General features: G+C 38.6%; 3 protein-coding genes and 1 long non-coding RNA gene across 7 annotated transcripts; 3 read left to right on the plus strand and 1 right to left on the minus strand.

The window, feature by feature from the left end:
• Positions 1-1,386: 1,386 nt before the first annotated feature.
• Positions 1,387-13,696, plus strand: LOC110142120 (ribosomal biogenesis factor-like). Its single transcript, XM_070453031.1, has 2 exons — positions 1,387-1,399; positions 13,317-13,696. The coding sequence occupies exons 1-2, from the start codon at positions 1,387-1,389 to the stop codon at positions 13,670-13,672; spliced, it is 369 nt and encodes a 122-aa protein (XP_070309132.1). The 3' UTR covers positions 13,673-13,696.
• Positions 13,697-16,941: 3,245 nt separating this feature from the next.
• C22H18orf21 (chromosome 22 C18orf21 homolog) lies at positions 16,942-29,535 on the plus strand. The gene is made up of 6 exons (XM_020901164.2): positions 16,942-17,188; positions 17,271-17,293; positions 20,343-20,542; positions 21,841-22,037; positions 23,900-24,278; positions 24,932-29,535. Exons 1-5 carry the CDS (start codon positions 17,112-17,114, stop codon positions 24,051-24,053), a joined length of 651 nt encoding a protein of 216 aa, XP_020756823.2. The 5' UTR covers positions 16,942-17,111; the 3' UTR covers positions 24,054-24,278; positions 24,932-29,535.
• Positions 21,011-106,484, minus strand: RPRD1A (regulation of nuclear pre-mRNA domain containing 1A). Of its 4 annotated transcripts, XR_011482766.1 has the most exons (9): positions 106,237-106,481; positions 81,797-81,926; positions 78,872-78,978; positions 78,695-78,792; positions 76,235-76,361; positions 75,951-76,126; positions 45,428-45,625; positions 29,969-30,005; positions 21,011-21,687 (listed from the first exon to the last, which is right to left on the minus strand). XR_011482766.1 is itself a non-coding variant. In XM_020901162.2 (8 exons), exons 1-7 carry the CDS (start codon positions 106,385-106,387, stop codon positions 45,476-45,478), a joined length of 939 nt encoding a protein of 312 aa, XP_020756821.1. In that variant the 5' UTR covers positions 106,388-106,481; the 3' UTR covers positions 42,186-42,947; positions 45,428-45,475. The 4 variants fall into 4 exon arrangements, 3 of the variants coding, with proteins under 3 accessions (XP_020756821.1, XP_020756820.1, XP_020756822.2); XM_020901162.2 differs by lacking the exons at positions 21,011-21,687; positions 29,969-30,005 and adding an exon at positions 42,186-42,947; XM_020901161.2 differs by lacking the exons at positions 21,011-21,687; positions 29,969-30,005 and having other exon boundaries at positions 42,186-45,625; positions 106,237-106,480.
• A 2,463-nt stretch (positions 106,485-108,947) lies between these two features.
• Positions 108,948-113,707, plus strand: LOC110142119 (uncharacterized). Its single transcript, XR_002315236.2, has 3 exons — positions 108,948-109,177; positions 110,081-110,156; positions 113,318-113,707. It is a non-coding gene; the product is annotated as an uncharacterized lncRNA (long non-coding RNA).
• Positions 113,708-128,195: the final 14,488 nt, after the last annotated feature.

A 128,195-nucleotide genomic window follows, 5' to 3' on the forward strand; every position in this document is an offset into this window, starting at 1 on the left:
ACATCTAAGGGCAAAGGAGAAGCCCCAGCAAGATGGTTGCAGTGGAGAAATCACATTTAGAATCAAACCCCATACCCGCCAGAGACATTCAGAGGGCTCAACCAAACCTTGTGCACACCAGGACCCAGAGGCTCCACAGAGACTGAGCCAGAACTGTGTTTGAGTCTCCTGCGAAAGTGCAGGACTGCAGCGTCCTGCTGCAGGGGCAGGGGCTCTGGGGGCAGAGCCCTGGGTCACACAGCCTGTGGCATAAGCCCGCTTGGAGGAGGTCACCATTAACCCCACCATAGAATCGCAGAGCAAACAACCCACAAACTGCAGAACAATTTTACCAAAGAAATTATCACACTGTTAAAAAAGTTCTAGGACCCACAACAGATTTCCCAACCTGGGTATCTGGCAGAGGGACTGAGAACCCCCAGGGAATTTGAGTTTGGAGGCAAGTGGGATTTGATTACAGAACTTCTACAGGACCGGGGAAACAGATTCTTGGAGGGCACAAACAAAACCTTGCTTGCACCAGAACCCAGGAGAAAGGAGCAGTGATCCCACAGAGACTGAACCAGACTTGCCTGTGAGTGTCCAGGAGTCTCTGGCAGAGTCATGGGTGAGTGGTGGCCTGCTGCAGGGTCGGGGACACTGAGTGCGGCAGTGCGTGCACCGGACCTTTTGAAGGAGGTCGCCATTTTCTTCATTACCTCCACCATAGTTTGGCCTCAGGCCAAACAACAGGAAGGGAACAGAGCCCTGCCCATCAACAGAAAATTGGATTAAAGATTTACTAAGCATGGCCCTGCCCATCAGAATAAGACCTGGTATCCCCCACAGTTAGTCTCTCCCATCAGGAAGCATCCATAAGCCTCTTATCCTTACCCTTCAGAGGGCAGACAGAATGAAAACCACAATCATAGAAAACTAGTCAAACTGACCACATGGACCACAGCCTTGTCTAATTCAATGAAACTAAGAGCCATGCCATGTAAGGCCACCCAAGACGGACGGGTCATGGTGAGGAGTTCTGACAAAACGTGGTCCACTGGAGAAGGGAATGCAAAACACTTCAGTATTCTTGCCTTAAGAACCTCATGAACAGTACAAAAGAGCAAAAAGATAAGACACTGCAGTTAGTGTGCTGCAGTCCATGGGGTCACAAAGAGTCGGACACGGCTGAGTGACTGAACTGAATGGAACTGATTCCCATCCTTGCCAGCTTTCCCCTTTTTCACTTTGGGGCCCTTCCTTGCAGGGTGCTTTTTAGGCTTGTGCTCTGTCTTTGGAGGAGCAGGTTTAGCAGATAATCTTGCAGATCTTCTCTGTGGGTCATCCTTCACCTTGGCTTTATCTTCATTAGCATCCCCTTCAGCCTTTCTCTTGGGCATAGTGGCGATGGCGGGGAGATGTAGGTATTGGACACCAGGATGCAGTGGCACACAGGCTCTGGTTGGTCCAAGGGTTGTTCTTGCCTGTTCTTCTAATTATAAGTTTTCATGCACCTAATATCAGAGCTTCAAAATAACCTTAAGCAAAACTAACAGAACTGAAGGGAGAAATAAGCAAACCTATAATCACAGTGAAAGATTTTAAGACTCTGCTCTTGATAATTGATTGAACTAGACACCAAAACTCAATAAGTATATAGACTATGTTTAAAATGCTATAGTCCAGGGATTGGTGAACTATGGGTCTACGACCAAATCCCATGAATAAAGTTTTATTGGAAAATAGCTATATCCACTTGTTGATGTACTGTTTATGGCTTTCTATGGCTGTTTTCCTAGAACTGAGTAGATGGAACAGATCCAAATGGCTTGAAAAACCTAAAAATATTTACTACCTAGCCCTTAACAGGAAATTTTGCTAACTTCTTACTTTTCTAGAGTGTTCATGATTGCTTCTTGGAACATTTGTATGATAGATGCTTTAAAGTTGTTTTCAGATCATTCCAACATCTATGTCAATCTCAGTTTTGAAGTTTGTTGATCTTTTTTGCCTTGTGAGTTGAGATTTTCCTGGTTTTTTAATATATCAAGTAATTTTTATTGTCTCCTGGAATATTTTAATATTATGCAATGAGACTCTAGATCTTATTTAAATTCTGTGAAGAATAGACATATTTTTGTCTTAGGCAAAAGACTTGCTTAGGTTTGGGCTTCAAGTTCGCTCTGTCTTCCATGAGTTGTAGTTCAAATATAAATTCAGTTTTCAAAGCCCTTGCAGGACCATTTGGATAGATCCTGATTATGTACAATTCAGATGTCATCTGGACCCTGGTTGATTGTGTATTAGTTCAGTTCTCAAAGACACAGATACACTGAACAGACCCATGAACACACAGCCCAGTGGTGAACCCAGAATTTCATATACAACTTTATGGGATTTTCCTATAAAATTAAGAAAGAGTGCCTCCTCTCTCCACAATCTCCTCAGTATTGTCCAGTTCCCTATGGTTCCCCTTTTATTTTATGGCCAGAAAGTGACTTCACTCTGTGTACTTCTGTGCCTGCTCCCATCTTTGGTCAAGTGGCAGAAAACAGAAGCAATGGGGATTGGTCAAACTGGGGAGGAATGTTCCCCTTCCTCAGAGTGTTAGCTCCTTCAGACTCTTGCCATGGCCTTTGCTGTTGTCACCATAGCAAGGCTTCAGGGCTGGGGCTCAAGGAAATGGGGAGAAGAAATAAAACATAGAGAATTCCACATTTTCTCTCTCTCTGGGTGTTGGGGGTTTCCTGATAATCAGCCAGAACTAAAGTGCTTCCCTGGAGCTCTCTCTACATGCATCCCAGACTACATCCCAGGCATACATTCAGGCTAATAACTAACAAAGGAACACAAATGGTAAAGCACTGGTGCTTCAAGCCGACTTCTCCATTTAGCTGCTACTAGTCTATGGGGTTGCCAAGAGTTGGATATGACTCAGTGACTAAGCATGCATGCACATTCACTTTCCGTCTTCCTATAGGTGCTCTATGCATTCTGTCTAGGTTTTAGTAACATTCAGTGGAGGGACAGAATGGAGTGTGCTTGCTGTTGAGCCACAAGAACAAAGATTAAAGAGAGGATATCACCACAGATTTTACAGACATGAAATTAGACATACTGTTTTAGTTTATGCCAATAAGTTTGGCAATTTAGATGAAATAGACAAATTGCTGAAGAGAAAACTTATCAAAAGTAACACAAAAGGAAGAATATCTGAATAGCTTTACCTACTTTTTCTTGAAGTATAATTTACTTTCAACATTATATTAGTTTCAGGTGTACAACATAGTGATTCCATATTTTTATGCATTACAAAATGATCACCACTATAAGTCTAATTACCATCTGTCACCAAAGTAGTCACAATATTATGAACTATATTCCTTACACTGTGCATCACATGCCCATGATTTATTTATTTTATAACTGGAAGTTTGTATCTCTCTTAGAACCCTTGCCCTATTTCACCCATCTCCCCACTTCTTCCTTCCCGCAACCACTAGTTTGTTCTCTGTAGCTTATGAGTCTGTTCTGTTTTATATTTGTTCAATTGTTTTGCTTTATAGATTCCATATAAGTGAAATCATACAGTATTGGCCTTTCTCTGTCTGACATTTCATTTACATAATACCTTCTAGGTCCTTCCATGTTGTCACAAATGGCAAGATTTCATTCTCTTTATGGCTGAGTAATCTACAGTTCATGGGACCGCAAAGAGTTGGACACAACTGAGCGACTCTTCACTTCAATGTCCAACTGTGTGTGTGTGTATGTGTCTGTCTGTCTGTGTGTATACCATATCTTATTTATCCATTAATCTATCGACGGATACTTAGTTTGCTTGCATATCTTGGCTATTGAAAACAATGCTACAGTCAACTTAGGCGTGCATGTATTTTTTCCAGTCAGTGTTTTTGTTTGCTTTGAATAAAGATGCAGAAGTGGAATTGCTGGATCATATAGTAGTTCTCTTTTTAATTTTTTGAGTAAACTCCATATGTTTTCCACAACGGATGTACCAAATCACATTACTACCAACAGTGCACAAGGGTTCCCTTTTCTCCACACCGTTACTTGTTACTTATATTTTTCAGTGGTCATTCTGAGAGGTGTGAGATGATATCTCCTTGTGGTTTTTATTTGCTTTTGCCTAATGACTACTGATGAGTCATCTTTTGAGCATCTTTTCATATGCTGTCCGCTATCTGTATGTCTCCTTCGGAAATATGTCTATTCAGAGCCTCTGCCCATTTTTTAATTAGATTTTTATTGTTGCTGAGTTGTGTGAGGTTTTTTAAAAATATATTTTGGCTATTAGCCCCTTATCAGACATATCATTTGGAAATATTTTCCCATTAAGTAGGTTGCCATTTTGTTTTGTTGATGGTTTCCTTCATGTGCAAAAGCTTTTCAGTTTGATGTAATCCTATTTGCTTATTTTTGCTTTTGTTGCCATTGCCTGAGGAGACATATCAAAAAATATTGCTAAGACTAATTTCAAACAGCACACTAGCTATATATTCTTCCAGAAATTTTATGGTTTCAGGACTTATATTTAAGTCTTTAATCTAGTTTGATTTTTTTTTCAGAGGAAGAACCAGTCATTCTGTTAGCACTTGGCTCTCAAATACATTAAACTCAAAGTTGCTTCTATGTAAAATGAAGCTCTATGTCTCACTTTGTTTTGTTTTGTTTTGTGGGAGTATAGTTGCCTTACAGTGTTATATTAGTTTCTGCTGTACAATGAAGCAAATCAGCCAAATATATACATATATCCCTCCCACTTGGACCTCCCTCCCAACCCTCCATCTCACTTATCTATCTGTAATCTAGAAAAATGGTACAGATGAACCTATTTGCAGGGCAGGAACAGAGAAGCAGATGTAAAATTAATAGAGAAGCAGAATTAATTTTTTTATATATCATGAAAGTGGTCTAGTTTCATTCTCCAACATGAACCTGTCCAGTTTTCCCATACCATTTATTGAAGAGACTATATTTTCTCCATGTTATATTCTTGTCCCCTGCATTGTAGCTTGCATGCATGCCTGCTAAGTCACTTCAGTCATGTCCAACTCTTTGTGTTGGCTACATAAGCATGGGTTCATTTCTGGACTCTATTCTATTTCACTGATCTATGTGTTTTTGTGCCATCCCATATTTTTTTATTACTACAGCTTGGTAATATAGTTTGAAATCAGGAAGTGTGATACTTGCAGCTTTATTCTTCTTTCTCAAGGTTGCTTTGGCTATTTAGGGTCTGTTTGAGTTATATACAAATTTTAGGATTATTTCATCTAGATCTGTTGAAATATGCTTTTAGTATCTTGATAGGAATTGCATTGCATCTATAGATGGGTTGGGTAGTATGATCATTTTAATAATAGTACTTCCAATGCATGAGTCTCTTATATCTTTCCATCTGTTTGTGTCATCTTCAATTTCTTTCATCAATGACTTATAGCTTTCTGAGTATATGTGTTTACCACTTTGGGTAGGTATTTTGTTCTTTTTAATACAATCGTAAATGGAATTATTATTTTTTAATTTCTCCTTCTGATAGTTCATTATTAGTATAGAAATGTAACAGATTTCTGTATGTTAATTTTGTATGTGGCAACTTTACTGAAGTAATTTATTATTTCTAATAGATTTTGGTGGAGTCTTTAGGGTTTTCTACATGTCTTCATCGGCAAACAGTGACAATTTTCTTTCTTCCTATTTGGATGCCTTTCATGTCTTTTTCTTCTATGATTGCTGTGGCTAGCACTAATTAGTTGAATAAAAGTGGCAAGAGTGCACTTCCTTGACTTGATCCTGACCTTAGAGGAAATGCTTTCAGTTTTTTACCACTAAGTATGACTGTTCTATAGGTTTGTCATAAATGGCAACTATTGTGTTAAGATATGTTCCCTCTATTACCACTGCATTGAGAGTTTATCATAAGTGGGTGTCTAATTTTGTCAAAGGACTTTTCTGCATCTATTGAAATAATCATATGATTTTAATCATTTTGTTAATTGGTGTATCACATTGATTGATTTGTGGATATTGAATCATCCTTGCATCATTGGACTAAATCCCACTTGATCATTGTGTATGATTATCTTAGTGTATTATTGAATTCAACTTTCTAATACTTTGTTGAGGATTTTTGCATCTATGTTCACTAGGGATATTGCCCTGTAATTTTCTTTCTTTCTTTTCTTCTTTTTTTTTTAGTGTCTTTGTCAGATTTTGGCAATGTTAGCCTTGTGGAATGAGTTCAGAAGCATTCCTTCCTCTTTAATCTCTTGCAGTAGTTTGAGAAAGATAGATGTTGACTCTTCTTTAAATGTTTAGTAGAATCTACCTGTGAAGCCATCTGGTCCTGGACTTTAGTTTGTTGGGAATTTTTTAAACTGCTGATTCAATTTCATTACTAGTAATTGGTCTGTTCAGATTTTCAATTTCTTCCTGATTCAGTCTTGGAAGATTGCATGTTTCTAGGAATTTATTTCTTCTAGGTCCAGTTTGTTGGCAGGTGTTCATAGTAGTCTTATGGTTCCTTGGATTGGATTTCTGTGATATCAGTTATAATTTCTCCTCTTTCTGTTCTAATTTTATTTAAGGCCTCTCTCTCTCTGATAAGTGTGTCTCTAAAAGTTTATCTTTTTAAAAAATCTTTTTCAAAGAACCAGCTCTTGGTTTCATTGTTCTTTTCTATTACTTTTAAAATCTCTACTTCTGATCTTCATTATTTCCTCTATTCTACTAATATGCAGGCTTTATTTATTCTTTCTTTTCTAGTTCCTTTAGGTGTAAAGTCTGGTTGTTTACTAGAGATTTTTCTTATTTCTTGACATGGGTCTATATCACTAGGAATTTCCCTCTGAGAACTGTTTTTGCTGTGTCCCATAGATCTAAGAAAGTTGTTTCCATTTTCAAAGTATTTTTAAATTTCCCCTTTGATTTCTTCATTGACTCACTGGTTGTTTAATAGCATGTTATTTAGTCTCCACATCTTTCTTCTTTTAAATGATTTCCAGTCTCATATCATTGTGGTCAGAAAAGATGCTCGATATGATATCAATCTTCTTAAATTTGTTGAGACTTGTTTTGTGGCCCAACATGTGTTCTATCCTGGAGAACATTTCATGTACACTTGAATGTGTATTCTATACTTTGGGGGTGGAATATTCTGTATATTCCATCTTGTTTAATGTATCATTTAAGGACAATTTTCCTTATTGGATAAGTAGATGATCTCTCCATTGATTTAACTGGAGTGTGAAAGTCCCCTACTATTATTGAATTATTGTCAATTTCTCCCTTTATGTTTGTTAACATCTGCTTTATATATTTAGGTGCTCCTATATTAGGGGCACATATGTTTATGAATACTATACCCCCTTATAGTGATCCCTTTATTATTATATAATGTCCTTCTTTGTCTTTTATTGTAGACTTTACATTAAAGTCTACTTTGTCTAAAATGAGTATTACTACTCCAACTTTCTGTTCATTTCTATTGGCATGGACTATCTTTTTCCAAGCCCTCACTTTCAGTCTCTCTGTGTCTTTAGATATGAAGAGAGTCTCTTGCAGGCAGCATATAGGTGGGTCTTGTCTTTTTTACCCATTCAGCCATCCTATGTCTTTTGATTGGAGCATTCAGTCCATTTACATTTACAGTGATTATTGATAGGCATGTGCTTATTGCCATCTTGTTAATTATTTTCTGGTAGTTTATATAGCTCTTCTCTGTACTTTTCTTCTCTCAATCTCTTCCTTTGTGGTTTGATGGTTTTCTTTAGTGTCATTTTTGGGTTCCTTTCTCTTTATTCTTGTGTATCTATTAAAGGTTTTTGACTTGTGGTTACCTAAATATTGACATATATATAGTGGTTTATCTTAAGCTGATAGCCCTTAACTTTCAGTGTATTCTAAAAGCACCATAAATCTTTACCATCACCACATTCTGTGTTTTTGATGTCTTATTTTACATCTTTAACTTTGAGTACCCCTTAACTACTTATTGTAGTTATAGTTGACTTTATTGCTTTTGTCATTTAACCTTCATACTGGCTTCTTACTGTTTTTTTACCTTTACCAGTGAGATATTTTTTCATTCATATATTATCTTTTTTCTACTATGGCCTTTTCTTTTTTACTTAAAAAAGGCCCTCTAACAAATTATAGTCTAAAATACAACTTACCAAAATTAATACCAACTTAAAAACATGTAGAGTATCTGAGTAGCTTTATGTTTATTAATGAATTGAATTTATTATCAAAAACTCCCAGAGAAAACCTCAGCATAAGATGATTTCATTAGTAAATTCTGTCAAACATTTAAGGAAGAAATAATATCAATCTTACACAAAGTCTTTCAGAACACAAAGGATAAAGGCACAGTTGCCAATTTGTTTTATGAAACCAGCACAACCCTAATGCCAAGGACCTTATATGAATATAAATCAAATTAAACTATACATAAATAAATCATGAAAAACTATGGTTTAATCTCAGGACTACAAAGTTTGTTAACAATTCAAAGACTAATCAGTGTAACCCACCATAGCCAGGTAGTAAAGAAAAAAAAAAGACTATCTTATCTGATGGAAAGAAAGCATCAGACAACATTCAATACACATTCATTATGGAAAAAATTGTTCATAACCCTCAGTATATGAGGCACAAAAAAGAATTTGCTTAATTTTATTGCAGGTATCTGTAAAAAATTTACAACTACTTAATTCTTAATAGTAAAACACTATGCATATTTTCCCTAATATTGGAAATAAAGTAAATTTCTCTGTTTTTGCCACTTCTATTGTATTGGAGGTCTTTGCCAGTTCAATAAGGGAAGAAAAATAAACACAAGGCACATAAGTTGAAAAGGAAGAACTGTATATACCCTTATTCTCAGGTGGCATGATCATTTGTACAGAAAAAAAACTAAGGAATCAATTATGAAAAACAACCTAGATCTAAATCACGGGTTTAACTCTGTTACTCAAAAACTAATGTGTGAGTTTAACAAAATCATACTAACATACTAACAGCAAATATTGGGAAAGTGAATTTTAAAATAGGCTTATTTACAATACCATCAAAAGCATAAACTATTTGGAACAAAAGACATGTAAGCCCTGTACAGTGAAAACAACTAAACATTGCAAAAATAAATTAAAGACCTAAATACGTGGAGATATAGACTGCATTTATGGATGTAAATTTGGTATTTCTAAGATATTAATTCTCCCCACAATGATCTCCCTACAATTCAATGCAAATAGGCTTCTTTTAGAAACTGGCAGGACAATTCTAAAATGTATATGGAGAAAACAAGGATTTGGAATAGACAAAGCAATCTTGGAAAAGTGGGACAAAGCTGTAGCGCTTACACTACCCGACTTCAAAGGTTCTTACGAAATTATAGAAATTATGACAGTATGGTGAACTTCTCTGGTGGTATGGTGGATAAGAATCTGTCTGCCAATGTAGGGGACATGGGTTCAATCCCTGGTCTAGGAAGATCCCACATGCCGCTGAGCCTCTTAGCCTGTGTGCCACAACTACTGAGCCTGTCAGCTGCAACTACTGAAGCGTGTGCACTTAGAGCCTTTACTCTGCAACGAGAGAAGCCACTTCCATGAGAAGCCCGTGCACCACAATGAAGAGTAGCCCCTGCTCATGGCAATGAGACAAAGCCCGGGTACAGTGACAAAGATCCAGCACAGCCAAAAGTTATTAAATAATACACACATCAATAAAGATAAATAACTAAGCTATGTGTTCTATTAAATAGAGACAGTTTGATATCTACATAAGGATAGACAAATCCATACAACAGACTAGAATGTCTAGAAATATACCAACAGCTAATGATCAATTGGTTTTGACAAAGGTATTAGATAAAGTCAATGCAGGAAGGCCAGTCTTTACAACAAATGTTGCTGAAACTACCAACACCCCTCCCTCATACTACACAAAAGTTAATTTGGGATGGCTCATTGACCTAAATATCAAAATGAAATTGCCAACTGTTTAGAAGAAAATTTAGGAGAATATCTTATGATTTAGGGCTAGATGAGCAATAACCATACAAGAAAAATAACAAAAATTAACAAATTAGGTTTCATCCAAATTAAAACTTCTGTTCATTAAAAGACACCATTAAGAGAATAGTTAGTTAAGATTTTTATTAAGAATATATAATGAACTCATACAATTTGATGACAAAAATGAAGACAATTTTTCAAATGGGCAAGATCTGAAAAGACACTTCACAATGGTAGTGATATAGATAACCAGTAAGCACGTGAAAAGAGCTCAATGTCATTATTCACCAGTCAAGTGAATGCTGAAGCCACAAAGAGATACTACTCTATATCCATGACAATGGTTCACAAGTTAAAAGACTGATAACACCAAATAATAGCAAAACTGTATAGAACTCTCATACATTCTTGATGAGAATTCAAAATGGTGCAAATACCTTGGAAAATTTGGGCCATTTCTTATAAAGTTAAACATGCTGTTTAAAATTCTACTCTTATATATGCAAGAAAAATGAAAACACTGGTTACAAAAAGACTTGTATAAGAATGTTAATCGCAGCTCTATTTATGATAGACAAAAACTGGAGACCGTTGGATGTCCATCAACAGGTGAATGGATAAACAAAATGTAGTATAACCATAAAAGGAAATATTACCCAGCAAAAAAATCAGTAAAGGAAGTACATACTATTTCTTTCCATTAATGTGAAGTTTTAGAAAGTCATAACTAATCTATGTGAAAGGTGTTTATTATATGATTTGTATGAAATTCTGGAAAGGTAAAATTAAAATACAGTAAGAAGGAGAAGGAGGGGAAGGGAAAGGGGAAGGAGAAGCAGAAGCAAAGTGGTGGCCTCCTTGAGGGGCAACTGACTGAGAAAGATCACTTGGAAGAATGGGGGACTCCTGGGATGCTGGAAATCTTGATAGTCTGCAGTACATCTTCCAGGGGGCTGGAAATGTTCTATATCTTAATAAGAGTATATTCATTTTTAAGTTGTACATTTAAGATTTGTACATTACAACATGCCTTTAAAAATGTTTACAATTACTATAATTGAAGGGGGTAGGAAGAGGCAGAGATGGCACAAGAATGCTGAGAGTTACTGTGTGATGGATGTATGAAAGTTATTATATTATGGTGATTATTTTGCATATGTTTGAGATTTTTCATAATAAAAAATTTAAATCAATAAATAAACATAACAAACTTACTGCCAACAATTGTCAACTCAAGGCCAATCTATTTTATTTTCAACCTCCTTCAACTTCCCTTCCTTCCAGTATGATTTTGCAGCAAATCCACACTGAGCCCCTGCTCTTTTGCCAGAGTCTGCACTGGGGTCTGCATGAACAGCTACAGAAAGGACAGACCAAGTCCTGCTGTCAAGGCATTCAGCAAGAGGCCAGGGAGCCCATGAATGAATAAGGCAATTTCAGCTAGTGGGGTTACTGTGACAATAAAAACTAGTCAAGGCAGAGAGTGACTTGGTGGGTGGTCCAGAAGCAGCTCTTTATAGGGGTGGTCAAAGAACGCCTTTCTTTTACCAAGAAAGATTGAACGAGGAGGAAAAGTAGCTGTGGAAAGGATCCTCATTCAAAGTCAAGGGCCTGGGTGGATCTGAGCAGGCCATGTTAAGTGATAGAGAGAAGGCTGGCATGGCAGGAGCAGTACTGAGTCCCTGGTAGCTCAGCTGGTAAAGAACCCACCAGCCATGCAGGAGACTCCGGTTCGATTCCTGGGTCGGGAAGATCCCCTGGAGAAGGAATAGGCTACCCACTCCAGTATTCAAGGGCTTCCCTGTTGGCTCAGATGGTAAAGAATCTGCCTGCAGTGTGGGAGACCTGGGTTCGATCCCTGGGTTGGGACGATCCCCTGGAGGAGGGCATGGCAACCCACTCCAGTCTTCTTGCCTGGAGAATCCCAGTCAGAGGAGCCTGGTGGGCTACAGTCCAGGGACTCGCAAAGAGTCAGACACGACTGAGCACCAAAGCACAGCACACGTGAGACAAGGTGAGGTCTGAGGTGGGGCACTGACCGGCCATGTGGGCCCTGGAGAGAATGCCAGGAGCTTGTGTTCCAAGTGCAATGAGGAGCTTGCAGAGGACACTCCAGCTCCCCCCAAATGATTTACAGTTTAAGAAGGTCACTTTGCCTGGTGAAGAATGGACTGGGAGAAGGGAAGCAGGAAAAGAATATTGGGGGCCAAGGTAGCAAGCAAAAGAAGAGAGGGAGGCCAAGGTGTGGGGAGAAGTGTGCAGTATCTGGATTTGTGGAGCGTGGGGAGCCACTCCAGGGGGTGGGAAGAGGAAGCAGGTTCTTGGTGGGGCTGAGAAGGAAGGAGACTGGGCAGGAGGGCAGGTTGTAGGGGAGGGCAAGGGTGCCATCTGGGCCCCATGACGTCTGAGAAGACAAGTTGTGATGCAAGTAAAGGTCCTGCCTGAAGGATCGGGATACAGGAGTGCACTGCTCAGAGCAGACAGAAGAGGAGCAGCGAAAGAAAGTGCGCTGAGGGCCAGAAGAATGAGTGCACGTGCACATATAATGCGGATCTCCTCTTCTGCTTTACTGGCTAGTGAAAGAGGTCAAAGGACACCGACCCAGGGGAGGCGCTGTATCCCTGGGTCAGGAAGATCCCCTAGAGAAGGGAATGGCAACCCACACCAGTACTCTTACCTGGAAAATCCTATGGACAGAGGAGCCAGAAGGGCTATAGTTCTGGGGTCGCAAAGAGTCACACCACTGAGGAACTGAGCACAGAGCATTAAACAGAGAATCTAGAAGTAGCTGCAACTTTATTTTAAAAAACTCATACAGAGACACTGGCATTTCACCTATGCCGTGGGGTTGTGAGGATTACATGAATTCACATAAATAAGATGCTTTAAAAAGTTCCTGGCACATATTCAGGGTTCACTGCATATTTTTTTTAAGTTTCAATTCCAGAAGAAAAAGACTAGCTAGTAAGGAATCTTTGCATATCTGAGATCTTTGTCCATCCAGAAAAGAATTCAGTTAGATGCTCTATCTCATACTTAAGTGAAAATATATTTCATGTGGATTAAAGATGTACATGGAAGAAATCAAGCTAGAGAAGTATGAGAAAAACATTTGGATGAACAATCAGTTGTCTAGCTTCAGCATAAAGATAAAGGAGGCCCTTTAAAGCTATACAGAAAACCCAGACTCAATCATGAGGAGTCTGACCACATACAAAATCTTGGGGGGAAAAATGCTATAAATCTTCCAAGGATACAAGTTAAGTAAGGAGCTGGATCTTGCACGTGCAGATGGCGTCACCTGGAACTTGAGAAAGCTACACCAGGGTATCAGAGGCCTGACAATAACCAAGAACAAGCTAAGAGGGGAGAAGTCCAGGAATGTACTCCACATAGCCAGCCAAAAAAGCTTTAAGGTTAAAAACAAAGCAAAACCAGTTACCACTAACCTTAAGAAGATAAACACTGTGAATGACGAAAAAGTTAACAGAGTGAATAAAGCTTTTGTAAATATACAAAAGGAACTGGCAAACGTCTCAAAAGGCTGTTCCCTTGAACCTCTGCAGAAACAACTGATATCTCAGCAGTGTCATGAAAACATACCAGTTAATGTTGATGAAGCTACAAGATTAATGGCTCACTTGTAATACACCAATGATTCATCAAATTCCCCAAAACGACCAATAAATTTAATCTTCTATACAAGAAAAAAAAAGTTAAGTAAGGAAATATTGCATCATAAATGACAAGCAGAGGATGAATTTCACCAAAATACAAAGATGCCCAGAAACTGATAAACAACCCAATGAAGATTTCTTTTCACAAAAGAAAATTCAAACCATCAAGAAATAAATGAAAAGAGGCTTTATCTCAGTGGTATTTAAGTGAGCTAATGACCTTCGTCTTTTCACCTATCCAATTTGACCCAGCTTTCTCAGATATTGATGCTGGGAGTGTGAATTGCTACAACCTTTCTTGGATGATCTAGGAAATTAAAATATGGATATCATTCCACTCAGTAATTTATCTTTTAGGAATTCAGACAAAGGAAATAAAAAGCATTAGCATACACAAGATATTTGCTGCTGCACTATTAGAACTAGCAAAGCACTGAAAAAAACTGAATGCTCATTGATAGGAAAATGGTTAAATAAACTATGGTTCATTACATTTTGTCATATTGTCAGCTATTAAAAGCACATGTGAGTGTTTATATATATATATATATATATATATATATATATATATATATACACTCTCCAGTATACTGGAGAGATGTGTGTGACTTGGTGTTAAGGAAAAGGGCAAGTAATGTGGTAAAGAACTAATATTCTACTTTTGTTTTTTGTTTTTTGTATATGTCTTGTTTTGTTGTTGTTGAGTATGTGGTAATGGTACAACCCACTCCAATATTCTTGCCTGGAGAATCCCATGGACAGAGGAGTCTGGTAGGCTACAGTCCACGGGGTTGCAAAACTTCACTTCACTTCACAGGCATTCCAGGTGGCGCTAGTGGTAAAGAACCCACCTGCCAATGCAGGAGACATAAAAGAAGGAGTTTCGATCCCTGAGTTAGGAGGGCATGACAACCCACTCCAGTACTCTTGCCTGGAGAATCCCATGGAAGAGGAGGCTGGTGGGCTACAGTCCATAGGGTCACAAAGAGTCAGACATGACTGAAGTGACTTAGCATGCATGCCTGTATTCATATATTGTGCTTATGTGTGTAATGGCATAGAAGGAGAAGAGACCCAACTGCCAATGTTGATCATCTCACAGAAATAGGGTGGAAAGGTGGGAAGAGCATATGTAAGAACTTTTCTTCTGAAAAATTAAAATCTGGTGTAAAATAGATACTTTCTCTTTACAAACTTTTGTGTCATGTGACTTCTTTCTGAAAATGTTTTTAAAAACGAAGGATAAATAAGAGTCTAGTATCCAGAATATACCTGGTCATGGCAGCCCACTGCAGTATTCTTGCCTGTAGAATCCCATAGACAGAAGAGCCTGGTGGGCTACAGTCCATATGGTTGCAAAGAGTGGGCATGATTGAAGCATCTTAGCACACACGCATGCATCCAGAACACATTTTTTAAAACTGTAACAACTCAACAACAAAAGGCAAGCAATCTGATTGAAAACTGGGCAAAGAACTGGAACAGACATTTCTTCAAAGATATACAAATTGCCAACAACACATGAAAAGATGCTTAACATCATTATGCAAATCAAACCCACAAAGAGATGTCACTTCACACGTACTAGGATGATTAGAATTAACAAAACAAAACCAGAAGATGAGTGTTGGTGAAGATGTGGAGTCCTTGTTAAAAATGGAATTACAGTATGACCCAATAATTACACTGCTAGGTATAAATTCAAAAGAATAGAAACTAACACACCTTCAAGTTCACAACAGCAGTATTCACAATAGCCAAAAAGCAGAAACAGCTCACATGTCCATCAATGGCTGAATAGATAAAATAGGTGTCAACCCTAAAGGAAATCAATCCTGAACGTTCATTGGAAGGACTGATGCTGAAGTTGCAATATTTTGGCCACCTGATGTGAACAGCCAACTAATTGGAGAAGACCTTGATGCTGGGAAAGACTGAAGGTAGGAGGAGAAGGGGATGCGAGAGGATGAGATGGTTGGATGGTAACAAGGACTCAATGGACATGGACTTGGGCAAACTGGGAGATGGTGAAGGACAGGGAGCCCTGGTGTGCTGCAGTCCATGGGGTCGCAAAGAGTCGAACACAACTTGGTGACAACATATATACACTACGCAGCTATAAAAAGGAATGAAGTTCTGATATATAATAAAAAGTGTATGAATCTCAAAAACACTATACTAAATGGAAGAAGCCTCACCAGAAAGATCCCACGTATGATTCCATTTACTTGAGGTTGGTGGCTCAGTGTTAAAGAATCTGCCTGCTCATGAAGGAGACATGGGTTCCATCCCTGGAGCGGAAAAATCCCACATGCTGTGAAGCAACCAAGCCCCAGCATCACAATTACTGAGCTCACCTGCCTCACCTACGGAAGCGGGCAGAACCTAGAGCCCATACTTGGCAACAAGAGAAGTCACCTCGATGAGAAGCAAGCGCATGGGAACTAGAGAGTAGCACCTTCCACTTCCCCACTCCCTGCAACTAGAGAAAAGCGTATGAAGCAATGAAGACCCAGCACAGCGAAAAATAAAACAAATTTTAAAAAGCGTTATCAGCGGTTGCCAGGGGCCGGGAGGGAGGGGACAACGGGGAGTAACTCCTAGTGGCCTATGAGGTTTCCCCTACGCTGACACAAATGTTTCCAAACTAGTAACAATGGTGTTTGTGGAACATTGCAATGGAGCTGGTCACCTTAAAATGGCTAACGAGTTAGGTGAATTTCACTTCAATTAAAAACAGAAAATAATAATAATAAAGATAAGCTCGTTAGTGCTCCTGCTAAGAGCAGGCTGGACTGGAGACCCGAAGCCTCGCTTCCCCCGCCGCGGCCCAGGTCAGGACCCGGGCTCCCATGTCTAGAAGCGACGGTGCTGGAGGCGGGCGCACTCTCGGCTCCCGATGCTGCCAACCCAGCCCAGTCAAGCTGCTCCGCTCAGGCTCCCATGTGATGTGGCTCCCCAGACTGAAAAATCTGCCTACAATTCAGGGGATCCAGGTTCGATCCCTGTGTCGGGAAGACCCCTTGGAGAAGGGAATGGCAATCCACTGTGTGGACAGAGGAGCCCGGTGGGCTACCGTCCGTAGTGTCGCAAAGACTGGACGCGACTGAGCGATGAATACTTCCACTTGACTCCCAGCCCGCGGGGGCCAGGCGGGACCCAGGGGCGGGGCCAACGGCGGCGGAAGGGTCGGCCCCCGGACGTCCGCCCGGACGCGGAGGGACCGGAACCCTTCAGCCGAGGGTGCCTGGCTCCGGAGGACGGTCGGATTCGGAGGACGGTCGGATTCGGAGGACGGTCGGATTCGGAGGACGTCGGACCCGGATGTCAAAGTTCGCCGCTTTAGGAAGCCGGCTTCCGGAGCCTCCTTTTTGCTACCGGGTCTCTGCGGCGTGGGCTACCTGCGGGGATGAGACAGAAGCACTACCTTGAGGCCGCGGCATGGAAACTACAAGATAGCTGCCCGGGCCAAGCCCGCTACCTCCTGTAAGAGAGAAGGGAAGGGGAGAGGGAGGCGAGCGGCAGGCGGGTGTGTCCCGTCCCTTACGAATGTCTGTCTCTTTTGCAGCTGGGCCTACAGCTCGTCACACGGTAAGGAGGACGCCCGTTGGTTGTGGGTCGGGCTCTAGTGGCCCCGCTCCCTCCCTTCCGCACAAGGAACCAGATGATCTAGAGAAATCTGATCGACCCACAGCCATTATAAACCCCCTCCAGAGGCTTCTCAGTTCCTTAAAAAAAAAAAAAAAAAGAATGCCTTACCTTGCCTGACTTATTGGCATTTGATACAATTGATCAGTCTACTCCAAATAGTTTCTTCACTTGGCTTCCAGATCATCACCGAGTTCAACTCCTGCCTCTTTAGCCAGTACTTCTTGATTTGCTTTATTGGCGCCTCCTAACTTCCCCACCCCCCAAATGATTGAGTGTCCCAAGACTCAGCCCTATGAACGTCTTTTCTACCTACACCCAATTCCTTGATGACAGTTTTTCATGCGGTCTTATGGGTTTTAAATTCTTCATACTGAGGACTCCCAAACTTATTTTCCAGTTCAGACTACTCTCCTGAATCCTAGACTCATCCAGATGACTTAACTCGAGCTTTATCCCCCAACACGACAATCCCCCTTCCCTAGTTCTTCCCATTTTAGTAACCAGTAACCCCATCCTTAAGATTCATTCAGCCCCAAAACCTAGGAGCCACTCTTGTCTCACTAGCAGCCTTCCTCCCCAGGACAATATGCCAGTAAATCCTGTTGGCTTTAGAATGTATCCAACATCTAGCCACCTCTTTCCACATCCCTCTTACCATCCTGTCCAAGCCATCAGTTTCTCTCCTGGATTATTGCCAGCGGCTCCCATGCATCTCTACAGTCCAGGCTCAATCCAGCAGTCAGTGTGAGCCTAACAGAAACTAAGTTAGATTCATGTCAGTTCCCTGCTACAAACTCTGAAATGACTGTCTACCTCAGTAAAAGTGAAGATCTTTAAGAGTCCACAGATAGACCTATGTCATAGGTCTGCATTACCTCTTTGAGCTGCTCTCCCTTTTATTTTCACTGAACTTCAACCACTGCCAGGCCTCCTGTTGTGTCATGGCCTTTGCAACTGCCCTTCCAGTACCTGGAAGTCTTACCTCACATACCTGCTTGGATTCCTTCCTCATGTCCTTCTGAAAATGTCACCCCACGAAGCCTTCCCTGGCTTCCCTATTTAAGATAATAGCAGCTCCATCAGCAATCTACATTCTTTCCAGTCTTTTTTTTTTCTCCCCAGCACTTAACATTTGGCATTGTGTTCATTGTCTATCTCCATGAATTGTGCTCTGTTCACCTTGGTATCTCCTACAACCAGTGCTTCGCCCGTAACAGATTCTCAGTGTGAATGAATTCTACATTTTTCAGAGCTAAGTTACAAGCATGGTCCTTAGCTTTTCAATAGTGCTATTCCTAGCACTTAACACAGGACTTAGCCTTAAGTATTTATACAGAATGGTGTGCCCACCTTCCTATTCAGCAACATCACCTTCACACTTCACCTTTCCCTAAATAACCATGCTTGCTTTTTCACTGTACTTGTACCCAAAAGCTCTTTACCAATAATAGATGGCTTTTTCAAATATAAGTAAGTTTATTGTCATCTACAATGACCTTTGTCAAGCCTCTTTGATATGTTTCTAGCTAGTCTATATAGAGTTGAATAATTTTCAGGGCATTTTAATCATATTCTGTAACAATTCTTACCAGTCTTACCTTCATTTCCCTAGGGCTCCCCAAGAAATGAATTCTATAAAGATAGCAAGTCCTTTACTTCCATATTTATGTCTCCAGCCTAGCATGGCAGATGGTCAGTGAATGCTTTCTTGATTGCATAAAGGGCCTGGGGCAAGTCTGTTGTCCTGTTACCTTGTACTGCAGACAATGCCCAGCTCACAACCACAAAACTGTGCTGATTGTTTAAAAAAGAAAAGTCACAATGTTGTTATTTCATGATAAATGTGTTTTTAAAATTTGTGAGACTTACAGCCTTTTTTTACTTGGTAGCAGTAATGAACAGCATAGCAAAGAGTGACTCAGTTCAGTTGCTCAGTTGTGTCTGACTCTTTGCAACCCAGTGGACTGCAGCATGCCAGGCTTCCCTGGTCATCACCAACTCCTGGAACTAACTCAAACTGATGTCCATCGAGTCAGTGATGCCATCCAATCATCTCATCTTCTGTTGTCCCCTTCTTCTCCTGCCTTCAGTCTTTCCCAGCATCATGGTCTTTTCCAATGAGTCAGTTCTTCGCATCAGGTGGCCAAAGTATTGGAGATTCAGCTTCAGTCTTTCCAGTGAATATTCATGATTGATTTCCTTTTCGATTGACTGGTTTAATCTCGTTGCAGTCCAAGGGACTCTCAAGAGTCTTCCCCAACACTGCAGTTCAAAAGTGTCAATTCTTCGGCGCTCAGCTTTCTTTATAGTCCGACTCTCACATCCATACATGACTACTGGAAAACCAGAGCTTTGACTAGATGGACCTTTGTCGGCAAAGTAATGTCTGCTTTTTAATATGCTGTCTAGGTTGGTCAGATTTTCTTCCAAGGAGCAAGCATCTTTTCATTTCATGGCTGCAGTCACCATCTGCAGTGATTTTGGAGCCTCAAAAAATAAAGTCTGTCACTGTTTTCCCATCTATTTACCATGAAGTGTGATGGGACCGGATGCCATGATCTTAGTTTTCTGAATGTTGAGTTTTAAGCCACCTTTTTCACTCTCTTCTTTCATCAAGAGACTCTTTAGTGCTTGTTTGCTTTCTGCCATAAAGGTGGTGTCATCTGCATAACTGAGGTTATTGATATTTCTCCTGGCAATCTTAATTCCAGCTTGTGCTTTATCCAGCCTGGCATTTCGCATGATGTGAAAAAGGGTGGGGAGTTAACCTATCTGTTGCTAAAAAGAATGACTCGATAGAACTATAGTGTTTTGTAAAATAAATTATTGCCAATTTATCTTTGTAGATTCTCATTTTGAGTTTTGCTTAAGGAAAATTTGTATTTGCTCATATTAAATAATATACTCTTTTGCATCTATAATATTGATAGTCTGTGGTAACAGAATACTCTGATTTGCTGACTTACGGGTTTCACTTGTGTAATTTTAGATGATAAAAGCACTTTTGAAGGAACGTGTCCATACTGTTTCCAGTTGCTTGTTCAGGATAAATCTCGAGTGCGCCTCAAACCCAAGCCCAAACTGACACCCAAAATACAGAAACTTCTTAATCGAGAAGCAAGAAATTATACACTCAGTTTTAAAGAAGCAAAAATTCTGAAAAAGTACAAAGACTCCAAAAGTGTGCTGGTAAGATTTCAATTCCATTCTGTATAAGTAAACTAGACTTTTCTTTCACTTACGATAAGGTTAAGAATTAGCCTGATATAACTCAGAGGTTTGTAGTAGTATATTTAGATTGTCAAAATATATACATAAGATTTTTTTCTAGTGATTACTGTTTCATCAAGATACAGCTTAGTTTTGTTTCTCAGTGTTACCTAAAGCCAAAAATCATGAACTCTCAATGCCCAGATTTTATTGTTGAGCACAATTATTTTCACAAATTTGAGGATTTCTTGAGCTCACCAGTGTGACATCATCTGAACTGCAGTTACCACTAAATATTTTCAGCTAATGGTCCTTTTCTTCAGACACAGTAAAATGTATTAGGTATACACAAGGAAAGAGCATTAAGTACCAGTGTCATTTCTTCAGTCACCCCCCTCTGTGTCAGAGTATGTATTTAAGTTTATGTCCAACAAAGGTAAGTGTGTCTTATGTTCATTCATCAAACGTTTATTGAAATTTTACCTTGTGCCAAACAGTGCTATATATTGGAAATGTAAAGTGGAATAAAACAACCTAATTAAATTACTTATGGTTTACTATGTAGAGACCAGTACTAGATAGACTTTATCTGCATGTTCTGTGTTAACATTTATCAACTATTAAAGTGCCTGGTTATTACCTAGGCACTGTGCTGGGCACGGTGGACACTATGACAGCTTAGGTCTGGCTCAAGACTAGAGTCAGTAACAACTTGGATTGGAACTGCCATATTTAGGAGTCTACTGTTATTGGACAGGTAAGTGCATTTTCATAAAGCAACTTAAACCTCTGTGAATGCATTTTTACCTGCTCATGAACATCAGAGTACTTCTCATAAACTAGTTTGTATTAATTTTGTTGAGGCCTGGGCCGAATCTGGTGCCTTGTGAGTCAGATGTAGAAGAGCATTTAGCTGCAAAATGGACCATGTCTTGAACAATGAATCCTGAAAAGAAAGTCAACCTCTATTCCTAATGAAGTGAAGTAGGGTGAGAATTCATATGCCTGGTTTTATAAATTACTTTAGACTTGTATTTATATATAGATTCACTAAGGGTCTGAAGGAGTCAGTTATTTTCAGTGATCTTTTGCCATATTTTATTGGGAAAAGGCTTGGAATTTTTCTGCAAAAAAAAAAAAAAGTTATAAAATGTTGTAAAGATATAAATGCCCAGATATTAAAGGGTGTCTTACATATAAGAATTTAATGAGTATACAGTTTATTGGATTAAATTATAAGGAGAAATAAGACTCACTATTTCTTCTTTTTGTGGCAGTTGATTACTTGTAAAACGTGCAACAGAACAGTTAAACATTATGGAAAAAGCAGAAGCTTTCTGTCAGCACTGAAGAGCAATCCTACCACTCCTACGAGTAAACTCAACCTGAAGACCCCAGAGAGAAAGACTCCAAGTTCTGCAAACCTAAATCACATGTCTGGTTCCAAAGGCAAGAGCCCAGCATTGATTTTCAGGTATCTTAATCCATTACGCTATGTAAATGGCTATTGTTAACCCCCGAGTTTTCATTTCTCTGTTTAATAAACACTCCCTGAAACTGCCATAGAGTTGAGGAAGTCATCACTGCACTGACCTCCAGGTGTGTTCCTCTACATCCAGCCTCTCCCTGGGCTCATTCCCAACTGCCTCTTAAATATGTCCCCTTCCCACCCCTACATGTCCCCACAGGTAACCACTCAAACCTGCCCATCCTAAGTTTCCTTAATCTATAAATGAACATGCCCTTCTAGACATTCTGACCTGAAATGGTCAGTGTAGTTGACAGTCCTGCTCCCTCTGTCCTGGCCCAGTTAGTCACCAGTTTCTATCCAACCCGCCTCCAAGGTGTTTGCAACTGTCCTCTCCTTTTTCTCCGTGCTGCTGCTGTCCAGATCATTATTCATCCTTTGCCAGGATTACTACAATAATTCCTGAGTCTTCCTGCTTCTAGTTTCAAACCCTTCTAGTCCAATATTTATTAAAAAACACAGTTCTGATTAGAAAAACACAGTTCTAATTAGAAGCCTTTGGTACCTCACTCTGTGCATATGAAAGAAATATATTGGCATGGGTTTCCAGCCCCGACTACCTGGCACCATCTGTCTGCCTATCACTTGCCTTAATTCATCCTTTGTGCCAGCAAAACAACCAGTCAGGGTTGACTTTCCTGCTCTAAACCTTTATTCTTTGTGGTTTCCCCTATCAGAAACTCAACAGAATAGGGATTTGTGAAATGATGTGAAGTTAACTATGTGACTGGGCACATGTTTTATTTTCAGTAATCCTCAATACTTTATTCATTATGCTGACCAATAAATTTAACTCCAAAGAAACTGTGAAAGGAATGTTTAAACATTTTTGTTACAGAAGAGTTTGGTAGCTTCTTGAAATTAAATAACAAACTCAGCAAGGATTGGATTATTTCTGCTTATTAAAATTGAGGTTTTTATATGAGGATTTGACATTTAAAATTTCAAGTCCAGTTTTCTCTATATTCCTGATTATTTTGGTGTTTGATATGATAGGAATTCATCGTGAAAGTTTCTACTTATAGGATACATGCAGATAAAAGAAAATTTGGAATATTTAAAATAATTCACTTGCATTTAAACAAGACTGCTTGTTAAGTATATGCAGGAAAGATAAAGTTATATCATGTTTATCATGGTTGGGGAGTCAGAAAAGAGATGAGATTGACAAACCCCAAATATTGTTTGGGGTTTAAACACAGTTGGAGAGAATGAAGTGGAAGGAGGCATAAATACACACATACCAGATGGGGAATCATTTATTCAGTGGATATTTATAGAGAGCACCCTCTGTGCTTGGTTCTATTAAAAAGCACTGGAATATATAGTTAGCCATACAAAACATCTGCCCTCTAGAGCTCACTTTGTGTAAGGGTGAAAATACAACAGAATGGTACCTGTATGCGTAGGTTGAGATTCTTCACTTTTGAGAAAGGAAATGGTCTTGAGCTATGAACTAAAAAAATGTTTTTGCAGTCCTTGCTTAGAATTGTCATGCATTTTGATGTCAGTCTTACAAGGAACTCAGTCCTAATGAGACTTTGCCTTTAACTTTGTCTTTCAGGTGTGAAAGAAGCTTCTAGACGTACCCATTATACCTTGTAAATGTTGCCATTAGCCTGTAGTGAGGAGATTTTTTTTTTTTTTTTTTTAACAAAGTGGGAATGACTTTGCTGGGTACAGCTACTGCTCATGTGTGTCCATAATTATTACAGAAGAGTAGAAAATTATTATAGTAGTAGGTATCTAGGCTTAGTAGGAAGAACTGTTGTCTGTATATCTAAGTGTGGCTTTATGTTTCTTTTCAGAACACCTACATCTGGACAGTCAACACCCATTTGTTCCTCAAAGAATGTGAGCAAAACAAAGAAACACTTCTCTCAACTAAAAATGTTGCTTAGTCAAAGTGAATCCAAAAAAAATCCAAAGATGGACTTTAGAAATTTCTTATCTTCTTTGTAAAGGATGGACTATGAAAATAAATGTTTATTGCAATTTCTGAAACTAAAGTTAGAAAAACTGCTTTTTTAAAAACTTATTTATTCTTAAAATAAATGGAAACTCAGGTCCAAGAGCAAACTTTTCTTGGCATTCTTCAGTGTTTATGGAGAAAATACCTAATTGGAATGAAAAACTGAACCCTGCCTGCTTCACAGGGTGATTGCGAGGATCAAAAATATATGAAAGGTAGGTAGTAAACATAAATATGGACATTGAGTGGTTATATTATGATTTTCTCCTCCCTTAAGTTTTCATTATTTATGTCATTTTCTTTCATAAGGAAATTGAGACCTTTATAAGAGGTCTACTTACTCCTTTCTAGGTGTCTGTGGCCTTACTGTTAATTCTAAAAAAGTGTAAACTATAATATTTCACTGTAAATGGCATTTCATTTGCTCTGGTGAATACCTACTTTTAGGTCTAAAATTTACATTGGAACATAACACAGTAACAGTTTAGCTATCTTAAGTATTTCCTGGAACATAGATATGCTTTTTTTAAATGATAGGCTAGGATTATATTCAACCTGGGTTTAAAAGCTCTTTAAGTAACTTACTTTATAATCTGTTTCCAAGCCTCTTTGCTACTTAAAAGTTTAAAACTTAAATTTCTTAAGAATATACAGTGAAGAAAGGACAGTCTCTTCAGTAAATGGTACTAGGAAAACTGAAGAGCCACATGGAAAAAAATGAAACTATCACTATCTCACACCATACATAAAAAGTAAAATTAACTCATAGTGAATTAAAGACTTGAATGTTAAGACCTGAAACTATAAAACTCCCAGAAGAAATCATAGGCAGTATGCTCCTAACATCATCATTGCATTATCTTTCTAGATATGTCTCCTCAGGCAAGGGAAACCAAACCAAAAATAAATGGGATTACATCAAACTAAAAAGCCTCTACAGCAAAGGAAACCAATAAACTGAAAACCTACCAAATGGGAGAAGATATCTGCAAATAATATAGCTGATAAAGTTGATAAACTCATATAACTCAACAACAATACAAACAACCTGTTAAAAAATGCACAGAGAAGCTGATAGACATGTTTCCAAAGTAGATATACAAATAACCAACAGACACATGAAAAGATGTTCAACATCACTAATTAGGGAAATGTAAATCAAAATCACAATGAAATATCACTTCACACCTGTCAGAACAGCCAGGATCAAAAAAGCCAACAAAGTATTGGCAAGGATGTGGAGAAAAGGAAACCCTTGTACATACACTGTTAGTAGAAATATTAATTGGTGTAGATGTTGGAAGACAGATTTCTTCAAAAATTAAGAATAGAGCTATCATAAGATCCAGTTATCCCCCTCCTTGCTATTTATCCAGAGAATACAAAGACACAAATTTGAAAAGTTATCTGTACCCCCATGTTCATCGTGGCATTATTTATAATAGCCAAGATATGGAAACAGCCTAAGTGAAGATTTAAAAAGATGTTACATATATACAGTGGAATACTACTCCACTAAAAAAAAAAGATAAAATCTTGCCATTTGCAATAATATGGATGGGTATGGAAGGTATTATGCTAAGTGAAATAAGTCCAACGGAGAAAGACAAATACCGTATGACTTCACTCAAGTGGAATATGAGAAACTAATAAAACCAAACTGTGACAAACATATAGAAATAGAATACGGTACACCTGAAACTTCATAATGTTATAAATCATTGTTTCCTCAAATAAATAGAGAAAGGAAACAAGTAAAAATACTTTTCCTCCATTAGAGCTTGGCAAACTGAAAAGTCAAGGTTATCAAAAAGTTGGCTTTGTAGTTACATGAAGTGAAATTACATGAACTAGTGCCAGCATCAAGGAGGGATGGCAACGCTCATCGTTGTGGACTTGAACCACAAGCTACAGAAGCGGGGCCTTTTGTGTCCACAGCATCCAGTGCAGTATTTTGGTCATGAGAGAAGAGTTTACCTTTCTGGCTAACTTCTCACTGGAACAGCTGCTTCTCTTCAACCCTTCTTGCTTTCCTGTTCCCTTACCCTTCTCCCTGGTCACACACTTACAGTGAGCTCTCTGTAGTTCTCAGAACATACTTTCTTGCCAGCCTTGGACTCTGCACAGTTTGAGTCTGCCCTCCTCCAGTCCAACCCCACCCCACTGCATTATGAGGGGCCCCTCTGTGATCACAGAGCTAGTGACCCTGTAGTTACTGTTTCTCATCGTGTCCCTGCCTATAAACTTTTTGCAGACCTTGAGGAGCTCACTCCTCCAGCACATAGCACAAGCTCTGCAAATATTCCTAAGTTACTACACTTAAATTCCTTCACTTACATTTTCCACAGTAGGTCCTTTACAGTCACATGACTGAAAAGTAGGTAAGAAATAGTAAAAATAGGAATTCTTATGTGGGGAGTGGTTCACATTAGGTTAGTTGCAAATCACGACCATGGGTTCTTTGTTTGGTAGAAGAGTCTGGGCATCTTTATAGGGTGGACAGAAATTGGTAGAAGAAAACAAACCTCTAAATCTTCATAAGCAGTGGTTTCTTAAGTGACACTAAAAACACAGGCAAATATATATACAGATAAACTGGACTTGATCACAAGTAAAAACTTGAGTGCATCAAATGGGAACACCATCAAGAAAGTGAAAAGACAACTTCCTGAGTGATACAGTGGGTAAAAATCTGCCTGCCAATGCAGGGGACAGGGGTTCAATCCCTGGTCTGGGAAGATTCCACATGCCACACAGCAACTAAGCCTGCAAAGCACAACTTCTGAGCCCGACTGCTCCAATTACAGAAGCCCACTTGGCTAGAGCCTGCGCTCTGCAACAAAGAGTAGCCCATGCTGACCACAGCAAGAGAAAAGCCACATGCAGCAGCCAGGGCCCAGCACAGCCAAAAATAATTTTTTTAAAAAGTGAAGAGAGAACCCACTGAATCAAGAAAATATTAGTATTTGTAAGTCGCATTTATCTGTTAAGAGGCCTGTATCCACAGAGAACTCTTGAAACTAACAACAGCAACAAAAACGACAAAGGATCTAGCACACAATTCAACAAAGAAAATAAATGGCTCCAATGAGCACATGAAAAGATCTTCAACATCTTACACCTAACAGTCATTATGGAAATGCAAATCAAAACAATGAGATGCCATTTCATACCCACTGGGATAGCTAAAAATCACAAAAACAGTGCAAGTGTTGGTGAGAATGTGATGAAATGGGAACTCTCACGCATTGCCCCCAGGACTGTAAAATTGTGTAACTACTTCGGAAGAGTTTGGCGGTTCCTCAAAGTTTAAAGAGTTATCGTATGACCCACAATCCTACTGCTAGGTATATATACCCAAGAGGACTGAAAACATGTTTATACAAAATCTTGTATATGAATATTCATAGCAGCATTATTTATAATAGCCCCAAAGTGAAAACTCAAATGTCTATCATGTGTTCAATAATGAATTACTAATGCATACTATAATGTGGAAGAAACTTGAAACTTGTTAACTGAAAGAAGCCAGATACAAAAGGCCACATATTGTATCATTTGATTCACATGGAATGCTTAGAATAGGAAAATATACCGAGGAATAGATTAATGGTTGCTGAGGGGGAGGGCGGGGGAATGGGGAATGGACTGATAAATGAGAACAGGATCATTTTTCACAGTGATGCAGATATTCTGGAAAGTAAGTGAAAGTTGCACCTGGGGAGAGGGGAGGAGAGGGTGAGATATATGGAAAGAGTAACATGGAAACTTACATGACCCTATGTAAAAGAGTCAACAGGAATTTGCTGTGTGGCTCAGGAAACAAAACAGGGGCTCTGTATCAATCTAGAGGGATGGGGTGGGGAGGGAGATGAGAGGGAGGTTCAAAAGGGAGGAGATATATGTATACCTATGGCTGATTCACGTTGAGGTTTGACAGAGAACAAAATTCTGTAAAGCAATTATCCTTCAATAAAAAAAAAATTTTTAATTTTTAAAAACAAAGTGAAAAAAGTCATGTCCGACCCTGTAACCCCATGGACTATACAGTCTATGGAATTCTCCAGGCCAGGGTACTGGAGTGGGTAGTCCCTTCTCCAGGGGATCTTTCCAACCCAGGGATCTAACCCAGCTCTCCCACATTGCAGGGGGATTCTTTACCAGCTGAGCCACGAGGGAAGCTCAGGAATACTGGATGGAATGGGTGGCCTATCCCTTCTTCAGGAGCTCTTCACGACTCGGGGAATCTAACCAGGGTCTCCTGCATTGCAGGCAGATTCTTTACCAATGGATCTATCAGGGAAGCCCCCTAAATATTCTGGAGTTAGTAGTAATTATTGGGTAACTTTAAAAACCACCGAATATACTAAAACCCACTGAATTTTACACTTTATTTATTTTTATTTATTTTTATTAGTTGGAGGCTAATTACTTTACAATATTGTAGTGGTTTTTGCCATACATTGACATGAATCAGCCATGGATTTACATGTGTTCCCCATCCCGATCCCCCCTCCCGAATTCTATACTTTAAAAGAGTGATTATAATGTGTAATTATCTCATCAAAGCTGTTACTTAAAAAATGAACATAAACATTACCTAAAAATATTACAGTGTATGTTGGCAGCAATGTAAATTGGTGCAGCTAGTATAGAAAAGGACATGTAGGTTCCTAAAAAAACTAGAAACAGAACTACTATATGATCCAGGAATGCCACTCCTGGGTATCTATCTGGAAAAACTGAAAACACTAATTCAAAAAGATGCATGCTCCCCAGTGTTCACTACAGCACTATTTACAATAGCCAAGACATGAAAGCAACCCAAATGCCCCTTAAGAGATGACTGGATTAATAAGATACATACATATACATATGTGTATATACATATCTACATACATATATTAATACATACATATACAGATACATATGATGGAATATTAGTTCTAAAAAAGAACGAAAAGATTGCTTGGAGGAAAGCATGGCAACCCACTCCAATATTCTTGCCTGGAGAATCCCATGGACAAAGGAGCCTGCCAGGCTGTACTCCATAGGGTCACAGAGTCAGACTGTACGTACTTAGCACGTACACATGCACTGTTATTTGCAGCAATGTGTATGGACCTAGAGAATATTATGCTTCATGAAATGTCAGAGACAAATAATGTATGGTATCACATATGCAAAATCTAAAAAAATATAAATGAATGTAAAACAAACAGACTTATAGAAAATAAACTTGTGGTCACCAAAGGGGAGAGGAAAGGGGAAAAGGACAAATAAGGGGTATGGGATTAAGACACAACTTACTATATATAAAATAAAGAATAGGATATCACAGGGAATTATACCCATGAATCTTGTAATAACCTATAATGGAGTGTATCTGCAAAAATACTGAATAACTATGTTTAACATCTGAAACACAATATTGTATATCAAGTATATTTCAATAAAAATTTTTTCTTAAGATTACAGTGTAGATTGTTGTTATTTAGTCGCTAAGTCATGTCCAACTCTCTTGCAATCCCATGGACTGTAGCCCGCCAGGCTCCTCTATCCATGGGGTCTCCCAGGCAAGAATACTAGAGTAAGTTGCCGTTTCCTTCTCCAGGGGATCTTCCTGACCTAGGGATCGAACCTGCATCTCCTGCTTGGCAGGCCAGATTCTCTACACTGTATTCAGATGCCCCACACTGGCCAGCAGACCCACCCCCACCGAGCCACAAGGGAAGCCCCTGCTTGTGTGCCCTTACAAACAAGCAGTCTGCTGGTGAAGACTGTCGTCTCTGTGGTCTTGCCCTACAGAACCAGCCTGTGTCCTTCACTGACTGTGATCTTTGGCAAATTCTTAATTTCTCTGAGTCTGTTTCATTATTGGTAAAATGAGGATAATACTACTTACCTCATAAAGGTGCAGTAAGGACTCCATGAGATGGTACCTAGAAGAGTGGATGGAATATTAAACATGCTCAAGCAATTTGTGCTATTATATCATAGTTGATCAAAAAAATTTTAATATGAACACCAACAATAAAATGGCTAGATGACTAACAAGATCAAACATTGCACTATGGTGGTTGCCCTTTGAACATTTCTCACTAATGATGGATGTAGGCAAATAGTTTTTGTTTTAATTATATCGACAAAGACCCTCTTGTCTAAACAACTTCTCTGAGCCCCTCTGTGACTAGGCTTCATCCTTGGGCTTTGTATTTGGCCTGCCTAGTCCAGTTCTAGTGAAAATCCTGCTGAGTCAGTTTAGCAAGGATTCCACCCCACCCCCCCAATCTGATTTTAGTAATTTTCCACCCACTGACCTCTCATTTTCTGCTCCCTGGCCATAAATCCCAGCTGCCTTTGGCATAGAGTTGAGCCCCAACTTTCTCCCCTATTGCAATAATTTTGATACCTGTAACAAAGGTCCTGAATAAAGTCTTCCTTTCCCTTTTAAGAAGTGTCAGATAATTATTTTTTTCTTTAACAGTATCATCACTTGTCTAATATATCTTCAGTCTAAGTTCAGCAAAGCAATGTGGTTTTTTAACAAGTGACAGACTTACTTTGGTGACTGCTATCTTGAGGTGGCATGTAGGTAATGGAGGTTAAGGGAAGTCTGATCTATGCTTAAGGGAAGTCTGATGTATGCATTCATTTCATGAAGTGCAGGAAATCCAAGTGGTTCGGACTCCAAAGTTATGTACAAGAGGTCCTTGTGGCCTCAGCTGGGTCTTTCTGTAATGGCTCTATCCACAGTTGCAAATACAAGATTTATACACACAAGCCTCTCTGGAGTAATTCCAAAGCATCTTTTACTTTTCTCAAGGACAGAAATTGTAGCAACATGTGTGGAATCAACATATTCTTACATAAACTGGGCATCCCAAAATGTTAGTTATAAATCTTGGGTACAATTAACAGTTGTCATTAAAGTTAACAGACAAAAGAGTGGTACAGGTGTTCATATAGTTTTTTATATATTCAATTCAACCTGTCTTTTCAACCTTGTTTTGATATGAAATACTTAAAAATTTCTTTTCAGACCTATTAGCATTTTAGAGAACATTTTCTTACTAATTTTAATATGCAACTATACACACATACACAGCCAACATATATGTAATTTATACTATTTAAACTACGTCTTTGAATCCTTTCTTAACTTTTAAAAATGTAAAATCACCAGTTGTAGCTTAAAGTGAAAAGTGTTAGTCACTTAGTCATGTCCTACTCTTTGTGACCCCATGGACTGCAGCCTGCCAGGTTCCTCTGTCCACGGGATTCTCCAGGCAAGAAGACTGTAGTGAGTTGCCATTTCCTTCTCCAGGGGATCTTTCCCACCCAGGGATCAAACCTGGGTCTCCTGCAATGCCAGAAGATTCTTTACCATCTGAGCCACCAGGGAATCCCTTATTATTTTAGTTATCCCAAAATTTCAGTCTGAACTTGGGTATTAAATATTTGTATTTGGGTTTTTTTATGCTTCAATATTTTGTAATTAGAGTGTATGGATCTAAATAATTCTCCCTGCAATTACTAGCTAGCTGCAGTACCAGCTACTTTTTCTCATACACCCTCACTGGGCTTCCCAGGTGGTACTAGAGGTAAAAAAAACCCACCTGCCAATCAAGGAGACGTAAGAGACAGAGGTGATCCCTGGCTCAGGAAGATCCCCTGAGTAGGGCATGGCAATTCACTCCAGTATTCTTGCCTGGAAAATCCCATGGACAGAGAAGCCGAGAGAGCTAAGAGTCCACAGGGTTGCAGAGCTGAACACAACTGAAGCGACTTAGAATGCACGCAAACACCAGGCAGGAGACCTGGTATTTAAATATAACTGTATTTGACTAACAAAAAGAGACTTTTTAAGGTAGGTCTAAAATTTAGCTTTTTAATTTTTTGGTCAAAAGCAGGACTATTTAAATGTCTGACTTAGAGGAGTTCCCTTGTGGCCTAGTGCTGCCATGGCCCAAATTTAATCCCTGGTCGAGGAACTGAGATCCTGCAAGTCATATGGCATGGCCAAAAATAAAATCTAATTTGGACTTTTGGGTTTTGGGGAGTTCACACTCCTCCACTAAGATTCCAGTAAGTACTATGTTATTTCCTCACATAAATTAAGTAAGAATTACATTTCCCTGAGCTTCAAGGATCTCTAAGGTGCAGTATCTTGTCTAGGATAATAGTCCTCATTAGAGATTATGGTCTATCTAAAATATTGCTGGCATACCAATTCTAAAGAATTTATAAAGTTTCTAACCACAGTCTCATACATGCATATCAAACATGCTAATACTGTCTCTAGGCACTTCCTGGAAAACTACAGTACCTAAATTCTGACAAGAGAAAGAGAAAAACACTTAGACCAGTAAGCTTTTGAAACCTGAGGTTATCAAACCTGGGGAAGTTTCATGATCTTGATAATATTATTATTTACTTTTATTTGGCTTTGCTGGGTCTTCGTTGCTGCTTGGGCTTTTCTCTAGTTGCAAAGAGGGGCTACTCTCTCGTTGCAGTGCTTCTCTCGCTATGGAGCATGGGCTCCAGGGCCTACGGGCTTCAGTAGTTGCAGCACGCAGGCTCAGTCGTTGCGGCTCCCAGGCTCCAGAGCACAGGCTCAACAGGTGTGGCGTGTGGGGTTAACTGCTCCATGGCATGTGGGATCCAGATCAGGGATTGAACTTGTGTCTCCTGCATCAGCAGGTGGATCCTTAACCATGGAGCAACCAGGTATATGTGTATGTGTGTTAGTTGCTCCCGACTCTTTTAGGATCCCATGGACTGTAGCCCACCAGGCTCCTCTGTCCATGGGATCCTCCAGGCCAGAGTGCTGGAGTGGGCTGCCAGTTCCTCCTCCAGGGGATTTTCCTGCACCCAGGGATCGAACCTGGGACTTCCACATTGCATCACCAGGGAAGCTCCATAACCTCAATTATATATGCAAGCCTTTAAGTAAGCTCTTGTAGGGGAATCATTAACCTCAATAAAAGCAGGAAAATATAGTACATTCTCATAAATTAGTGCTTAGGTTAAGCTGTGAACAGAACCCTCACTTGAGTGTGTATCTTACAGGTCCAGGTCTGAGAGACACAGCCAAAGCTGGGTGACGGATGCTCCTCCCAGGAGGATTCATATATTTTACCTCAGCCAGTACGTAGTTCTCATTGTTGCCTCGAATCCTTTACAGTCAGAAATGGCATTCCTCAAATTATGTGGTTAAACAAACTAGCTACTGCATTTACTGAAGACTAAATCTAGCTAGTTAACAGTAAGAACAAGTAGCTCGGTCCTTGGTCTGCAGTCTGACCCTCTCTTCCTGTCAAGACAGTCAATCTCAGTCATAATGATGATAGAGTGAAAGAAATCAGACTGTACACCATGTTTCATTTTAATCTGCAAGGATCTTTATTTTACTGGTCCATAGTCTGACAACTGTTGCAAGTGAGTTCAGATACAGAGTCAAGTTTTATGAAACTAAACGTCACATTCTAACCATTGCATTTCCAACACCATGAATAGAATAAAAAACTGCGTCACTTTTTTGTCACAGAGAAGAGAAACGTGTGTACACACACACACACACACACACACAGCTGTGACATGGGGTAGTGGTGAGGAGCAAGGAACAACTCTCAAGACAGCTTGTGTTGTCTGGCCCGTGCAGCATGTAGCACGTGCCTGAAATCAGGTTTTTCCTGAAAACCTTACCCTTCTTTCCAATAGACCTACTCTACAGTTAGTCATATTATTCAATGAGTAACATTTAATGCCTTCAGATTTCCATTGAGCAAAAAGCATGTTTATATACTCTATCTCATTTAATTTTCATTTAATCCATCAGTGTTGCTGAGACACAGGTAAAGAACACATTTAAAAAAATCTCTTTGTTTGATCCATGTTGAGTTGACAGAGAGAAAGTCAGACGTCACTCCTCTTTTCTATACAGCGCTCTCCAGGGACTTCCCTGGTGGTCCAGTGGTTAAGAATCTGCCTGCCAGTGCAGGAGACACAGGTTTAATCCCTGGTCCAGGATCTAAGATCCCACATGCTGCAGGGCGACCAAGCCCACGTGCCACAACTACTGAGCCTGCACACTCTAGAGACCGTGCTCTGCAACAAGAGAAGTCACCACAACGAGAAGCCTGCACAGCACAGCTGAAGAGAAAAGCCCATGGGCAGTGATGAAGACCCAGCACAGCCAAAAACAAAATTTTAAAAAAATTTTAAAAAAAAGCTCTAACCTAGATCAATGGATAAAGAAGCTGTGGTACATATATACAATGGAATATTATTCAGCCATAAAAAGGAATGCACTTGAGCCAGTTCTAATGACGCGGAGGAGTGAGGTAAGGCAGAAAGAGAAATATAAACATCGTATACTGACGCATATACATGGAGTCCAGAAAGATGGCATCGATGAGTTTATTTTCAGGGCAGCAGTGGAGAAACAGACATAAGAACAGACCTAAGGACATGGGGGGAGGTGAGGAGGGACAGGGTGAGGTGTATGGAGAGAGTGACATGGAAGTTTACAGTACCATATATAAAATAGACAGCCAGTGGGAATTTGCTGTGTGACTCAGGAAACTCAAACAGGGGCTCTGTGGCAAGAAGGGTGAGATGGGGAGGGAGATGGGAAGGAGGTTTGGGAGGGCAGGGACATGGGTGCACCTATGGCTGATTCTTGTTGACGTGTGACAGAAGACAACAAAATTCTGCAAAGCAATTATCCTTCAATTAAAAAATTAAGTGGCCAAAAAGAAAACAAAGCTCTATCCAACTGTTCCCTATAGACATCGAAACCATTCTTTTCTCAGTGTTGTACATTTCTTCATACCACTTGCATAGAAATGACAACATTATAATACAGTCAGTGTCTGCTTCCCACATTAGAACTGAGTTCTGTAAGGTCAGAGGTGCAGCTTACGCATGCTTGAGTTCTCTCAGCTGCCGGTATGCTAACTACCACATATTAAAGCCTCAACATACTTGTTCAGAAACTACATTTCCTATATGAAATGGAAAGGAGATATTTACTTAGACACCATGTGTGCATGTACTTAGTCACTCAGTCATGTCTGACTCTTTGCGACCCCATGGACTAGACCACCAGGCTCCTCTGTCCATGGGATTTCTCAGGCAAGAATACTGGAGTGGGATGCCATGCCCTTCTCCAGGGGATCTTCCCAACACCATGCACCACTATTAATTGGGCTCCTGACAGCTTAGGTCAATACAATCTTGAAAAGCTAAAATGGGAATTCTGGACTGGGAAACTATGGTTTTCTTGGGAAACTACAAACTCTTGAGACTATCCTCCTCTTACTGGTCACTACAGTTCAGTTGGCACCATTTTTGAAACTGTAAAGGACTCATTAGACTTTTCACCTAAACAGCGAAGAAATGTATTTCAATTCCTGTTCCAACTCCAGTCAACTGGTGATGGCTGCCTGGAGCTCTGATTTTTGAAGACATATTCAGGCTTCATAGAATTAAAGACATGTGCCATAAAAAAGAGACAGAAACTTATGGGAAGAAGGGCATGTATGACATACATGTGTCATCCCTGCTCTAAAGGAAACAGGGCATGGGTTCAGACAAACTGAATACTTGTAGAGTTCTGTGATAGAACTATTCTCCAGCATGAGGCGAACTGAAGATGATACAATTTTGACTTCACAGCTGAATTTTGTTGGCTCTTGATGCTATGTCTTTCTAGAAAGTAAGTGCTTAATCTTTTTTATCTAAAGACCTCTGCAAACAACTACTGACAGTTATTGCTATCATATCCACGTAATGCACTGACTAATATAACAAAACAGAAACCAAATCAATGTTCATAAACAAAAATGAAGGGCTGCCCTGTCAGTCCAGTGGTTAAGACTCTATGCTTCCACTGAGTGGGGCATGAGTTTGATCCCTGGTTGGGGAACTATTATAATAAAATCCCACAAGTCGTGCAGCATGATTTAAAAAAAAAAAAAACTGCAAATATGGAAGAGTAATAAACTGCCAACATCTGCTGGATCATCAGAAAAGCAAGAGAGTTCCAGAAAAACATCTACTTCTGCTTTATTGACCATGCCAAAGCCTTTGACTGTGTGGATCTCAATAAACTGGGGAAAATTCTGAAAGAGACAGGAATACCAGACCACCTGATCTGCCTCTTGAGAAACCTGTATGCAGGTCAGGAAGCAACAGTTAGAACTGGACATGGAACAAAAGACTGGTTCCAAATAGGAAAAGGAATACATCAAGGCTGTATATTGTTACCCTGTTTATTTAGCTTATGTGCAGAGTACCTCATGAGAAACACTGGGCTGGAAGAAGCACAAGCTGGAATCAAGATTGCCGGGAGAAATAAAAATAACTTCAGATATGCAGAAGACACAACCCTTATGACAGAACGTGATGAAGAACTAAAGAGCCTCTTGATGAAAGCAAAAGAGGAGAGTGAAAAAGTTGGCTTAAAGCTCAACATTCAGAAAACTAAGATCATGGCATCTGGTCCCATCATTTCATGGGAAATAGATGGGGAAACAGTGGAAACAGTGGCTGACTTTATTTTTCTGGGCTCCAAAATTACTGCAGATGGTGATTGCAGCCATGAAATTAAAAGATACTTGCTCCTTGGAAGGAAAGTTATGACCAACCTAGACGGCATATTGAAAAGCAGAGACAAAAAAAAGAAAAGAAAAAAAAAAAAAAGCAGAGACATTACTTTGTCAACAAAGGTCTATCTAGTGAAGGCTATGGTTTTTCCAGTGGTCATGTATGGATGTGAGAGTTGGACTACAAAGAAAGCTGAGCACCGAAAAATTGATGCTTTTGAACTATGGTGTTGGAGAAGACTCTTTAGAGTTCCTTCGACAGCAAGGAGATCCAACCAGTCCATCCTAAAGGAAATCAGTCCTGAATATTCATTGGAAGGACTGATGCTGAAGTTGAAACTCCAAATCCTTTGGCCACCTGATGCGAAGAACTGACTCATTTGAAAAGACCCTGATGCTGGGAAAGATTAAGGGCAGGAGGAGAAGGGGACGACAGAGGATGAGATGGTTGGATGGCATCACCGACTCAATGGACATGAGTTTGGGTGGACTCCGGGAGTTGGTGATAGACAGGGAGGCCTGGCGTGCTGGGGTTCATGGGATTGCAAAGAGTCAGACACGACTGAGTGACTGAACTGAATATTTTAACCAAATGATGCTTAACTCTGACTCTTAAACTTTTTATAGTGAAAGCAACTATTTAGAATTTCTGAAATGACAGGAAACAAGCACTTGGGGAATCTCTTCATTGTATCTAACCTAATTAAAGTATTCAAAGGTAATTATTAAGCTACAAAATATATATCTAGTGAATATTTAAATTCACATATGACTATGATTATATAACATCTGAAAATAAAATTGCTTACCTATTGCCCTGGGTTATTTGAATTACCAACTGTTGGTTACCAATGTAACCAAGTGTTACATTATATAACTACAAGGATTTTTAAATTAATAATATGGAGCTTTTTAAAAAACACTTAGAAAACACTTCCTCTATATTAAAATAATTAAGTTTTCTGTATATTATTTCTAAGTCATTTGTTTTGAAAAACACACACCTTAATAAAAAGATCTAAGCCATGTTACAAAACCTGGGTAAGAAAAAATTATATTTGAACCAATCAGTTGGCTCCATCATTAGCAGTTCAATTTTTATTGGCCCCTGGTGGGAAAATTACACCCAACTAGAAAAAGAGCTTTATGCCACTTATATAGAACTTTATCATAATTGTAACTGCTGGGTTCATCAATGGACATAAAAGCAAAAAAGAAAAAATAACTAGAAAGAAGCTAGTCTTTCTCCTCATGCTTTCTAAGACAGGGAAAGACTAGCAATTCTAACAGGGAGAATGCTGAGGCTAATGACTAGGCTAGGGTGTCACACGCTGATAAAGCTACAAGGAACTGGACATGAAGCATGCCTGAAGTGCTGCAGAGCTCAAAGTGAAAGTGGTACTTGCTCAGTCCTGTCTGACTCTCTGCAGCCCCCGTGGACTGTAGCCTGCCAGGTTTCTCTGCCCACAGAATGCTCCAGGCAAGAATACTGGAGTGGGTTGCCATGCTCTCCTCCAGGGGATCTTCCTGACCCAGGGAGCGAACCCTCGTCTCTTACATGTCCTGCATTGCCAGGCGGGTTCTTTACCATGAGCGCCACCTGGGAAGCTCAAACACCAACTCAAAAGAACAATGAAAACTAAATTTCCCTCACTTAAGCACACTCCAGCTGCAGTCTAACAGCTCAAATCACAAAACCACAACCACCTTATGGCAGTTTATCACCAAATTATACAAATACCTTAACAATCAAACAGCATTGTGAGCTCAGACCCCATAAAAGTACTAGAAGATTTTACAACATAAATATCAAGAGCTGGAAAAAGGAGACACTAAATACAAATGTGGTATTTCAAAAAAGGCCATGTATTAATATATGATTTAAACTTCTTAAAATTTGTTTAACTTGTATTTCCATAAGTAAACACAAGTTTTATTTAAAACAAAAATATTTCTTTGTATATTTGTAATATGACTTTAAGATGATAAATCTAAACAATGCAACTGAATTTTTCTAAATATATCTGAATATTAAGCCAATGGCTCTGCATAGCAATTTCCCTTAAATCAAAATTACAATTTTGTATCTTTTCCATGATGCAGAGAATTCAAATGTGAAATACGTTACTTTCAAAATTCACTTCAGTCATTCCATTTTAATCAGTGATCCATTTATAAAAAGGGCAATAAAGGGACTTCCCTGGTGATCCAGTGGTTAAGAATCTGCACTGCAATGCAGGAGATGCAGGTTGGATCCCTGGTTGGGAAGCTAAGACCCCACATACTGCAGGGCAACTAAGCCCACGAGCCACAGCTTCTGAGTTTGTGCACTCTAGAGCCTGTGTGCCGCAACAGAGACACCCCGTGCAGCCCAGAAAAAGGGGCGGGGGGAGGAAAACACAGTTTTTCATCTTTGATGGCATCCAGCAAGTTGAAAATAAAATCACAGGGATTTCAGTAACTAAAATGGCTAAACCTGTGGTGGTATAAACGTACAGAGGGCTAATCAGCCTTTTGATAAGGCAGATGGTGGTCAGACCCCGGACGGCATTACTGTTTCTCCTTCACTCTACCATCCTCTGAAGAAGGACAAGAGATATACTGGACAGAGAAATGAAACAAGAAAATATGGACAGATTTGCCAGGGTGGAGACAGGAGGCTTCCTAACTGTAGAAATAATGCAGACGAAAAGCATTTCTTGGCTTGTCAGAAAAGCATACTTTTTTACAATTGCTTTTGTCGCACCAAGTCCTTTTATTCCCTCTAAAGCTTTTCCATACTTGACAATAAAGTGTTGAGGTAAGCGGTCGACTGCATAGAACAGTGGTACACAAAACAACCCTGGAACTTTAGTGTGCATCAGGACTACCCAAAGGGCCTGTGTAAAAGATACTGCTGGTCTGCAACCTCAGAGTTTCCAATTCAGTAGGTCTGGAGCCTGAGACTTCAGCACTCTAAAGAAGTTCCCAGCTGAGGCTAATATTGCTGGCCTATGGAACCACTGGCTTGGAAGAAATATGGTAGTTTAAAAATAAAAGCACGCTTTGGTCAACTCTAAAGTGTTACCATACTCCATTCCCATTAGACTGTAAACCTTTTGAGAGCAGCCATGCAGTTGAATAATCTCTGTATATCTCAAAAGATTTAACACCACACCTTAAACACAGCAGGAGTTCACTGAAATGTCGTCTCAGACCATCCCTACCAATAGCTCATACTAACTCTACTGTGCTGATATGGAAACAATTGCTTTGAAAAAAGCAATTGGAAATCAAAGCAGGGACTTGCACAGATATTTTGCACACTCATGCTTACAGCTGTATTATTGACAAGACTCAAAAGGCAGAAGCAATCTCACATGCTGTGTAGCACAGCCAAAAGATAAAAAATAAATAATAAATACCTAAGGTGGAAGCACAGGGTCCATTGACAAATGAATGGATAAACAAAATTTGGTATATTCATACAATGGAATATTATTGAGCCTTAAGAAGAAAGGAAATTCTGACACATGATACAACATGAATGAACCTAAAGTGGATTATGCTAAATTTAATAAGCCAGGCACAAAAGAATGAATATTTTATAACTCCACTTATATGAGATGCCTGGAGAAGTCAAATTCATAGAGACAGAAAGCAAAATGGCTGCAAGGACTAAGGAGTTCTAGTTTAACAGGTAGAGTTTTAAATGCAGAAGACTTTGAAGATGTTTTAAAGTAGGTGGTGGTGATGGCTGCACAATAATGTTACTTATCAATGTAATTACGGCCGGAGTACACTTTAAAATAGTTGAATTTTATATTATATTTGACCTCAATGAAAACAACACAAAATACAACTGGGTATCATAGCTTTTCATAAGTCCCCATTCTTCCCAATGCTTCCAGTTGTTACTTTTTAATTTGAATGTTCACATCATGTTATAACTTCACAGTATGCAAAATGTGATATGGTGATGGTGGAGCTGCTACACAACGTATCAACGTAACAGGCAGCATTGTGTGGTGGTTCAGAAGCATAAGCTCCTAGTCAAACTTGGAGCTGGGTCTGAATCCCGGCTTCACCACTTGACCTGTTCAGGGTCTGTATCTTAGCTTCTCCATGGGCTTCCCTGGTAGCTCAGCTGGTAAAGAATCCGCCTGCAATGCAGGAGACCCCGATGCAATTCCTGAGTCAGGAAGATCCACTACAGAAGGGATAGGCTATGTACTCCAGTATTCTTGGGCTTCCCTTGTGACTCAACTGGTAAAGAAGGCGCCTGCAATGCAGGAGAGCTGGGTTCGATCTCTGGGTTGGGAAGATCTCCTGGAGAAGGGAACAGCTACCCACTCCAGTATTCTGGCCTGGAGAGAAATTCCATGGACTGTATAGTCCATAGGGTTGTAAGAGTCAGACACGACTGAGCAACTTGGACTCAGTTTAGCTTCTCCATAGGTAAAACTGGAGTAATCAGAGCCATCTATCACAAAGTTATGTGACCTGCTTACAGCAGCCCTGGTGCACAGTAAGTAACATTTACGTGAGACCTACCATCAGTATGTTATAGACCATAATTTTCTCAGTAGGGCACTGTTCCTCAAAGTGCAGTCAAGAATTACCTGTATCAGAATCATCAGGTAGCTCATTTAAAATGCTTGTTTCCAGGTCTATCCCAAATCTTCCAAAACAGAATCTCTGGATAGAGACTGCCCTATATAAAACCCACTGCCGCGAGGCGGAAATAGTCAAATGGCAATGGGAAGCCCCCGAATTCAGATAAAGTGACCAGAGGCCATCCAAGGGTGGGAGCCAGGGGCACTGGCCTAAGGACTAGCTCTCCCAAACTTTCTAGATGGTAAAATCACAGAGAATTCTGATCCAGGAGGTATGTGTCCTTCCCGCAAATGTCCCAAGAGAGACTTATGAAAGGAGTTTAGCAAACAGTGCCCTAGAGATTCGTTAGATTTCTAGTATTTTCCAGTTCTGCTTTAAATGTCGCGAGAGGACCTGTACTCCAGGGAGTTCAAGGTACTATAAGTGAATCTGTTGATTCAAAGGCACTTAAGACTGTGCAGCAGGTCATAAAAGAAGATGCAGTTTCATTCTCTGCCCCAAGAACTTGCTACATGATGAACTGTAAAACCCATACTCTTATTATTACTTGGAATTGCCTGGAGTTACCTGGAATTTTAAGTCGTCAAGCAAGTCACAGACTTTAAAGCTAGTCTAGAGCAGTGGGTGTCAGACTCAGTGGCATCAGCATCAAATTGTTAGGAATGTAATCAGGCCTTACCCCAGAACCCCTGGGGGTGGAGCCCCACGATCTATAGTTTACTAAGTCCTCCAGGTGCTACTGATGTTCGCTCAAGTTTGGTTCCCACTGACCAAGCAACTAGATTTCCTTCGGCAGTTTCTCCACCACTCCACTGCTGAATACCTCCAGCACTTTCCCTCCCTCCCGGCCCATCCTCATCTCCCCTCCTCACCCCATGTCCACCTGAGCAAATACACAAAAATGATCTGCACATCTCAAAAAGAACTTAAAACTTTATTAAGAACATTTTATATTGTCATCAGATACAACCAAAGAAAAGGGGGTAAAGAAATAGGGAGACTTCATCCTCCCATGTGCTACTGCCACCTCAGAACAGACTCATGTGTAGATGGCTGGAATTACAGATGGCAACAAATGCTCTGCATAAATAAATTCAGTAAGTAACACAATGCTCCCTTCCTATACAGAGAAGAACTGATTTTACACTTTAAAAAGCTGTGATATAGTGCAACAACTAAGACTGCCACTTAGAAGCTTCTTCTTAATAGAATACAAAGTGGTTAAGTAGCTTTATGTTATTTAATATAAAGTTTTTGAATGGAAAATTCAGAAAAGACATTCTAACTTTCCTAATTAATTTGTACTTTTGAGAGCTTTCTGAAGATTTCTCAGAACCAGTTCAATAATAATAGATGAGTTGCTCATCTACAATGACAACTGACAACCTGGTTTTATTTTAATTTTGCAAATCAAGATGACCAGGTCATCTCAGCTTTTGCTGATCCTGAAAGAGTTCTTATAGTAAAACCCTGATTCAGAGTGCATGTGAGATGAGGTACCAAAATAGCTGCACCTGGACTGGTTTTCCTAGAAGGGGAGGTTGGCTATTGAGCACAGCTGATTTTCCCAGACTCCCAGGCTCCCCCATGTGGTTATTTTACTTACTGTATTGACAGAAGGAGCAGAGGGAACACCAGGGAATCTGTTCAAATTGCCACTCCAGACAGCTCTCTGCACTGTTTGTGGAGAAAAGAGTGATGGTATCCATTCAAACCAAATATGCCTACTGCAAGTATGGTGACATGCTTTTCTCTTGAGGGGCCAGGCCAAGCTGCACTCAAAATGCATGATTTGCCTCACATACACAGTTAAGAAAATGTTCATGATTTAGAATTTGGTATTAGAGAACCCCCAGCTAACCCAGCTAAAGTTTCTTGAGAAACTTTCATCCCCCTTTTAGAAAGGAAGGCTATTTACTGCTAAGGCTTACCACATTAACTATCAAGACTTCTAAACCAGTGGATTTATGGTCAGTGGATTAACCAACAACTGAAGGCTTGTAAAGACTTGGTCAAAGGGTGAAACTGGGGGTAGGATTCAGGTTGAGTACTATTACTTACCACAAATTGCATCAAGCTCTTTAAAAAAATAATGCATTTTTATCATAAATATTTAGAGCAGATACTGGCATTAAAATCAGTATCTAAGTCAGAAGTCTTTCTTAAATATTTCAACAAACTTCTAGTAGGTTTCAAATCTTCCCAGGAGTACATAGTTTATAAATTAGTATTAAATGGAAAAAAAATTTATTTTGAGTAAGTCACCACTTTAGTAGATCATAAATAAGGTCAAGATGCTAAAAAATAAGTTAATACACAAGTTTTTGCTTTCACTTTAACAAAGTGGCATACTTTTGTAACAGGTATAACCAGGTTTTAATAATCGTGAATTTGTCACACCCTCCACCCCCACACTGAATCTTTTTCTTACATATCCTACAGCTAGGGACAGAGGTACACAAGACAGAGAGACACCCCAATGTGTAATGCTGCTTCACACCATTTCCTTAGTGCAGAGTGATGTTACAAATGCTGGTCAGGATCTACTACTCGTAATCTGTCAACCACATTACAAGTTCAGTACATTCATGGTTAAGTGGATTCGGTTCCTGGGTGAGCTCTCTGTGGGAGTGTTCACAGGGAACCTAATTACTACTGTTCCTGTGGGAAAATGTGCCCCGAGTCCCAAAAGTTGACTAAAAACCTTTGGAATATAAGCCATGTATGGATGGGAACTACTACTATGTGTGTCAGTTTTGGAGAGGCCAAACCGTTAAAAGCACCGTTCTGAAAACTACTGGCTGCTAAAATTAAATATTGGCTTTCTCCTTCACATATAGTAAATTCACTTTAACTATAATTTCTAATACTGAGAAAGAGTGAAGCCATTCAGACTAGTGAGACATAACTGACCTGTGGGATTTAAAAAGCTGTTTTATTGACTAAGATGAATCTTCTTACATCAAAAATAAAAATGTCTAATATGTAATGAACGAAAAAAAAAGTTTATCCTAAGTAATCACTGAGTACAAAATCCACAGCTTAACAGTGTGATTTAAAGAGAAAGCAGGAGAGCATGCAATTGCTCTAACACAGGGTTAGAAATAAAAGGTAAAAGTACATTTGTTTTGGTAATTCTAAATATACAAATATAATATTTACCATATCTACCCTGTAGTGTAGGACTGCTTAATTCCCAAATATACGTAATTCAAAAACCTTAAGGAAACATTAAAAATGTTCCAGGCTACTTTACTAAACATTAATGAATATTGAGTTCATGAGATATTAGAGCTAAAAATACTACTGTTTTTTAAAGTTAAATGGCTAAGAGAATATTAAGGTACCATTATTCTACTCTTCTTTTAATCCCACAGATGGCTTTTTATGTTAAAGGGATCAATTATGTTAACAGGAGCTTGATTTGACAAACAGAGATTCCAGAATCAGAGTTGTTCTCTTAGTACAATGTCAATTTTTCTTTTAACATTTCCAAAAGCATTTTCATAGCTATCTACCTAAATAACTCTAAACAGCTTTTAATCAAGGGGTCCCTATATAACACTCCTTTTATCCTACACTGTGGCTGTTGGGATGGAACCCCTGTTGTGGGAAAGTTCTCTAGGTTCTGATCTGACCCTCAAAACAACATCCATGTTTAGTATAAAATGACCAACCCCTGGGGAATAAGGAATCTAAGGTGTTGAGAGGCACAGAACTGATGTTTTGGTTGAGGAGAAGGGTGAAAATCAAGTTGGAACACCTAGTCCCTTCTACAATCAAGTCCTAACTATACCATAATAAAGTCTCAACCAACCTGATTAGTTCTTACCCTTTAGGAATCACATACTATTCACTGATTAGATACTGAAGAAAATAAAGAAAAACATTTGAAAATACATGAAGAAATAGAAACATGGAATTTCTCACAAGGCCCTGGATCAAAAAAATTTACAAAAAAGATCTGAAAATAATCACTACTTGTGAGCTTAATACACATAGAGATTCACTTTTAAACTAAGTCATGTTAACTTACCAATAAAATAGTAAACAAACCAACATTTTAAACAATTTTATAAATTACTTGTCATTTCTTTTTGTTAATGTCACTCTCTCAACAATATACAAAAATAACACTACAGCACTATCCACCTAACCTGTCTCCATCTCTTGCAAAGTCCTGGGCCCTGGAAAGAGACTGGTCATCAATCTTCACTGTAGATGTCCCCCGCAAAGGGCAGGTGCATGTGGCTGCCAGTGACATTGGGTAATCGAGATAAGTCCGGCAGGCTCTGGATCCGGGACCTGAGTTCTTTGCGCACCAGGGAAACTCTGGCTAACTTGCGCTTGTATTCCTGTAACATCAAACCACTCTCATTAGCACTGTGGGAGTTCAGAGAAGAGCCATCTAGCTTATCCAGCTAATGCTCTGCAGAAAATATGATAAAGCACTCAGTTTATGCTGAAAAACAAGATTATGTGAGCCTTAGGATCAAGAGAACTCATTCTTAGGAAAAACTACAATCTTAAGTTGCTGCCTCACACCTGTAAAAAGAAGACTAACATATAAATATATCAATATTTAACTGAAGCATATAGGGTTCTCAGGTATACTGGGGCAAGGATAAGAAAAAGTATATATTTATTTCCACAAGCTTAAACTAAAATTTAGCACTGTTTTTGACTATAAATATTGGCAAAAAAAAGCCACAGGAGTATTATCAGTATCTTTGAGTTTATCAAAAATAGAAACCAGATGCTTCATTATTACATCATAGTTTTTCACATTTATCACTACTTTGAAATTATTAGACGAACTGCTAGTGTTACTTAATGTATCAGTAGAGAAGCATGTATTACTCTACAAGTTTTATTACTTCAATAACTATTTCACTATAACTTTTTTTATTGTAATGTTACGCATTTTATTTTCTACACTTAAAATATTTAACTTGAGAAGGGGTCCAAGGCTTCACAGGACCACCAAAGGATCTCAATGGCACAAAAGGGAAAAAAAAAAAAAGGTTAGGAAAGCCTGCAAACAGCAGCCTAAGGCATCAGACTAGAAACCTATAAAGATCATGTTTGGCTTAGGGGGAACAGGCCATTCTCTGCAGTGGAAATATCTTTTATTAATAACTGAAGTTTTCAGACTTCAACCAGGAGAGAGGAACATTCTTTACTCCATCACCTAGGAGAGGCAGGGTGTTAAGAGGGGAATCAAAAAGTTGACTGTTATTTCCTCCATAAAGACTTGAAACTTTTCCTCCCTCTGACCAAGGGTAAGCTCACCAAGACAGAGCAGGTGAGTGAGAAGCTTTCATCTGGGGTGGAAGGCCTATCCACGAGGAGCCCCTTTTTGTTTCTCAACTCTGACAGAATCTCCTAGGAAATTTTTGGAGAAACTCATAATTCTCAAAAGAACACCAGCCTCATCAACCATCAGTTAAATGAGAAACTCCGGAAGCAGGTCCAGAGCTCTTGAATTTTGTAAAATCTCCCCCAAAGGATACTAATACATGAGCCACTTCTCTATAGGTTTTGTCTAAAAATGAAATCAGGGAAGCTTCTCTGTATTAGAGTCCCCTCCTTTAAAGAGCAGCCATGAATATGCCTGGGGAAAGGAGTCTGTCAGAATTTACTACATCCCAACCGCTCTAAAGCAATGGGGGAAAAGGGGGGTTTCTGAGGCACACTGGGGAAGTGGGCACCCTGGTAGACAAAGCCAACGAGGCTGAAAGCCGGGCATGTTGTGGGACAACTGTGGACACACAAGAGGTGTTGATTCTCGCCGTGTCTGCCTGTCCTTGCACTTTTAATCCATCATGAAGGTCAAGGTTGAGTAAGGGAGTTTAACAGGGATCTGAAACCTCAAGGTTAAGACTTTCCTGTTCCCCTTTCCCCTTTGCCAGTGACACCCTGGCACAGCAGGTAGGTTTCAGGACAGCAGCTCCGAGTGGCTCACAGAAGAGCAGCAAGGTGTTCATTCTAGATACACACTTTTCAGTCCATACACATCTCCACACTTAGCACACTTCCTCAGAATACTCCGGTGGGGGCGGGGGCAAACACAGACCTCCATCTGTCCCATCTGCGTGCATGCTCAGTTGCCTGACTCTTTGCGACCCCATGGCAGTCTCCTGTCCATGGGATTTCCCAGCAAGAAATGGAGTGGGTTGCCCTGCCCTCCTCCAGATCTTCCTCACCCAGGGATAGAACCCATGGCTCCTACATCTCCTGCGTAGCAGGCAGATTCTTTACCACTGAGCAACCAGGGAAGCCCCCACCTGTCCCTCTGTTTATACTAAATCATTCTTTAATAAATAACACCTAAAGTACTCCAAGGTTAGCACGATAGATTCAGATGCTGTTCAAACATGCACATGCACTCTGCTCCTCTTGAGGCTACATGTCCTGAGAAGTCTCATGTGCCTTTAGTGATCATTACTGCCCATCCTAATTTCAAGTTTCTAGCAACCACACAGGCTGTTCTTCAGTTAAGATTTATCTTAATCCTTTGATTCAAAGGATCTGTGGCAATTAAACCCTCTACCAACTGGTGACACTGCATACAAAAAACTGGTAAACATAAACAAGAGCTGCCCTTTACTGAATGTCCATTGATACACCAAGCATTAAAAAAAGAACTCATTTCATCCTCTCAGTAATCCTGTGAGAAGACTGACTATCCTTCACAAACAGTAAAAATCAAGCTTTCCTCAATTAGGAACAAAAGTAGTAACCAAAAATTTTCTTCTACAGTCAGAATCAGACTTTCATCTGAAAGACAAAAGATTTAAGAAGTTGTGGTTAACCATCTGATGTTAGCCTGAAGAAAAAACCAGATGAAACCTGATTACCCAATTCTATGATCCAGGCCACAGTTCTAAAGGTCTTAAATTGCCTCACTGGATTCCACAGGCCGGTTTCCTATGGCAACAATGCTTCTAGTAAGAGGTGCACGTTGTTTTGAAACTGAGGCTCTACCTCAGACGTGGAGGCTGAGAATACTGGGACACCAATAACTCCTGCCCACCGCCCCCACCCACCCCCTAACCCCCCCATCCCCCCTCCGTTCAGGAGGTGGCAGTCTTCACAAGCAGCTGAGAGGAACACAGGACGCTGCACCCCTCCCCTTCACTAGAGCTCAGGTCCTATAGCAGGGGGAGCACTTAGAGAAAAGCCTGCCACTGTCTCCATCCATAGTTCCCCAGTCCTGACTCAAAGACTTTATCGGAGGAAAGAAACAAGCAATAAAACAATGCCCTCCTGGGGTCAGAACAAATACCTAACACTGACCTCAAAACAAAATCAGTATCTGGAGACGATTGCTGCACTCCCATGTTCATCGCAGTGTTGTTCACAATAGCCAAGACATGCAAACAACCTAAGTCTCTGCCAACAAATGAATGGATAAAGATGTGGTACATATGTACAATGGAGTACTCAGCCACGAGAATGAAGGAAATTCTGTCATTTGCAACAACCTGGGCAAGGCTAGAGGACACTGTTGTTGTTTATGGTCACTAAGTTGCGTTCGACACTTTTGTGAACCCATGAACTGTAGTCTGCCAGACTCCTCTGTCCATGGGATTCTCCAGGCAAGAATACTGGAGTGGGTTGTCATTTCCTTTTCCAGGGGATCTTCCCAACGCAGGGACTGAACCCAAGTCTTCAGCATTGCAGGTGGAATCTTTACCATTGAGTAAAAAAATTAGACAAATACTACATAATCTCACTTACATGTGGACCCTTTAAAAAAAAAAAAGATGAACTCACAGAAACAGTAAGAGTGATGCTGACCAGGGACTGGGGTGCTGGGCAGGGGGACATGGGAAGATGCTGGTCAAAGGGTAGAAGCCTTCAGTTATAAAATGAATATGCTCTGGAGATCTGATGTAGAAATGCTGACTAGAATCAATACTACTGCGTACACCTGATATCTGCTGAGAGTAGACTTTATGTTCTCATCACCAAAAAGGAGAGAGAAAAAGTATGATGTGTAGTGAGGAATATATTAATTAACCTGATTGTTAGTAACCATTTCACAAAGAATACTTATGTTAAATCATCCCACCATACTCTGTAAATATATACAATTTTATGTGACAGTTTCACCTCAATGAAGCTGAAGTTGGGGGCAAAGAAATATCTTTTTTATTCTTAGTTAAAAAAAAAATTACCCTAAGTATGAAAGGGAAAACACAAACATGGACACAGCAGGATGCATGCATCAGGGACAGTCAAGAGCTTGGGTAGCCTAACCTGATAGCCCATCAACAGGCAAGGCCACTGCAGTTAAGTCCCTTTTAGTTCTCTTATTCTTTTCTAACTAAACCTGCATTTTGCAAAAACGACTTTCAAAATAATTATTTTGTATTTTAACCTAAATAACTTTTTTCCTAAAAGAATTTAGCTCTGTTCCAGCAATGAAGAGGATCTGAATTCTAAAGTTAACAAAAAGAGAGAAACTGCTGAAAAGTCAAAGAATTAAAAAGTCAGGCCCTTTCCTTTAGTAATAAATACTGAACTGATATATACTGCCTTCACTGCAAAAGTACAGTGTTCTTTTTTATGTTTTTAAGTCTTTATCTTTATTTTTAATTGAAGTATAGTTGATTTATAGTTGTAAACCCTTGTACAACAAAAATAATTGTTATATAGAAAAGATATAAAAGAATGTATCTATATCATGTTCTTTTTCAGATCCTTTCCCATTACAGGTTATTATAAGATACTGAATACAGTTCCCTCTGCCATCCAGTAGGTCCCTGTCATCTACTTTAGATATAGTCATCTATATCTGTTCATCTCCAGTTCCAGACTGTCTCTTCCAGCCTTTCCTCCTTTGGTCTCTTTTTTCTTTTGTTCTCTTCTGTGATTTGTTGACTATCTTCAGTACTTTTTTGGATTACTTCTTGTTTATATCTATTATACATTTCTGGGGTTTGCAATTACTCTGAGGTTTTGGTATAGTAGTCTATACACTGATCTTTCAATATCAAACACATTTTAAATACCCTGCCATTTATACTCTCCTTCCCTCTCGGTTACATTTTGCTAACATATTTTACATCTAATTGCTCTGTGTATCATTTAACTGCATACTGTGGACACAGGTGATTTTACTCCTTTTGTCTTTTAATCTCCTTTCTAGCTTTGTGTGTGGGTGATTTCCTTAATCTTTTACCTGTGAGCTTTTTCATCTCTTAGTTTGTTTCTAGTTGCGGCCTTTTCTTTTTCAGTTAGAGAAGTTCCCTGAACGTTTTTTGCAAAGCTGGTTTGGTGGTGCTGAATTTTTCTACCTGTTATTTGTCTATAAAAGCTTTTGATTCTCCATCAGATCTGAAGGAGAGTCTTGTGGGTAAAGTATTCTTGGTTGTAGGCTTTTCCATTTCACTCCCTTCTGGCCTGAAGTTTCTGCTGAAAAATCAGCTGCCATTCTGTGAACCAATGTTTTACCTCATTTCCTGCCAACTGTTTACATGAGTTATTTTATTTCTCCTTTGTTATTCCCCACTCATTCAACAAGGCCTATATTTTTATTCTTAATTTACTTGCCAGATCTCCACCAACACCACACTCAAACAGCAACCCTCATGTATACTTCAACATCAGTCAATCAGGAGGTGCAATCTATCTTGTGTGCAGCGAAAGTGGGGTAGAGCTAGGATGAAATCTGAACCACTAGAAAAGCTTTTCTTTACAGCTAATATTGAGTATCTCATGTTGTTCCAAATTTTCTCATTTCACACGACCTATTTTAAGACCAATCTTCGCCACAGAAGCTTTTCTTACTGTAGTTTCACACCAGCTACTAATCAAGTTAGTTCTGAACTTAAATACTACTATTGTTTTCTGGTTTATATATCCATAACTGGGGAAAACACACTGTGTGTGTCTCTGTATTCCTTATAGCATCCAGCAGAGCACAGGGCACGAACAGGTAGCTTCCCAGTGGATTTTCCTGGAAATTAAGTCAAAAGATCTGGATACAAGCACTGCTGTGAAAGTGCTGCACTCAATGTGCCAGTAAATTTGGAAAGCTCAGCAGTGGCCACAGGACTGGAAAAGGTCAGTTTTCATTCCAATCCCAAAGAAAGGCAATGCCAAAGAAGGTTCAAACTACTGTACAATTGCATTCATCTCACATGCTAACAAATACTCAAAATTCTCCAAGCCAGGCTTCAACAGTACATGAACCAAGAACTTCTAGATGTTCAAGCTGGATATAGAAAAGGCAGAGGAACCAGAAATCAAATTTCCAATATCCGTTGATCACAGAAAAAGCAAGAGAATTCCAGAAAAACATCTACTTCTGCTTCACTGACTATGCTTAAGCTTTTGACTGTGTGGACTACAACAAACTGTGGAAAATTCTTAGATATGGGAATATCCAGCCACCTTACATGCCTCCTGAGAAACCTGTTTGCAGGTCAAGAAGCAACAGTTAAAATAGGACATGGAACAACACACTGGTTCCAAATTGGGAAAGGAGTACATCAAGGTTGTATATTGCCACCTTGCTTATTTAACTTATATGCAGAGTACAACATGCAAAATGCCAGCGTGGATGAAGCACAAGCTGAATCACGACTGCCAGGAGAAACATCAATAACCTCAAAAATGCAGATGACACCAGCATTATTGCAGAAAGCAAAGAGGAACTGAAGAGCCTCTTGATAAAAGTGAAAGAGAGTGAAAAAGCTGGTTTAAAACTCAACGTTCAAAAAACTAAGATCATGGCATCTGGCCCCATCACTTCATGGCAAATAGATGGGGAAACAATGGAAATAGTGACAGAGTTTATTTTCTTAGGCTCCAAAATCACTGAGGATGGTGACTGCAGCCATGAAATTAAAAGATGCTTGCTCCTTGGAAGAAAAGCTATGACCAACCTAGACAGTATATTAAGAAGCAGAGACGTTACTTTGCTGAAAAAGGTCTGTTTGGTCAGTTATCATCTTTCCAGCAGTCATGTATGAACGTGAGAGTTGGACCATAAAAAAGTTGAGCACCAAAGAATTGATGCTTTTGAACTGTGGTGTTGGAGAAGACACTTGAGAGTCCCTTGGACAACAAGAAAATTCAACCAGTCAATTGTAAAGGAAATCAGTCCTGAATATTCATTGGAAAGACTGATGCTGAAGCTGAATCTCCAATACTTTGGCCACCTGATGTAAAGAACAACTCATTGGAAAAGACTCTGATGCTGGGAAAAATTGAAGACAGAAGGGGACGACAGAGGATGAGATGATTGGATGGCATCACAGATTCGACGGACGTGAATTTGAGCGAGCTGCAGGAGCTGGTGATGGACAAGGAAGCCTGGCGTGCTGCAGTCCATGTGCTGGGTCAGGCACAACTGAGTGATTGAACTGAACTGCTTCCTCCATTCATTACCTATAATCTTAGGCAAGATGCCCTAAGATTACCTAAGCCTCAGTTGCTTCCTTTATACAATATGGGTATCTATTTTATTGGGCTGTGAGGCCTAAATAAGTTAATAAGAGTTTTCAAACTATGAAGTGGCATATGACTGTTGTTATCATTCTGGGATGGCATTAGAACCATCATGCATTAAGAATAGCCAAGAGAATAAATGTCCTGAAATTTGGAGTTCTTAGTCATTTTAGGGCTGACCCAGATAGTTGTTCTAACATTCCAGTTGCTTAAAATAAATGTCTTCACTATTTCTGAACTTAAATGTATATATAAGGGCTAACTTTTTCTTGCAAATGCCACTAAGAAGTCTGCTCTCTTCTTTCATACATGACTATGACTTAAAAATTAAAAAAAAAAAAAAAAAAAAAAAACCTTAGAGAATTTCAACTGTATCCAGGTGAGGACTGTTAGTAGCCAGTAAAGGCTGTGGTCAACAATTTCAAGCATCATGCCTACCATGCTCTAGCCCTTCCTTCCTACCTACTTCCTGAGGCACAGCTGCTGCAGCCGAAAAGGAAAACATCAAGTTAGGAAGCCCAGTCCTGATTCTAGTGAGCAAGCTGTGTAGCTTCTCTAGGTATCGAGTCTGAATGTAATCCAGGTTCCAGAATACTCTGAACACAGGTTTTGACAAATCATTCTTTCATCTGTGGGATCAATCTTCAGCATCCCCTTCAAGTATAAAATATGACTGGGCCAGATAACAACCAGTTTTAAAAAACATACATACTAGGATATTTTTTTAGTCAAGAAAACATGGACATCCTAGCATGTTGGGGTTATTAAAGACTTTCCCCACAACAGTTACTTCTTAAAGATGGAGACAGTAATATTTCCACATGACATCTTATTTCTATAGTATTCTTAGGTGTACCTATGCAAACACCTAAGGAATTTAATTTCTCCCTTTATGACTGTATGCATCCCTAGTTGAAATTTGATAGCAACAACATACTTGAGGATCTTGGGTCACAACGAATTAATGTTGAAGGTAGAGCTAGTTATCTTCATTCCAAACAGTATCAAGACATCATCTTCAGAACATATTATAAGAACGCCTTAGGCTGATGATAATGCTCACAATCCTGCTCCTTTTACTGTTCTTCTGCAGAACTCTAAATGGCTCTGTTCTTTGATATGTATTTTATTATGTCTTTTGCCTCTCTCTAGATGTTACCAAGTCTTTCTCATATGACTGTCTTCAAATAACTATTTATTAATAGAAGCTCCAATTCTCACTTTTGAGAATCCACCATAATTTACTTCATTTTGCTTTCCCTGGTGTTGGGACTCTTTGCTAGGTTAGACAGGAAAAGTTAACCAAAGTATTTAATATCAATCAAGATTTTTTTAATACCACTTTTTTTTTAAACAAGGCCAAGAAATTCCATGGTGTCAGGAAAAATAGTCAAGTCTATTGTCATCTCCAGGGAACAGAGTATAAAGCAGGTCAAGATCTCAATAGTTTGCAGTAACCTGTCATCTAGAAAACAAACACCCAAATTTAGTCTGGTATACAGTCCTGAAATTTTTAAAAACTATAATAATTAAAATATTTTAAAAATGTCAAATCCTTTCTATTTTCTTTTTACAGTATCCTACTTGTCTCTGATGGACCCATTTTTCCTTGATCATCTGGAGGAAAGTTCTACCTTTTAGTGGGAAATACTTCAGCATAAATGAATGTTATCTAACGTTGTCTTACATCATTCAGCTACTCTGAGGGCTCACTATCATTTTCTTAAGTATTCTAAAAGCAGATTTTACTTTAAAATATCCTTGAAGAATGTAATTCCCACCTGTTAATAAGTTATAATTCTACTAACACAAAGGCTCATTAGCCTTCTGGATTAACAAGTAGAAAAAAAGATTCAATATTTACTCAGAGACTAAGATTTCTGCAGGGAACCCAATGCCTACCTGGCTATCAGCTGGGTCTTTAAAAAGTCAGTAATGGTAAATTATAATGAGGGTAGATACTGTTACAAATAAGCTTTATACATTTCTAGATTCATCAAGTATGATCCTAATTAAAATTTTGATGTGCTTACTAAATGTCAAACACTGTTTTAAGTGGCCCATTTAATCTTCATAGGAAGAGACTACTATTATCCATGCATTACAGGGCTTCCCTGGTGGTTCACCTGGTAAGGAATCTGCCTGCAATGCTGGAGACCTGGGTTCAACCCCTGGGTTGGAAAGATCCCCTGGAGACGGGAACGGCTACCCACTGCAGTATTCTGGCCTGAAGAATTCCATAGACAGTCTAGTCCAAGGGGTGCCAAAGAGGTGGATAGGATTGAGCGACTTTCACTTTCACAGATAATAAAACCAAAGCACAATTGTTGCTGTTACTGTTTAGCTGCTCAGTTGTGTCCAATTCTTTATGACCCCATGGACAGTAGCCTGCCAGGCTCCTCTGTCCATGGGATTTCCCAGGCAAGAATACTGGAGTGGGTTCCAATTTCCTTCTCCAGGGGAATCTTCCCAACCCAAGGATCAAACCTGCATCTCCTGTTTGGCAGGCAGATTCTCTACCACTGAGCCACCAGGGAAGTCCAAAGCACAATTAACCACTTGTTAAGGAACTTCCTCTAAAGTCGACAAAGGTTGAAAACTGACAATCTGGCTTTAGAGTCTTCATACTTAACCATTATTCTTTCTTCCCTCTCATATCTAGAATTGTTACTGGGATGGGTATTCTGAAGAAGTGTTATCCAACTGAAATCTACCTTACATCAAATATAGGATCACGACAATCACAGGACTAACAGGTTCCTAAACCTCAAAACCCAACACATTAAGGAAACAAACCTATAGTAGGTAGTCTATCCCTTCATTAAAACACCTCTAGAATTTCCAGCAGTGGAGAGATGTCATTTTCTCACGAGTAACAGCATTGGGCTTAAAGATTTTTTTTAAAAGGTGTGTGTGGGGGGGGGGGGGGGGGGGGGACCAATGATACTAACAGCAGCAAGACAAAGACCCAAGAGAAAAGAAACAAGAAAAGGTAAGGGCCAGTCCAATCAGCAATGATGACCAACATTTCAGGGAAACTGAACCTATTGCCAATTATCACTTTTGACACTGGAAGGGGAGAATGAGCCTGGCGCCTACAGGCCACTTCTCTGTAACTTCAAAATCAAATGGAAAGAAGGAATTTAAAGAAGTGAGATGTAACACATTAATTTTTCTACTCATATATTTACCCTAGGAAGTAGACTTAATAACGCTTTCTTGAAAGTTGCAGTTATCTTTTAGCCTCAATTATTTTCATCTCCTGTGTGCCTTTTAGTCTCACTCCCTAAGAAATTGTTATCCAGTTACTAAAGAATCACAGTATCTCAGGGCCATGGAGGTCAGTTAATTTGGTATTTCCCAAATTGGGTGTCCAGTAGGTTTTCCAGTATGTCATGTATGGATGTGAGAGTTGAACTACAAAGAAAGCTGAGCACTGAAGAATTGATGCTTTTGAACTGTGGTGTTGACGAGAAGACTCTTGAGAGTCCCTTGGACTGCAAGGAGATCCAACCAGTCAATCTTAAAGGAAATCTGTCCTGAATATTCATTGGAAGGACTGATGCTAAAGCTGAATCTCCAATACTCTGGCCACCTGATGCAAAGAACTGACTCACTGGAAAAGACCCTGATGCTGGGAAAGATTAAAGGTGGGAGGAGAAGGGGATGACAAAGGATGAGATGGCTGGATTGCATCACTGATTCAATGCACCCGAGTTTGAGTAAGGCCTGGGGGTTGGTGATGGACAGGGAAGCCTGGCATGCTGCAGTCCATGGGGTCACAAAGAGTCGGATACAACTGAGTGACTGAACTGTACTGAAATTAGGTGTCCTGCAGAATATTGCTGCTGCTGCTGCTAAGTCACTTCAGTTGTGTCTGACTCTGTGCGACCCCACAGACGGCAGCCTACCAGGCTCCCCCCTCCCTGGGGTTCTCCAGGCAAGAACACTGGAGTGGGTTGCCATTTCCTTCTCCAATGCATGAAAGTGAAGTGAAAGTGAAGTCGCTCAGTCATGTCCGACTCTTAGTGACCCCATGGACGGCAGCCTACCAGGCTCCTCCATCCATGGGATTTTCCAGGCAAGAGTACTGGCGTGGGGTGCCATTGCCTTCTCTGGCAGAATATAGCTACACAAAGCTTTTAACAGGCAGGCCATAAACCAGAGATCCTGGGCTGTTCAAGAGTACATATAACTTCTTTGCGACATCCCTGCTCCCGTCTCCAACATGCTCATGTCCAGAATGAAGCTTCAGAAGAGATTCTGGTTTGTAACACTCCTCAAAAACACTGATATACATAACACAGACAAACATTAGAGCCAACATTTCTCTTGTTCTTGTCAATCTCTTCTTGACCACTTTCAACAACAGCTAACATTGCATTCTCTTTCACTTTTAAAGAACAGTTTCCTAGGATGGACTTTCTCCCAACACTTTTCACTCCGCTCTTCTTGAGTGCTTCTGCTGAAATTCTTTTCCTACAGTTAAGAATTATTTTTTCCAACTTTTCCCAAGATTTTCTCTTTGCAATTCATTTTCTGCAATCTGAATATAACATGAAAATTGAAAGTGTTAGTTGCTCAGTCATGTCCAACTCTTTGCAACCCCATGGACTATACAGTGCATGGAATTTTCCAGGTCAGAACACTGGAGAGGGTAGCCATTTCCTTCTCCAGCGGATCTTCCTGACCCAGGGATCAAACTTGGGTCTCTCAAATTACAGGTAGATTCTTTACTGTCTGAACCACCTGGGAAGCCCCAACACACCTAAGTGCAAACTACATTTTTTATATCCTGTCAAGTATTTGGCCTATAAGTTTCCTGGATCAGTCAGTTTGATGTCTTGTCATTAATTTTGGAATTTCTTTTGCTTTATTTGTCCTCCTTCTGATATCCCAAGCAAATGGTATGTTACACTTTTCAAAACTGCCCACAATTCTTCAATGTTCCAGCTTTGGTTTTTGTTTTGGAGAAAAGGTTGTTACTGTTGTTCTATTTCCTTTTTGCATTTAAGTTGGGAAAATCTCTATTGACAGGTTCAAGCCCATACATTTTTTTCCCTCAGCAGTGTCCAGTCTACTGAGGTGATCATCAGAAGCACTCATGTCAGCGTTCATTCCTGGCATTTAAACTGTTTTTGATTCTTTAAGCATTTTCACCTCTACTTGCATCTGCTCTTGCACGGTGTCTACTCTTCATTAGAGTTGTTAACACATTAATCAGTTACATTCCTGAACTGGTGATTCTAAAATTTGTGTAATACAAGAATCTACTTCTGACTTCTTGTTTTTTCTCTTCAGGCTGTTCCTTGCCTTTTGGCATGTCTTGCAATTTTTCAAAAGCTGAACATGATTACCAGACAATAAAAAACTGAGGTAAACAAATCTTTATCTTGAGGTTTCACATTGATCTGGCCAGGATTTGGGCTGTATTTAAGGTCTGCTGTAGATGTAGATAGCTGAGGCTTTTTGAAACTCATTACTTTCACAGTCCTTTCACATTAGGCCAGGTCTAACTGGATGGTCTCGTCATTTGGAATACATCCACTAGTCCTAATTCGGCCTTCTTACCTAAACCAAACTCTTCTTTCCCAATAGCTTTCACAGTATCTGAAGACAAGCAGCAGTAAATTATGCCTGTCCTTAAGTCTGATCTCTGATATCCCGACATGTTCAACTGTCCAGTGTACTTTGTCTTCATTTCCTTCGCCATCCTGACCCCCGCCTCTGCATACACTGTGGTAATTCCCTTCGCTAATGCAGAATCCAGCCCAAGTTGAATACATAAATCCAGCTGTGGTTTAACAAGCATCCAATGAAATAGAACTTGCCAAGTCATACTGATGCGGTTAGCTTAGAGAAGTCTAAATGCAGGAACTGACAGTGGAAATTTTTAAGTGATAATGAAAGCAATGTAAGATTCACAGATTCCTCATTCAATCTGCACTGGTTTTGGACCAATGGTTATTAAACTGTGTATCAGATAGATGTGTATTAGAGGCAGCTTTAACTCAACTAAAGTTGTAAGCAAATCTGGGCAATAAGCATTTTTCAACTTTTGGCCACTCAGAAAATTTAAAAATGACAATGATCTCATATTCTACAATCTGAGGTTTCATGAACAAGATTTTTTTTTTTTTTTTTGCCTTGTCACACAGCATATGAGGTCTTAGTTCCCAGAACAGCGACCCCTGAAGTGAAAGCACAGTTTTAACCCCATATGGGAACCAGGGATGTCCCAAACACACTTTTTCTTTAATCAAACAAAACTGAACATATTTATCTATGGTCCCAAAAGTTAAAAAGTAACTAAAATCTCATTAGGATTTAGAATACAGAATACATTACTGTATCATAATGTATTCAGCATCCAATAAGTTATCAAAAATTTATCAAATTTACTGATATTGATCTGCCTAGTTAATATGTGTATTTCATTGTATGTAAAATTATCTCAATTTTAAAATGCACTAAGTATTAATCCTAAAAAACACCCAAGAATACTACTTTATGATGGAATAATATCACTGGATATTGAAAGCTTCCAAGAATGAAATTGGCTTTGCTTTGAAGCAGTGCCTTTCTTCATAACCTGATCTAAGCATGACCAAATTTGACATGTTTTACAAAGAAATTTTGCTTTAGGACGCAATGCCAGACAGAGTTCTTTCTGTGAGATTATATTAGTATGAATGACATAAGGTTCTCTTTAAAATTTTGATTTAACTACCTAAGAAGTTCATATTTTACTTCAACAAAAATGATGTGTGCAATGGTATCAAAATTCCCAAGACAAATTCTAACATGAATCTTACTTCAAAAAGGAGTGGACAAATAAATTAGAAGGTATAGTTACCAAAAATACCACTCCCCCAGTAAATTACAATGGTGCACTGAAGGACTGAGCTTAGAGAGGCAATGAGGACTTGAATTAAACAGATTAACTTCTAGCATTTTTGATAGTAAATATCTCCCCCAACCAGTACGGTCACATGGACCTAGGACTTTCAATAGATCCACAACTTATATATCCTATGTGAATAAATGGACCTCTTTCCTACGACTTCAGCTGTCTTTTAAATAAAGGAAACAAAAGATACAATAAATGCTAGCCACTTATAATGTTGTTTTAAAAAGTCACTATCACAAACACTTTTTAAAAGATGAGATTGAATATATGCAACTATTTAAAATGAAACAGTGGAGTGAAATACACTGAAATATTAAAAATGTTTTTCAGAGAGGTTGATATAAACTTTTGAGCTGGAATTTTTTCGGTACTTTCCAAATTTTCTATAATAAACATTAATTGTTTTTATGATGGGAAAGTGTTTTAGGAATAAAAGGCAAGGAAAAATTTTATAAACTCTGCATACAAACTTACTCAGAAGTTTCCAACTGTAAGAGGAAGAATGGGGGAAAAGTCAAAAACACTGAATTTTAGAGTTTAAACAGATCTCATAAATCATTAGGTTTGATATCTGCATTTTGAAGATGAGGGGGAAAAGAGGTTTATATTACACAGCTTCAAGTTCACACTATAAGTTCTAAAACCCAAAACTCTCCAGTTCATTATTCTAATACAAACTTCATACTCACTGAAGGCTAATCAAGATAAATATCCAAGTTGGATGTAAATCTGTACATTGAGTATGGCTTTAACTCTTTTAACATTTTTGTGATTATGCTTACAATGATATTTTTAACCTGTGATTTTTATAAGATTAAGAAAATACATTGAAATGTTATCAGGAGCTAAGTAGTTTTAATATATTCATTTTAATGTAATTAATGTATTTTTCAAATTTCCTTTGAAGATAGTATTAACTAATACTTCAGTGCTTCAGTGTTCTCATTCATAAAACAGGTATAACGGTATCCAGCTCATACAATCACAAATAAAGATAGGATCAGTACCTAGAACTGCACCTTCACAAAGAGTAAATGCTAAGTATTAGTTATTACTTTATAATAAAACTATAAACTGTCTCCTTACAATGGCGTTTAACTGCAGTATCAGGTTTCAGGTTAGACATTGGTCATTTTTCACCCATATAATGTAGGGGAAATGTTTCCTTTATTCAGGATTGGGATATTTCATTCAAGAGGCCAAAGATGTTTGGAAATCTAAATAAAAACCAATAAGCTCTTAGAGGCTGTGAAGACAACCTATTTTCTGATGGATACTAATTAGGGATGGGGCAGGATCTCCATGTGTGTAGGCATTTTCAGTAGTTTACATCACTATGTTGGACTTTTCTGTTAACTATTTCCTAGGGGAAAATTCTTCCTTCTGAATCTGCTGTCTTATAAGGAATGCCTGGTGGTTCCAGTGATGTTACTGTCTTTGTGACTAGACTGTTATGGAGAACTTACTTGGGTGGTTATTAAAGTGGACAAGATCCAACATGAATTATCCCAGTGAATTATTTTCCAGAAGCAGGTGATCCCTATTACTCTTGGGCCTCACCAGCTTGGAGGAAACACTGCCTTTTCCTCTGCTCCAAGCTCCGATACAGACACAAATGCCTCACCGCTGCTACCTAGCCCAGGAAGAGTGGGAAGTGACCTTTCTGTTTCCACTGCAGCACCTTTAGTCACTGTGTTGTTCCAACCTCCTGCTTCCAGATGTTCCACTTCGGAGCTTAGAATATTTAAGCAAATGCTCTCATCTTGAGGAGGGCACATGCCAAGATGTGGTTTATTTCTTCAATTCCTACCAGTGATCCACCTTCTAAGTAGACTGCCATTTGAGGGAGGAGGGCACCCATAGCATTTCTCTTACTAGAGTGGAGCTATTATATACATCATATTTAATAAATATAACTTCTCCACTTTATCTATCTGTATCTTTTAAGCAATCTTTATCAGTCATTATAAACAGAATTTTCTGTGGCAATGGAAATGTTCTGTATCTGCACTATCCAACAGAGTACCAAAGAGCCACATGTGGCTACTAAGCATCTGAAATATGGCTAATACTGGTAACTTAAATTTTATTTAATTGTAATTAAATATCACTGTGGCTAGTGGCTACTGGGTAGTGCAGCTCCTTATCTCTTTACATTTCACCTCAACTCCATGTGTGTCTCCAATTCATTTTTCTTCCTCAAATTTCATTTCATCCCCCTCTCTTCATTGTCTCTACATTTATATTTGTGTAATATATATACATATACATCTTTATTATATGATATGATAAAGACAGACTATGCATATATACATATACATCTTTATTATATGATATGATAAAGACAGACTATGCTAGGTTTTATAATTCCTTTATTACATGTTAATACATATTAACCTTTTTATAAGTTCTAGGAGGTGGGAAAAGCTGCCACTCAGTCTAACATCTTTAAAAAAAGAAATCTACTCTGTCTTTATTTTCTCTACACAAGAGAGTGAAAATCTAAATCAGGCAAAGAAATAATGTGAATATCACACTTTAATTACACCCAAGACTCCTCACAGAATCAATTACATTCCAGACCAACTTCATTTCTGAGACAATTACATCTCAGATGTCATGAAGAACTACCAAAAGGGTGCACGCCAGCATTATTGTACCTAATTTTGAAAAAAGGCAGACTCTATAAACAACAGAGAAGTAAGTATGGGGCAGATTAAGTCCAAATCTCAAAAAAAGATTGAATATATTATTTAAAAGAACTTAGGAATCCAGTTGCAATCACGGAGATGCTAAGAATATAACTAGGAACATAAACCCTTGCTTTTTGACAGCTCACACTACAGATATAAAAACACTGCAGACATCTTATACTCTTTTTACAGTATCCCTATAAATAAAACATAAATTCACTGGTTAAATGATAAAACAGATATAAACTAGCTAGAAAACCTCCAAGTCTCTTTGTTTTGGAGCTGAAACTCCTGGGGCATTTACTATATGCTAAGCAGTTTAAGCACCACAACTCATTTACATCCTGTAGTAATAATGTAAAGCAGGTATAATTATTATTTCTATTTTATAGACAAGGAAACTGAGGTAGAGAAAGATCAGATGATTTGCCGTATGCCACTCAGCTAGTGAGTAGTGAAGCCAGATTCTTAACTCAGGTAATCCAGTTCCAGAGTCCCTACTCTTCACCACAGAGCTAAAGTGCCTGGCTATGTGTTCACTAATTCAAGACCAAGCTGATTAACTGGGAAAAATGTCTAATCACAGGCATATGTTTCTAGCCTAGCCTTCTCTCTCAAACACACAAAAATATTTTTATTTGTAATTTAAAATATATCCTTAAGAAATCTGCAGAAGAAACAAAAGCCAAAACAAGAAGAAACAAAAGTAAAGTGTTTTTAAGAAAAACTCAGACTGAAACACTCAGTAAGATAATACAGACACATGTATTTTAAAAACTAATTACATAAGAATCTGACAAACAACTCCAAGATTAAGAATGGCTGATGTTAAAAAAAAAAAGTCTGAAATAGTCCCAAAATTAGCATGGGCAGAAAAATGCCAGAGCTACATTGTCAAAAATATACTCCACCAAAAAAAAAAAAAAAAAAAAAACCACCTCAGAGCTACAAGAAAGTTTATATGGAGCCAAAAAAGTTCCCTCCCAAAGTGAAGGGAACAGTCTTTCTCAAAGGAAAGCAGGGCGTTTGCTTTGATATCCCTACTGCATTAGGAACGGAAGCACAGGAAGAATGGCATGATGCATGGCACTGGCAGCTTTCTGTGGCCATGGAGCAGCCAGTTAGAAGGTCTACAGGAAGGATATCGAAACTTCCGAGGACAGCGGGAAGGCAATCGAGGCGTCGGGGACAGTGCGAGGGCAACGGAGTTGTCAGGGGACAGCAGGGAAAGAAGTAGAAGCTTCAGAGGACAGCGATCAGGAGATGGCAACAAAAAGTAACAGATTCCAAAACAAAGGTCAGAAGCAGAGTTTTAATAAAGCATTTGGACAGTAATTTGAGGTAGAGGATTTATCTGGCAAAAACAGAACTATGTTCAGCAATGTGGAACTGAACATTATTTTTCATACAAAGTAAAAAGCACATTGTATTGCCTTCCTGACCGCTTGCCCAGTCCCCATCTCTTCAAGAGAAAAAAGCTTCATCTAAATTATTTCATCTGACTGATTACTGTCATTTATAACTTTATTGCTACTTCCATCTTGGGTACTCCTTTGGAAAAGGTATAGGGATTCATTACATATTCTAATGTATTGTTTATAGACTATAAGATAAAGTCAAGCACGTATCTGCTGATACTTTTTAAGTTGACCTGTCTTTATACTTGGAAATGTCTCTTAATAGTAGGCTTCCCTGGTGGCTCAGATGGTAAAGACTCTCCTGCAATGCAGGATCCCTGGGTCGGGAAGATCCCCTGAAGAAGGAAATGGCAACCCACTCCAGTAATCTTGCCTGGAGAATTCCATGAACAGAGGAGCCTGGCAGACTACAGTCCATGGGGTTGCAAAGAGTCAGGCATGACTGAGCAACTACATCACTCACTATCACTCAAAAAAGCTCTAAATGATTTATGCTAAAATATTTTATTTATTGGAATTAACTTCAACATTCTTTAAAGAATAAAAAAAGACATATAATTATTTACTTTGCTTACTGAAGTGATCTTTTCTCAGAACTCATTACTTTCATCAAACATGTACTTTCAAATACCTATTTATTTGTACAATTCCTAAATCCTCAGATTAGGAAAAATAATCTAAAAGTAGAGAGAGAAAATGCTTTAAGCACTAACTGCAAGCAATAAAACATATAAGAAGCTAACCTACAAAGAACACATGTGAAAGTTTCTTAAAAAAGCAGACAGTAGCAGATGAAGCAGTATTTAACATTCACATTAAATAGGTCCAAACATTCCTATGAATTTCACCAAGCTTTATGGGCAGGACTATTTTCCAGTTGCTAGACATTTATAATGCAGATTCTTCAATGTCTCACTTTAACAAGCAACCTGTGCCTGTGGGGACTCCCAGCAGCACAGGGTGGGTCCAAGGACCACCTGACTAAGGGATACTGGTGGCATGGCTCCTGTGCTGGGGACAGAGGCAACGCTCCAGTCAGGTCTGGGCTGACTAGGCAAACTCGCAGAACCCTTGGTGCTAACATCTCCTCGGATGCCGATTCCCTATCCACCTGCCCCAGAGCTGTATCATCTGTGAACTGGCCAACTAAAAGCCAGTATTAAATCTCTTTTTTCAACAGAGATCAATAAAACACTGACAAAACCCTCCACTACCCCCATTAGAGGACCATGCTTGCTGTAAGCCAGAACAAGTACAACAGAAACAGCAACATCAACAAAACCCCACAGGACTATTAAAGGAAAACAACAGAAATGAGGAAGAATGATGAGAAAAGATAAACAATGTGGCATAAAGATTCAAGAGAATCAATATATATAATAGGAATTTAAGGAGACACTATGGTAGCTCAGACGGTAAAGAATCTACCTGCAATGCAGGAGATGCAAGTTCAATCCCCAGGTTGGGACGATTCCCTGGAGGACGGCATGGCAACCCACTCCAGTATTCTTTCCTGGAGAATCCCAAGGACAGAGGAGCCTGGCGGGGTCCATGAGGTCACAAAGAGTTGAACACAACTAAACAACTAACACTTTAATAAAAAATTAACAAAAATAAATGGCAACATACATTTTTCTGATAAAAGGGTACAGCAATGTCAAGCCAAATTAATGAAAGGCCAATATTCTATATATGTGATAGTCAAAGTGTTAAATGTGTAGGAGAAAAGAAAAAAATAACACGGTAACTAGGCCAAATGAAAAAAGAAAGTGACCCAAGAATTCTACATTCAGCCAAGTACTCATATGTGAGCAGAAAGGAAAGCCACTCACAGACATAACAAGACTTGCACTAATTTTGCTATTCATCAAGACTTCCACATGTCTGTCCTTTTTTTGACATAGTTGACTGCAATAGCTTTTCAAGTAAATTTTTAAATGACAAATAATATATGAATAATGTAATAAAATTAAAAAATAAGAAAAATGATTGTCTACAGACCACTAAAAGGATCTAGGATTCTGTAGGTGAACTGGTCGGTAAAGAGCAAAGAGAGGGAGAAAACTAAAAGAGAGCTATTATTTCAAAGTATGTGATTTCAATATCAATAGTAGGTTGTGGTTTTTACCTATAATTCTGGATTTTTGGTATAATCTACATTTTCCCCAGGAATCTATGTGAATGTATACAAAAACACACATACACACACAAATATATAAACATATAAATGAACAAAAACTTTTGTGACATTTTCTAAACAAAAATATGTAATAAATTTCTAGCTACTGTTCAGAAAATGGAGATTACTAGTCTGAAAACCATGTGCTCTCTTAGCATCAGAAACATTATTCAAGCAGAGGCTAGTTAACCTATCTTTTGAGAAGTGTGCTAAAATAATTTCCAGCACTGTGTAAATTAGATGATCTCCAAACCAAACATCAATCTAATACTACAACTATCATTTTTCAAAGAAATAACTCAATTTAAAAAATGGACAAAGGACTTCTCCAAAGAAGACAAATAAATCACTGACAAGCATGTGAAAAGATGACTATTAGGAGAACACAAAACAAAACCACAATGAGATACCATTTCATGCTTGTTAGAATGGTTATTGAGCAACAAAAACAGAAACAACAAATATTGACAAGGGATGTGGAAAAAGAGGAGCTCTGTGCATTGTTGGTAGGAATGCAAAATAGCTGTGGCCATTATAGATGGTATAGTATGGCAATAGCAGTTTCTCAGAAAAATGGAAAACAGAATTACCACATGACTCAGCAATCCCACTCCTGGGTATATAGCCAGAAGATGTGAAAGCAGGGACTCAAAAAGATATTTGCTATGAACCCATGTTCACAGCAGCATTATTCACAATAGCCAAAAGGAGGAAGCTCCTCCAGTGTTCACTGATGGATAATTGGGGAAAAAAAGAGAAGTTTATACATATTATAAAGTATTATTCAGCCCTAAAAAAGAAAATTCTTGGATTTCCCTGGTGGTCCAGTGGTTAAGAGACCACCTGCCAATGCAGGGGACAAACGTTCAACCCCTGGTCTGGGAAGATCCCACATGCTGTGAGACAATTAATTCTGTGCACCGCAACTACTGAAGTCCATGTGCCCTAGAGCCTGTGCTCTGCAACAAGAGAAGCCACTGCAATGACAAGCCCCACTCACTGCAACTAGAGAAAGCCCTCGAGCAGCAACGAACACCCAGCGCAGCCAAAAATAAATTCTTTAAAAAAGAAAATTCTGGCATATAACATGGATGAACCTAGAGAATATAATCCTAAGTGAAATAAAAGTGGTAGTTGTTCAGTCGTTTCCAACTCTGTGTGACCCCATGAACTGGAGCCTGGCAGCCTCTCTGTCCACGGGATCCTCCAGGCAAGAATACTGGAGTGGGCTGCCATGCCCTTCTCCAGGGGATCTTCCCACCCTAGGGATTAAACCTGGGTCTCTCGCACTGCAGGCAAATTCTTTTATCATCTGAGCCACCTGGGAAGCCCCTGCCATCAAAAAGACAAATATTGAATGATTACACTTGTATTATATATCCAGTATAGACTTATTCACAGATACCATCTCATCTATAGACTTGTCAGGGGTGGTAGGGAATGGGGAGTTGATTAATGGGTATAGTTTCAGTTCTGCTACATGAAAACAGTTCTGCAGACTGGCTACAAAAGAACATGAATATACCTAACAGTATTGAACTGCACACTTTTAAAAATGGTTAAGATGGTCAACTGTATATATATTTTTTAACTGTATATTTATCTTACAATTTTTTGTTAAGTGTAAAAGAAAAAAAACTATACCATTACTTTAACTGCTCCCAGAATTTATCCCACTTAAGATTTTTCTGGGTATTATGCAATTTAAAGGATTTGGTAATAGGGCAAAAGCAAAAAAAAAAACAAAAACAAAAAAAAAAAACATTTTGGTAGGTATTTATTGCCAACTGTCTTTCACAAAGAATGGGTGACAGATACATGAATTTACATCAACAGTGTAAGAGACCCACTCCCATCTCCCATTGCCATTGTACAGGATACCATTTCATTTTCTTAAACTTGTAGCTAACTTGAGCATGAAAATCATATCATGTATTACTTTTTCATTTTTCCCCTACTTTTAAGAATTTATGAAACCATGATCACAGATAAGCATATTCTTAAACTGGAAAAAAATAAATGCTAAACAGTAGGCAGGCGGCTAAAGAAATACTTCTTTACAACAGAATACGATCTAGATATTAAAACGAGAGTCTCTGGAATCATAGGAAAATATTTACAGTACACACGTAAAAAGGACAATGTATAAAAATGTCATGCATGCTAATGCAATGACTGACCCATCTTCCAAATCTTGTCAAGGGTTATTTCAAGAGGAATGAGACTTTAGGTGGTATCTGTGCTTACCAATAGTTTCTAAACTATGAGGAGCAAGTACTACTCATACAATATTTCTTAAAAGGACTAATATTTATTGGCCCCCTCAAGCTAGCTCTCGGAGAAGGCAACAGCACCCCACTCCAGTACTCTTGCCTGGAAAATCCCATGGATGGAGGAGCCTGGTAGGCTGTAATCCATGGGGTCGCCAAGAGTCGGACACAACTGAGCTACTTCACTTTCACGCATTGGAGAAGGAAATGGCAACCCACTCCAGTGTTCTTGCCTGGAGAATCCCAGGGATGGGGGAGCCTGGTGGGCTGCCGTCTATGGGGTCGCACAGAGTCGGACACGACTGAAGTGACTTAGCAGCAGCAGCAAGCTAGCTCTCTAGTTTAATATCCTTTTAGTCAATGACAGAATCATTTGCACCATGGTTTTCAATCTAATTTATCACTGATTCCTCTTACTCCTCTGACCCAATTAACAAATTATGGTGATTCAATTGTTCCCCATACCTGCCCATTCCTTTATTTTCTCATTTACTATCATCAACTATAGTTTAGGCCTTCATTACCCACAATATAAAATTTCCAATTAAGTCCAATCTGGTCTCCCTATCGCAAATCTCTTGCCATTCTAATCCACTTGGCAACTACAACCAGGTTTCCAAACACTGCTAATGCTACAAGTCCTCTCTGGCCTCTGGGCTGTTATAACCATCTGCTCAGCCAGCCATTCAGAGCCGATCACAATTTGATCCCAACCTACTTTTCAATCTCATCTCACTCCTAATAATTCTCAGCTGCTACAGGAACAACAAATAATTGTAGCAGCTGTCAGTTATTGAGCACTTTACTACACACAGGGTGCTAATTGCTTTATATGCATAAATTCCGTAATCACAATGCTTCTCTTGAAGGTATGAGTTCTCTTCCACAAAGGAGTTAACAAGCAGAGAGCAATTAGAGTTTAGTTCCTCTTTTTATGTAAAAGAAGAAACAGACGAGGACTGATTTCATTTGCAGCTACAGTTCTTCCACCTGTGATGCTTATAAATTCAGCACTTATGGACTGCTGAGTATTACTGTTCGTTATTCATGTTTTCTAATATATCATTAAAGTGTTATTCTACTAAAGACAAAAAGTAAACAGGTAAAATAATTTTAAAATTCCAAAATGGTCTTTCATTCTTTTGTTCAAAATTCTCAGCTGCAGTTCTAGAATCCACAGTCCTTTAACACAAAACCCCTTTTTAAAAAAGTACTGGGCTTATACTAATATGACTTAAAAATTAACTTATTTTCTGCTGAATATAATTTTCTTCAAAAACCTCAAGTATCTTTAATCATTTTGTCTCAAAGCATCATTCTTTCTGATTTAATTACAAAAGAAATCACAAATTTAAAATACAAAGATTACATACTGTTTGCAAACTATATTCGTATTAGTATTCATTCATTCATTCATCATTTGATGGCCAACTATCATTTTACTGACTCAACAAAAACACCTGCCTATTAGGAAAAAAAGTACTGCTCCAAACCCTTAAGGTATGACAATAAACATGAGAAAAAAGTTCTTCCTCTCATGGTACTCACATTTCAGCCAGATACAGATATAACTAAGTATATAATAAAGTTTTAAATTTCAAACAGTGATTTAAGTTCCATGAAGAAAAAAACTTAAAAAAAAAAAAGATAATGTAGTACAGTGGGAGGAAGCAATATATCAGCAATGTAATCAGAAGGGTAGGTGGAATTTAATGAGACAAGGGTTCTAAGAAGGTGATACAGGAATGAAAAAAAAAGGAACCAAGTTCCCAGGTGGCGCTCGTGGTGAAGAATCCACCTGCCAATGCAGGTTAGACATGAAATGCGGGTTTGATCAGTGGGCTGGGAAGATGCCTTGGAGGGCATGGCAAGCCACTCCAGTATTCTCGCTGGAGAATCCCATGGACGGAAGAGCCTAGCAGGCTGCAGTCCACAGTGTCGCACAGAGTCTGACACAACTGAAGCGACTTAGCACGAAGTAAAGACCAGGAGACAGCACTGCAGCCACTTTGTTAACAACTGGCAAAGCAAAAGCCCTGGTGTGAAAACTTGCTTCATCTGCTTAAACTGATGCCTCTGAGACATTACAAAACAGAGACGCGAGACTAGTCATCTCATTGGCCATGTATGGGGTCTAAATAAGATCCAAAAGTGTAATAGGAAGCATTGGAGAGTTTTACACGGGGGTCTGATGAGACCTGTTTTCTTCTCAAAACACCAATCTAGCTCCTGTGATGCAGAGAGTTAAGAGAAGGCACAGGAACCTCAGCTGTTAAAACAATAGAGGCAACAGACAACAGTGTGGTCTAGCAGGAGTTATGAAACATATATTATTACTTCTATTTAATTAGACATGAAAGGTCTTCCATTTACATAACAAACTGAACTCCACTCCCTCCCCAAAAGTCACTAAAATAATAAAACAAGCTATCAAGGCAGAAACCCACAAGGAAAAAGGAGGAACCACAGTATACAGATGTCCTGGAAGTTTTAGAAAACAGAAAAAAAATGAAACAAGGGATAATGACCAAGGGTAATATAATTCATCCTGAGGAAGTTTGAACGTTCTGAGGACTCTGAGACACCAAGCTCCTTGAAATGTAATGGTGAGCCTTGTTTTGACAATGAAGACCAAATAGATACATCTTCCCATCAATCTGTTAAAACTCATCCCATGGAGCCAAAAGATGAGGGATAAGAAACTAAGCCAAAGACCTGCTCCTGAAGATCCGAATCACACAGATAAGAGGTGAGGCACTGCTCTGAACACAGATGTCCTATGTTAGCTGCTGAGCAAATGTGAACCATTTTCTCTAGAGAAAAGCCATGGCCCAGAAGAGAAGACCTATACAGATTAACGATTATCTGAGAATCATCAAAGACAATGACCTAATATAATCTTACTGAAAGTCTTTAACATCAATCAGCAATTTCATCTTTAGGAATTCATCACAAGAGGTAAGTGAGTAGGGAGTTAATAAAAGAAATGTTCACTGGGAATTCCCTGGAAGTCCAGTGGCTAGGACTCAGTGCTTTCATTGCTGAGGGGTCAGGGAACTAAGATCCCACAAGCCTTGCAGTACAGCCAGAAAAAAAAAACTGTTCACTGCAATACTGTTTATAGTATCAAACCAATGGAAACAATCAGTCATAAAGAACAGATAGTTATGATATATCCATATATTAAAAAAGAAAATAGTCACATGATAAGATGCACATATCACCTGAAAAGGATAACAGGCAAAATACATGGACCCAATTAATACATACGGCTAAGCCTTTTGCTTATATAGCTTTTCTCCCATGATGAAAACAGCTTACTGGAATAGTTATTAAAAATATTTAAAAGATTACATAATCCTTGAAAAATGGATATACTAACCATAGCAAAGTTTTAAACTTAATATTTCAACCTCAAAAAATAATTAGGACACTAGTAACATTTGCTTCTTTAAAAAAAATGCATATAGCTCCATCTTATTAATTTTAAATTTTAATGAAATCAGTATGATTTCAATGGAAAGACAAAGTATAAAGAAATAACTAATGATTCCATAAGCAGTTCTCCATATTCTTACTACTATGCCCTTGAATGATTCTTGTAATTTGATAAATCAATAAATAACAATCGAAAAGCTACATGCAAACACCTGTAGCATTTTAAAATCTTTAATTCTGCATCTTCAGTGCTATATAAATATTAAAATATTCTTAGTTCCTATATTGGGAGATATAAGCATTTCTAATCACTAAATGTTTCAAGCAAAACAAAATTTACCTTTATGCATTTTTAAAAAATGGAAATTAAACTTTTTGGAAAGCAAACAATTTTATAAAAGCAAGCACTCTTGAAAACGCCAAGTAAATTAAGAAATGTCTACTTAGGAAGATGTCATTTAAAATATTAATTATAAATAAAGGCAAATACAAAAAAGACAGTAAGAGGGAAGAATTCATAAGCACAATAGTCATTAGAAAAAATCAGACAAGAAAAATAACCAAAAGTAATAAAAACAAAAATCTACCAAGTAATTAAATGTGTGTAAAACAAATAGGCCAGTAGAATAGAAAAATGACTACATTCACAAATATACATGTATATACAGAAATATGATCAAAATTATATTTTACAATATAGCAAAATAGACTATTATTAAATGACTAGTCATTAATCAATGACAAGGGGACATTTACTATCATTTTCGAACAGTTAGTTATATCCCTATATCATATATATCATGAACAAAAAGTCCTCATGGATAAAATTATTAGGGAAAAAAACTACAGAAAACTTGCATAGTATTTTTGTAATTATGAATTGAGAAGGCAATCCTAACTATATTCAAAAAACCTAGAATTTATAAAGGCAAAGACAAATAGTAATTTGTCACGGAACCATAAACCTAGAACCAAAGTTAAAGAGATACAGAAAATTTGCAGCAGAAATGAAGTGGCTAACAAATATTTTTAAACGACCAACCTAAGCAAACAAAAAAAAATTTTTTAACCTATCAGATATGCAAAAAAATTGTAATATTTTTATATGATTCATTTTTAAAATTTTTATTGAATTTGTTACAATATTGCTTCTGTTTTCTGTTTTGGTTTTTTGGCCAGGAGGCATGTGAGATCTTAAATTTCCCTGACTGGGGAGTGAACACACACCCTCTGCACTGAAGGCTAAGTCTTAACCACTGGACCATCTGATTTTGCACCAGATAGGCAAAGATCACTGACTTCAGTATTGGGTGAGGTTGTGCAGGAAAAGATGCACTCCCACTTCAAAGAGTTGAAAAAAGCAAAATCAACATTTAACCAGTCATTCTTCTTGACCCAGCTATTCTATTCTACTTCTGAAACTCAATCCTACAGATATATACTAGCACAACTAAATAAACCTGCATCAACAGGATGTCCTCTGTAATACTACCTGTAATGCACAAAACTAATAAAAACACCTCAATGGGTACAATCTGACACCATGAGGGACAGACTTAAACAAACAATATTCATACCATGAATATTATGTCCTCATTTTTTAAAATCAGGTAAATCTGAATATACTGATAAAAGACTGCAAAGGATAAACACTTTCCTGATAGCTTTCCCACCCCGACTTCTAAAACTTGGAACTATGATTTGATTTCGCCTTTTAAGAGCCATCAAACCATGATTTCCAATTTTCTATGGAATTCTACCAATTTAAAATTGATCAAAGTATCATGAGATAAATAGGTATTTTTTAAAAGCCTGTTTTTTATACCAACTGTATCATGAAAAGAAAAGTTACCTGCTTTAATAACCAGCTATAGTTACAAGTCTAAAAAGTGATTCATAATTTTCAAAAAATTTTTAAAACACTTCATGTTTTCATTCATTACAAATGTTTTAATACTGGTTTCCTTAAGAAATATGAAATAGCCAATTCCTGAACCGATACTTTATTTATATCCCTCCTTCTTTTTAAGAGCAATTAAGGACATGTCAATACCTGGTCAATCACACTTAAAGTTCAAGGATGCCTGACAAGTGAAAATTATGTGATGCTATCACAGCTGATATGAGCTGACCTCTCAGTCTCAACTTCAAAGGGCTGCCACCTATTTGGCACAAAACATGTCTAAAAAACTCAAATTATTTTCACATCTTCTGACAAAACAATCACCTAGTTATAAATGATAATTTACAAAGAGTGCTCCGGAACAACTTCCTAGCTTATTAGAAATCTAAATATTTTTTACTTGTAAGAAGCACCTGACACAATTTAGGTGTTTTATGATAACAAAAATCTAGTCATTCTAAAACACAACAAAAAAGTTCTTAGAACACCTTATTTTGAGAAAAGTGACTATCTTTGAGGAGGGAGGAAACAGAGATACGGCTTTAGCTGCTGCTATAATCTTACACTGAAGCAAAAACTGGAAGCAAAATTTTCATTCTGGAGGCAGACTGCTTCGGTTCTAAACAATTCACTACCTCTTTATGACCTTGAACAAATTATTTAATCTCCTTCCATTTCCTTTATTTATAAAATTCATATAATAATGTTTCCTGCTACACAGGATTAAATCAGTTGATAAACGTGAAGTGCTTAGAACAGTACCTGACATATGGTAAATTTCACTGCCATTATTATCATCAGCCTCACTACCTGTAATTGTCAATCATGAAATCTGGCTTCCTGGAAGGCACTGGGATAAGAGGAGGTTAGGTCAGATGGTATCTGATCATGTTTCTATACATTTCAAAGATAAATGCTATTTTTGTAACCAGTGATATATAACCAGTTTAAGTGGGAAAGCAGTATGAAGTGGAATAATGAAGTTTCGGTCTTCAATTTTCAAAAACATGAGACAATTCAGGCTTTGGAGTTTGATATTTATTTTTAGCAGGAAGAATATGCTAAGGTTCATGACATCGTTAGAAGATACGCCCATGTCCAATACCTGCAACAGAAGCTCAACAGAAGTTAAAGAAACCATACCAAAGACTAAAGACAAAAATTACATGTCATTACTTACCCTTAATTCTGCTAACAGTAAAACAAGTAACAGTGTGTTTAAGACTGAAGTTCCATCACAAGGTCAAAAACTGGTTAAGTTAATTATCAAACTTATTTTTTGGAAAGTTCTCTCTGTTCTATGCAAAATTGGGCAACCTCTCTAAAGGTGAGCGAAATGCCAACAACTATGCTCTGAGTGTGTATGTGTGAGCAGAGGAGGGGCAGACTGAAAAGGGGTAACGCTACATGGTGCTGACAGGACGGGTGGGAGAGCTCTGAGGCTGGTACTTAGTCAACTGCGATCACAGTAGAAATGGTAATCGTCTTTGGCACAATTAGAGACTGCTAAAACAACTAAACTCTAATAAATAAAAGCAACTTAACAGATGCAGCATCATAACATACTTAGAAATTTAAAGAGAACTGTCTTAAAAGGGATCCAGACATTAGAAATTCTAAGTATTATTAGAAAAAGAAATTACTATAGAAGCAAACAATTTTAACAAGAACTAATCAGATTAAAGATTCTGTTAAATAAAATCAAATCTGGTTCATTCCCTACCCCTGACAATGGCTATTCTGCTCAAAGGAAATTTGAGTTTCTTCTTTTAACCCCTGCACCTGACAAGACTTCTTGTCAACAATATCAATCATCATTCAATTTAAAGCAGCAATAACCTTCTACTTAAGGGTGTGTCTAACCCGAGAGTGGAGGAGAAATATGTTAAGATTCAAGAATGGAATAATGAAGTAACCTGAAGACTACCTTTCCTAAGCAAAAATTATAAAACTGCTCAGGAATAGGGAAACTGGGGACTGGCATACCGATAACAGAAAGTCTTTATTTCTTAATTGTATACCCAAAAGACTGCATGTACTCAGAACAGGAATTAAGTCCAAACAATACTTATTGTAGCTAAGACCAGACTTTATACTAACTGCTATTTTCCCATTATTTTTGTTACTGAGGATAAGGGTTTCAACGCATAAGATGAATTACTATTACTGGAATATCACATGAGTAATTTTAAAACACAACCAATTTTTGCTCATTTCAAATCTCTAAATTTTCTTAGGCAGACTGATTTGGTTCAAGTAAAAAACCAATTAATGTAGCTTAATTGGAGTAGCTTACCTGGGCCATTGTCTAAAAAGTCAAAATGTGCAGGAATATTAAGCTATTTTAAAGTTCCTACCAAAAAGAAATTTAATAAACAAACACTAAATAAGGAAAAGGTTACGCACTTCCAATTTATGTTCTTTCTCTGCAAGGGCTTCCTTTTGACAACGAAGAAAATCTGCTAACATTCGAGTGAGCTGCTTCCTATCATCTATTTCAGCCGCCAACCTGCCGTTGTAGTCTGCCAGCAACATACAAGCATCCTCTACCATTTTAGAAAGTCTTTCTCCAGACTCTTTATCTAAGAAAAGCACAGGGTAACAAAAGTATTACACAACAAAAACAAGGCCATATGCTGTTTCCTTACCCTATCCCCCTGAAAAGTTCAGATCAGACTTGCTTTTCTTACCCGTTATTTTATCTAGAAGGGATACTTCTTGAACTTCAACAGGCAAAGAAGCTATCCTTTGATGAACTGCTGCATCACCAGAAGCTGCATTTTCTAGATCTTGCAATGCTCTAACGAGATCTAGAGTCTAAAAAGTTATACAACTTTAGAACCAAAATTAGTGAAGTTTAAACAAATATAAAAGACTTAAATTCATTTCATATTCCTTAATCTGACTATCTGACTATTAAAATGATGTGATTCATTTGTAAACCAAATATATACAGTGGTAAGAGGGAAGGCAGGCTATAGCTTCAACCTGGAGAATACAAGTTTTATGAATGACATATTCATTATATATTATCATTATACTAATACATAAGAAGAATTTCTAGTACTAAATTAGATATTGGGGGGGTGGAAAATAAAAATTATCATCTATCATAACACAGAAGAGCCCCCCCCCAAATTCTATCTCCCAATGAAGTAACTAAAGCATAAGAGAAATGCACTACTGGAATATGTATGTTCACATATGATACCTTCAATTATTCTATGGTTTGTTACTAAGATCAATAAAATATTACAAAGTTCCATATATCTGGTGACTAATATTTATATAATGCTTAATCAACATTTTAACATCACTATTTCAGTTGCACTGTTTTCATACCGGCTATAATTAGGAGGGATGGGCAAATCTTTGCTGACAATTCATAACATCTCTAAAATTATTCCAAAGAAAACTGAGTAAATTTTCTTTTTCCTAGTCTCCATTCCCATCCACATCCTTTTACTTTTTTTCTTTTTTTCATCTCTAAGCCTAGATTCTGGAACACTAAGAAATTACACACATACACGAAAAGTGTAGAATATTATTAACTCTGTACATATTTAGATGACATTGACAGCCAGTTTTGAATTTTTCTTTAAGCTATCCCCTTACAAAAAATGTTATTACTGGGGTCTAGCATACAGCAAGTAATCAAACATGATTAGAATTAATGGAACCTAGTAAGAAATATACTATCCCCAGTGTGCTTTTAATTCATTACTATGTTTTTAAAATCCAAATATTAAAAAAAAATTATTTTGTTATATTTCCCCACTACAAGGAAAATGAGCTTAAGAGCAATGACATGACAAGGAAGCTTGTTTCTCATGATGCCCCAAATAACTTACATTATTATTATTTTTTAATCAGATTTAGAAAGTTCTAAATTTTTCTGGATTTCTAAGAAACCTGGCTTTATGGTTTTGACAATGTATGCATGCTTTGATTACAAACTACTCTCATTATACCTTCACACTCCTACATGAAGAAAGCAAACTAAAACAACACTAGCCTAGGACTTCCTGAGAGAGGAGAATGAAATGATTAGATCCTATAAAGAGAAATCTTGCCATTCTGAACCATTGAGAATTAAGCAATACAACTAACCAGAAAATGGTCATCATAAAACCAAAAGCAATTGCATCGTATACAACAAGTACTAGAAGAGTGACATCAGGAACTCCTAGAAGTACAACTTAGGTTACTCTTTCATCAGGGAGAATAGGAAAGGGTCAGACCCTTTAATTAAAACTGGAGTAAAATATTGTTCTTGGAGGGAGTTTCAGTCCAGGTCTCCAAGTCCATGGAGCACTTAAATTCGTATTACTCTAGAGGATACTGATTCCTGCAAACCACGTTTGCTTCCAGACAAAGCTCAGCAGGAACCACATTCTGGCTCACATACTGAGTTATGTTTCTGTACCGTTTGTAGCCCATGAAGATATTTACCTTGTTTTAAGAGTATGGCTATGTCTTCATTTTCTCCTTTAAAATTCTATCTGTCCCTCCTATATGTTTGAAACATAGAAGGAGGAAGCTTTAAGACTCAATGTCCACATAATTAAGGTAAAAATGTCTTTTTGGAATCATCTGATGGTTAGAAAATGCTATACTGTACCAACCTGGGAGGACATGGAGTATTAAGATAATGATTCTAATTCATCTTATTTTATCATGGAACTACTTGGTTCCATATGGTTACATAGAACTGTATGAATACATACTTGTTAACTCTAACATGCATTTTTAAAAGCATGTTTAAAAATGTTTAAACATGCACATTTAAAAGCAAAAATACTTAAAAAGATTGTTTATCTCTAGACATGGAATTTTTAGCATACTTAAATCAAACAATAAAATAGTCGTACATTTTATTTAAAAGAAAACTGTTGAAATGGTGGATATCTCACCAGAGCTAATCATACCTGGCAATAAAATACTTTCTATGTGAAATATAATTGCCTAATATACAACACACATTAAACATAAGTGATTAACTGAAAAATAAGACTTATTCACATAGCTTGTTTCCTGTACCCAGAATTATAATAAGTCAATTTACAGAAATAAAATAGCAAAATTAGTAAAGCTTGATGGCTACATGAAATACTAGAAATATAACTCCCTCAACAGAGAAAAACTGCTACCTGTGGTGGTTCACTTGGAGATCCTAGAGAGGAACAGTTTTCATTCTCATCTACTTTTATCTGCTCATACGTTCGCTTCCTAGGCTTCTTGTCACCATCTGAGTTGAAAGAAAATTTAAGTTTTAATGAGAGAATGCATTTCAATGAAGAGATAATGATAAAAGATTATATACTTACAAAGAGCTTGCTTAAGTTGTTCTAACACATCATTTTCATAAACAGACCTTTCTTCCCAAATAGATAGTACTCTTCCAAGGTGCTTCTTGCAACTTTCATCAGTTTCACTAAAGAGAAGATAAAAACATTAACAGTAAAATGCACAGTGCCATTGCAAAGATAATGGTGATTTTAAATACAATGGTCACCCGTTTCCTGAAAAAAGCTGCCCAAATGTTTACTGAGTTTAATTAAGTGATCAGCAATTCAAGGGTGAAGTGACCAATACAGACATACTCTCTGCTTCCCTTAAAAAACTTGAGACAAACTATTAAGAAAAAAATTACCAAAAAATGATGAAAGTGCTAGTACTGGTGACAAGGGGTTATCAAGAAGGTACCTCTAACCTAATGGGGGCTGAACATAAAGCTAAGGAAGACTGCTAATAGGTGATTTTGAAGCTTATTTAACAAATATTTACTGATGAGTGTACGATCTCTGACACTGGGGATACAAATGGAGCTTTATGGCAGCTGTTATTTGTAAGAGCCACAAAAGAGAATAGAGTGTTAAAGATGGGCTTAACAGAGACATGGCCCAATTCAAGAGAGATCAAGAAAGGTATGGGAGGAAGTGTATTTGAGGAAATGATATATTTATTCTGAATTCTAAAGACTGGACACACAGAAGCGAGAAACAGCCCACTCCCAACCACTTCCCACCACATTCACCACTCCCACTGGAGACTGAACGACTATGATCTCTTGCCTGGAGTTTTGTAATGGCCTTTTCATTGGTTTCCCAGGCTCTACTCCTTCATCCTATTCTCTACTAATGTAAATATCATACTGCTCTCAGTCCTCTAAGAACCAGCAATTATACCAAGGAAAAAAGCGAAGACTTTATTTACCCTGGGCCACAAACTGGGCATGCTGACTTCCCGGCTACCTCTTAGACCACATTTCCTAAATACAAATCTCCTTGCTGATCCTCAAATATGCCCAGCACATGGCTATCTCATCGTGTCTGCCTTGAGTTTTCTCTACTCAGGATCCTTTCCTGCTAGATAGTCAAATGGCCCGTTTCATCCTACCCTTCAGTCTTTGCTCAAACGCTACCTCCTCCAAACTGTCAATCCTTACCTCATGAAATAACTGAGAGTCATCACACTCTCTAGCTTCTTCCCTGCTTTATGTTTCTTCGTAGTACTTATCTCTTTGTTTACATTTTTAGATATATTCACTTGTATTACTGTGTCATCCACTGAAATTTAAACTCCACTAGAACAGAACTTTATACTTCATTTACTATTGTATCCTCACTGACCGGCACAAAGTAGATGGTCAATAAATATTTTATGGAATTTTGGGAAGAGGCAATAAATTAAAAAAGCCCAAGCCAGAAAGAACTATAAGTTCAGTTAACTTAAACCACATAAATTAAAGTGTGTATGTGGGGTGGGGCAGGGCGGGGTGGGGGGGGGGTGGCGATGTGAGGAGGTGGAGAAATGTGAGCAGGAGTCTGAAGTAGACTGGGCCAGGGAGAACACCTGAAGCCTTACTCAGAACTGATCTCTAGAGAAATGAGAACCACTCAAAGACAAAAGACTGTTATAGTCAGTTCTACAACTATGGCTACAGTTTCCTAGATGGATTACACAATACTGGAGGCTACTGCAACTATACAGAAATAACATTATGGTAACTGGAATGACAGGAAGTCTAAGAACCAAGGGAACCATATGTACTATATGGGATAAAGCGAGTGAAGGAGAAAGGGCAGTGTGATGTATTATAAATCACGATATCACAAAGAGTTCAAGATAACACCTAATTTCTCACAGGGGCATCTGGATAGATGAAGTTGTCGTTCATCAAGAAAGTGAACTCAGAGAAGGAGCAAGTTTGACAGGGAAGAAGGATATTGTGAATTCAATAACAGACATAGTTAAGTCTCAAGATGTGTGGAAGCATACAACTAGAAATCAATAGGCAACTGGATATACCTACAAGACTAAAAGGAAAAACACTGGACTGGAGCAAAGATTATCGGCTTTTAGGGTGTGGATAATAACTAAATATATGAAATGTATGAAATCACCCAGAGGGCTAGTAAAGAATATGACACCAGGAGGCCTTGGACTGAATTCTAAGAAAACACCAGCACCTGAAAAGATGGTAAAAGACAGTATCTAAATTGAAGGAAAAATAATATTAATTTAAGAAAGCAACATACAGCAGTGTTTCACACTCTGTAATTCTTTTAAAAAATGCATCTACTGTGACTAAACTTCAGGGCATGTGGTGAGTATATTTTCATCCTTAAATCATTCATTCAACACAGATCATTCACCACTGAATTCTACAAATTAGATGGATGTAATTGCCTACCCCAGTGTTTACCCAGTAATCTACCAAATATTTGCATATAATATCTGGAAAAAAGCATTTTAAAAGCACAGACTTCTACCTTCAGAATTTTTCTATAACAAAATTTTCAATAGGCTTGTGATTAAATATTCTGTATTTACAAAGCATTGAAAAATGTTGTGACATATACCCACACACCAGAAAACGTTAAAATCATTATACGCAATACAACAGAAAAGGGTAAGTTTTTCCAGAAATACTAGTTGGAAGATTAATCATTATAAGCACACAAATTTTGAATTCAACACTTATTCATTCTTAAAGAACTTCATTCGAAATATGGCAGCTGCTTTTGGTCACAAAAGAAACAGGTGAACTCCAAACGCCCACCTGAGCAAAACCTTTTCCTTCACACAAGTATTTAACACATTTATAAATGCCATCACTGATAAGTCTTTTCAAATGAAAACTTCAAAGAAATACAGCTTATTTTTTTATTTTAATGTCTTAAGTTTTAGCAAAAGGACACATTAGACATTTATAACAGATTACCTAGTACTCAAAACAATTATCATACCTGGAAACATGCTTAAAGGCCTCCACTATAACTGGTGCAAAATCTTTTGTAAACTCTGGCCCCTTCCTTTTGCTGTTCTGAATGACATCATTAGCTAGGTAGAGAAAAGTAAGCTTCCTGTTCGGTTTGGCTGGGGAAAAAAAAAAACAACTAATTAAAATACTCTCAACTTAACTGAGACAAACTTTCTCAATACCTGAAATTAAGCAGTTTGAGAACTACAACTTACTAGCCTTTGTATATTAGGCTCAACCCCAGCTTCTCATTCTACTGCTAAATTCAGCAAGTCAATATTCTTTAGATGTTTCCCCTCTTTGGATTACATGGCCTTAAATAACTGATTCATCTTGAAAAAAATACGCCCCTACTCACAATATTCTGTGGGTACGATTATCCTTCTAAAAGAGCAGACAAGATTTCAATAATCTAACCAGAATACATTTTTACTGATTAAATGTTAAGTGGCATAAAAGTACTGAATATGACTTAAAATTTATACATATATATATATGGAAAAATTAGTTCAACACAACCTTTTATACTATGTTCACAGTACAATTTTACTAGAATTGGAACCATTCAAAGTTGTACAGTCATATTCACAAACAGCATACTTTGTGACATCCACATTACACTGGTGTAGGGGACTTACTCTATTCACGTGGGTCAGTTTACTGGATTTAAGGCAAATATTCGGGCAGACAGCATTCAGTCCTCAAGATATGAGTAATTAATTTAAAATTTAAGCCACTTTTGAGTTCACATTTTTCTTTTAGAGACTGTAAAGTATTGAGTCACAACTGATCAGACCTCACAAACCTGCAGTGCCCACTGACTGCATAACCTGGTTTGCCTGTCTAAAGTTGCAGTCTACCAATTACTGGGCTTTCAAAAGTTGCTGGCACAGAATAAAGATACAGGGAGAGATGGCAATAACAGAGACCAACTTCTGATTCTTCTGGTTCTTGTCTAGTCAGCTAAACCATAGAGTACAACTGATTAAGATACCAAGACCCTTTCCTGTGAAGATTATAACAGTAAATTTTCAGTATTCAACCTTATCTTAAAAAAAAAAAAATTCTAACCTTTGCCCACAGAAAACCTCACACAAAGAAAAGGCCTTATTTAATCTAAGTATTAAAAGTATTAATCCAAGTATTTGCATTCTTGACATCAAAAAGAATTTAATACTCAAATTAGTTCTTAGCACTTTATATATATAAAACCTAATTTAATCCAAATAATATAAGGTATCATTATTATCTGCATTTTGCAAGTTGAACAAAATAGACATCAAAAAGGTTATCTGTCCACAGTGAAATAGCCAGGAAGGAATCAGTCATGATCTGAACCACAAAAGTCCAACTCTAAAGCATTTCCTCATAACATTAACAACTGGACTATGCCTCCTGTCATAAACGCAAGTGGGTATCACTTTTTGAGAAGATTTAATAGCAATTCAACCAAAATGTTTCAGAATGTTAACAGTATTATTCACAACAGCTAAATGGTGGAAATAATCCAAGTGTCTGTCAACAGATGAATGGATAAGCAAAACGTAGTATATAAACACAAATAAACTACTATTCGGCCTGAAAAAGAAAGAACATTGTGACACAAGCTACAATGCTCAGATGGTAAAGAATCCACCTGCAATGTGTGAGACCTGGCTTCTATCCCTGAGTTGGGATGATCCCCTGGAGGAAGGCATGGCAACCTACTCCAGAATTCTTGCCTGGAGAATCCCTATGTTAAGTCAAACAAGCCTGCCACAAAAAGACATACACTGTATGACTGCATTTGTATCAGGTACCTAGAATAGTCAAATTCATAGACAAAGTAGAATGGCGGTGGTCAGGGGCTGAGAAGAGGGAAATATAGAGAATTACTGTTTAATGGGGATAGAGTTCCAATTTTATAAGAGGAAAAGAGGTCTAGAGATGTATGTTAATGACAGTTGCACAACAGCATAAATATACTTAATATCACTAGAACTTCACACTTAAAAATGATTAAAGTGTACAATTTTATGTTTATTTTACCACAAAAATTTTAACATATATATTTTACAATTTTTTAAATTTGTGAGCTACTAATCTCTTGAAAATAATTCAGAATCATTTTCTGCAATGTATACTAAAGTAAAAATTTACAAGATTTCAACATACATTTCCCAGTATATTCCAAAGGACGAACTCTGTACCAGTGCTTGGTCCAAATACCAAGACAATATTTTCATTTTTCCCCTTGTGGAAATCTCACCGAAATATAAGAAATACCTAGAAACTGCCATAAATTATACCCTTCTCCAAATTTTCAGGGGAAAAAAAATGTATTGCCATTTAAAATTTTATGTAGAACAAATAGTAAACTAATGGAACAAATTACAACAAGCAATTCCAGAAGAAATCACATTATTTTCAAATAAATTTTTTTATAAATTGTAAATAACAGATCCATAAATTGTTTCTAAAACACACAAAGCTAACAACAAGGACAAACAAGCCATTTCACAATTTCTTAAAGAAACAACTCCATTGGCAACAGAATGTAAGGCTAAATAATGGGTCTGACCTAATCAATTCTTATGCTTTTACTGTTCATAGGGCTCCCTGTAAAGACACCAATTTTCCCAATCTTCCATTCAATTTAACTAATGTTTATTTAATATATGCTGTGTGCCATGCTGGGTTCAGACCAAAAATAATCTTTCCCATTCAATCAGGACTTTGCAACATAAAAACTGGCACAAGATAGGTCATGTGACTACGTTAGTTCTTTTTTTAAAATTCTCTCTCCACTGATAATATGACACCAACACTGAAAGCAACCATAAACTCAGTATTATATCCCAGTTAGTCTACCCTGGAGAAATTCATGGAGAAATCCATGGACTGTATAGTCCAAGGGGTCACAAAGAGTCGGATACGACTGAGCGACTTTCACCTCACTTCACTTAGTCTGTGTGTGCATGGCTATGTCTGTACCAATGAAGTATAAGCCAAATAAGGACCAGTCAACATATTGTGAGAAATCATTTTCTTACAGCTCACCTCACCAAACAAAATTTTAAGCTCCTGTAGGTACTAAGCACAAAGCTTCTCAGGTGGCACAGTTCAGTTCAGTCGCTCAGAAGTGTCCGACTCTTTGCAAACCCATGGACTGCAGCACGCCAGGCTTCCCTGTCCATCACCAACTCCTGGAGTTGCTCAAACTCCTGTCCATCGAGGCAGTGATGCCATCCAACCATCTCATCCTCTGTTGTCCCTTTCTGCTCCCGCCTTCAGTGTTTCCCAGCATCAGGGTCTTTTCCAATGAGTCAGTTCTTTGCATCAGGTGGCCAAAGTATTGGAGTTTCAGCTTCAGCATTAGTCCTTCCAATGAATATTCAGGACTGATTTCCTCTAGGATTGACTGGTTGGATCTCCTTGCAGTCCAAGGGACTCTCAAGAGTCTTCTCCAACACCACAGTTCAAAAGCATCAATTCTTCGGCACTCAGCTTTCTTTATAGTCCAACTCTCACATCCATACATGACTACTGGAAACATGACTAGATGGACCTTTGTTTGCAAAGTAATGTCTCTGCTTTCTAATATGCTGCCTAGGTTGATCACAGCTTTTCTTCCAAGGAGCAAGAGTTTTTTAATTTCATGGCTACAGTCACCTCTGCAATGATTTCAGAGCCCCCAAAAAGAAAATTTCTCACTGTTTCCATTGTTTCCCCATCTATTTGCCATGAAGTGATGGGACCAGATGCCATGACCTTAAGTTTTTTGAATGTTGAGTTTTAAGTCAATTTTTTGACTCTCCTCTTTCACTTTCATTAAGAGACTCTTTAGTTCTTCTTCGCTTTCTGCCATAGGGTGGTATCATCTGCGTATCTGAGGTTATTGATATTTCTCCCGGCAATCTTGAGTCCAGCTTGTGCTTCATCCAGCCTGGCATTCCCCATAATGCAGGTGGCACAGTGGTAAAGAATTTATGGAGATGCAGGAGACATGGGTCCGATCACTAGGTTGAAAAGATCCCTTGGAGAAGGAAATGGCAACCCATGCCAGTATTCCTACTTGTAAAATCCCAAGGACAGAGGAGCCTGGTGGGCTACAGTCTATGGGGTGCAGAGAGCTGGATGCGACTGAGCATGCACGCACACACACAGGTACTAAGTATAGGTCTTTGTCCAGGGACCTTGTATATGAACAGGTGAAATGAAGTAGATCAGTTGTGTCTGACTCTTTGCGACCCCAAGGACTGACTATAGCCTACCAGGTTCCTCTTACAATGGGATTTACCAGGCAAGGATACTGGAGTGGGTTGCCATTTCCTTCTCCAGGAGATCTTCCTGACCCAGGGATTGAACCCGGGTCTCCTGCATTGTAGGCAGATGTTTTACCATCTGAGCTACCAGGGAAGTCACCATATGAACAGGTACATCAAAACAAATAATAACAATTATTAAATTCAGAGAGCTAATCCATGAAAACATAGTATTACCTAAAAAGTTGAGCATACACCTCAAAAAAGACAAAGCAAGTTCAGTTCATCACACAAGTAAGAAATAGTTACACAGTAGTTCAGAAAGAGGGCTTTCCTGGTGGCTCAGTGGTAAAGAAGGCGCCTGTCAATGCAGGAGACACAGGCCTGATCCCTGATCCAGGAAGGTCCCACAAGCCTCAAAGCAACTAAGCCCGAGCGCCACAGCTTCTAGAGCCTGGGAGCCGCAATTACCACTGGGCCCAAGGGCTGCAGCTACTGAAGCGCTTGGCAGGGAGCCCGTGCCCTGCAACAAGAGAAGCCGCCACAGTGAGAAGTCCAAGCGCAGCACCTGCAGAGCAGCCCCGGCTCGCTGCAACTAGAGAAAAGCTGCAGAGCAACCAAGACCCAGCACAGCCGATAAAAATAAGCCTTAAAAATCATCAAAAACCCCACAAACAATTCAAATAGAAGATCCGTTACAAAGCTTCAAAAAGATTAGACCAGGCCACTAAATAAAGAAAAAGAAACAAACCCATTCAAAGGATTACAGAAATGAGGTCTAGTCTAATTCATAATGAATTTATAATTTAGTTTTACTTCTTCATAATCAGATAGGATAATGGTAAGATCACTACTTATTTTCTTACACTGTTCAGACCACATGCCTACTTGCTTTGATATGACATGGAATATTATAATCTAATTTAATCACTGTGTTTTATGGAGACTGAAATTTACAACCACAGTAGGTGATAATGCTGATAAATACAACAAGTAGCTAAAAAAAAAATTGTTATCTACCAACGTTAAGAACTTTCTTTCCAAGAGACATCTTCCATACAGAGAAGCAGCAAAAAAAAAAAAAAAAAAAAAAAAAAATTACATACACATGCATGTATACATATACACACAAAATAATGAGTATCAGTGCAATTCTTACAGAAGGAAATAAGAAAACCCATTATCTTGAAACAAAAATCTACTAAAGATTTATTAACTGTTGGACATCCTCACTTATTTCCATGATAAACTGATTCACAGACCAGAAAACATGTTCATATGGATGGCTAAGGTGGTTGTAAGCAGAAACTACTTCAACTTAGTAATACTCTTTGCCACAGAAAATGCAAAACCAACAGATGATTCTTGAATGGATTCTATCTATCCAAATGGGACAAAGAGTTCAGTCAGACACAGATGGCTTCTTCTTCACAGGTGAGGTTGGTGAAAAATCGATAGCACTGGCGCATTCCTGTATCACTGCCAGGATGCCTCAGACTTTTGGTAGCCCATCCCTTGCTTAAAATCCTTCCAAGATTTTCTATTGTTCTCCACATAACATTTTAAGTCCTTAATACAACCAAAGGCCCAGAAAGATCTACCTCCACCTCAACACTATTCTTTCTTCAAGCCCAAACTTCCTGGACTCCTACTCCTGCTTTAGACCTCAGTTAAACGAGTTCCTCTGGTTTTTCTCTGACCACCTACCACAGACTGGTGAGGCAGTCCTGATACGCTCTCATGCCACCTCATACTTTTCCTATGGAGCATTTATTCCAACCATTTAACTGTTTTTATTTAACCTAGTGCTTCCCAATTAAATTCCATCGAAAGTAACAACTGTCAGGCTCATCCACCAATCTATGGCATCAAGCCCAGCAGCTAAGTCATAATTTGCTCAACATTTACTAAATCAATGAATTTTGGGCTAAACCTTTATGTCTGTAATTATTTGTTCTATTAACTTAGCTTCTGGTCTTCACCTCACCCAGCAGCTAAAAGGGGAATGCAATTACACTACTCTCAGAAACCTCAACTTCAAATTCACATTATGAAAAGACAAACTTTCTTACAGATACAGCTACTCCAGTTCAAGTATTTTCCTTTCCCCCCTCCTCCATTCTAGAGTTCTCACAAAACATAACCCCACAGAAAAATAAGCAAACAGTGTGAATGGGAAGGTCAAAGAACTACAAATGTTAATCAACTAAAGCCAACTACCATTTTCTACCTATTTGATTGATCAAGACAAAAGTCTAACACTAAAGTTGGCAAAAGTATGAGTTAAGATTATCCTCTTTAGATACCTTCAAACACGATTAAAATTTAAATTAGTGTGACTTTTCACAAAAATAATTTGGCAATACTTATGAAAAATGTAAATGCACAAATCCCTTAACCCTGCAAATTTCCCTTTTAGGACTTTATCCTATGGGATCTTCTCGTACATGCACAAAAAAAACAAGAAGGATAATCACGAAACAACACAAAAGACAGAATTAGATAAATCATGATATATTCAGATAATCCATACTCTATAGCTATTAAAAAGTGAGATAGATTTATATACAGATATAGAAAGATATCTAAGACATATTATTGAATTAAACATATCCACACAAGCACACACACAGTAGACAGCTTTACTTTGGGGGAAGATCAAGAAAGACTCTGAGTGGGATTCAGAATTACCAAAAAAGAATTGTCAAAACAGGAAACACATGAGCTATATATTAAATGATGGACGTGAGCCACATATTGAAAAGGGCTCCTGGGTTTCGTGGACTTGCTGCTCTTCCAAAGCACAAACTTCACCCCAGACCACTATATCACTATAAAAGACAACGCGAACTGGAAAAGATCTACAGAATACATGTCACATTGTTTGTTCACGTTATGCATATAGAGAACTGAAACTATAACTTTTTGGGTCTATTAAAAATAATATCTTTAAAATAACACTAAGTTTCTTAAGACCTAGGCACTATTCTAAAAGTTCATTACATATCTCTTTTAATCTTCAAAACAACCCTACAGAGTAATTATCCCCATTTACCAATGAAATAAGTGTTGAAGTGATTAAATGCACTCAGAGAAATGCACTGAAATCAAATCAACACCTACTACAATCCCTAAATAATATTTTATTAAAAGCAGGAACTACATAAGATGAGCCTGTAACATCTTGTCATGATAGAAAGTAAGAAACCTACTTTAAAAACTACCAGAGTTGTAGCCAAAGGACAAAGGCAATGCTCCAGGATACCACCACTGACCAGAGTATCAAAAAGATGACTCAACGGTTTGAAACATAATCATCTAAAATCTATAAGTTCATAAAAAATACTTTAACTGATTTAGTTGGCAAAGGGGGGGGGGGGGGATGAGCCATTTAGCCTCCTTTTCCTGGGTGAACTGTATTTCAGAGTCCATGGTTGATGAAGGGAAGTTCTTATACACAAATGCTCAAATTTCAGCATGTTCAGAATCACTTAGAGGGCTTGTTAATACGCAGATAACTGGCTCCTACTGACACAGTTTCTGAGATAGGTCTGGACGGGACCCAAGTATTTGCATTTTCAACAAACACTCAGGTGACGCCAATGCTGCAGAGGCCCATGTTTTTGAGAACCACTGTTAGAAAAGAACTCTGGATAATAAACACAGAAAGAATGAAATAATTAAAAATTCATAATTCTGCAACTCCTGAAAAAAAAGAGAGTCTAACCAACTACCATCACAAGCTGCTAAAAGCACTTTGTGAAAGGTGATGGTGCATGTGTGTCTGCGCCCAGTCACATCTGAGCTTTGCGATCCCAAGAACTACAGTGCGCCAGGCTCCTCTGTCCATGGGAAGAATGCTGGAGTGGGTTGCCATTTCCTCCTCCAGGGGATCTTTCCGACCCAGAGATTGAATCCACATCTCCTGAGTCTCCTGCATTGGCAGGTGGATTCTTTACCACTGCCCCATCTAGAAAGTCTGTGAAAGGTGATAGGGAACTTTATAACAGATTCACAATGATAATAAATAAATCCACTGATTAATCTCACTTTTAAACAGAAAACAAACTTGATATTAGATATCTCTTAATGTGATGCAGCAAGAAGTGCATAAAACAAGCAATAAAGTATTCTTTGAAAATGACAGCATAGGATGGAATCAGTCAAATGCCTAAGGAGGGAAATTATATAGTCCATCTGATAATCTCAACAAATAAACTGCATGAGAAAATGTGGGGGGGACCCCACAAATTTAAGAGACCTGTTAACCAAATGTCATAAATGGACCTTGTTGGATTCTGTTTTGAACATTAACTACAAAGAGACATTTTTCAGGGAATCTAGAATACTGAATATGAACTAGGTTCAAAAAAATTTAAAAAAAAATCAACAAAGTTAACTTTGTTAGGTGTGACAGAACTCTTACAATTATATTAAAAAGTTTAACAAAGCTTACTTTATCAATTATAAATATATGTAAATGGTCTGAAGTCTAGGTTTTGCTTTAAAAAAAAAAAAAACCGGAAAAAAACTATCAGGGTAGGGAAGATTTAGGGAGATGAAATCAGAAAGATGTAACATTAATAATGCTGAAGTTGGGTGATGGGTTCACTGAAGTTCAAAATTTTATTGTCTCCTACTTCTATATATAATTTTGTCTATCATAAACAGTTAAAAATCTAAGTAAAGTTGGAGTGTAAAATGTGAATTCTCCTTTCATCTCCACCCCCTTATCATGAATGAGCTCATTATTATAGTGTGTGTATCCTTTTCACACAACTCTGCCTTTGCAAATACCATATACTCATTCACATGTCCACAGATACCCACATACAAAGGATTTTTTTCTTCAATAAGATCATGCTATACATAATGTTTTGCAGTTTTTTCCACACTTTAAGTATCCAAAGCATTTTTGTATTCATAAACAGATCTGTCACCAAATTCTTTAGAAGCCTCATTCCTTTTAATAACTACTTAATTGATGCTTTTGAACTGTGGTGTTGGAGAAGACTCTCGAGAGCCCCTTGGACTGCAAGGAGATCCAACCAGTCCATCCTAAAGGAAATCAGTCCTGAATACTCATTTGAAGGACTGATGCTGAAGCTGAAACTCCAATACTGTGGCCACCTGATGCGAAGAACTGACTCCTTCGAAAAGACTCTGATGCTGGGAAAGCTTGAAGGCGGGAGGAGAATGGGATGACAGAGGATGAGACGACTGGATGGCATCATCAACTCGATGGACATGAGTCTGAGCAAGTTCTGGGAGTTGGTGATGGACAGGGAAGCCTGGTGTGCTGCAGTCCATGGGGTCGCAAAGAGTTGGACACGACTGTGTGACTGAACTGCAGTCACATGATACATACATATGTTGTTTCAAATCTTTAATATCTTTTATCTTTGTAAACCTGAGCAAGTATGTCTATAGGATAGATTCTAACAGGCATAGGTGATAGGTTAAAAGGTATGTTGTTTAAATTTTGACAGACACTGTCAGGCTGCCCACCAAAGAGGGCAACTGCTTGTATTCCTACCACATGAAAATGTTCATTCCTCTACATCATCAACATACTACTATTAATATTTAAGGTCTCTGCCAATCCCCCCAGAGTAAAATGATTGTGTTTTTATTTGTAATTCCCCATATACTACTAAAACTGATTTATTTATTTTCCTTCTTTTGTAAATTGCCTATTCACAGCATATTCCCCATTTTTCTACTGAGCTATTTTTCTTATCATAACTCACAAGAGCACTGTATATGTGATGAATATTAGCTCTTTCCTATCTTAGGTAGTGCAAATATATTCTCCGAACCTGTTGCTTAAAACCAAAACTTGGTATTTTCTGCATTCAGGGATTTTATAATTTTATGTGGCCAAATCTATTTCCTGTTTGACTCATGGCCTATACTGTATTCATGATCCAAAACTAGAAATTATATATTTTTTCTTACATGACTCTATAGTTGAATCTTTTCAGTGCTGTATCTGTAATTCACCTGAATTAATTTCATATATGATATTAGTTAGGAATCTAAGAATTACTTGTTAATATCCTCTTTGGCCTTCCCAGGTGACGCTAGTGGTAAAAAAAACCTGCCTGCCAATGCAGGAGACTTAAGAGATGCAGGTTCAATCCCTGGGTCAGAAAAATCCCCTGGAGGAGGGCATGGCAACCCACTCCAGTATTCTTGCCCGAGAATCCCCATGAACAGAGGGCAGGCTACAGTCATAGGGTCGTAAAGAGTTGGATACAAATGAAGCAACTTAGCACACAGCACATCCTAGCTCTTATCCCATGAATTTCAAGTGTCTAATTCGCCAAATGCTTACACAAAATAGGTCTCCTCACAAATCTCTACTCTGTGTCCTCCATATATATTATTATTCCTGTACCAATAACATGCTCGGCTCATTTCAATGTCTTCACAGTCTCCATGGATACAGAGAAGGACATACTATTTCTATTACTGTTTTCCGGTCAAAACTCAAAATTCTCAAGACAAAAACTGCCATGGCTCTTTCTGCACATTCATGTTTTCCAAAGATTTACAGAATTAGAGTTAAATTTCTCATAGACTGCTCTGAAGTTACAGATTAATATGGGGATAATTGACCTCTTTGCAATCAAGTTTACTTAGCAGTTTTACATACTATTGTATTTTAAAACACATACAATAAAGGCATGCTTTAAAGCAATAGAAAGCAAAAGTGCTTGGCATACAGCTACATTAAAATAAACTTGTTAAAAATACTTAACACATAAACCTGAAAATATCCTATAATATCAAAGACAAGAAAACACTGGTAGAAAACACTAGTCTCAGAGTTACAAATGATGTGTCCCAATTCCAATATAAAGACCAATTTGTAGGAGACTTCTGCTTCTGAGAAGATAGACCAGACATACATTTTTCTAGTCCTCCTCAAAGTAAAACTACAAATCCTGGACATCATAAATAAACCAATCACAGGAAAAAAAAAAAAAGGTAGACTGGTGAGGGGCCTTGGGAGTTCAACACAAGGTGGGTTCCCAGAGTTTTAATTTTGCCTCAGATATCTCAGATTCAAAGTCGATGAGGCCAGCAACCCAGAAGTCCTAACAGGTGCAGATATAAAAACCCCCAACAGAAGCCTTCTCACTCTAGTCAAAGGAGTAGGAAAAGGGCAGCCTAAAAAGAAAACTTCTAGAAAATAATCTACCTACTCCAACCAAACACACTACAGAAAGGAAAAGAAAACAGAATCAGTGGCCCCACTCACACCCACACCAGCAAAGCCTGTAATGTGGAGCATAACACCTCTCTAGAGTGGTGTCAGAGAAGGCAAAGCAGAGCCCGGGCTTCCACCCCACCCAGCAGCAGGGAGACACTCCTCAATGGGGTGGAGTCACAGAAGGACTAGTGGAAAGTCAGGACCTCCACCATGGTCCAGCAGTATTGGGCCTGCACATTCACTCCTACACGTCTGTGGGAGCAGGGGAAGTCTCACGGGATGCTAAAACCCCCACTCACACACAACAGTAATGAGGAAGACCTCCCTCCCCTGATGGGGTGGTGTCAGAGAAACCCAGCTAAAATAGAATTAGATAAGGTCCAAAGTCTCATAACATAATACCAAAAAAAATCTATGGATCAAGCAAAAAATTCACCATACCAAGCATCAAGATCTCAAGCTGAACAAAAAAAGGCAATCAATAGATGCCAATACAAAGATGACAGAGATTTGAGAATTGATAAAAAATTTTAAGACAGCCATCATATAAATGCTTCAACTAGCATATGCAAATATGCTGAAAATTCAAAATTTCTGGAATAAAGCTGAAGCAGTACTGAGAGAAACCTGCAGTACTAAATGCACACATTAGAAAAGATGAACAAGTCTAAAGTCAATAATATAAGCTCTTACCTCAAAAACCTACATTAAGAACAACATAAAAATAAATATATAAAACAAGGAAATAGGGGGAAATAAAAAAAAGTAGAAGCAGAAATAAATGAAAGTGACACACAAAACTAAAGCTGCTTCCCCCACCCCAGTTTTTGAGATACAACTGACACAAAGCACTGTATCATTTAAGGAGTACAGCACAATGCTTACATACACCGTGAACTGACTGCCACAATCAAGTTAAAATCTGTCATCTCATACAGATGCAAAAAAAAGAAAAAAAAATTTAAAAAAACTTTTTTTCTCCTTGTGATGAGACCCCTTGGGCTTTACTTTCTTAACACAGTCATATATACCATACTAAGCTGCTAGTCACTCAATCGTGTGCGACCCTTTCCCACTGCATGGACTGCAGCCTGCCAGCTCCTCTGTCCATGGAATTCTTCAGGCCAGAATACTGGAGTGGGTAGCCATTCCCTTCTCCAGGAGATCCTCCCAACCCAGGGAGCAAACACAGGTCTCCCACATTGCAGGCGGATGCTTTATCACCTGAGCCACCACACAGCAATGTTAATTACAGTCATCATTTTGTACATTACGTCCCTACTATTTATTTATCTTAAAACTTAGTTTGCACCTTTTGACCATCTTCTAGCAACTACAAACCTGATTTCTTTTTCTATGAGTTTGGGTACATGGCCTTTTTTTAAAAAAAAAAAGAAAGAAAGAAAGAAAGAAAGATTCAACATATGAGATCAAACAGTATTTCTTTCCCTGATTTATTTCATGTAGCGTTATGTCCTCAAGGTCCATCCACATCAACCCCATGGACTGTAGCACGCCAGGCTTTTCTGTCCATCACCAACTCCCGGGGGCTACTCAAACTCATGTCCATCCAGTCAGTGATGCCATCCAACCATCTCATCCTCTGTTGTCCCCTTCTCCTCCCACCTTCAATCTTTCCCAGCATCAGAGTCTTTTCAAATGAGTCAGTTCTTCACATCAGGTGGCCAAAGTATTGGAGTTTCAGCTTCAGCATTAGTCCTTCCAATGAATATTCAGGACTGATTTCCTGTAGGATTTGACTGGTTGGATCTCCTTGCAGTCCAAGGGGCTCTCAAGAGTCTTCTCCAACACCACAGTTCAAAAGCATCAATTCTTCGGCACTCAGCTTTCTTTATAGTCCAACTCTCACATCCATACATGACTCCTGGAAAAACCATGGCTTTGACTAGACAGACCTTTGTTTGCAAAGTAATGTCTCTGCTTTCTAATATGCTGTCTAGGCTGGTCATAGCTTTTCTTCTAAGGAGCAAGCATCTTTTAATTTCATGGCTGCAGTCACCATCTGCAGTGATTTTGGAGCCCAAAAAAAGAAAGTCTCTCACTGTTTCCATTGTTTCCCCATCTATTTGCCATGAAGTGATGGGACCGGATGCCATGATGTTTGTTTTCTGAATGTTGACTTTTATACCAACTTTTTCACTCTCAGCTTTCACGTTCTTTTTTTTTTTTTTTTTAATTTATTTTTATTAGTTGGAGGCTAATTACTTTACAATATTGTAGTGGTTTCTGTCATACACTGACAGGAACCAGTCATGGATTTACATGTATTCCCCATCCCGATCCCCCCTCTGCTTTCACTTTCAGCAAGAGGCTTTTTAGTTCTTCTTTGCTTTCAGCCATAAGGGTGGTGTCATCTGTGTATCTGAGGTTGTTGATATTTCTCCTGGCAATCTTGATTCCAGCTTGAGCTTCATCCAGCCCAGCATTTCGCATGATGTGCTCTGCATATAAGTTAAATGATCAGGGTGACAATATACAGCCTTTCATATTGAAATATGTATTTCAATATAGCAGCAATAAATATGTGAACAGTAAAATTAAAAATACAATATCCTTTTAAATGGCTCCAAATAATCAATATATTTAAATGTAAATATAACAAAACACAGGACTTGTGTGCTGAAAGCTATTTGAGAGCTATAAAAAACATCAAAAATTATAAATAAATGGAGAAATATACTATATTCCTAGATTAGAAGATGTGACATAATTAAGGTGTCAATTCTCCCTAAACTGGATTAATGCAACTCTTATCAAAAACCCTAAGCAAAATAATCTTTATTGATATAGACCAGATTATTCTGAAATCTGCTGAGAATGGCAAAAGAACCAGAAGAGCTAAAACAATTCTGCAAGGAATCAATCTACCTGATTTCAAGACTTTCACATAGCTAACAGAGTAACAGAGATTACCTGTGGCACTGGTGAAAGGAGACACACATGGATCAATGGACTAGGCCAGAGAACCCAGAAACAGACTGGCACAAATGTGCGACAAAGTAGTATACTTTTGACAAAGTAGCAAAGCAATTCGATAAAGGAAAGATTGCCTGCTTTTTCAACAGAGGATACTAGATCATTTAAACCTTGATCTAAAATTTACACCTTATATAAAAATTAACTCAAAAAGGAATATGGACTCAAATGCAAAACTATAAATATTTTACAACGAAACACAGGGGGAAAAAATCTTTGGAAAAACAGGTCTAATCAGAGTTCTTAAACTTGACACTAAAAACATAATTTATAAAGAAAAATTTGATCAACTAGGATTAACCAGGGGTGTGTTGGGATCGAGGTGGATGTAGCTAAGAGGCAACACGAGGGATTGCTCGTGGTGATGGGTATGTTCCATATTTTTACTATATCAATGTCAATACCACAGCTATGATGTTTTGCAGGATCTATAACATCAGAGACTTTTTAAAAAACTACTTGTCTGTGATATTACCAGTGGCAAAAGCTGGCAGCAGGTAAGCAGGATCTCTATGCATTATTTCTTAAAACTGACTGTGAATCTATAATTATAGAAAAATAAAATTAAAAAAAAGAAAAATAAACACTATTTTTAAAAATATCATGTTTGGGGGCTAAAAAATGACTACACCAGCACTTCCAGAAGAGGGTGGTTAGAAGAAAATCCAGAGTTCACTCTACATTTTTATTTATAGACATTAATATCAATTTCAGTTACTTAACTCCAAAAGAATCTGAAAGCTAGAGCTTTAAAAATGAAAACAATTACTACACTGAATTAGGCACGATGAGCTAAAATAAAATTAATGTGAAGCACTCATGGTCTCTGTTAATCTGAAAACAGCTCTCAAACTTTCTGGTCTCAGAATCCCTTCATGCTCTTATACCCATCAATATATACCCTATTAAAAATTAAAACAGAGGAATTCTTAACATAATCTTTAAAATTACATGTTAACACAAATAGCATTTGTTTAAAAAATACATTTCTCCCCAAAAATCTTAAGTGAATCATACTGTTTTACATTTTTGCAAATCTCCACCTCAACAGAATAGAGATGGATTCTCCTGTCTCCCTACAGAATATACTACAATACATTGTTTTACTGAAAGTAATGAAAAAAAGCAGATCACACCCAGATAAAATTGGTAAGAGCAAACTGTCTAAACAGTTACAGATAGTTGCGGATATTCTTTGAAACTACACCAAAATCCAAAAAGCCATAGTTTTTTAAAACATTCTAAATTGCAATATGGAATCTAAAAACATACCAGTGAACTTCTAAAACTCTCTTACATTAAAATACTTTAATCTACCATGCTTTTTGAATGGATCTTTGACTTACATATCATTTTGTAAATCACACATTAGTTTCTTGATAAACACTGGTTTGCTGAGTTACAAAAACATTCCAAATGCTCAACATTTTATTAGGTAATTATTTTTAAAAATCACATTTGCAAAAGTATCACTACTGATTTCATTGGAAAAGTGTTTAAAAGCACTGAGAAGATGTCAGGCTCAAGATAGCACATTAAGTTTTCCAAATTCTAATTTTTGCTTAAAAATTTTTCAAAATTCTAATCTTTGCTTGAAAATTTTATAATGGGCAACAAATACTGTCAGTTGTCTTTCTTGATTAAACAGTCATTACAGTCATTTTGAGAAAACATCTGGCAAATATCCATGTCTCAATAATCACAGCTTCTTGCATCAGTCAGTTTTTTTTCAAACAAAATGGTATTTCATGAAAAAAGCAGCTGGTTTAGCTCAGAAAGCAATCACACAGGTGTATTTCCTCCAGAATGTGCAGTATACAGAACTTCATGTATACCTCTCATTTTGTTACAAAGATCATTTAAAAGACATGTAATCACATCTAATGTGATTCTCTAGTCACTGAGAGCTTTTCCCCTACAATCCGGAAAAAGAGAAGAATGCTCACTTTCACCACTTTTATTCAACATACTACTGAAACTTCTAGTGAAAGCAATCAGGCAAGAAAAAGAAATAAGATCCAAATTAGAAGCAAAGAAGTAAAATTATCTCTGTTCATCGATGTTACTTGTTATAAAACCCTAATGAGTCCACAAAAAACTGTTAGAAATAATAAATGAATTCAGCAAACTTGCAGAATATAAAACATTCAAAAATGAATTGCATTTCTATAAACTAACAATAAACAATAGAAAAAATTAAGAATTCTATTTATAAGTTTATCAAAAAAGAATAAAATATTTAGGAATAAATTTAACCAAATAGATATAAGGCTTGTATACTGAAAACCATAACAAGAAATAAAAGATACAAATAAACTGAAATATATCTCATTTTCATGGATTGGAAGACTTAATACTACTAAGATAACCGTATTCAAAGCAATCTACAAATTAAATGGAATCCCTGCCAAACTGCCAATGGCATTTTGACAGAAATCAAAAAACCTATCCTAAAATTCATACAGATTTCCAACTGATCCTAAATAGCCAAAACAATCTTAAAAAATAAAATTAAAGTTAAAAGACTATTCCCTGATTTCAGTACTTAAGAGAAAACAATAGTAATCAGAATAGTATAGTATAGGCATAAGGACAGACGTACAAACCAAAAGAATAGAATAAAGAGCCCAGAAACAAACACCTGCATATATAGTCTTCACTAGTCAGTATGGAAATGAAAATTAAACCACAGATACTACTTCACAATCATCAGAATGTCTTTTTTCAAAATAAACAAACAAAACCAGAAAATAATGTGTACTGATGAAGATGTGCAGAAATTGGAATCCTGGTACACTGCAAGTGGCAACGTAAAATGGCACAGTCAGTGTGGAAAATAGTACAGTTGTTCTTCAAAAAACTAAACACAGAATTACTACATGATTTACCAACTTCACTTCTGGGTACATACTCAAAAGAACTAAAGAAGGGACTCACACAGATATTTGTATAATCATGTTCATACCAGTGTTGCTCACAATAGCCAAAAAGTGGAAGCAACCCTAGTGCCATCAATATATGATTCACTAAAAGCTGGTATATAGATATAAGACTATTATTCAGCTATTAAAAAGGGAAAAAAGTCTGACACATGCTACAGCATGGATGAACCTTGAAAATTATGTTAAGTTAAATAAGCCACTCCCAAAAGAATAAATTCCATGATTTCACTTAAATGAGGCAACCCAGAGTGGCCAAATTCATACTCACAGAAGTGAGTGGTTGCCAGAGGGTGGGAGAGAATAGGGAATTACTGTTTAATGGGAATGGAGTTTCAGTTTGGGAAAATGAAAAAAAGTTCTGGAGGAGGATGGTGATGACAGTTGCAAAACAGTGTGAATGGACTTAACTGTACAGTTAAAAAATGGTTAAAATGGTAAATTAATATTATGTATATTTTACTAAAAAGGGGGGAAAAAGGTTAAAGTGTTAAATTTTATGTTTCATATATTTTACCATAATGAAAAAAGCCCAAGCACACACACAGACACATGCACACAAGTGTCAAGATTTAATAAAATCAGTAAGCTGAACTACTGTGATGAGCATAGTCAGGAAAGTGACATTTTTTAGCTGTGAGCATGCAGTTTGAAAAATACAATGATTACTGGTACAGTTAGGTGCTTCTGCTTTGATTAATGATCAGGCACTACCAGTTTTCACCCACCTTTCCTTTTACCCCATCAAAGAACATACCAACACAGTGAAAAGAGCTGTGTGAGAGAGAATATCTTAGTAGTATTTGAAAATAATTTTTACCTTGTCTCATATGCTTCCTAAAAGGCTGTTGATGATCCACCAAAGGGGACCCAGTGACCACACTTTCAGAACCACTTCTCTAAGAATGGATAAATATGGGAAGAGCAGAACAATATGATAGACTGAAAAAGCTGGAAATTTTTTCTAAGTCTCCCTCAAACAGGTAAATGTTTGTAATTGGAGTTCACTATTAGCCTTAACATGTCAGAAGTTTCTAAAAATATGATGATGGGCACACAACATATACAAGATGTAGTTTGTGAGGACAACATAAAGACATACAAAAAGGTGTTAAATCATCTTTTTAAATTTTTTAATATTTTAAATTAATTTTTACTTTATTTATTTTGGCCACACTGTGCAGCTTGTGGGATCTTAGTTCCCCAGTCAGGGATCAAACCTGGACCTTCAACAATGAAAGTGCAGTCTTCACCGCTAGGCTGCTGAGGCATTTCCTGTATCTTTTCTGAGTTAAGAGGAAATTTATATAAGTTTAAATTAACAATGTTAAAGTATATAACCCAGGGACATTTATCATACAGTTGTGCAACCATCACCTATACCTAATTCCAGAACACTTTTGTCACCCTCAAAGACAACCTCAGACCCATTCAAGTCATTCATTTCCCATTCCTCTTCTCCCCAGTCTCTGGCAATGACTTTCTCCCTTTGTGGATTCATCTATTCTGGATATTTCATAGAAAAAGGAATCCTACAATATGTGACCTTTTGTGCCTGGCTTCTTTCACATCACATGTGTTTGAGGTTCACCCACATTGTACCATGAATTGGCATGTCATTCCTTTTTAAGGCAGAACAGTATTTCTTGGCATAGATACACCACATAAATCTATTCATGCACTAATGGACAGTCAGGCTGTTTTCACCTTTTGGGTACTGTGAATTGTACTGCTATGAGTATTCTTGTAAAGGATTCATCTGAATACCTGCTTTCAATTCTTGTGAATACATACCTAGAAGTAAAATTACTGCAAGAGTGCTAATAAAAGAGGTGGACGGGACTTTCCTGGTGGTCCAATGGTTAGGAATTAACCTTCCAATGCAGGGGCATGAGTTCAATTCCTGGTGGGGGACCTAAGATCCCACATGGCAGGAGGCAGCTAAGCCCATGAGCCATAATCACCAAGCCTATGGGCTCTAGAGCTCGTCCATCGCCCGGCCCTGCAACAGAAGATGCTGTATGCCTCAACTAAGACTCCATGAGACAAATAAATAAAGATTAAAAACTAAGAAGATGAGGAGTTAGGCAGCAAGGTGGGACAGGACACAAAAAAAGTACTGCTAAAACAGTAATAAAAAAAGTTGCAGGTGGGGCATGTATGAAGCGAGGCGTCAAGACAACCTTTAAGTTCTGAGTTTAGGCAACTGGTAGACAGTAATTCTTTTCACTGAAATAGTAAATATAGGAAGAGTAACAGGGAAGTGGGACAAGAGTGGGGAAAGATGATAAATTGTTATTTTGTACATGTTAAGTTTGACATGCTCAAGAAATACCAGTGACATTTAGACTGCTAAAAAAGAAAAAAAAATTACTGAATCATCAGCAGAGTGATGGCAGAAAACATATTTTAAGGCATCAATTGTAAATATATAAAGTGAAATTATTCTTAATCATTAAAAGCTTTCTACATTCTAGTTATAGCATACTAACGTATTTTTAAAATTCTAAAACAACTGCTGCCATTGTTCAGTCACCAAGTCACGTCCGACTCTTTGTGATCCCATGGACTGCAGCATGCCAGGCTCCTTTGTCCTCCACCACGTCCCAGAGTTTGCTCAGATTCACATCCATCGAGACGGTGATGCTATCTAACCATCTCGTCCTCTCCTCCCTTCTCTTTTTGCCTTCCATCTTGCCCAGCATCAGGGTCTTTTCTAATGAGTCGGCTCTTTGAAACAGGTGGCCTAAGTATGGGAGATCAGCGTCAGTCCTCTCAATGAACATTCAGGGTTGATTTCCTTTAGGATTGACTGGTTTGATCTCCTTGCTGTCCATGGAATTCTCAACAATTTTCTCCAGCACCACAATTTGAAAGCATCAATTTTTCGGCATTCAGCCTTCTTTATGGTCCAACTCTCACATCTGTACATAGACTACTGGAAAAACCATAGCTTTGATTATACTGACCTTTACCAGCAAAGTAATGTCTCTGCTTTTTAATACACTGTCTAGGTCTGTTATAGCTTTTCTTCCAAGGAGCAAGCGTCTTTTACTTTTGTGGCTGCAGTCATCATCTACAGTGATTTTGGAGCTCAAGAAAATAAAATCTGCCACTGTTTCCACTTTTCCCCCATCTATTTGCCACAAAGTGATGGGACTGGATACCATGATCTTCGTTTTTTTGAATGTTGAGTTTTAAGCCCGCTTTTTCACTCTCCTCTTTCAGTTTCACCAAGAAGCTCTTTAGTTTCTCTTCACTTTCTGCCATAAGGGTGGTATCATGTGCCTACCTGAAGTTACTGATATTTCTCCCCGTAATACTGATTCCAGCTTGTGCTTCAACCACCCTGGCATTTCTCATGATGTTCTCTGCATATACGTTAAATGAGCAGGGTGACAATATACAGCCTTAACGTACTCCTTTCTCAATTTTGAACTAGTCCCTTGTTTCATGTCTGGTTCTAATTGTTGCCTCTTGACCCGTAAACAGGTTTCTCAGGAGGCAAGTAGGGTGGTCTGGTGTTTCCATCTCTTTAGGAATTTTCCAGTTTGTTGTTATCCACACAGTCAAAGGCTTTAGTGTAGTCAATGAAGCAGAAATAGATGTTTTTCTGGAATTCTCTTGCTTTTTCTATGATCCAAAGGATGCTGGCAATTTGATCTTTGGTTCCTCTGCCTTTTCTAAATTCAGCTTGTACATCTGAAGTTCTCAGTTTACATACTGTTGTTGCAAGCCTAGCTTGAAGAAGTTTGAGCATTACCTTGCTAGAATGTGAAATGAGCGCAATTGTATGGTAGTTTGAACATTCTTTGGCATTGTCCTTCTTTGCAATTGGAATGAAAACTGACATTTTCCAGTCTTGTGACCATGGCTGGGTTTTCCAAATTTGCTGGCATATTGAATGCAGCACTTTCACAGCATTATTTTTTAGGATTTGAAATAGCTCAGCTGGAATTAACACCTCCATTGGCTTTGTTCCTAGTAATGCTTGTAGGGTAGGTTAATTGTATCTTATAGAGCTCTATTTATTTTGGTAATTATATCTCAACAGAACTGTTACAAAATAACAAAATGGTCACCTCTTTTTGGTTACATTGTGTTGTGTGTATCAAGGATATCGCTACTTTGTTCTTCTTAAGGGCCCTGGGGTATATGTCTCTGGGGGGGTTATCTTTCTTTCAAGGAGACAAAGGTAAGCAGACAATAGGGGAAATTGTCATAAGGGCATTTGTCATAAGGGCATTTGACACGGCATTTCACCTACTCATTCTTACATTTTGATCAGTACTATTCCCTACCAATGTCATTTAACCACTTCAAGAAACTAAAAAATGCCAAGCTTAATACAAAATGTTCAACTAATTTTCCTTAGTTTGTTTCTTGACATTCCAAATTTGATCAATCCTTTCAAAAATACTTATTCTGCAGAGATAATGTGAGGATTCAAGATATCACAGCAAGATGTCTAAAACAATGCCTGGTACTCAGTTAATTACTGTCATCATCATTATGCTAAAGTTGATAAGCAAAACTGCAGAGAACAGGGAGGACATAAAGGTTATGTGTGCCCTACAAAGGAACAATCATGTCACAGAAAGGAAACATCTGGCAGAAAATCCCATGTCATATTGAAAAATGCAGCAGCATGATCACCTCCACAATTACCATCACTTCTATCTTCACCATCAACACCCAACCTTCTCTCTCCTAAAGCATCTATTTATATGCCTTTAATTTTTTTCTATTTATGGAACATTTAAACCTATGAAAACATTCCCAAACTCAGCTAACAGAGTATCTTCTTATCATTTTTCCCTGTGCTTCAAAAAATGTTTCAAATATATGTACTATAAGCTACACAGATCTGTTTTCATTTCCTCTCTCCCTTGTGGTAGCCACTACCTTGGCCTATCTGGTCAAGCATGTTTTCAGACTTTCACTATATGGCATAATGGTCTGCGCCTTGCTTTCTCAGCTCAACATTTTGTTTGTTTGTTGTTTTTTAATTCAGTCATGTTGTTTCATGTAGATCTAGTTAACTCAAGAAAACTGTATTATATTAATATTGTATGAATGTAAAAATATATTTGTCCATACTCTAATGAGATGCTTACACTGTTTATCTAATTTTATTAACAGGCTACAATGATTTCTTGAGTTTCCAGGATATAGTCACAGAACTAGTAGGTCAGAGGACATATACCTTCAGCTTCATTAGAGATTACCAAGTTCATCTCCTTTTTCATAACTAGAATCAGCAGTGTAAGAGAGTTCTTGTTTCCTGCCCTCCTCACCAATCCTTGGCACTGTCATACATTTTGTGGGGCCATGCTCCCTCAATTTGCAGGATCTTAAGTTCCCTGACCAGGGATCAAACTCAGTACCCTTCCCCCTTCCCACAGTGCAAGCTTAGGGGCCTAACCAGTGGATCATCAGGGAATTCTCTGTCATACTTTTTAACTTTGCAAACCAAAAGGTCTAATGTAGTACTTCATTGATTTATGTCTTCTCGATTAGTAAGATGAGTATCATTTACTGGTCTTTCAGGTTTCTGCTTAACGTGAACTGCTTTTAACAGTATGGCCACTTTTCTATTGATCTGTGGTAGTTCTTAAGAATAGTCTGGATAACAATCCTTATGCTCTTATGCTCTTTCTCCCTCCCCTCCAATATAAACAATATAAAACTGTTGCTGATTTTCATATCTAATAAGGTAAATAAGCAAAGATAATTCCTGACTTCTCAAAGTTCATAGCTATTTTCCAGACATTTATATCTGTGTTTCTCAAACCTTTTTGGCCACTCACAAATGAATTCCTCCATGAGGGCCAATACACATACACTTAACACATGAAGTGAAAAACAGGACTCTATATCAGTTTTTTCTAAGGAATTAACAACCAGCAAATAAGAAAATCACAGCTTGTCTCCATTCCATATAGACAATTTGGATATGGTATTAATTCAACATATGGCTTTCATATGGATCAGTACACAAGCATCTGTTTGATCAATAATGGTTTGCTAAAATGCTTAATTAATAAATAATAGCAGGTACATCAGGATGCCTGAAACAATTAAGAGTCTACTCTCTTTATCCAGTGAATTAAGAACTAAGGTATAAATCCAGACTAAGCAGATCAAATATTTTAATTTTCAGTCGCACCATCATACAATCAGTTCTCCTGGATAAATATGCTCTGCAGTAATGAAATGATTCTTCTACATATTTTAGTGACAGCAAACTTCAGCTGGAAAAAAGTTAACTTCATTTACAGAAGCACTATAGAATGCTTTGTAAAATAAACACAATACCCTAAAGACGTATAATAATAGAGCAAGAAAGTATCTTAGATCACTTAACCAACACATTTCCAGGTGAGCCACTTGCAACCCAGAAATTAAGAAATCTCCCTAATCCAGGTCCTCCTAAAATCTACAGTCCTCTAAAATCTACAAATTCAGGATTCTTTCCATTACATCATGCATCTTCTTATTTTAGCCTCCCCCAGTCTAAAAACTCTGATTCCTCTCCTGATTTTACAAGATTGAGTATTGTGTTACAGAAATGAAATTACCTCCCAACCCCATAACAATCTCTTACTTTCTTTTTTGCCCAATTTTGCCCTTCCCCCTCTGCTCCATTAGATTGTACACAATGAAAAAAAAAAAAAACCTGACTGCCTAAATTTCTGACTGTAGTTAGTAGCGGAGTCCTGAGCCCCTGGCTACTGTTTCCACGTTAAACAGTAGCACTAATCCTTTATACCTCATCCAACAACACCTACTAAAGATAGCTTCGCAGGAGGCGCGGTGCACGCCGCTCCTCCTCGCCCGCAGCCCACCGACGCCAGGGAGCCCAGGGCGCCGGGTAGGGGCGGTGCGGGGCACCCGGGGGCTGGGGTCGCTGGGGGAGTGGGGATCCCAAGGAGCGCGGGGAGAGGGGGATCCCAAGGAGCGCGGGGAGAGGGGGATCCCGGAGGCGCCAGGGAACAGTCCGGGGGGCGAGAAGCGGCCGACTCACCTTTCCGCAGCTCCCGCTCCCACACGGTGACGATGGGCCGCGAGTGCTTGCGATGGTGGATGAGCCACAGGGACAAGGTCTGCACGCTCTGCTGCGAGTTGCTCAACTCCGACAGCTTCTTCTCCAGCGCCGCCTCAGAGAAAGCGGACATCCCTCCGACACCGCGTTCGCGCCGTCCCACGCGGTGGGGCTGAGCGGAGGAGACTTTCGCCGCCCCCGCCGCGGCCTCGCCCCCTCACCCTACCCTTCCCCACGCCCTCACCACCACTGCCGCCACAGCCAACACCGGCCGCAAACCAGCAAGATGGCGTCCAGCCGGCAGTGACGCCACGGCTGACCGATGCCCCGCCCCCCCGACCAGGCGCGGCCGAGAGGCGGGAACTCCTAGCGGAAGGGGCGGGACCGAGGCTAGTGCTGGAGAGGCGGGGCGGGCCTGGGCGGGAGGCAGGGCGGGGCGGGCCTGGGCGGGCCGAGGGGCGGGGCGGGCCTGGGCGGGCCGAGGGGCGGGGCGGGGCGGGAGGCGGGGTTGGCCAAGCTCGTCCTGGGAGAAGCTCTCTTTTCCAAGGGGTATTTAAAATCTCTACATAGGTGTTTAAATTTAGTTCAGTCACTTTGGAAGATAATATGGCGTGATATAGTCCATTTTATTATACACCTTTCTTGTGACCCTGAGATTTCTCTAAGTGCTATCAATGCTAGGAAAATACCAGCATGTTTGCCAGGCCTCGAACCTTTCTTCTGGGAGAAACTATGTCTCCAAAGGGATAATTAAAAATCCCTTGAACACCAGGCGTTGTATGGTCCAACTCAGTAACAGAGAGGGGTTGGGACTTTAAGTAAATGGCTAAATTATTTGTGATAGTTCGTATTACAAAATACATGCAGTAGTTTAAAAGATATTCAGTGGTGGATTGGGGTTTTTTTTTAAGTTGCAAAAGAAAAGATACAGAATAATGTTTCTTTTATAAAAATGTATATTTTATAAGAATTCATAAGTATGTAAATGCATGGCAAAAAGGTCTAGAAAAATACACATTGCATTAATAGTGGTGTAAAGACAGGATAAGAATTGGCGCCCTTAAGCTCTGTCTGAATTGTTTTCATCTTTTACAAGAACATATTCATGTATCACTTACAGAATTAAAAACTAATTTCAGAATTCTCATAATTAATTCAGCACATTTTGATATAGCATTTGTCTGAATTATGATACATCACAAAAGAAACAGAAGAGGAGATGCTGTCATATTCTAAATATGAATGCAAAAAAAAAAAAAGTATATAAGAAACCACAGGAATGCCTAAGCCATGTTTTGAGAAGCACTGCTTAAGAACTTTCCACCAAGTAGGCATCAAATAGACCCATTTATTTGAAGCAGTGGCTGCAACACATTGTAGATGTATGTTAGTGCTAGTCACTCAGCTGCGTCCAATTTTTGCCACCTCATGGACTTAGCCTGCCAGACTCCTCTGTCCATGGAATTCTGCAGGCGAGAATACTGAGGCTGACAGCCATTCCCCTCCAAGGGATCTTCCCGACCCAGGGATCAAACCCAGGTCTCTTGCATTCCAGGCTGATTCTTTACTGTCTGAGCCGCCAGGGAAGCCCGAAGATGTACTAAATGCAATTAAATTGTATGTTTTCAAACGGTTAATGTTATGTGCATTTTATTTCAGTAAAAAATAATAAAAGAAAGAAACCTAGTAGCAATGACTATGTTTATTTCACATTCTCCACATTGCAATGGACCCAAAACGGTTAGGAGGGCTCTTATGTTTACCGAACTTAGGATAAAAGAAAACTTACAAGCTAAAAAAAGTTCAGTCTTAAGTTAAATTTTGTGGGTTTTTTTAACTTAAAATTTTTTTTATTTTTAATTGAAGTGTAGTTGATTTACAATATTATATTAGTTTCAGATGTATAAAATAGTGACTCAGCATTTTTGTAGATTATACTCTATTAGAGATGATAGCTATAATTCCTTGCACTCTGTATATGTAAATCATTAATAAGCTTATGTTCAATGGTGTATTTCTCCAGTTAAAAGAAGCATACTGATGTTCGTATACAAAGACATACAGTAACAGGGTACAAAAGATTTCACTTACAAGTTTCCAGATTTAAATGTTCTTGTCAAATGATAACATGTGTAATACATTTTATGAACTGAAAGAGTATAGAGATTTTTTCAATGCTCTCAGGTTATCACAAATTAATCCTTTATACAATATATTACTCTCCTCTATTCTGATAATAGTACTAAATATAATAAATTAGGGAAAGCTGTTCAATCTTATCACCAAAAGGTATGCATGGCTACTGTCTTCACCAGTCATCTAGCCAGCTTCCATATAATTTTAGACCAGGAGCTTTTAGGTTATGAAGACGATCAGAGAAAATTTCAATAAAAAGGACCTAAGCAAGTGCTGGTATCAAGTTACACAACAGTAAAATTCCAAGGTATTGATCCCTGGGTTCAAGTCTCTCAATTAGAAGGACACAAGCCATCATCAATTCATTGTTCCAGTTGTCTCATGAAGCATAGTAAACCATCCCAAAACAGTGACTTTTCAAACAATAACAGTCATTTTATTTTAGATCAAAAACCTGAGGAATTACCAAGGTCAGTTAGCATTTATGAGGTCACAGTCAGATTGTGGCTGGAGTCACCTCAAAGGATTCTTTGCTCATGTTTGATGCCTGGGCTGGCAAGAGTCAAACCACTGGGAGGTGAAAAGGCTAGGGCCCTCAGATCCATCTCTTCTCCTCCCTCCTCTTATCTTCTCGTCTCCTCCTCTTCTCCTTCTTCCTCTTCCTCTTCTTCACCTCTCTCTCTTCCCCCCTTCCCTCTCTCCCTCCCTCCTTCATCTTCACATGATCTCTCCACCTGGAGACCCCAGGATATGCAGATCTCTTAGACAACTGAAGAAGTCTCCTAGAGTGAGTGCCCCAGGGGCAACTGGAGGTCACACAAAGTTGCTTCTATCTTTTCTGTTAGACTACACAGTCAAAGGCCACTCCTATTTATGGGAGTAGGACATAGACTCTTTTTTTTTTTTTTTAATTTTTGACTGTATCACATGGCATGTGAGATCTTAGTTCCCCGACCAAGGATCAAACCTGTGCCTTCTGTGCTGGAAGCACAATAGAGTCCTCCTCTTGATGGAGGGAGCACCAACAGCCCACAGACATGTTTCCAAGCATCCCACTGGAAGCTTCCCACTTTTTAACTTCAGTTAGTCCTTGGTATAATACCTAATGCCTAATGTGATTTTCTTGTTTTTTAGGTAAAACACGTAATAAAACTAACTGTTGGGTTTGTATCCACTTTCCTATGAGTGCCATTCAGTCCCCTCTAGTATCTTTTCCTCGTGAATCAACCATCAGTTGATTCTGATTAACTAAATTCAATTTGTTGTTCTTTAGTCACTAAGTTGTGTCCAACTCTTTGTGACCCCATGGACTGTAACCCACCAGGCTCTTCTGTCCATGGGATTTCCCAAGCAAGACTACTGGCGTGGGTTGCCATTTCCTTCTCCAGGGAATCTTCCTGACCCAGGGATAGAACTCATGTCTCCTGCATTGACAGGCAGATCCTTTACCACTAAGCCACCAGGGAAGCCTAAATTCAATTAATAACATTTTTTTTTTTTTGGCCTTATCATGTGGCCTGGGGGAACTTAGTTCCCCCACCAGGGATTGAACCTGTGCTCCCAGCAGTGGAAACACGCAGTTCCCACCACTGGACCACCAGGGGATTCCCTACTAACAACTTTTTATATGGCTTACAACACAATAGACAAGACATTCACAAGTCTAACATCCCTGTCATTTCACACCCAGGAAGGGGTTGTTTCTGTCTCCATCAAAGTGGAGGAAAGGGGATGCTATATGCTGAGGTAGAGAAGTAATGGGAAAGGTAAGTGAATGCCACCCAAGTCTTCAAAACTCTTTCAAAATTTCATAAACGTGAGCAGGCAATGATCAAAATAGAGTTGTTCTGGATATAATATTGACCTCTCAATGTAGAATATATATTACTGTAAAAAAAAATGTACTTATATTTCTATAGGTTTCTCCGGAATCTTTAATAATACCAAAACGTTTCAGAAAACAAGAAATAAGGAGGTCAGGTATTTTGGCCTGTACATGTTCTCCCCACACACATAAATACTGCCATAAAGCCCTTGCCACCTCTGATCCAACAGCTCATCTGCTAAAAAAGGAATATGAAGCTCTGACTTTAGTTCAACAGCAGCTAATGTTCTCTAAACAACCTTCTGATGAATGGAATCTTGACAGTAGATCTGAACTTCAGAGTGAAATATCCTGCAGGCTGACTTTATGTGCCCCTGGTTAAAATAGGGAACTGAGAAAGTAAAAAGATAATCTGAAAGCTAATAGCTAGTGTTACCCTAAAACAATAAAACAACCAGTTATTTTCACCAGCAGAATGAGTTTATTTGGGAACAGCTTGCATGTGTTAAATCACTTCAGTCGTGTCTGACTTCTGGCAACCCTGTGGGGGATCTTCAGGACATAAACAACTGTGGTATGCCACAAGTAAGCCCAGTAAAACAAGAGAAAACTCTTACAGAGAAGGGAAAGTTGGGAGGAGCCGTTAGAAGCAGAAGGTCCATTGAAGGAAACAGGAGTTTGAAATAAGTGGCTTTATCACTGGCTGGGCTGTTGCCAGGCAAGGAGGGAAAAACTCCCCCTCCTTCTGGTGGCCGTAGTGTGGCTTCTGCTGGAGAGACAGGGTTGATAAGTGTGTGAGAGCTCCCTCTTCTGGCCTCCCAACTCTATCTTAGTGTTCACTCGCTCTGTCACGTCTGATACTGGGACCCCATGGGATGCAGCACGCCAGGCTTCCCTGTTCTGCACCATCTCCTGGAGCTTGCTCAAACTCATGTCCGTTGAGTCGGTGATGCCATCCAACTGTCATCCTCTGTTGTTCCCTTCTCCTCCTGCCCTCAATCTTTCCACATTAGTGAGGTTTACCTTGATTAATTTTCACTCTAGGCTGTAATGTCCTGGAGGAGGAAATGGCAACCCACTCCAGTATTCTTGCCTGAAAAATTCCATGGACAGAGAAGCCTGGTGGCTGTAGTCCACAGAATCACAAAGAGTCAGACACGACTGAGTGACTGAGCACATAGGCTGTAATGTTCCTGACAAAACATCAAGTTAGGCCCTACAGGATATAAACAATAACCAGACAAGGCCATTCTGAGACTACAGTAAAACGAGACAGGGTCAAGGCCCCCTGAAGCCATGAAAATGGCTAAAATCTTCCTCTTATACCTACATGAATGATTACAGCTTCTTTACCAATGATAGCTCCTGCCCAATCTTAATCCTTTGGCAATCCAGATAAAAATTACCAAAGATCTACCAAATTGTCCCTATGTCCTGACAGCACCCAATCCAGGACAGGTTCCTGCTTTCCCTAAAGACACCTTAGAATCCACCAGTATAAGCTCAGATCTTGTAATAAACTCTTCCCAATTCCTTCTTAACGATACATCCCCACACATCCCTATACATTCCCTGGGGTGGGCTCTTCCTTGCTGCAGCAAGCTAAATAAACCTAATTTTAACTTTAGATGGTTCTTGTGGTCTTCAGCTAGTGAGTTTTAATATGGGATATACATCAAAATTTTAATAGTGGTTAGCTATATGGGTAAGAAATGGTAATCTCTTCTTTCCAATGTTTCTATTTCAGTATGGTTTGACTTTTTGACCACAAGCATATATTATTTGTATAATGAGAAAAAATAATAAATAGAATAAACAGATTTTGATTGGGGTAGGGGAGGGACCTCCAATGTGTCTCCCTTGTCTATAAGAAAAAGGTCATAGTCTTAGCATGGCATGCAAGGCTCTTATTAACTCAGTTCTACCATTCTCAGCAGCCCCACTGTGTTCTTGAGCCCTCAAGCAGTGATAAAACTTTGCTAATTATTTCCCAAATCCTATACAATTCCATTTCCCACTGCTCTATTCATCTATCATGCAAACAATATCCTTCCTGCAAACATCTGGCCTTTCCTTCCCCAAATAAAGAAGCTCCTTTCAAAACTAGTTTGAATTGGGACTTCCCGGTAGTCCAGTGGCTAAGACTCTGTGCTCCCAGTGCAGGGAACCTGAGCGATCCCTGGTCAGGGAACTAGATCCCACATGCCTCAACTAAGAGTGCGCAGGCTGCAACTAAAAAAAAACAACAACTCCCATGTGCCACAACTAAAGATGCCATGAAGGAAGATGATACGTGCTGTAACTAAGACCTGGTGCAGCCAAAGAAATAATAAATATTAAAAAAATAAACAAAATAAAATTGGCTTGACTCAACAGACCAGTGGACAAACAAACTGTAGTATATGCATACAATGTGATAATGTTCAACCATAAAAAGGAGTGAAATTCTGATACATGTTACAACACAGGTGAATTTTGAAAACATGCTGAATGAAATAAGCCTAACCCAAAGGACAAATATTGCATGATTCCAATTATATGAAGTACCTGTGTGTACATGCTAAGTCGCTTCAGTCGTGTCTCTTTGCAACCCTATGGACTGTAGCCCGCCAGGCTCCTCTGTTGACAGAATTCTCCAGGGAAGAATACTGGAGTGGGCTGCCATGCCCTCCTCCAGGGGATCTTCCCAACCAAGGGATCAACCCAGCATCTCCTGCAGTTCCTGCATGAAAGTGAAGACGCTCCATTGTGTCCGACTCTATGCAACGCTATGGACTGTAGCCCACTAGGCTCCCCTGTCCATGGTATTTACCAGGCAAAAATACTGGGGTGGGTTGCCATTTTCTCCTCCAGGGGATCTTCCTGACCCAAGGATCAAACTCAGGTCTCCTGCACTGCAGGCAGACTCTTTACCATCTGAATCCCACAGTTCCTGCAGAGCAGGCAGATTCTTTACCCCTGAGGCACCAGGGAAGCCCCATAAATAACTAGAACAGACAAATCCATAGAGACATAAAATAGGATAGAGGTTACTGCAGTTGGGAGGAGGAGGGAATGCACTGCACTGCAGATGTTTGCCTCTTTGTCTGTCTCCACTTCTAGATGGTGAATCCTCAAAGGACCTAGAACAGCTTGGAGCCACTGTCTGATTCTTCTTGGGAACTCCATAGGAAGAATGCCGGAAGGCCAAACAAGTTTTGGGAGATCTTAACAGAGCTTCATACAAATTGAAGGCAATTAGTCCAGGCTTCTAATCAGTGCCTTAGTCACGTCTATAATGTCCTAACCCACTATATCTCCAGCCTCCGTTCAGAAGTCAAGTCATTGGAATTCATCTTTCTACTGAGGGCCTCATTTTTTTTAAAGTTTTTATGGTAAGTGGAAACTTGCTCACTCTGTGACTTACCCATTGTCCCAACTTTACCCTCTGAATTCTTATTAAATGAATCTCTTTCACTTTCATGTGACAGCTCTTCCGGTATATGAAGACCATCATTGTATTCACTCATTAAATCATTTTTTAAAATGTATGCTTGAATAAGAAAAAAGCAACCACTGACCTTGGGAGCTAGTCTCGTCCTCTCAGCTAGGTCTAGGTGGCATCAGTCATTGGCCTGGCACTCACTGACAGGCAAGGTATTTTCCTTGATGGACATAAATAATTTCACAGAATACCTACCTCAATCTCGACCACCCTGTGACCTTGACAGCATGAGGTAAAACAAAACAAAAACCAGATCACTTCAATAATCTTATCTAAGCGGCTATAAAAAATAGGGTCACTGTGTAAACCACAAAAAAACTGAACATCCTGCCTTTCCCCGTTAGTATAACTGCTGCTGCTTTACCAATTACAGTGTTAGCCTTGCACTCTTCCCTCTATCCTGAAAAAACTCATTCAGATACCCCACCAGGGAGTTATTATAGCTTCCGGGCAGCATCCAATCCAGAGCAAAGCCCCACTTCCTTGAAACCTCTCCCAAATCCCCAATATACTTACTGCTCTAAGTTCTTGCTAACTACAGAGTCGCTCCACAGTTCCTCCTGGTACCCTTTTCCCATTTTGCAACAGGCCGGCAAACCACCTTGTTTAACTGTGGGCATGTAACTATGGCCCGCCTGGAGGACAGACATACAGAACTCCTGATAGGAGCTGGGTCCTAGGGATGGAGCAATGAATAAACAGACAGAAATCACTGCCCCTCATAGAACTTATACGGAGTGAACCATGTATATAAGTGTTATATGGCGTGTTGGGTTGAGTGCCATGGGGAAAAGTAAACGGGATCGATGGGGTCGCGGGGGAGAGTTGATGTGAGTTAGAAGTTTTTAAATGCTTAGCCAGGGAAAGCCTCACTGAGATGACACTTGAAAATCTGAAGGAGGGAGAGCCTGAGCCAAGTAGTTATTTCACGGTGTGTCAAGGTGAGGGAAGGACAAATGAAGTGGTGCTAACACAGGAGCATGCCTGGTGTGGCTCAAGAAATAGCAAGGAGGGCTCATATGGCTGGAGTGGGGTGATCAGAGAGGAGAGTCATAGGAGGGGGGCAGAGAGTAAGACAGGGCGGGTGAGGGAAGAACAATCACATAGCACTACGAGGACCTGGGCTTTTACTCTGCAATATGAAGTTCTTTCGAAGTGTTGAACAGAAAAAGGACATGGTCTTATTTACATTTCAATTTAAAAAAGCCAACACTCTAGCTGCCATGTTAAGAAGAGATTGAGGGGGCTGGATCAAGGGGTTAGGACAGACCCGACACAGGTTTCCCCGGCTATCTGAAAGCAGAGTGATCCTATAAAACTTTTTCTAAGCTGAAATGATGGAAGGCGAAAAAGCAATTGCCTTAGGACACATCTTGCCAATGATGGAAAAAATAAATTGTGATAAAACATAGATGCTCACGCCAACAGTGAAAAGCTCAGGCGCCTTGATGCTGAGGTGCTGAGTGCAGTTCAATTCCCAGGGAGGGAGCTTGGCGGTGCCATTCTCCAGCTTTGGGTGCAGCCTCCACAACCTGCGAGCTGCAAAACAAACACTAAACACTATTTTTGCTTTTCTCCTTTTTTCCATAAAAGCGAAAAATCCTCTTGAGATTTCTTTCAGTTAGTAGGTATTTTCCAAAAAGCAAAGTGGCAAAACTCGAACTTTCTGAAAAGCAGGAGAAACCTGTACTTGTGATAATCCAGTGAAGGATGATGGTGAGTGAGACCAGGCCAGAAACACTGAGGGTGAGAAGCTGGCAGATTCTGGATATATTTGGCAAGTAGGACAGGCCAAATTTACTCAGAAGGCAAGGTTTGAAAGAGAGAAAAGTCAAGGAAGACATCAGGGTTCACAGCCCGAGCTGAAAGTGCGAGGCTGACCACTGTCATTGACTGTGGGAAGACAGTGCGAGGGCAGGTTCCTCAAGGAGGAAGAAACAGAAACTCATATTAAATTTGCAATTATAAGTGAAGATGTTGGGTAAGCAACTGAATAGCCTACAGTTCAGAGGAGAGGTCTGGGCTGGAGTTACAATTGTGGAGTTTGGTGATATGAAGAAAGAAAGTGAAATGGCTCAGTCGTGTCCGACTCTTTGCCATAGTCCATGGAGTTCTCTAGGCCAGAAAACTGGAGTGGGTAACCTTTCCCTTCTCCAGGGGGTCTTCTCAACCCAGGGATCAAACCCAGGTCTCTCCCATTGCAGGAGGACTCTTTACCAGCTAAGCCACAAGAGAAGACCAAGAACACTGAAGTGGGTAGCCTATCCCTTCTCCAGGGGATCTTCCTGACCCAGGAATTGAACTGGGGTCTCCTGCACTGCAGGTGGATTCCTTACTAACTGAGCTATCAGGGAAGCCCTAGTTCAGAGGAGAGGTCTGGGCTGGAGCTACAATTTTGAAGTTTGGTGATACACAGTATTTAAAATCATGGGACTGCATGAACTCACTAACCAATGAGTGCAGACTGACAGAGAAGGTCTCAGGGCACTCCTGTGTTTAGAGGTTGGGAAAATGAGAAGAAATAACCTAAAAACAGCCAAAGGATATTAGCCATTGAGATAGGAGGAAAGCAGTAGTGTGGAATCTTGAAATCCAAAGAATGCATTAGAAGAAGGGAATGATCAACTATGTCAAATGCTGCTACTTAGCCAAGATGAGGATGAGAATTGACTAGCAATTCTATGTTTTGTTGACTAGCAAGATTTAGCAATATTTCCCTTTGGTCTTTTCTTTTCAGGAGAAACATTTGATTCTATAATCCCTTTAAAAAAAATCACCTTCTAACGCACGCCATAATTTACCTATGTATCTTATTGTCTGCCTATTCTTTTAGAATGAAAGCTCTATTAGGGGAGGGGTTTTTTGTCTGCTTCAATACTTAATAAAATATTACATAGACTAGCATCTGATCATAGTTGAAGCTCGGTAAGTATTTGCTGAATGAATGGTTTTCAGATCCATCGCTATGTTGGCCTGACATCTATGAACACACCCATTTTGGCAGTGTTTCTCTTGAACCATTAGAGTATGTTCTGGTCAAACCCTGAAATACTAGAATGGTTCCTCTTTGTTCAAAGTCTGGTGTTTTCTGGTGCAGCCTAGCAAGCCCAGTCTGTCTGGCAGGCAATCACCCCGTTCTGTCACGCCTCCCTATTCAGCACTGCAAACTTCCCTGTGAGTTGGAGAAAAAGTCCAAGGCCAGCCAGCCAGCCCTGCAGAGCTCAGGACGAGACACATCTCTAATGTGGAATCAGGTATTTCAAAGGAAATGGCAAAAAAGGACATCAGACAACAGATCAGGAAATCTTTTTTAAGATGGGGTGCCCAGTGAGAACTCCCCCAATGTTTCAGCTTTGGAAACTGACAGGACCTGAAGCCTTTTCTGTGGCATCAAGTGGTGCTGAGACTTTTGTCACACCAGTGAATTTAACTGAGCTTCATTTTCCTTATCTGCAGTATGAAATTAATCAGGTCTATACTGCAGAGTTGTTATGCAGACTGAGAGAATTATGTTCAGGACTACAACAGACATTAATAAATGCTATTATTCTTTTTTTTTTTTTCTTTTCGGCTGAGCCATGCAACATATGAGATTTTATTTTCCAGACTGGGGGTTGAACCCTTGCCGCCTGCTTTGGAAGCTCAGAGTCTTAACCACCAGACTGCCAGAGAAGTCTCAATGCTATTATTACTTCATAATTACTTTCCATTTGCTTAATGTTTACAACTAAGATAAAGTGGAAGAGCCTTTTTTTAAAAATTGTAATTCCATACAGTAAAAAAGGAGAAATACAATATTTTTCCTTTTGTTTCTGGCTTATTCCACTCAGCGTAATGTTTTCAAGGTTCATATAAATTGTAGACAATTTTATTTTTAAATTGCATTTTTTCTTAAGAATGAGAAGTTCTGCAATATGCAATCTCTTATGTGGTAAAAGAGCAGTTTGAATCTTTTTCCATGACCACTCAATTCTCATGTTTTATGTATTCCTCCTAAACAAGAACAGAAAATACCTTTATATTAATTCAAATATTTGTGCCCATTAGCAAAACTTATTAGGATAACTTATTAGCAAAGTTATCCTGATATAGATCTTCTATAGATATGTTAAATGAAACTGGCTCTTTTTATTTGCAGGAAAGGAATAGAGACACAGACATAGAGAACGGACTTGTAGACACAGCGGGAGAAGGAGAGGGTGGGACGAATTGAGAGAGTAGCATTGAAACATACTCATCACCACGTGTAAAGCAGATAGTGAGTGGGGAGCTGCTAACACAGGGAGCGCAGCCCAGTGCTCTGTGACAACCTAGGGTGGGCTGGTTTGGGGGCGGGAGGGAGGTTCAGGATGGAGGGGACATATGTGTATTTAGGGTTGATTCACATTGTTATATGGAAGAAACCAACACAATATTGCAAACAATTATCCTCCAATTAAAAATAAATCTTAAAAACTGGTTCTTTAAATCGACACTAAAAAAAAAAAAAAACCCAAAACAATTATTGAACACAAGTGGCATCACCTCTAAATTACAGTCATCCTAAATTACAGCCATCCTCTCAGTTTGTAAAACTGTAAGTTGCATTAAAATTCCACAAGGCGGCAGACTGGTTCCACTAAATCAGGTTTACTGCACTAATTTAAATACAATCTAAATAGTTTCTGTATTGGCATTCCCAAGTTAAAAAAAACTTTCTAAGCCAACACAAGGAATCTATGAAGGCATTTTCTCCCAGGAACAACTTTACAAAGGATGATTAATTTTGTAAATCAGTTCATAAGTCTTTACCATTAAATTAGTTGCAATAGAATCATAGAATTTTACACATAAACTTAAAAATGATTTAACTGTATAATTCTTGCGCCAATGCAAATATATTTATTTATTCTTGGCTTAAAAAAACATGGCAGTTCTATTGTACAGCATAGGGAACTGTACTCAGCATTATGTAATAACCTAAGTAGGAAAAGAATCTGAAAAAGAATAGATATATGTATAACAGCATTGCTCTGTGTACATCTGAAATTAACACACTGTAAATCAACTATACCCCAATATAAAATAAAATTTTTTTAAAGAACCCTTATATTTACCTTTCTCTTAACAAAATGCCAGTGGAAATTTAAAATTGTACAGTTGCTGTGGAAAATAGTATGGCAGTCCTTTAAAATATTAAACATAGAATTATGATTCAACAATTCCATTTCTGGGTATATACTCAAAAGAACAGAAGCAGATACTCAAACAGATATTTGTTCATAGCAACATTATTCACAAAACACAAAATATGGAACCAATACTACATCATCGGACAAATGGCTAAATGCCATTGCCCAGTGTATATACATACAGTGGAAACTATTCACCTTTCAAGAAGAAAGACTCTCTGACACATGCTTCAACATGGATGAACATTAAAAACATTATGCTGAGTGAAATAAGCCAGACTCAAAAAAACAGATATCATATGATTCCATTTATATGGTGTACTTAGAACAGTCAAATACATGGAAACACATCCAAGGGCTGGGGGTAGGGAAGATAAGGAATTATTCTTTAATGGATACAGAGTTTCAGCATAGGGTGGTGAAAACGCTCTGAAGATGGGCGGTGGTGATATTTTCACAACAGTATAAATGTACTTAATGCCAGTGAACTGTCCGCTTAAAAACGGTTGAAGCAGTACCATCTATGTGTTTATATTTTACCACACACAAAACAGGCATCATAAAATAAAGTTCAAGTGCAGAAAATTTACCACGTGTGCGCTCATGCTCAGTCGGCTCAGTCGTGCCCAGCTCTCTGCGACTCCATAGACTGGAGCTCGTCAGGCTCCTCTACTTATGGGATTCTCCAGGCAAGAATACTGGAGTGGGTTGCCATTTCCTTCTCCAAGGGATCTTCCCGACCCAGGGATTAAACTCACATCTCTTGCATCTCCTGCACTGGCAGGTGGATTCTTTACCACTGAGCCACCTGAGAAGCCCCACAGAAAATTAATAAAGAATACTAAATGGGATGGGACTTCCCTGGGGGTCCAGTGGTTAAGAATCTACACTTCCACTGCAGAGGGGTGTAGGTCCCATTCTTGGTCAGGGAACTAAGATCCTGCATACTTCACAGTGCAGCCAAAAAAATAAAAATAAAACTCCCCCACCTTACTGTATATACTTAAAATTTATAATTGTACATCCACACCCTTGTATAAATAAATAATTTGTACATTGTACAACTAAATTACCAAAAGTTTTACAGGAAAATTTACTTTTTAAGTTTTCACTGGAGTTCTATAAGCTTTAATACATATGTAGCTTTGTGTAATAACTGTTAGAATCAGGATACAGACTGGTTCCATCACCTCAAAAAAACCTGCATTACCATTTTATAGTGACACCCACCCCACAACACTAACCCTGGGAAACTGCTGACCTGTTCTCCCTATCCTATTATCTCCTCCAGAATGTCATAGAAATGGAAATATCCAGTATATAACCTCTTGTTATCTCTCTTCCACTTAGCACAATGCCTTTGATATTCATGGAAATTGTATATATCAACTGCCCAGTTTTTTAAAGAGAAAAGTAAAAAGTTTATTGGAAAAGAAAAGTACATGTGGAATGATGCAGGGGTGAACTTCGAGAGGGAACAGGGGCAGTCTTCTGGGTCTTTGTGTTCTTTTTGGCCAATTGTATTGGTTTTTTCAAAAGTTTTTTTTCCTCCATTCCTGAGCATTGCTATTTTGTTCCTTACTGGATAATACTGCATGGAGCAAACACTAGAGTATTATGTATCCATTCAACTGTAAAAGGATATTTGGGTGGTTTCCAGTTTCTGGCAATCCTGTATAGAACTGTTATACAAGTTTTCACGTAAATAGAAGTTTTAATTACTCTAGAGTAAACACTCAGAGAGGGGTTGCTGGGTCATAATGTAAGTTTACTTTTAAGAAGTAACTGCCAATCAGATTTTCACAGTGGGTGTACCTCTTTGCACACCTTCCAGCAGCGTATGCAACTCCCAGATGTTCTACATCCTCGCTGGTAATTGGTATTGTCAGTGTTTTTTATTCTAGCCATTCTAGTAGGGAGTATCTTATCTTATCTGGTAGGTGAGTATCTTATCATGGTTTGAATTTCCCTAATGGTTAATGACGCTGAACACCTTTCATGTGCTTATTTAAATATCACCACACGTCCTTTTTGGAGATATGTCTGTTCAAGTCTTTTGCCCATTTAAAAAAAGTAGGTTGTTTTATTGGAGTCTGAGTTTTTTATATGTTCTAGATACAAGTCCTTAATTGAATGTTATTTGCAAATATTTTTCTTTCAGTCTGTTGAGTCTCTTACATTCTCAAAAAACCAAAATTTTTCATTTGATGAAGTTAAAGTTATCAATTTATTCTTTTGTAGACTGTCTAAGAGCTCTTTGCCTAACCCCAGGTCCTGAGGATTATCTCATGTGTTTTTTTCTAAGAGTTTTATGGTCTCGTACTTATGATCTATTTGGGGTAAAATTTTGTTCAAGTTGTTAGGTTTAGGTAGATGTTCTTTTTTACCCTTTAGTGTTCAATTATCCCTATTCCATTTGTTGGAAACTTCTGAGTTCTCCATTGTGAACAAATAAGTTGGCTCTATTTGTGTAGGTCTACTTCTGGACTCTGTTCTACTCCATTCATTTATATATTTATCTCTTAACCAACACCAAAGTCTTGATTATAGTAGGTTTATAGTTAGCCTTATTTTTTGAGAAGATGACTGTGATTGACAAACTGTAGTCAGACTGATTAATAAAGAAAAAAGATGTACTTTACTGATAGTAGGAATGATATCACTCCAGAGCTTCTGTTGTTAAGAGGATAAATGAATACACAGCTTTATGTCTATAAATGTGGCAACTTACATATAATGGACCAATTTTTTGAAATACATGAATTACCAAAACTCAGTAAACATGAAATAGATGGCTTGAATATTCCTTTATCTATTAAAGGAATTGAACAGATAGACTAAAAACCTTCAAAGAAAACTCTAGGCCCCAGATTGTTTCAATGGTGAGTTCTAACAAAAATTTAAAGAAGAAATAATACCAATGCTGTAATTAACCATTTCTAGAAAATAAAAAAGGAGGAAACACTCCCTTCCTCATTTTATGTAGTCAGCATTCTTCTGACACCAACATCAGACAAGAACAGTACAAGAAAGCTGCAGACTGATATCCATCATGAACTAAACAGAAACAAAAATCCTCAACAAAATATTTGCATATTGAATCCAGCAACATACACAAAGGATAACACACTGGGCTTCCCTGACGGGTTGGTGGCAAAGAATCAGCCTGCCAATGTACCGAGACACCGGTTTGATCCCTGGGTCAGGAAGATGCCACATGCTGTGGCGCATCGAAGCCCATGCGCCACAACTATTCAGCCTGTGCTCTAGAGCCCAGGAGCCACAACTACTGAAGCCCCAACCTCCTTAGAGTCTGTGCCCCACAACAAGAGAAGCCACTGCAAGGAGAAGCTTGTGCATGGCAACTGGAGAGTAGTCCCGGCTCTCTGCAACTAGAGAGAAGTCCGCACGGTAACAAAGACCCAGCATAGCCAAAAATAAACAAAGTTACATCTAAAAAAAGATAACATATCACGTACCATGAGATTTACTCTAGGTATGCAAGGTTAGTTCATTAATTAAAAATTAATTAATCTACCATACTAAATGTATCAATTGATACCAAAAAAGCTTTTGACAAAATTCAACATTCATTCATGATAAAAATTCTTGGCAAACTGAGTAGAAGAGAATTTCGTTAAGATGATAAAAAGGCATCTCCAAAAAACTTACAGCTAACACCACACCTAATGGTGAAAAACTGACTGCCTCTCCTGCTAAGATGAGAACAAAGCAAAGATGCCCACTATCACTGTTCCTATTCAACATCACACAGAAGGTCTTAGCCAGGGACTTCCCTCGTGGTCCAGTGGTTGAGACTCTGTGCTTCCCCCACAGCGGGCACGGGTTCCATCTCTGCTTGGGGAACTAAGATCCTGTATGCTGCACAGCACAGGGGGCAAATAGGGGAGAGTCTTAGCTAGTGTGACAGTCATAATTTTAAAAAAAGAAACAACAGGCATACTACATAGAAAATGTCAAGCTATCTACAAAAATCTCCTAGAATAAATGAGTTTAGCAAGGTTGTAGGATATACAGTTAACACAGAGAAGTCAGTTGTATTTCTACATATTAAAAAAGAAATTAAAAATTGAAATTTAAAAATGAATGATTTATAATGTCAACCCAAATGGCACTAGTGGTAAAGAACCCCACCTGTCAATGCAGGCGACATAAGAGATGTGGATTCAATCCTGGGTCGGGAAGATCCCCTGGAGGAAATGGCAATCCACTCCAGTATTCTTGCCTGGAGAATCCCTGGACAGAGGAGCCTGGTGGGCTATAGTCCACAGAGTCACAGACTCAGACACAACTGAAGTGACTTAGCATACAAAACCACAAAAGACTTAATTTCAATAAAATGTTTGCAGAATTTGTATGCTGAACACTATACACTGATGGAAGAAAACTTCAAAGACTAAATAAATGGAGAGATATACTGTTGCTCATTGATCAAAGATTAAATATGGTGGTCAATTCTTCCCAAATTCATCTATAGTTTTAACCCTAATTCTAATAAAAATACAAGCACAATACTTAAAATATTTTTTACAATGTTATGTTCGTTTCTGCCATACAATAACAAGGATCAGTCATAATTATACATATATCTCCTCCCTCTTGAGCCAACTTCCCTTTCCCTCATCTCATCCCTCTAGGCCATCACAGAGTGCCAGACTGGGCTCCCTGTGTTATACAGCAACTTCTCACCAACTATCCATTTTACACATGGTAGTGTGTGTACACCAATGCTACTTTCTCCATTCGTCCCACTCACTCCCTCCCCCAGTGTGTCCACAACCCATCCTCTCCATCTGTCTCCACTTCTTCCCTGCAAAAAGGTTCATCAAAACCATTTTTCTAGATTCCATATGTTTGTGTTAATATATTTATTTTTCTCTTTCTGACTTGCTTCACTCTGTATAACAGGCTCTAGGTTCATCCACATCACTAGAACTGACTCAAACTCATTCTTTTTATGGCTGAGTAATATTCCATTGTATATATATATATACCACATTTTCTTTATAAAGGTCCGTCTAGTCAAGGCTATGGTTTTTCCAGTAGTCATGTATGGATGTGAGAGTTGGACTATAAAGAAAGCTGAGTGCTGAAGAATTGATACTTTTGAACTGTGGTGTTGGAGAAGACTCTTGAGAGTCCCTTGGACTGCAAGATCTAACCAGTCCATCCTAAAGGAGATCAGTCCTGGGTGTTCACTGGAGGGACTGACGTTGAAGCTGAAACTCCAATATTTTGGCCACCTGATGTGAAGAGCTGACTCAATGGAAAAGACCCTGATGCTAGGAAAGACTGAGGGCAGGAGGAGAAGGGGACGACAGGGGATAAGAGGTTGGATGGCATCCTCGACTCAATAGACATGGGTTTGGGTGGACTCCAGGAGTTGGTGATGGACAGGGAGGCCTGACGTGCTGTGGTTTATGGGGTCACAAAGAGTCGGACATGACTGAGCAACTGAACTGATGGATATGGTTGTTTCCATGTCCTGGCTATTGTAAATAGTGATACAATGAGCACTGGGGTACATGCCAAGCATAATACTTTTGGAGACTGAAAAATTGATTCTAAAATTTACATAGGAAATCAAGGAAACAGAATAGCCCAAACATTTTGGGGAAAAAGGTATGCATGCTTGGAGAATCCATGATTTCAAGACTTAACTGATCTCAAGAATTATTATAAGGCTACAGTAATAAAGATAGAATAAAAACTTCAGTAATAGACTCAAACAAATATGGTCCAAAAGCTGTAGTAATAAAAACAGTGTGATGCTGACTTTAGGATAAATATATAGACCAATGGAATAGAATAGAGAACCCAGAAATAAACTCTTACAAAATATGGTTTTCAACAAGGGTGTCTAGACTATTCAGTGGAGGAAAGGACAGCAACAAATGGTGCTGGGAAAATTGGATATCCACATGCAAAAGGAGGAAGTTGGACCTTTATGTAACACAGTTAATTCAGAAAAATTAACTCAAAGTGGATCAAAGAGCTAAAACTATAAAACCCTTAGAAGAAAACATAGGGGGAAACCTTCATAATATTGGACATGATAATGATTTAGACATGACACTAAAGGTACAGACAACTAAAGAAAAAACAAATTGGACTTCATCAAAATAATTTTTTTGTGTGTGCTGAATGACAGTATGAACAGAGTAAAAAAGCAACTCAGAGTGAGAGAATATATTTGTGAATTACATTATTTCATAAAAGATTAATATTTTGAATATGTAAAGAATTCCTACAACTCAACAACAAAAACCAAACAGCTCAATTTAAAAATGGGCAAAGAAATCTGAATAGACAGTTCTCTAAATAACATATACAAATGTCCAATAAGCACATGAAAAGATGCTCAACACCATTAGACATTAGGGAAATGGAAGTCAAAACCACAATGAGACATGACTACCAAAAAGCAACAAACAAACAGAAAACAAATATTGGTGAGGTTCCAAAAACTGGAACCCTGGTACTAGTGGGAATGTGACATCGTGCAGTCACTGTGGAAAACCATATGGCAACTCTTAAAAAACAGACATAGAATTACCATATGATCCAGCAATTTCACTTTTGGGTATATTATATACCCCTCAAAGAACTGAAAGCAGGGAAACAGATATCTGTACTTATGTTCATATTAAGAGTAGGGTACTTGCAATAGCCAAACAATGGAAACAACTCAAATGTTCACCGATGAGTGAATGGATCAACAAGATGTGCTATATACATATAATGAAATATTATTGAGCCTTAAAAAGGAGAGAATTTTTGACATATGCTTCAACATGGATGAACTTTGAAGACGTTATACTAAGCAAAATAAGCCAGACTCACGTGGGCAAATATTTTATTGCATGACTCCATCTATACGATGTACCTAGAATAGTCAAGCAGTAAGTAGAGACAGAAAGTAGGGCCATGGTAATCAGGAGCTGGAGGAGGGAAAAACAGGGAATTATTGTTTAAAGAGTTCAGCTTCCCAGGTGGCGCTAGTGGTAAAGAATCTGTCTGCCAACGCAGGACATGAAATGTGGGTTCAATCCCTGGATGGGGAAGAGCTCCTGGAGGCCTTGGCAACCCACTCCAGTATTCTCGCCTGGAGAATTCCATGGACAGAGGAGTCTGGCAGGCTATATATAGTCCATAGGGTTGCAGAGTCTGACACAACTGAAGCAACTTAGCATGCAATGCACATTTCAGTAAGGGATGAGGAAAGAATTCTGGAGCTGAATGTGGGTGATGACTTCACAATGTGAACGTATGTATGTAAAGCCCCTGAATTGTACTTAAAACTGGTTTTAACAGTGAATTTTTTGTCTTTTACTTTTTTTAAAAAAAGGAAAAAAAATCCATGCTAGATATCAATGACATAGCTATAGAATTGTGGCAGCTTGCTACTTCCTTTAATATTCATTATACTTTTTATGTAAGCATGTAAGTTGGGAGTTTCAAGCACCACTCCATCTTTGGAATAGGAGTTTCTTTTTGGTCTTTATCAGTTCCTCCCTCTCTGCACATCTCCCTTCCTCTCCACTGCTACTCTTTCTTAAATCCTTGGCTTCATAGGATGGGGATATTCAAGGAGACAAGTCTCTAGACTTCTCAAATTCTAGTAATTTTGTTTCTAATATGCTGAAATGCTTTTCTTTAATCTTGAATGAGAATTATATTAAATTTGTATCTTTCCACTTCACTCTGTTAACATGGTTTATTACAGTAAGGGGTATTCTGCTTAGGCATCTTTGTATTCCCAGGGCCAACTTACTGATTGAAACATACACTTCTGAGTTTGATTAGCTGTTTCATTTAGGATTCTTGCAGGAGACGTATGAGACGTGGGTTTGATTTCTGGGTTGAGAAGATCCCCTGAAGGAGGGCATGGTAACCCACTCCAGTATTCTTGCCTGGAGAACCCCATGAACAGAGAAGCCTGGTGAGCTATGGATGGTCCATAATGTTGCAAAGAGTCAGACATGACTCAAGTGACCATGCACTCACTTTTGCTTTCCCTTTTTGTACTATCCTGTGAGGTTTTGTAAAGGTCTGGAATTTTATCCAATTTAGAAGCTGTAAGTTAGCCTGTTTGTCTTGTGGATTAGGACATAAGACATGAACTTCTGGGACACAATGGACTTTACTGTTCATAGCATAGCAAGCAGCATGAGCAGCATTTGAGACCCTCTTGAGCCTCAGGTCTCATAGCACCCAAGGGAAAGGTGGCAGGTGGATGGTGCACATGCTGTTTGTGTGGCACTGAGGCCTGGGGAAACCATCTCTCCTATACAAGATCTGCTCTTTGTCTTCCACCTCATCTTTCAAGGTTGTTCACTGAAAATTGGCTCAGACAGAATTTTCAGGGCCTTTCATTCTTGACTTACCTACAAGAATGTATAGGGACTATTAAGGTACCAGGAAGGTTGCCTTTCCCAGAATGGTTTTGTATCAAGTTACAGTAATCTCAATTAACATGATGAATATTCTTTTTTTCTAATCCCATAATCTACTTGGGTAATACGTGTTGCTTGAAGTTTTGGTAAATCTACAGCAAAAGGGAGAGAGGCTTGGGACAATGGTGATGTGGTGGTCATTTTAACAGTAACTGATTTTCAATTTTTTCCTGGAGTGGACATTGATTTTTTTTCCAGAAATATTCATATTAATGATTGTTAATTATGTTAATTATCCAAACAATTAACGATTGTTTGGATCTACTACATCTCTATTTATGTCTCTCCTTCCTTATTCAAGATATTATTTATTTGTACCTTTTCATTTTCTATCAGTCCGTTAAGTGTTTTCCCCCAAACAGCCTTTGGTTCATATTCTAGTTTCTGCATTGTCCTCTGATCTTCAATCTCTCCCACATGGAGCCATGGGAACCAACTCCTTAAATCTTCTATATACTCACTAGTGAGTTCAAACTGGAGTGCAAGCTATGGCTGCTATCATCCTGTTTTGTGAGCTGGTCCAGCACACCTTCAATCTTCAAAATTTCTGTGAAAGAAGTAGGTACAAGTCGTCTCCCAAACTCCTGGAGGAACAGTTTCCAGTGTTCAGAATTTCATCTTGCACTGACCCAGCAGTGGCATCAGGGCGGGTCTGTGGGTTTCTGGAGCACAGTAATCATTTAGCCTGAGAAGATGTCCCATTTCATCCTTTCAAGCACTCCCCTCGCCCACCCCAATCCAAGTAATTCTCATTAGTCAGACCCCTCTCACTTGGTTTGGGGAACAGAAATGCTGGTCCAAAATTGTCTTTCAGTACACAGCTGTACAGTCTTGCCCAGTTGTTGTTT

This window comes from Odocoileus virginianus, chromosome 22, assembly GCF_023699985.2.
Source record: "Odocoileus virginianus isolate 20LAN1187 ecotype Illinois chromosome 22, Ovbor_1.2, whole genome shotgun sequence".
NCBI classification, from domain to species: domain Eukaryota; kingdom Metazoa; phylum Chordata; class Mammalia; order Artiodactyla; family Cervidae; genus Odocoileus; species Odocoileus virginianus.

Excerpts from the sequence above, each read along its gene's own strand:
- C22H18orf21 (XM_020901164.2), top strand. The coding sequence starts at position 17,112 with ATGAGACAGAAGCACTACCTTGAGGCCGCGGCATGGAAACTACAAGAT. Across the intron at positions 17,294-20,342 it reads GGCCTACAGCTCGTCACACG|ATGATAAAAGCACTTTTGAA; the intron begins GTAAGGAGGACG and ends GTGTAATTTTAG. Across the intron at positions 20,543-21,840 it reads AAGACTCCAAAAGTGTGCTG|TTGATTACTTGTAAAACGTG; the intron begins GTAAGATTTCAA and ends TTTTTGTGGCAG.
- RPRD1A (XM_020901163.2), bottom strand. The coding sequence starts at position 106,387 with ATGTCCGCTTTCTCTGAGGCGGCGCTGGAGAAGAAGCTGTCGGAGTTG. Across the intron at positions 78,979-81,796 it reads GCCTTTAAGCATGTTTCCAG|TGAAACTGATGAAAGTTGCA; the intron begins GTATGATAATTG and ends TCTTCTCTTTAG. Across the intron at positions 76,127-76,234 it reads CCTTCTAGATAAAATAACGG|ATAAAGAGTCTGGAGAAAGA; the intron begins GTAAGAAAAGCA and ends TGCTTTTCTTAG.